The sequence below is a fragment of the Necator americanus genome, chromosome IV, assembly GCF_031761385.1.
Source record: "Necator americanus strain Aroian chromosome IV, whole genome shotgun sequence".
NCBI lineage: Eukaryota > Metazoa > Nematoda > Chromadorea > Rhabditida > Ancylostomatidae > Necator > Necator americanus.
The window spans coordinates 4,436,777-4,573,699 of record NC_087374.1 but is presented as its reverse complement, the minus strand read 5'-3'; the positions used below and the strand labels follow the sequence as shown (position 1 = coordinate 4,573,699).

The following is a 136,923-nucleotide window of genomic DNA, read 5'->3' as shown; positions in this document are numbered from 1 at the left end:
CATAGCATATCTAAAAAAGTTCCATGGTTATTGATGGACATGAGGATATTTTTCAACGCGCCGATGATGCAACATGTGATCGGCGTTAGCCAGGGCATTTTGGTATTAGCGGCGCTCCATAGGATACACTCCATCGCCAATTGCTCAGGCAAGGGATAGTCTTAGCCACGCTGGAAAATCTACGGGCTTATCTTTGCTCACTGCCTAATTTGCCCAGTATTGCGAAAAATTGGAAACTGGACCGAAACCGATGTGATATACATGTTTCAGCTGTATCAAATAATATAGATGTTTCAGCTGTATCGAATGAGTTTCTAATTGTGATGATATCAAAAAAAAGGTTATAGAAAAAATGCAACAGTTACTTTTTCTGTGGTTATTGAATTACTTCTGATACATCTATGAAGAAGATTCCGATCCTATAAACCAAAACTGTGGATGATCAATAATTGCTTTCAGTCATGAATGTTTTGGTTCTGTACTATTGATGATTTGATTCACATCATCTTTAGTTCTCAAGATTTTCACTCATTTAAAGGCTGCGTATCAGGAGAGTAAATATATGTTAAGTTTTGTGAAGCACATATGGTGACATATGAATGGTCTGAAACTAGGTGGTTTTGAAATTGTTTGGTGATGCTTCTACAACCGAAACACAACTGCCTATGTTTGCTTTCCTCAGACACCGTCTAATCGAGTATTGGCTTCATTGAAGAAGTAAGAGAAGCAGAAAATGGCAAGGGTTTTTGTCTATCTGCTATCGTGCTCACAAATCTTGATAGCGTGCTCGTCTAGGCGTTCGGATATCATAACCAATAAGAAATAACAATCTCGCGAGTCAGAGTCATTGATTTCCTTCTCTCTCCGGTCCGCTGCAAACGTCTTTTGCCTTGCGGAACATGTTGTTAATTACACTTTTCTTCATTTGAAATCAAGATGTTCTTATTATTAGGTTTCGCATATCACTTTATGTGTAGTTGTACGTAGCATTGATGCCAAAGTGTACGTTAAAAAAGCCAACTGCTCTTCAATTCGATGAGTTCCAGTGAGTTTTGTGGGTTTGGACAGCCGATTCAATAAATCAAAACATTTCGCCACACCCACCTGGGCGAGGCAAGTGACAAAGCAAAGTATACCGAAAGTAGAACAAAGAACAGAATTCTAGGACATCTCAGTTTTGGCTATAAAGGGAACAAGTAGGGTGGGAGCTACTGTCACTGCCCTAAGATCAAACTTCCTAGTTGTGCAGTTGTTGTTTGTGTACATAGTCGCAGCTCTTCTGATAGCTTACACAGCTGAAAATAGCATTTTGCGAATAACATAAATAAATGTGCCACAAATGTGCACATGAAACGAGCCGGAAGAGTGCACGAGCAGAAACGTCAGAAAAACCATCGCCATTCCTCATCAAGTCATCATTAGAGCAGGGAGTCACTGTGCCCGTCTCTACGTCTCCCTATGCAAACAATGTGAATCAGTACCGAAATACATAGTTATCGGGATTCATTGAATATTTTAATTCTTCCCTGTTCTTCCACAAACCGCTCTATGATGGTCTATCGACTGAAGTTTTACTATTGATCAAAATCGCTTCTTATCTCCTTGTTTTCTCTTTATCAATATTGTTCACGTTTGGGTGCCATGGCTCTCTTCCCCATATTTTGTCTCGCATTTAACAAAGTCAAGTACAGAACTCCTGGAAACAAGATCTCGTACCTTTTGAGAAATCTGACTCTTGGGATTGATTTGCTAACATCCCAGTTTGTTAAGTATATATAATTTGTTACGTTGTGAATATATTTTACCGTCACAATATGTGTGTGCATCGTATTTTGTCGTTTTTTGCTATTTTCGTGGAATTGCTCTTAAAAATGTCCACCCTAGAACCACTTCATTAAGCCTCCCATATCCATTTTCTATGCACGCACATATTCGGAACGATGTTTTTACTTATGCAGAAAAGGCAATCAATGAGTACGAGTGGACATCCCTATAAGATAAGCAGAGCAAATAGCAATTTAGAGCAACCATAGATGCATCAATTAGTCAATATCTTTGATCAATAACCGAGCTTCGTTTTTCAAATACTTGGTTTTTCAAATATAAATAAATGGTTGTAATCAAATGAATGCAGATGATCAGATAAAAGTCCACATCTCAGTAATATCAACCGGTGGGGGGAATGTTTGTTGTTTTTGTCCAGAAATTTTTTATTCCGATTGCACTGTGGATATATATCGCATCCATAATATGTGCATTGCATTTTGTCTTAATTTATTATTTTCATGGAACGCTTATTATGTCGCTTTGTTAAAGGTGTGGGACTGGTCTATTTTACTTCAACGGCTGTCACCTCGCTCCGAAAAACGTCTGAAATATGACCCATCTATTTTCCCACTTTGCGCCACTTCTCGCTTTGCGTGCTCCTTTCTAAACAGCAGGCAGGAGGTTTTTGCCTTCGTTTTCCATGTATTTTTGAGGTGTATTTTCGTTTACTGCTTCATTCTATTATTGTTATTGTTAGCTGGGATTTAAAGGCATCACCCCACGAATCTGTGGTGGTGCAGATTTCAAGTGGAGTATTCGTTTACGAGATGGGAGACTACGGAGAGGGAGGTGATTCCGTCCATTTCTTCCTAATTGCCGTAAAAAAACGACCCGGAAGATGCGGCGCCGCACAAGACTGGCGCGCTCCAATCGAACCTCTTGTACAAAATGGTGCGCCAAAACGAATGAAGCCGTATCTTCCGGGCCGTTTTTTACGGCAATTAGGAAGAAATGGACGGAATCACCCCCCTCTCCGTAGTCTCCCATCCTGTATACGAATACTCCACCTGAAATCTGCAACACCTCAGATTCGTGGGGTGATACCTTTAATCTGAATGAGGGCCTTCCTCCTACCTCGCTAGTAAATCTGAAGTACGTACTTCGCAGTAGAATCCTATAGCCGCGTTTAAACCACATAAAACTTGGAGCAATTGCAGTTGATGGCCGCACATGAAGTGGTGCGATGGAACTAGCGGCTATGCAATCGAATTCAAACCACTTACTTACTTATCTCTTTAGTCAATCCCCTATGCAGCAGAATTCAGCTGGTTTTGACCTGGATTCTATCTTTATGCTATCGGGTTCTTCAATAGATGACTTCCACAGTAGAAAAATCTGTCTCTTGTTAGCTCTCACGTAGTGGAAGTGGAATACATGTTTAAGCTACAAATCACCAACTTCTACGTTCGTTTTTCGTGAGAAAATGATTCTATTGGATAGAGGAATCATAAGATTCAGATTAGTTCTGTTACATAGTTCCACATGTTGGTTCTCTGAACCACACGAGTCCAATGAAAACACTCAGACATGTTCACATTACTATGTAGACAACTGAATGAGGGGGTCTCCACTAGATCCTAACCGCTACCCCCTTCGCCGCATCGCTTCCAGCGCAGCCGCTTACGTAACTGCACGGTGCTTCATGTCTATTGTTAAACGTATCACCCCAAGAATCTGAGGTGGTACGGGTTCAGATGGAGTATCCGTACACGGGATGGGAGACTATGGAGAGGGGGGCGATTCCGTCCATTTCTTCCTAATTGCCGTAAAAAACGGCCCGGAAGTTACAGCTTAAGGCGTTCTGGCGCACTATTTTTTACAAGGAGTTCGACTGGAGCGCGCCAGCCTTGTGCGACGCCGCATCTTCCGGGCCGTTTTTTACGCCAATTAGCAAGAAATGAACGGAATCACCCTCCTTTCCATAATCTACTATCCCTTATAAGAATACTCCACATGAAATCTGCACCACCTCAGATTCGTGGGATGATGTCTTTAACTTGACTATATAGTAAAGTCAAAACGACAAGAAGACGGCGCAGTTTTGTAGGCGGTTCCGTTCGAAGCGATGGAGCATAGCGGTTGGGATCGAGGTGGGACCACTGCTAAATACAGCTACGAATGGTGTCAGCAAAGGTCCCCTCTTGTTTTTAACTGCTGCGCTGCACTGCAGCACTTCGCAAATGCTTGCGCAGCAAACTACAGATGCTTTTGACTTGATTTTAATCAACACTTTTTTTTGTATGTTTATTTCTCTGATTTTTATATCGAAGAAATTCATAAATCACGAAAAAAAATTGCACCTGGAGTTTCTGAGTTCCCAACAAAGAGGATTTTTGGAATGTCCACTATAGGGGGAACTTCTCCAAGTTCAAAGTTATTTTAAAGTCTTTAAAGACTTTATTCTACTGCAATAATTAGTAGTTAGTAGTTTTTTTAGTTAATGATGCAATTATTCTCGATGCATCGTCAAGCTCCACTGCAATAATTAAGCCCCAAAGTAGTGCGCCCTTTTGGACTTCTCTGTGAGCCCAGCTACTGGAGATTTTCATTTCATTCTGCTGCTATTAGGTGAAATACATTTAGTACATGTTGTTATTGGGTGGAACTCAAATTACATCACGAAGAGAAGAAGGAGGAACTAATGTGATTTCTATATTCATGGAATTCACTCGATTGCTTTCGGAACTTCCGTAACCTTTTTTTTTTATGACGATACGATATCAATCACGATGCGTTGTAGGAGGTGATTGTGAGCTGTACTGGAATAAATCATTGTTCGCTGTTTTCTGATTTATTTTCATTTTTATTTTTATTTTTTTGCCACTTGCTTTCTTCTTATTGTTACCATGACACAAATTTTCATTGTACTGTATTCGCCGCCGCAACGCAAGCCAAATGATGAATGATGTTTTTCGAGTTGAACTCGGCTGAACCTCACGTCTGAAGGATCCGTGTTTTTCAGTGACCAGAGGAGGGTGCGAGGCGTTGAGATGGTGCAAGCAGGCGGCCATCGACGTCCGTGGGCAGAGGCAGCCAGCAGTGCTTTTGCTGTTGCGTCAGCGCTTCCCTCCTCGATGAACAGCGAACAGATAGCCGACTTATTCGAGAAGGTAACTAGTTCTATCTCACCGCGAAGAACTGCTTTGTTTATTTGCCCCGAATTGTTTGTTGTCTTCTTTTTGTTTCTGTTTTTTTTTTCTTCTTTTTTCTTAAAGTTTATTTCAGATAGAGAATGGAGTCGTGGTTGAGCCTTTCCCGTCGTTATCACCTGATATCAAACGAAATTCTGTGAGTCTTTCCCTTTTTGTTTTTGTTTCCCTTCCGTTTCGGATCTATTTCTAGCTTTGTTAGCTCTTTTTTTTAAAAAGAAAATTGGTGGAGATCCTGTTTCAAATCGCTTTAGTACTAGGTTATAGCACCTAGATCATATTTCTTAGTATTGTCCAATTATTTATATACCCCAATCACTCTGGTTTTCTGTTGGAGAGTAAGTCTTGTGGAATCTCATTCATACTGGAAACCGCTTAGTCCGTGAAGTCCCCTTCTTCTTCTTTCCCTTTCTCCTTCTCTCTTCATGTAGACGACTACACACTTTATCATTCTTTGCATTTATTCATGTTCGAGTTAAAAAAAGGTGTGTGCGAGGATTATCTCGATTATCCAAACGACGCATGCAGGTGTTTAAATGAAAGGGTGATTTATCTCGGTTCGAACTTCGACTGACTTCCTGCGATGCGATTATTTCAAGCGTATCAGTAAAGCATCGTTTCCACGTCGCATTTCCGAGGAGAACCGTTCTACAAACCTTATTTTACGAGTTTTCCATGTAAAATCCGCATTTCTACCCTTATGCCGTCTACTTGTCTTTTCCGTCGCAATGAATACGACATATTAAAAAGACACCTTTGGTGACGATCTCGTCCAATTCTGAAGTGACTCAAAATTCTTCAGTGCTTCAGCTCTTCTTCTCAAGTGTATTTCATTATACTCAGCTTCCCTCAGAGTTTATTTTTGCGGATAAAAAGAATTAAGAAAGAGACTAGTGTGAGAGTTTGGTATAGTATAGTAGAGCATTTTTGCTTCTTAATTTGAGCTCTAAGTTATTATCCACACTCCATCCTCTCAGTGTTAGATGTAAGCAGATTTCAAGCGTACTTCTTATTGTCTTTATTTCTGCTCAAATGATTTGGAGTGTTTTCGGTCACCACAGCATGTAAATATATTTAAGTCCTGTTTTCACGTCATTCTTCTTACACAAATGTCTATTTTTAGACTGGGGAGACATTTCTGATTGCTGCTGCACGTACCAACAATGTGCATGCCGTCAAAAATCTTGCAGCGGATCCAGACTTGCTGGATGAGACAGACAATGTAATATTGGATTTTAAACCATGTTCTTTGGCATACATACTGATTATCTGAAATTTAGGAAGGGTGGTCCGCTTTACTTAACGCCTCCCACAAAGGCCACGTGGATGTTGTTAGGATTCTTTTGGAAGCTGGAGCTTCGGTAGATCTACCAGATATGGTTTGTGTTTGTTTGAAGGTACAGGACGTAGATATCCTTTCATGTTAACTCAATTTTTAGATGGGATGGAGTCCGTTAATGTGGGCTGTATACAAATGTCATCCAGAAATTGTTGATATGCTTCTCAACTATGGCGTGAGTTACCTTTTTTTTCAAGTACTTCCATTTACTTGATTTACTACTATGTGTTTCTGAATGGCTTAAATTTAGGCCCACGTAAATTTAATAGATGAAGAAGATGGATTGACACCACTCATTGTTGCGTCTGGTCGAGGTTTCACCTCTGTTGTTGAAAAGTTATTAGCAGCAGATGCACAGGTTTCTTCTTTCAGATTCGTTGTTCCGGATTTACATGCAAGGTTCAGATTTAGGTTAATGCATGCGATAAATTTGGTAGCACTGCTTTAATATGGGCGGCTAGGAAAGGTCATCTTCCAATTGTTCAAATGCTCTTAAACGCTGGTGCTGAAGTGGATGCTGTTGGAATGGTAAGTGTTCTTACTTCGAATAGTCAAAATAGAATACTCTCTGTTTATTTTTCTGTTTTTTTTTTTAAATCGGCTAGGTAAAATCTTACAGGGTTCTTCAACGGCTCTTATGTTAGCAACCAAAGGTAATTACCTCACAGTTGTTGATCTGCTGCTAACTCGGGAACCAAATGTGAACGTCGTGGATCAGGTGATATTTCACACCTTGAGATAAATTATTCTTTCAAACTTTCTACTTTTTCGTTAAGAATGGATTGTCAGCATTAGGAATCGCTGCACGAGAAGGCTATGCAGACATTTGTGAATCTCTAATTAATTCTGGTGCTTTCGTGAATCAAAGTGATAAGTTCGTCTTCATTCTCATTTTTTTTCTCGTGACATTGTTTTTTTAAAGAAGTTGTAACATAATGTCCACGGAAGTAATTTCCAGATATGGGAATTGGATCTTAATTAGCGCAGTACGAAGTGGAAACGCTAATATAGTTCGACTGCTTCTAGAAAAATTTGCTGATGTAAACGCAAGAGATTCTGTGAGTCCCTAACCTTTTTTTGAATACATGTGATATATAGCATATTATAACTCAACGATTCAGGAGAACAGAACTGCTCTACATCTGGCCATCGACAAGTCCTTCATGGACATTGTATATATTATCCTGGAGAGGAAACCGAACCTAGAGTTAAAGAACAGGGTATTACTTTCTTCATTCCAGAACTTCCTAGGAATATTATGTTTTGAATGAAATGTTTTTTTCTGGAATGAGATTATGCTAAGACCTCTTCACCAACCAAAATACGCATATATGTGAAAGCTTTTGCACACTTCGTTCTGAATTTGTGTATCATTTCATTATGTCAGAAATTTCTGCTTCAGCATTTTATTATGATAATATCTCGTTTCTCTGTTTACTCTCATACTGACATGGACGAGGTAGTCCTTTTCAGGATGGCGAAACTCCTCTTCTCCGTGCTGTCAAAAGTCGTCATGTGGCGCTTTGTGATCTCCTTGTGAAGTCGGGTGCTAAAATTTCCGCCGCCGATAATAATGGGGACAACGCTCTTCATTTGGCGCTGAGAGCTAGAAGTCGACGACTCACACAAACGTTGTTAGGTATAGTTTTTGACCTTGATACCTTGCAAATCACTAAGGCTATGAAATATTTTTGTTCGACGTTTTTTCACCCGTTCAATTATTATTTTATTTATCTCACTTTGTTCCCTTTTTCACCCGGTAGTGAGTGTCTAAAGTGGTCCTTCTTGCAAACAAACAGTTTTCCAAAGAAATTAGTTAGTTAGCTCGTTGATGTTTATTGCAATTTTCTCCACTACATAGTTTTCAAGAGCCGTTTTTTTTTGGAAGTGTGTCTCTCTTGAATTCTTGTTCTATTCGCTAATTTTCTTCTCAACTTTGCTCAGTACCATGACAAAGTGAGCAACGATATAATCTCCAGCGAACCCCTCCGATTCCCGCCTTCTCTATCGACCTAATCGCTTGGGACAAACTCCGTATTCCATTGACAATGCGAATCCACAACCAATTCTTCCTCTCATATTCGGTCCCATAGATGCCGAACAACATATGGATACTATGTTAGGATATGATGTGTACAGCAATGTACTTGCTGACATAGGTCTGTTTTTTCTTTTATTTTATTAATGATCTCACATATGTGCAATTTTTATAGTGTGTGAACCTTCTCTTTCTTTGCCATTGACCATAGGCCTATATGCTAAATGGGGATCGGGGAAATCGATACTGCTTGGAAAACTCAAGGATTCTATTAACAGTTTTTCTCGTAATTGGCTGGAAGGAGCTCATCTGAGGTGATTTAGCTTGCGAAAATACTGTTTTATGTTAGTTATATTTAAGATGTTGATCTCATACGCTTTTTCAGCATGTCTGGTCTTATTTTTTTCTACCTAACATTATTTTGCGTAATATCCACTACTACACTCTCAACACTCTCTGCGATTACCGCAAGTTTACCTGCATTGATAGCGGTGTGGATTTTTGGAGGATGTCTTCTTATTCTACTTATTTCATCTTACTGTAAGGATTTCGCGCTTGATAATAGACATTTTAAATAATTGTTGCTGATAGAGGATGAGTCGTATCTCACGTCTGAATGTTCTATGAACTCTTTAGGTTTTCTTTACTACGGAAGCGAAATGCGTGGATGGTCAGCCCCAGGTCGAGTTGCAAACTCTCTTTCGCGATTCATCTATCGAATCCGCCTTTTATGGAACGTGGCAACTTTGTATGCACCTATGCATTCAGAAAATGACATTGCGAGCAATCCTGTGAGGTCAGTAATTTTTTCTTAACAGTGAAATTCTACCATTCACTTCTCACCTGTGGATATTTTTAACCTAAATCTAAATTCTTTAAGTTTTTTGTTCGCTGATTATCATCGTCTTTCTTCTATTGGTGGTGAACAAGCGCTGGCAAAAATCGTCGCAACGTTATTCGAGTCTGCTGAAACACACTTTGGAGTGCTGCCCGTTCGACTATTTTGCTCACTGAGAACAGCATATCGTGAGATTTTTTAAACTGTTTTAGATTCATTTACCCTTTTCAGTGTTTTGATACGTTTCAGCAGGACAATACGGTTCTTTGCGGAGACACTGTGGAGTCCCAGTTGTGTTGCTTGTCGGAGTTGCTGTGTGTATGCTGCTCTCTGCTGAAGTGTTCATGATAATTTGGTTGTTCAGCGATAGAGATACGAGTTCTGGAGCGTATGTATTTATATTTTTCTCTTTTGCATCGGTTAGAGAACAACTAAAGAAACAATTACATTTTCAGCCTACTTGTTGCTTCGATTGCGTTCATGGTAGTGTTCCTTATGCTAACTATCTATCCTATTATTATTTTGTTGCGATATGGTTATACTAACGTCCCTCGAAAACATGTTAACGAAGCAGCAAGATCTGTACACAAGTTACGATTTGAAGGATTAATGCAAAAGCTGCAAACTGAGGTTGGTGATCTCCACTTTGGTCTAGAAATCGTTCAAAGTTAGCGTTTTACTTTCTCAACTTATATCGCTCGCTAGGCCTTAACGTTTGCGGTGGATTTGAGGAGTCTCAAAAAATCTGAAAGTAAGATTGTTGGATGTTAATAATGTAAGGCAAGCGTTTTTCGATCATCCTTCACTTTACTGGCTTGGAATTATGACCTCATGGTTGAGTATGCTATCCAAGTTTCCAGACGTTTTATAACATTGCTTTGTGCAGCACTACAGTAGATTTTTGAAATCGACAACACGTCATTCTGTAATGCTACTAACACAGCATTTCTCTTAAAGATCTTGAAGGAGATGAACTTTTTTTTTTTGTTAGAGACTTATATCTTAGTGATTTTCTGTGTTCAACAGCAAGAACGTAGTAATCTCTGCAAAATTGCCAGTAAATGGGTAGCAAATCCTATTTAAAGCTTAAATTACACCTTGTAAATTATAACAAATGTCCTTCATGTTGCATCTTCGCTACCTTGCTGTTTTTTTTTTTTTGGTGAACCATTTGTCTTCTTAGCAGAGAACGCAAATCCAAATGAAACATTGATACGATAAGCAGTTTTGGTTCTTAGGTGGACATACTGGCGGACATGATAAGATCGTTGGATGCATTCACGAGAAGTCAAACGCGGCTTGTAGTTGTTGTGGATGGTCTCGATAACTGTGAACAGGTAAGATATTCTGATTGTAGTTCCCACCACCATCGATATGTGAGTCTCTCTTGAGGAGCGTATGGTTCAAACACTGGACGCGCTGGAGCTTTTGTTTTCTGCACGGAAACATCGCCCGTTCATTACTATTATCGCAGTTGATCCACACATTATTGTATCTGCCATAAATCACAACATGCATTCTGCGCTCACAGGTACAGCTACGTTACAGAACGTACATTGTTCTCTTCTTCATTTCTAATTTTAACAATAATATCTGGTTTTCCGATTGTTGTATCTTTTGAAAGTGAAACTTTACATCTTGTTGGAAGTAGCAGGTTGGATTGTTGGAAATAGATCATCACCTACATTTTCGTTTCATTATAGATTGTTTCACATAAACTAATAAAGTCAAATAGTAGATTACATCCGACACCTTATAGTTGATTTTTTTTTATTCTCTGAACTTTATTTTAATTTCTGCTCTTTTTCGTATATTGGTAACGTTACCTATTCATATTTCTCAGTGCTTTGATTCAAAGAATGATTATGATAATTTGATTTCCTTGCATTCTTTCTATTTTTCTGTATTTTCCTTCCGGAGAAGCTAGAGGGAAAATATAAAACACTTTGCACATTCAGTAGCACAAACGATTTACTGCTGTTTTATCTTTTTCTTCGAAAGTGAGGTTTTCATTTCAGGAACTGAACTTACTGGTCATGACTATCTGAAAAACATTGTTAATATGCCTCTTTATCTTCACAATTCTGCCCTTCGTCAATTGCAGAATAAGTTGAAAGTAAGTCAATAAAACTTTATTTTTCAACGAAGGAAGAACATATTATTTATTTAGGACAAACGAGAATCATTAGCGGACTGGAAAGAGCGCTATCGCCGTCAAGACACATTCCACGGTTCTCATTTATCATTGGCCGATGGACGACAAAGTCGTAAAGTAACTTTAATGCTGTTCCGTTTTCTTTTTACGTTTCGATTTTGTTTTAAGAAAAATGTAACAAAGCATAAAGCAAATCAGCAAGAGTGCATATTCTTCGTTTAGGCAACAATAGTTGTTGGAACTCGCAGCATCGGTGAATCCTTGTTAAGTGATGACTATTTCTCAAACATGAATCCACGAGCTATGAGGAGGATTGTCAATGCGTTGACGCTAACAGGTGTGTTTTGTAAGTCAAACTTCTGATTGACTTTTCCTAACTTAAGATCAGAATATTCACTGCTTGTTTCTTGTGGTTGCAGTTGCTGGTTTGTCATGAAACTCATTCTATTACAGGCAGACTCATGCGAGCATTTGAAATTGATTTTTCATGGCTCTCGCTTGGCCACTGGGTTTCGTTACTGGAACAATGGCCCAGTCGAATGTGTTGGCTTATTGATAGGGCCGTTGACATAAATAATAACGGGTTAACGCTTGCAGAGGTAACTAATTGTGAAGAAATTTGTTTACCTCCTACTTATACAACAGTATTTTTTCTAGGTCTACCACCAACTGAAGGACCACATACCAAAAAAAGATTCATTAATCGAATTAGATAGGAATCCAGACAATTTTGAGGTTGGCTATGTTCGACAATTCTCAAAATTATTGTTTTAAATTGCTTTATAACAATAAATAAAATAAATAATAATTTATAATAGCTACATGATTGCCTAATTATATATTAGTTGTTGCTATTAAGTTTATAATTGTCCTTAATATATTATGTTTATAGTCACTTCTTATAAATTACGGGATTTATAGGCCTGGAATTATAAGTTTGTTCAGTAGCTACGGAAAATTTCTGCTGACTTCCCAGGATAAGCTCAACATCAATTTCATCCTTCTAAGTTGGTGTTTAGGCATTTCTCGATTCACCAACGATTCCAAGCGCTGAGCAGCTAACTGTAGGACATGTTAAAAAGTTCGTGCCATGCACTAGCAACCTTGATCCATACCTAAGGAAATTGATCAGAGGTGGGCCACGTGTATATCTTTTACACTACACTAGAGTGATTTTGCTGTACGTTCAGAGCGTCGACAAGGACTTGAAGATCCCGTGCAAGAACTTGGTTTCGGCAGTGTGGTTATTCCTCCAAATGCGAAATATCTGTTTGGGGTGAAGATTTCTCGATTCTCTTTTATGCAGCAGTGCAAATTTGATACCATTTAATGGGGTTATCTTTGTCCCTAATCCCCATTTGAAAAAGAGTGTGCTAGCGGTAAACGTGTCTCTTCTTGACGAAAGGTTACTTATTCGAAAAATTACCAAGTTCTCTTAGAAAGTGACGATTAAAAAGTGATACAGTCTCACAGCTAAGTTCCTATAGCAATTCACCAGAATAATTTGAATACAATCGACAGAATACATTTGTGTGAAGTGTTTAGCTTGAGTATATTTGAGTCAAATAAGAATTTTTTTTTGGGAGGGGGGCAACTTGCGCTAAAGAAGTCAGGAAGCCCTTCAAGTGATTTGTTAGCATTCACGTGTACAATGTTATCTGCTCCATTATGGCAAGCTAAATATTTCTTTGTTTCTTGGGAATCGCTCAATAGCTTCAAATATACCATTCTAAATTCGGCAAGAGGTCGCTATCCACAGAGTTCGCCTCTGCATGTGTCAGCCTCCTTCATAGTATACATCAAGCGCTACCATTTAGAAAGCAAGTTCTGGTTTTTTGGTGGTTTGTTCAACTTTTCAAACACATTCATGTGGAATTTTTGAATTTTCAATCAGGAACAAACCGTGAAAAGAAAACAACGTGGACATTGTGTTGGATTCATGACTTAAGAATCTTACATTTCAAGAATATCGGCGGATATTTTTTTCATGACACAGTTGTTACGATTTCAACAGTTTCAGTGAAGCGCCCTGTTTTTTTTAACTTTGTCCATTTTTATTCTACAATTTCAATATACAGTGTTCTTTAAAAAAGAAAAGAAATCCATCTTACCTTTAAGCACCTCAGCAGGGAGAATGCTCAAATCTCTGTTATTCTTTGTGGCTATTTATGTTATTTGTGCTTTTAGGATGAAAAAGTGTGGAGTACAGTCTGCACTCCTCTGGTCGAAATGAGGTTAGATGATGTTTGTGCTCTACTGAAGAAACTAGACATTGCTTCGAATCGTTTGGACGCGATTGTGCGGAAATTTGAGCAATTGAATCTCGGAGGCTTAGTTCTGGCCTCTTGCTCGCTTCAGGACTTGAAGGATGCGTTAGGGGTTTGTGATGGCGCTTAACTTTCAAACATCAATGAGATATTATACTCGTGATTAAGATACCGCTTGGTGACTGGACTATGGTGCGTCTTTTAGTGGAGACGTTGAAGGCGTTCGGCTCCAATGTACCGGGAGTGAAGACGGATAAGGTGTGTAAGATACAGCACTGGTTAAAACTATCTCATCATGTATTTCTTGTGAATGTGGGATGTTCATAGTAAGTTCATAGCTTTTGCATTGATGGTTGATATGATCTCATCTATCGTCTATGATTGTGTTTATGTTTATGCTTACATCTGCCATCCAACGAAAGATTCTCTTTCTGATCAGATCGCAGATGATTCTAGCGCTAGCAACGTTTTCCTTATCGCTTTGATTTCCTTTTTGATGCAGTGATGTCGCTCCGTTTTACAACTACACCATTTTAATAACTTTAGAGAAGAGCTTTAACGCTCCCAGAAGAAGATGAAGAAGGATCGGAAGAGAGCGTAGATTTGACGACAAGACGTGGTACAATCGTACAATCGCCGTCTGCAATGATCACAGCTGAGGAGCGTAGGAGGTATTTCATAACCTTAAAAATAAGAGTACAAGAAGAGTCCATGGAGTTTTTTCTGTATGCTTCAGATCTATGGCAATGCCTGAGGAAATAAACACTGATCACAAATGGTTGATGGAAAGCCTGTCTGGAATGGATCTCAGTGAGTGTTGCCTTGATTTTTGCCATATTTTTAGAGAGGTGTTTCTTTTTCTCCTATGGTGACGTCTTTACAATACATTTATGTCTGTTCTTTGTTTTGTGTGAATTGAATGTTTATAGATAGGTGCTTGAAGGAATTAGTTGAAGAAATTGATCTTGTTATATTTATGTCACTTATGGGGTCCAATTACAACTTTACCATAATATAAGGGAGTGTTGGATCAAGAATAGAGTTCTCGATTACACCAGGATGTGAAGGATCCAGTGACCAGCTGCACCTCGTTATTCTGAAGAAATGTTATGTCTTTGTTTATTTATAAATAGAAAGCCGAAAAAACCCAGTCCTGTTGAAATCCAACTTTATCCGCAATTCCGCGTAAAAACATTTGTTAGATAGTAACCACATTTGCTTCCTATGAGCTTCCCTTGGACCTTCCCCGGGCTATTCTTTCCTTAAACGATTAAGTGGGTGTCAGCATCCATATCCGCACTACTTAACTTATGCTTAAATTAACGTGAGAAGTTTGCAAGTGTATTTTTTTTTTTGCCTTTTTTTCAGCGCAACCAGAAGGTGACTTGAACTTGGCACCTTCATCTGCAGCTTCAGTACGATTTGATGATGCTGCTGAAGATGGGCTGGCTTCGGATGCTGACAGTACAGAGTCACGGTTTGGAAGCCGAGAAAACCTTCTTGATCCAGGACCCATCTTGAGTCGTCACTCTAGTAGTACTGGAAGGTGAGTCTGTGCTTGGATAATAGCTCTATCCAAATTTTCGGATTTGACGAATTACTATGAAATAGGCAGATGTTAGAAGCAGTGTGTTAGTTCGTATCGAATTGAATTCGTGATTTCAAATTTTAGCCATAAAAATCGTTCTACGTACATGAGCTTGCCCCAGTATAGAAGAATGAGCCGGTAGGCTGTTGTTGAGTGTGCATGCTTCCTTAAAGCTGACTAGAATAATGCAAGTGTCACTGTTGTTGATTGTTTGTTGTGAGCCAAAGTGTGCAAGCACCAAGAGATGTATCCTCCGAGGATATCATCCCCCCCAGTAATCCGCTAGCTCTAATTAATACATGGCCTTTTTGACTTACACTGTTCCCACCTTATTTATATATGTGGGAGTAGATTTCCCACAGATACAAATCAGATGGGAAGCTCATGCTCTCATCCTTTCGTGTGAGACAAATAAGTATTTCTTCTGCTTGTTTTTAGGGGCGATTTGATGAGACAGATCCACAACGACTCCATTCATAGCACGGTTTGTTTTTATACATTTATGTTTGAAGTGGAGATTTCGCCAAATGAACTTGGCAGGAATTGTTTGTTTTCGTGCTATGAAGTGCTGTATTTGCTTCGTGCTATGCTATTGAAGTAAATATTAGGTGAAGTGAAAAGTTCTGAGCGTTTTCGGTAGATGTCTTTAGTGAGACATCTCTGACGATTTAAACATCGGTTCATACTCTACGGCAATTTCAAGGTGACATTACGATAACAAAAATTGAAAAAAATCGTGGTTCAGTCACGATGAGCCGGTCCAAACGATTGCCAAGACCGGATTAGCAGCCAAGAAAGTTTTGCTGCGTGTTCTGTGGAATTGGAAGTTAATCATTCACTGTGAGCTTCTCCCATCGGCCCAAACACTCAATTAGGACCTCTATTGTCAACAACTGACCAGATTGAAGCAGACCACCGACTGGAAGCAGCCAGAATTGGCCAATAGGAAAGGTGTTGTGTTCCATTCTGGTTAACGCCAGACCACACACTTCTTTAACGAGGCATCAGAAGCTCCCGGAGCTTGGATGGGTGGTTCTACAGCACCAGCCGTATAGTCCAGACCTAGAACCAAGCGACTGTCACCTTTTCAAACATTTGAGAAATTTTCTTAATGGTAGAAATCTGGTCTCAGAAGAGGCTTGTGAAAACGAAGTGATCAAGTTTTTTGCCAATAAGGACGAGGACTCCTTCAATTGCGGAATTATGAAATTGCCACCGGAATGGACAAAAGTTGTTGAATAAAATGGCGAATATTTGATCTGAATTGGTTAGATCTAGTCATGTTAATTTCATCGTCGAAATAAAGCCAAAAAACGCCAAAAAAAACGCAAATGAACTTTTTACTTCACCTAATATCTTCAGTTCTTCTGGCTTCAATCTGTCTTTTCTCGACTAGCACAGCTTTCTTGTTCTGACTCGATTGGGCATTAGTTTGTTAAGATTAAAGAGAAGAAATTATCCATACAATAAGGTCTGTAGTTTAAGCATAAAATTTCAGAAATATTGAACAAAGCCAGTATAATCACACATAGGGGTAGATTTTCCGCAGACACAATTTTTGGAGCGGGTACATTCGAAATAGCATGTACATACTTCGGTAGAAGTATTTGTACGGCTTGTCGAGAGTATCCACTCCAAGTGGACGAGTTTGCTAGTGGCAGTATTAAAGGGAGCGCACCACGAAATTCACGATATTTGGGTCTCATCACGAAAACATAGGTTTATTGGTGCAGAAGAGTATGAGCGCGATAACTCAATCACCCTCCTCTAGGTGTTTTGTAAAACGGCGTGGAAACGGTCTTGTAGATCGAATTTTCAAACGACGCACCTGTCAACGTTTCACATATGCTCGCTCGTAGCAGAGGCAGGGATTCGCACCGCATCTGTCGGGAGCGAGTGGGAGGGACAGCGTTAGCGCTTGTCCGCTCGTTCGCACACGAGGCACGTATTTCTGCACTCGCATTGTTGTTAGGTGCCTCGTAGGAAAATCCGAGCGACTAAGCCGTTTCCCATACCGCGTTGTTCAGGACAGTCAAGGAGAATTGAGCGTCGTTCCGCTCATACTCGTTTTATGCACTCTACCGTATCTTTCCATTTGATCTCCCAACATCATAAGCTTCGTAGTATGCTGTCTTTGAAATAGTGTAGATCTTATTATTTCCCAAGTTTAGGAGGGTGGTATAAGTGCGCGTGCATCAGTAGTGTCCGATGACGACCATCAGGTAACGATAATGCGACGGGACGGAAGTATCGTACCTGGAGAACGACCACAATTGACAAACATTTTTGGACGTGAAAATGGCAATGCGTAAGTGATAGTGAAGTAACGAAGTATTAACGTAAGTTTGTAGAATAATCCTTTCGAAAACTTCTTTTGTTTCTTTTTTCCTACGTTGATGCAGTTCACATATAGTTACTGTATAACGCTGTTTGTAGACGACAAAATCGTCTCTAATGTTGACGCTTTGTTTTTTGTTCTCGAATTGTTATTTTAGAGGTCACCATGATTCAGGAATTTTTCAAATTTTAACGCTAGTTGTTACGTAGGTCATAAATCTCACATTTTTAGTTTTAAATGCACTATGGTTTGTATATGACACCTTGTTTTGTTATTGCAAAAATGCCGAAGAGTGTTTATTCATTTCTATCTTCCATTTTGTATTCTTATTTACTAATTTTTCATCTTGGTATCCGTTCTCTTAAGTTGCTCTCTTTTTTTTAACTTATTCGAAACGCTCAGAATGTCAAAACATCGGCTTTTGATCGAGCTTTGACTCTTCATATGTGAAAGATTTCTAGTCCTGTTGAATGCTCATGATATAAGATGATCCATGACCACAATAAGCTTTATTTACGTGTCTGCTTTTTTTTTTCGTTGCAGGATTTTCTTTGAGGAATGAATTTTCTTGACCTGTTGACTTTCACACCTAGATGTATTCAGGGTCAAAGGTGACGTTTTTTGTACTTCCACACCATTCAAGCATCACTTCGCTGTTGTTAAATAAATCTAAATATCTTACAGTAGACGAATAAAATGTGGGCACTCTGTCATGATGCCCATAAACGCTGTAGCAACACTTTACTGGAGCGTATCGGAGTAACTGAAGGATTTTTCATAGTTTTAATATGTTCGGCGAGACCAGTTACACACAGAAAATCGCTTCGCCCGGCAGACATTCAAAATGGGTTAGGAGATCCAACATTTTCCAACGGGATCTCTTGCTCACATATATGTTCAAATTCGAATTCAAAGTTTTCAAATTTATCTTCAGGGTACAGGATTGACCTTTACATCCTATAACTGAATTGAAGGCAGCGTATGACGAAACTGAGGTAATGTGGAAAGAAGGGTTCGGATTGTAGATTGCGGAAACCAGCGTGGCTTTGCCCCCACGCGGCGCGTCCACGAGCGTGTGGTCGTAGATGAGCATGAGGTCTCCTCTGCAGCTAATTCAAGTAAAACAAGTGAAGTTTCGGCTGCGGAGACCAGAGTGTGTGCAGAGGTGCGCCTTCTAACGTTTTTTGTCGGAACTAAAGCTGGTCTCAAACCATTTTCTTGGATGACTAGGGAGAATTGGGCGAGGGTATGCTCATTTCCGCAATTTACAAACTTAGCTTTACGTTTCTTGGAGATTTCCGGACTATTTCAGTTTCGTCCTTTTAAGTGACACGAAAGACGAAGTTGAAGGTGCAAAATCGGACCTGAAATGTGTTTCTCAGGAGTCTGTATTGAAGACATTCATTCTCCTATTTTTTAGAGAGTTATTCTGAATTTTTAAAATGTACTTTGTATATTGTATTCTAGTAAAAGATGTTTTAAGGGAATAGTTTAGCTATCTCGGAAATAGTAATAATAATAATAATAATAATAATAATAATAATAATAATAATAATAATAATAATAATAATACGAAGAAGAAGAATTGCTACAGTATAGTACAGAAGGTAACTGAAAGAAATGCGCCGTGAGACCGATAGAAATGACATTTTTATTCAAAGACAATAATTACACTGAGATCACCGCGATTTATGACGGTACTCTGGACATTACAAAAAACAAAAAGCAAAATGGTTCTTAATTTTGTGTATGATCAACATGGACGGCAAAGCATGCCCTCCAATGTGCTCCCTTGCTGGCCACAAGGAGTTCCTGTGGAGGGGGAGAGGGAGGGGAGCTATAGTCTATGGTCGCGCTACCATAGGCACGCTGACTTCACGCTATGTGAGGTCCAGGTTTCCCTGCACGACTGAGAGACCTCTGGCGTTAATCAATCCGCTTGGGATGCGCCCCCACATTCACTAGCCAATGTGTCAACTCAGTGTTTTTATCCTCCCACTCAAGTCTGGTACCAATTTATCGAGAGACTTGGTGGCACATCGGTGCTAGACCTCGCAAGTCACTGTATAGACCAGTTACGTGTGTTCGTAAACCTCAAACGATTCTGAATTGAAGTGAAAGCGTTGGCGGATCCCTAGTGGATTGATTAATGCCAGACATTTTATATAAGTTTGACTTCACCAACTCGCTCAGCCTTCGTTTCTATTCATTTGACGCTAGTGCACATTTCAATTCCTGCCTTTTAGCTGTCAAGGTCACAGTGTGGGTAATGACTTTGTTTTTTAGAGGTAGTTCCATTGTATACTTGTCTTCTTTTATTGTCCTCGTTACATCTTAGACGATTCAAATTTACTGATTCATAACCAATCAACAACTTACAACATAGAAACAGCTCCAATTTGCTTCTATCCATAATATATCGTTGAGGAAAAAAGGCCAAAGACTGTGTAGCTCCAGCGTATGCAACGTAGTAGAGGACACACACACACACACACACACACTCAGCTTGCCCTTGGTTTTTTTATGCATGCGCCCGTATGCCCTGACGAGCGATATACTATTTGTTACTATTTGTTGTTATTTTTGTTTTTATTATTTATTATTATTATTGTTATAACATTATTACTGCGTGTTACCGTGTTATTATTTTATTATTATTATTATTATTATTATTATTATTATTATTATTTTGTCACTATTTTATTTTTTTATTATTTTATTATTATTGTAATATTATATTATCAGTCTGAGCGTCCGGCTAAAGCCGGACTTCAGACTTCCTGTGGTGTTTGCTTCGCTCGCCTTCACTGATCAACGAAAATTAAGATTAGTGTTATTAGTTCTATGAAATTGGACTTGTGTATCTCCAACAATCTTTCTTCCTTTTTTATGTTATAGCTAAAAGCGAAAGATTTGATAGTCTTCTTTCTAAACGCGTCAGTTCTACATTTGGAGAACATTTGAGCTTCAGCTTCGAACACTCCTCCGATGCCAGAATAATATAGATACAATTTGAAAGCATTACTCGAAGTAGGGGTATTCCTCCTGATTTCCCCCAGTAGTTATCATAGAATGATGTTTTAACATAAAATGACGTGAAAGACATCATCCTACTGATAAAGATAACGTTCCACGTCAGATCACATAAACATCTTTCTACTATTTAAGCAGCCGTTTGGATGCGTGTTTCCACTTTTTGAGAACGGCATGCTACAAACCTGAGGCGAACGAAGAAGGAAATATGCACACGGAGGAGTCATAAAGGTGAAGAGCAAAGCGCCAGTGGTCACGGCTATGAAACGGCTGCAACCATTTATCTTTTACGTCATGCACCCTGAGTTATTGCGCACCAATGACCGGGACCACCGACGCTGGTGGATCCGTCGCACCCCATATTATGGATATCTGGCGCCGGCGCACCAATCTGACCCAGTTGGACCTGTCGCACCCCCTCCTATAGGTATCTGGCGCCGGTGGACCCGTCACACCCATTTCTATAGGTATCTGGCGCCGGTGGACCCGTCGCACCCCCTTCTATAGGTATCTGGCGCCGGTGGACCCGTCACACCCACTCCTATAGGTATCTGGCACCGGTGGACCCGTCACACCCCTTTCTATAGGTATCTGGCGCCGGTGGACCCGTTCTGGCGCGCTATTTTCTACAAGGAGTTCGATTGGAGCGCGCCAGCCTTCTGCACACGCCGCATCTTCCGGGCCGTGTTTTTAGGGGAATTAGGAAGAAATGGACGGAATCACCCCCTCTCCATAATCTACTATCCCGTATACGAATACTCCACCTGAAATTCGTACCACCTCAGATTCGTGGGGACGATGTCTTTTACTGTGATCGTTCTCCATTCACAGCACTCCCGCCGTCCCGCCGCATTATTCTCTGATGTGAATTTTACACAATTTCCTTTCAGTTCTTTTGAAGGGATGTATTTTGAGATGACAAATGCTAAAGAAATGCAGAAATTTGCTGGTTCCACTTGGAGACTCATGTATTCAAATGAAGAATTTAAAACATCGCTCCTAACTTGTGTCTCAGAACCCGTTCCCCGAGAAATTAATCCCCCGAATACGGACAGAATTCTTCGACTCTGCAAAATTGTATTTGTGTTGAAATGGAAAAGGCAACTTTCCCTGTGTAATTTGTACTTCCATGGTTCCACCCTGGTACATTCCTGTCAGCCCAACTGGAATTCCAATGATATTTTTGTAGAGGATGAGATGTCTGGCGTTAATCAATCCGCTTGGGATCCTCACCACCACGTTCACTTCAACGCGGAATCCGTTGAGGTTTACGAACGTGTAACTGGCCTGTACAGTGACTTGTGGTGGCTAGCCGATGGGTCAAGTCAGTGTTTTTATCCTCTCGGATAAGCCTGGCACCAATTTATCGACCCCGGAGGGATGAAAGGCTTGGTGAGCACTAGGGCGGATTCGAACCTCCGATCGATCGTGCAGTCACAGCCGGGTCACCTACCGACTGCATCCAGTAATATGTGTGGAGGGTATCAATCAATTATTGGAAAGAATTCGGTCCAAATCCAATTCTAAAAAACTAGGTGTGGGAATGTAGAGTTTTTGTGGAGCCCCTTGCGGATTATTTTAAGAGATTCCGGACTTTTTCAGGATACGATGTCCTGTTTCTTTGAAGTTTTTTGCTCAGTAAAAGTGCACTGTGTAACAGTTATTGTGTTATCCACATTCTGCAATGAATTCGATGTTAAACAGTGCGCTCAAGTCAAAGTACAATGTAGTTAGGCGCAATGTCGCAAAAAACGTTCAATGAAATGGAGAATGACTTTTCCATTCTGTTATTTTCTCTTTTTTTTGTGTATGAGCGGAATATTCGAATCGAAACAAATTGCTAGAATGTTCGATTCGAATACGAATAATATGAATGTTCTAGTGACAGTTTCCTCTCTAGTTAGATTAAGAACAGATCCATTTCTCAGGTATTCATTTTTTTCATTTTTTAATTTCGTTTTGGTTACACTGCAAGGATTGTAAAGTAATGCAACGTACATACAACTTTCGAGCATTTCGAGGATTTTGTCCGAGAGCTCAATTTCGCTTTGTCCGATATTCTAAAAAAAATAAGTCACTAAATAAAGACGTTTCTACTGCATTTCTTCACTTTTCCAATTTTTCAAGAACTCAAAAGAACATAATCTGCTAAGAGGATTTGTAAAATGAAACCCTTCACAATATTCTAATCGAAAAATATTTCCTATCCTGCAAAATTTTGAGAAAAGAATTCGTTATGTATTGTGCACTGAGGACGCTGAGAGAGAAATTGACGGTCTGCAAAAATCGAGCTGTCGAAGTCAAAGCGCTTTCTTCTCTGCAAAAAGTACACAGATGTAGAAAAGACATTATGTTGTCAAGTTTATGAGGAATTCTTGTTTCTCGCTGAGGCCACGCAGGACTTTGACTGCTTTTTTGGAATGACCTCAAACCTCTGCAATTCAACTTTTTTATTAAATTACAAAATGTAAAGAGGATTAAACGGACAGAAAAAAAAACAGTACGGCTTCTTTTTACGGCTCTTTTAAGTGCTCTCTTACAGGCAAAGAAAAATATTTCCTGAAAATATTTCTGGAGAACTACGGATCCTGACGAATGTTTTAAGGCTGAAGTATTAGTATTAGAATTAAAGTGAGTCTAAAAAAATAGAGGATCCAAAAAAATAGAGGCTATGGTCTCTAAAAAGTTTCGCTTTCAAGTCTTAGAGTAGGTATTTTCGGAAGGCGTGCTTGTTGGGTCAAGGAATAAGTCCTTAACTTTACTTTTAACCTCAAAATATTCAGATAAGTAAAAGGTTTAGTCAAACTATCACATCTTATTTGAGAATTTCTCGCTCTAGACTTTCTAGATGTGTTCTTGTTCTCAGATTTTCTTGATTCTTGCTTTTTCGGATCGTTGAAATGCAGTGTCCGTTTAACAAGGCAGAACATTTTCGACACCATTTGTTTTTGTGTTCGATCATGACAAAAGTACCGGTGTAAAAGTTATTCTGGAGGATACTGGATGAAGTAAGGAAAATTTCAAAAAAAAGGACTAAAAAATAATGAAAAATAGACTTTAAAATATAAAAGAAAACGCGGAGAAAAACCAGTAACAAGTGTTGGAGAGCCTACACAACAATCGAAAATCGAATGGAACGAACAACAATCGAAATTACTCTGTGGATTAACTGCTCCTGCTATGGATGCTTTGAAAAAAAAAAGAAAAGAAAAAGATTTTTCCTCAACCGATGACAATTGGTGAAGTGATGTACTTCTCGTTTCAAGGTCAAAATTCTCAGCTTTTGAGGAGTGGAGATTAAAAGGGGAGGCAGTACTGCCCCAAGTACTGCTCCTTCTTCATACATAACACCAAATCACAGCCTCTCCAGCTTCTTCATCTCAATTAAATGCAAAAAAAAAAACAAATAAAAAGTAACTAAAATACTGCGTCTCTTCCACATTGTCATGTTTGTTGTTTTTGTTGTTTATTGTCCACATAACAGTCCTTAATAATGATCTGAAGAAAAGAAGGAGAATAGAATTTAAAAATTAAGAAGTTACACCGTATAGACGGTGGAAATCTCGATAACGGCAGGTGAAATGGAATTTTTTTTTGGATGTAAGACGGTTTCGAATCATCAAGCGTGGAACCGCAGTGGAACCTTCTTGCAACTGCGCTACACCCATCCAGGAAAGTTGAGTGGAAATTAATTTTTTTTTGTTTCAGTTTCTTCAAAACGGGAAAAAATCGTGGAAATTCTTCAACAGTATTCTCTCTGTCGTTGTTTCTCCTATCATTCCTCATATCTTCCACTCATCATTCAATTAATTTCATCAGCAGATCCTACTTTTTTTCGTCATGTTTTTTTCATTCTGACTTTCTTTAGAATGTTTTCCGATTTTCTTTGATTTTTTCAAGGTTTTTTTATCCCCTTGGATAAAAAGCAGAAATCTTACGGGAAGGTACTATCGGCTCCAGCATTTTGATCAGACTAGAGAAGCAGAAAATGTTGAAAATGCTTCATTTTCTTCAAGCAGCACACTAGTTTTCAAATAAAAATATGGAAAAATTACAAATTCCTCTTGAAAAATTCGACTTTAAAAATATGAATGAAAAAATAAGGAATTAATAAAGCACTGCTATCTACGGTGAGGATTCCCTATCAAACAGTGTACCCCGTTCTGCCAATAATTTTTATTTCTGCGTCCTGGAAGTATGAAAGGACAACGTACGACTTATTCCTGAATCTAATACATAATACAATTACAAATGCATGCGATATATTTTAAAAATAAATTTATTTATATTTTTATTTTTATATTTATCTTGTCCATTTACTTCTTTTTATTACTTTTAATTATTTTTTGTTACATTTATCTTATCATGTAAATTTCTTTATACATATTTGGACCTTGTGATGTATTTATATAGTATAAAATTACCCATAATTATATAAAAACTTCCTAACCTAACCATCCTAACCACCTATTGTATAATAGCCCTAACCTGTAATTACCTTTTAGCTTCTTTTTAGTATAGGTGAGTATCTTGACGAAACTATTTACACCTGGGAATTTCCCCATGAAACTACTAGCAAAAAAAAAAAACGCGATGCAGCAAAGACTGTTACTTTGTGAGTCTAGTTTAAGCGCCAAAACCTGTCTAGCGATCCTCCAATCCTGGAGTGGAGATATCCTCAGTAGAAGTGTTGCGATAGCTATAAATAGTACGATAGTTCTTTCTAATAAAGTTCTGGAATTTAGTCGGTTACGGCTTCGAGCGTTCCAGCGCGCCACTTTCTACAACGAGTTCGATTGGAGCGCGCCAGCCATGTGCAGGCGCCGCATCTTCCGGACCATTTTTTACGGCAATTAGAAAAAAATGGACGGGATCTTACCCCTCTCCATAGTCTACGATCCCGTATACGAATACTCCACCTGAAATCCGTATCACCTCAGATTCGTTGGGTGATGCCCTTAAGTTCTAGAAATATGCACGGTGTTTTTTCTCGTCCTTTTTTTTCTGCGCTGCACTTTTGCGGTGCACTTTTAGTGCAGCAATTAAATGGATGTATCTAGTAGGAGAAGGAAATCAACTAACTAATTTAATTCATTAAATTATTATTGTAAAAAAAATTACTTGAAAAAGAAATTAAATTGAATTAATTGTCTCCGAAATCACTACAAGTGCCACGAAGATGTTCTAACGCAGAATAAATGTCACAAGGCTAGTTCTTTGCGTGAAAATTATTATTTTTTCTTAGATTTTGTACCGGATTCCTAGAATAGACCCCAATCACAGATTAACTGTTGAACAGGAGTATATTCATACCTATATTTTATTATATTTTAATATTAATGTCTTTTTATTGTCATTTATTTATTTATTTTTATACTATATACTTTTATACTATTTTTATACTATAAGAAACTGTCTATTTTGTTTATTATATATTATGTTTTTTTATTTATTATTATTAATTTATTAATTATTAAGTAAATTATTATTTTATTTGTTATATTATATTTAATTTATTATTTAATTTATTTATAAAAAAATTTCCTTTGTGTTTTTCTTGGTTTTTTAGAAGGAATTTTGAGTGTGTGTGCTTTTGGTGAAATTTACTCAGAGAATAAGAGAAAATTCCAGATTTAATCTTGTGATAGGGAGGGTGTAGCGGAGTCGGTAGTTGTTTCCCCTGAAATTACGCGAACGATGGTTTGAAATTGTGGCCTGTGGCCAAACGAGCCGTTCCAATCTCAAAGCTGTGGATGGTTCCAGATTTTTCTGGAAAGATGAAAAGAATTTACTTGATACATCGGCTGGCCCCGGCAAAGTCATTCATTTTGCAGGGTGCACCAAGAAAAATAAACATAAACCATGAATCTGTGCACATCCTAAGCGATTCCGGGCTCAAACGGTCGCATTCCGAACGGATTGATCCACATCGTGCCCCTTAACCTTCAATATTTCATTTGGTGGCAGATTATCAGCACACTTGGTGGCTCCGTTCAGTTTCTAACGATTGTTCTGTGGTGTAACGTTCCCGCTAAAACACTGTGTGCTTACACTAATCGGACGATTTAAGAAAAAGGGTTTAAAGGGTCGTAGTTTTGGTTTTGAATACTAAAATTTTTGGGTATTTTCATTCTTTTTATTTCTTAGCACATTATTTCAGTGGTGAGTGCACAAACGTTGCTCATACAGTATACTTTTAGTGAATTAGTAATAAACAGTTCGAAAAAAAGAACTTCTATTTGATGGGTTGAAAATTTGAAAGAAAAAGAGAATCTGTTTCTATATTTGATTATCTCAGTGTTACTTTACTGTGGAAACCCCTAACACTAAGGATACGATCTTGAAAAAAAAAAACTATTTATTTATTTGTTTGTTGAGTTGAAAATTTGAAAAAAAAGGAATTTGCTTATATACTTGATTACTTCAGTGTTACTTTACTGTGGAAACCCCCTAACACTAAGGATACGACCTTAAAAAAACTATTTATTTATTTATTATTTGATGAGTTTAAAATTTGAAAAAAAAAGAAATTTGCTTGTTTACTTGATTATTTCAGTATTAGTTTACTGTGGAAACCCCTAACACTAAGGATACAACCTTAAACCGAGTTTTAGGTGCTGTTGCATAGTTCTGCTGACATTTTTCCGCCAGATTTTTTCGAGAGACAACGAGTTGACGAGCGATACTATCTCATACGTTCATCGCCGCGCATACCTTGTCACCTGTTTGTGACTTCGACAGCTCTTCCCACAAATCGCTTCTCGTCTTGCCACTTAAGTATTTACTTTATAATTACTTTACTTTACTTATTTACAGTTAGAAAATCAAAGAGATAGAAACTTGTCCTAAGTAGGAGGGGGGAGATCTTAAGAGTATGGAAATGTTCATGGGTTGTTCTCCATATCAATGTCAAACTATAGTTTTACATATATTTTATATTTTTATATATTTTATTTAAGCTTTACAAAAAAGAAAAATTTATCCTTCATCTACTGTACAACAATGCTTACACACTAAATTTACCCTTAATCAAATTTTTCTTACCAAAAAAAATGTAGCAGCAAAAAAAACTTGTGCCCAGAAATCCACAACCTTTAGGAAATTTTGAGCGTAGAATTAATGTAATTCCTCCCTGAAATACAGAAATTATTTATGACAAAAATTTTGCATTTTGTTTTTTTTACAATGAAAAATCAGTGTGTCATCATTCAGTGAGAGCACTTCCAGTAGTAGTTTTCAGACTCGAGTTACTAAAGAACTTTATAACAGTGGAAATGATCTGGAGTTCTGTTGTTTTCGTATTTTTTATGTTTGTATTTTATTATTTAATAATTAATTTGCACTTCTCGTTTTTTTTTTCGTTTTTTTTTTCTATTTCTTGAGTATTCGATGTAATCATCAGACAGTGGTGGTCACCAAAGTTCCTTGCAGATGAGATGTGGAACGAAAAAAAAACATGCCGTAAATAACACTAATTGTTTTCAAAAAGTCTATGGATATTGCTTTTCGAGAAATCGAAGTATTACACGGTCTGAGGGATGAGTGCCCTTCTTTAGAATTCGAGTTCTTTAATTTTAATTCCCCTTAATACCAATTTTTTACTAATTTTAATTGAAAATTAATGAAAACAAATTAATTGTTAAATTTCTGTAAATTTTTATTAAGTTTGAGGCTTTATATTCTAGTTTTTATTAATTTCTGAAATTTAATTTCTAATTCTTCTTTTTATTTCTAATTTTTAAAAAACGATGTTTTTTCAGATATTAAACTAATGAATGAATTTTTTGAATGTGTGAATTAAAGCGCTGTCAAACTGTCGTAAGGTCATTTTTTAGTTAGTGTTGCACTAAATTCATCACTCCATTATTCTTAAGGTTTGCGCAATCTCCTTTTTCTCTGTTTTTACCTCTTTTCATCCACCGTTTGAAATGATGACTGAGACCACATCACACTAATTCACTTCTTTTTTTTTTGAATGTATTTTTCCTTTAACATATAAAGCCCACCTGGTTCCTCACGTCTTCTCCTTTCTCTTCTCCTCCCTTTACTCCCACCTCCAAAAAAAAACACTCATAGATATCGATTATGATTTCACTATTATGAATATTTTTCCACTATCTTTTCTACTATTTATTATTATTACTATTCCATTATTAATACTTTATCCCATAGTTTTTATTCCGTGTACAAAGCTTTCTTTTTCAGTGGAACAAAAGAAAAAGTATCTGTTTTTCTTCAACTTGTTATTCTGAAAATTAATAAAAATTTAATTAGCACAAAAAAAAACTGAAAATATCATCTTGTAGAGACGGAAGTGCCCATCCAAATAACATGTTACATAAGGACAAAATGTTTTTTTTTCTCTGTACGCGAGTTGAAGTTTATTTATTTATTTTTTGTTTAGCTTAAATGATACTATTTATGCATCAATCCGGTATATTTTTGAATTCTTAGCATATTTTTTCACGGTCCAAGTGCGCCAAGTTTCCACTCACATAAAATTCTTTAGTGAATTTATAATCGAAGAGAATTCGGGGAAAAAAAACCTCAATTTGATTTGTGTTAACGAGAAAATTTTTATGAGTAAAATCGCTTATTTCACTGTTACTTTACAGTAGAAATCCTATCTGGTGCAAAAAAATAGGAACTAGTACTGTAGTGCTGTATTGTATGTACTGTGCTGTACTGTACTGTGCTGTACCGTAGCACGTACCAGTACTGTAGTTCGTAGTGATTGAAGAAGAAACCAAAAAATTCTCATCGTTCTTCCGAGAACAACATTTCGATCCCTACAGCTCTTGAGAAGAGATTCGTAGATTTAAACATTAGAATTTTATTGGACTTATTGGAACATTTTTATTATTTTTTTTTCAAAGTACACTTTCAATGATTGCCTTGAAAGTACGATTCCGTTGCGTACAACGACCCATCTCTTCGTTTTTGTCTGTTTATGAAGCGTTATTAGAGCCGTATGCACCGTGGTAGGAAAGAACGTTTTAAGTGATAATAACTGTTCTTTACTACTTACTATTTAGGAAATTCTTTGTAAAAGAAGTAAAAATCTCACAAAAACATTATATGGCTCATTAAATCGTAAAAGACATTAAGAGAAATGGGAACATCTACAGTTATGAGCATATGAGACTGATTGAAAGTTCTTCTTGTAGAAAGAAAAAAGGATCCCATTCTTCTCGTTGTTCTTCCCGAGAACATCGCTACGATTGCAAAGTTTCTTCCCTTTAGCCTCTTAAGGAACATCTGTAGATCAAACATTTAAACGCTAATGCTTAGCGATGTCTATCCTGGAAAGAAATGGATTTTCTTAGGGAAAAAAGGTTCTTGAGATGTTGCAGCAATCGAACTATTTCCCTTCTCATTAATTGACAAGAGCGCGGCTTGCCGATCAGAGCTGCACACTTTTCATAATTTCATTTCATAACGGTTATTTTTCATAATTTCCTAGTATTTTATTCTTTTAATTTTGTTTTTCATTATCACTTTTTATTTTTTTAATTAGTGAATTTATTACTATTTGTTGTTATTACGTCCGATGTAGTTCGTGAAAGTCGATTGACGACGCTCGTTACGGAAAAAAACTGTGCTGTCGTCCACGGATTAAACTGGTATCCACCGTACCTAACTATTCTATGTGAATTAGGGGGCATGCGAAAGCTTCATGGATCCATCATTTCGCTCAAAAACCGCCTGCAATTATGAGAATAAAGCTGTGCCGTCCTTGGCATCCTTTTAATCGTTTCCGAACTTTGTTGGCAAATTTCCAAAAACATTTTACTTTACATATTTCAGTTCCAATCTGCTTTAAAGGCATCACCCCACGAATCTGAGGTGGTGCAGAATTCAGGTGGAGTATTCGTATACAGGATGGGAGACTACGGAGAGGGAGGTGATTCCGTCCATTTCTTCCTAATTGCCGTAAAAAACGGCCCGGAAGACACAGCTTCATTCGTTTTGGCGCACCATCTTGTACGAGAGGTTCGATTGGAGCGCGCCAGTCTTCTGCGGCGCCGCATCTTCCAGGCCGTTTTTTACGGCAATTAGGAAGAAATGGACGGAATCACCTCCCTCTCCGTAGTCTCCCATCTCGTAAACGAATACTTCACTTGAAATCTGCACCACCTCAGATTCGTGGGGTGATGCCTTTAAGGAGTGAAAGACCGAGGTTTTGGGTGTCACTGACCACTCCTGTGGACAGCAGTGTTAGATAACTCAGACTTGTTTCTAAAATATATTTTTAAAATGTATTAAAAATGCGAAAGTTCAGCTTTCCTTGAATTTTGGCATAGAGATTGCAAGTTCTCGATAGTGGAATCCTTGGACTCGTTGGACTATCGATAAGTTGTACTGAAAATATCCTGCTATATAATAACGGGCTTAGTTTGTCGCGTGTGTATGTCTCTGTGCATGTGTGGAACGAAATTTCAGGAACAAAGGAGAGACGGTTCCCACAGTGATGGATCGGTAAGTCGACGATTTATTATCCTCTATTATTTATTATCCTTTATTATTTTTTTCATTTCCTTAGAAGTTTTTTGAGAATAGACTTTTGTAACGAGCGATCTATTTTCTGCTCGGAAAACTCCAGAAATTTTCAATTCGGGGTTTGAGGACTGGAGCGGCGGAGAGTTGTAGCTTAAATTTCACGACAGAAAGCTTTTCCTTAGTACACTCAAGAACTAGCGTGTTGATTTTGAGTTCATTCAACCGAGGAATAATGAGGAACAGTTCTGGAACTGGTTCTTGGAGTGTCCACCTTTCATTACGTTGGCTACGTATATCTGCCGTGGTTTTTGCGGAATTTTTCCTCTTTTCATCTGGTTGGTTTTTCCCCCTCCGACGTTATCGACTTTTCCTTAGCAGAAAGTATTTGGACTCGATTGGCAGCGATGGAAACCAGGAAGAGTTTTCCGAAACTTGAGAAGTGGTGGAGAAAGATTCCTAACTTCAGCCTCTAAGTTTCTATCGATATTTTCGTGTGAAATTTCATCCTATCCATAAGATCCCTGGGTGTTCGTCGCAGCGTCGATGCGAAACTTCTTGCGAGGCGAGATGAGGAACAGAACAGAACACTGTTAATTATACCTCAATTATTCTCACTCCAGCACTTCCTCTGTCCTTCCTCACATCCGTCTCTCTTGACGTCCAATGATACACAATATTTCCCTGTAGGACCAAAAATTTTCAATTTTCAGATTTTCTCATTGTTATTGAAAATTTATTCATGGGAATTTTTTGAAAACCCCCTGAAAATCTTCACATTACTCTTCTTCAATCTTTATAAGAACTGCGTCACACTTTATTCGTTCACTGGTTCCATAATGGCTACCCATACGTGGGCGGTTCCTCGTATTTTCCCTCAGCTCACCTCAAGTACTAACGAGTTGACGGCAACTGTTCAATAACAGCTTTTCGGAGGAATTTTTTAAATTTTCAAACTATTTTCTTTAATTTACTTTGTTTGGAGTTTTTTAAACTATTTTTTAAAATTTTCCGACTATTTTTAAACTTCGAAATGTATTTTTTTTACTGAGTGAGAGATTTTCAAGTGATCTGCTTACTTCCAGAAGAAAGCAGTTTAATCTACCGTATATCCGTACCTTTCTTTTTTTTCGGAACCTCTTCCATTTAAAGTTTCGCGTTCATTTTATTAATTTCGTGCCACCTGTTTCTATTATAATATTTTTCCAGGACACATTGATGAACAATTTGTTGTGGTATATAATTCAATATTTCACCGTCTCGGTATTCGCTGCAGGACTCTCAAAGGTTTCGCTTTTTTCTTCTCGAAATAATTGAAAATATTTGTCGAGTGATTATCATAAGGTCATATTCATAGACACTCGCACCATTCCCATTTATTACGTTTTCTTTTCTTTTTCTATCTTTCTGTTATCCTTACCATCTTTCTATTTTTTTAGGGTATCGGTGTTAGAGGGGTATTTCTACGGAAAAATTAAATCTCAATTAAAAATTAAATTAAAATCTCAATTAAATTAAATCTTTTTATTTTCATTGTAGAATATACTTTTAAGTGCTATGTTTACTGTAAATCCACGCTTTGCGTCGAAGATCCGATCCTACAGCGCAACGTAACGCGATTTTCGTCGTATGCCCGAATGCGCCGACATCACAAACTTATATTTACGACGTATTAGTGGAAAAAGGCTTCCCTCGAGAAATCCATGACATATTTATTCGGGATCTATATAAAAATTGAGATAAGTTTGCCATAAAATCAAAAAAAGTTTTAGGAAAATATTTAAATTATCGAAGAAATAACGAAGCTTAGGGCGACGTAAGTTCCCGATTCCCTGGATAAGCTTCAAAGGTATACTAGCAATGACCAACCGTTATTTGCTGCATTTGAAGTTGATGATGGACTGGTGCTTGTTTCGAATTCCTACAAATTTTCTTTTTTTTCGGATTTTTTTCCTGAATATTTCCAAATCTGCGTTCAAAAGACCCACACTTTTGTGGAATATGAATATAGTTCGACGCTTTTTCTGACGGAATCAAGTGGTAACGGCTCCATTTTACTGGATAAGTCAAAGATTCTGGCTACTGGCTTCAGCTGAATCACAAAGCTCATCCAAATGAGTTTTTTTCTACTTTTATTTATTATTAGTTTAACTTCTACTTTTATTTATATCAATTTTATTTTTGCTATTATTTACAACTTTTTCTGTTTTTATATGACAAATTTAAGAAGTAGGATTTATTATATTTCAGCAAAAACCTGTATTTGAAAGGCGAGTGTACGATTCTCCTTTACCGGATCCACCGTGCAAAGAACCTCCATTCACTTTACAACTACCACCGGATCTCTCCCGGGAAATCCATGCAATCTGGGAACTTTACGATGGTAGTGGTAATTGCTCCGAAGAAATATCTAAGACGAGGTGAGCAGCAACGGCAAAGTGTACTGTATCTTCTACGATACGATCATAAGTACAAATATGCTGCAGGAACGTCCTCGCACAGTTGAGTCCTGCAAAACGAGCACAAATTAGAAGAAAATGGAAGCAATGTAAGGTACGGTATTTCCATACAGGATATTATATAACCATAAGGAATTAAAGGCGGTAATAATTTGTCTGAAGCTTATAGTTACAGGAAATGCTTTAGCATCGATTATTTATCTGTGTAGTTGTACCTACAACGATCTGCATAGGCAAGAATCCTTTTTTTTAATTAAAAATTTTTTTTAAAAGTTTTTAAAAATTGTGAACCGAGTGCGCAAACATTTTAGCCAGAGTTAACCATCGTTCTATCCCATGATGTAGTTCATAGCTGCATTTTTGCGAGATAGGTATGGTGAATGAATTTATATAACGAAAATCCAGAAAGCAGTTAGACGAGCACTGCATCGTCGGGATGGTGGAAAAATTGGTTAAATTTTGGAGAAATTGGTTAAATTTTTCGTCGGAGGTCCAAAGGCATCGGATTGATGTTCCAGGAATCGGATAAAATAGGATTGCTAAGACCCTGAATTGGAGGGAGCATGTTGCCCCCAGAGGATTAATGGGAAAATAAAGCGGAGTGTTTTTTTTTCAAAGCAATGAGCAAGAAGTCGGAATGGTGGGCCAATGCCAGAAATTGGTAGATTTTTGTGCGTGGGTGTCCAACGGTATCGAATTGATGCTCCAGGAATTGGATAAAATAGGATTGCTAAGATCCTGAATTATAGGGAGCATGTAGGCTCAAAGGGATTAATGAGAAAATAAAACGGTGTTTTTTTCTCATTCAAAAAGAAGGTATTGAGGATGTTTGAGAGTCCATTAACTCTAAACAAACACAGTCATACAGAAGTGACAAAGTTAGGAAGTTTGTGGACTTTTCACACTAGTTCCAATAACAGAGAGACACTTGCAAAAAGCCTCAGTACGCAAAGTACGCAGTAGTAAAGTCTTTATCCTCGGTTAGTGAGTTTCTGAAATAGTGTTGCATTTTAAATTCTAAATGAAAATATTCTAAATATTCTAAAATAATTCTAAATAAAAGGATTGGAGAGGACAGTAAAATCCACTGGGTTCCTCTGTTCTTCCACTGTTTGCCTCAACATTGACCTGCTGACCTGCCTCCTTATCAAGGCGCACAAACTCCAGCTCAACACAATACGATTTGGTCTCCACTGACCCTGCTACATTTCAAGGAGAGATCTATAATCAGTAGTGCAGGAGGCCCTACAGATAATATAGGGTGGTTCCTAAACACAATACTTGCTTAAGTATTTAGCCATGTACCCACTCACGCAACAAAAATCCGTATATTCCTGAACCGCATGAGCGCTTCACCCTCACTCAAAGGCATCACTCCACGAATCTGAGGTGATACGGATTTCAAGTGAAGTATTCATATATTCCTTTCACTTCCTCCTAATTGCCGTAAAAAACGGCTCTGATGATGCGGTTTCGAGCGTTCCGGGGGCGCTATTTTCTACAAGGAGTTTGATTGGAGCGCGCCAGCCTTGTGCACGCGTTACAGTTTCCGGGTCGTTTTTTTTTACGACAGTTAGGAAGAAATGGACGGAATCACTCTGCTCCCCATAATCTACGATCTCATATAGGCATAGCCCACCTGAAACCCACATCACCCCAGACTGCTGTTCTAGGCGTTCGGATTCACAACCATAAGAACCAGGGATACCGCCAGCCAATGTTTGCGCTTCCTCTCAAGTACACTGCAAACGATTTAGCACCTAACATAGTGTTGACAGCACCTTCTTTGTTTGAAATGGAGGATGAGTAAAGAGAAGATGAACTAAGATAACTAAGATGCTCTTGTTACTAAATTGCCATGCCATTTCGTTTGGCACCTATGGTTCGAGATGCCAATCTAGACCTTCCACAAAAGGAGATCAACTGCTCTTTAGTTTCCCTCTAGTGTGTTTTATGTTTTGGACTGCAGTCTAAATAAATAAAAATTGGTTGATGATTCGTGGGGTGATCCCTTTAATTGAGTAGGTACATAGCTCAATAATTGTGATAATCTTGTATCCAAGAACCATCCTATCCAATCGATGGACCCTCCTACACTACTGATTATGTGAAGTTAAATAGAAAGGCTTAACATAAAACTTTGATCATGATCACTTATATGATTGGTAGAACAAAAATGTCTACACAAAAATAATTTCTGGAACACATTAGTCCAACAATTAAGATTTATATAAAAATCAAATTTACCTCTGACTTAGGACATTTGATCAAAAAATAATGTGGTTTGAAAAGCGGAACGGTTTAACATTGAGGGAAAAAATTGACTTGTGGTTGTTAGTTTACAAAATAGTTTGCCCTATAGAATTTTTTTTAATATCCACCAAAAAGTTGACAAAAATGTTCAACTAGACCTCGAAGAGTTAAAGGAACAGTCGTTCCCATCCTTCTTTTAACTTTCCTCTTCAAAAACTTCGCCCAAGGAACAGCCTGCCACAATTCTTGTTCCTTTTTCAGCCTCCGGAAGTGATTAACTCATTTCCCGAAGGTCTTCGTGAGAGAATCATTAAAATCTGGAACGAGCGCGATCCTAACGGGAATTGCTGGGAACAACAAAAGAAAACACGGTAACTATACTTCTATTCAAGTTTATAAATTTTTTTTGTAGAACTTATGATAAAATGCTGAAGCGAAAGAAGTAGTTTCATTCTGCGCTTACTCCGTCTTTTGTGCGGTTGAGAACGCGTGGAGTATTTTTATACGTTATTTTTATACTTATATATTTATATTTATACTTTTTATTTTTATACGTTTTTGTATTTATTTTTATAGTATTTGTATATAACTTATTTGGAAAAATTCTCTCGCTAACTTCATAATTCTCAACGTTTAACGTACCTTAAAAAAAACAGTTGATAAATAATAAGAAAAAATTCTAGATTAATTCTTCTCAATCTACCACCTTCACTACGAAGAGCTCTTCATCCACCCGCTCTTGAATGTTCGCTTCCACATTTTATCGATCGACTCGAATGGGATCTTCAGGTATCAGAGATTCATTTATTTTATTTTTATTTAATCTTTATTTTATCTTCTTCAGGCGCTCATTTATTCACTTTTCTATGAACTCGAAGACTCGAAGTTTTACTTATTTCAACTTACCTTACCATTAACTTTTATTTTTCCTACGTTTCACAGCAACTCGCTTGAAACTTGCCAACAATCAAGTGGTTTGTCGAAATTGACGATCGTTACAAGGTTTTTTTTAGTGAGTCGTTGTAATGTGATAGTTAAATTGATGGGAAAACTCATTTTGCGAGCAATTTGAAATTGTACAATGCGAGGCAATTGGGGTTGGCGAAAAACGGTTCAGCGAAGTTCGTTTCAAATTGTGGAGCACTTCATGAGGCGTTCGTGTTCGTCCAAGGGACGTGCACCTGAATTCTGCAACTTAGCTACGAGGTGCCGGAGCAAGTGGTGCCGTTTTTTTTCGCGAAGAGTTTCAACTCAAAAATTTTTTATTCGTTAATCAGGAGATCAAGCAATATACTCACTAAACGATTCAATAACAATTTTCCATCGATCAATAAGAGATAAAATTCCCCCGCTCATAGAATTCAGGGGTTCTACATAGAGTCAGAGAAGAAGGACAGGTCATCGGCGCGAAACATCGTTTAAGGATCAGTACTTCATGCCTGCTAGATGGTTGGACAAAATAGTGAAAAATAGGAAAACGTGGACAATAAAAAAGTTGATAGTCAGCTGGATTAATCCGGGAACAACATGGCGGATGTGGTAAATTTCCACAGCCTAACTGGACAGTTTTTTCCCCGAGTCTTTTGTGGCGTATCGTATGTGCCTGAGGTTTGGCGTTATCATGAACCAGGATAACACTCATCTACAAGCGAAACATCATAGAATTGGTGAGAAAGATCTCTAAACACTCGTTTTATGTTGCTGAAAATTAACCTCTGTGTATATTTGGGAACTGGGATTTTTACAGTTTTTTATATTGCTATTTATTATGTACTGTATTATATATTATATGATTTATTTTATGTTTTATTACATAGTAGATTTGTTATATATTATATGTAATGTCTTATATTATATTATATATTATATAATATATTATGCTAATATGTATATTATTTTTTGCAGTCCTTTTCTGCCATTTTTTTCCAGCAATTATATAAGAGGTAACCGTTTTGTTGTACATAGCAACCTTCGGAAGAATACGTTTAATCCACTGATCCCGTCAATAATCCATATGCTCGGAAAAGCATTTCTCGTTTTCTTTTCCTATATATTCTTACATTATCTTACATATTCTTACATGTTTCTATCCTTCTTTTTATTCTTAAATGTTCTTTCTTTTATTTTTATTTTTTAACCATTAGGAGGATCAGAATGGCCGAGAGAGCGACTTTCTGATCGTCAAATAAACGTAGCGTAGAAATTTCCCCTACATCATGATTCGCATCCGATTGAGCATCTTTCACGATGAACGAATTGTTCGACTTTCAATGGACCTCGGCAAAGCAAAATGTTGTGTTGATTTTTTCAATTTTCATTGCTATTTGTTTATTTCTCCTGGATAACATCAAAGGCATTAAGAGAGAGATCATTTTGAGAGTTGATTACCTCTAGACAAATAATTTATTTTTTTGTTTCTTAATTTTTTTTTTTTAATTTTCCTCTTACTTTTTTGGAGCGCCTCGTGTAGAGCTAATAAAAAATCGATAACGGCGATGTTTACGATCGCCATACAGCAGTGCTTACGGAAAAAAGGTTACTATGATTTTAGGTGCAGCTACGAAGACTATGGGCTGGATACAAACGTGGAGAACCGTGTTCAAAAGTGAGTTACTGTATCGTGTTTCGCCGATCGATCCCGTTACTGTAGTCTCTTTGCTTACAGTACGTGGCTAAACAACTTCGTCTACTACAACAACACGATATCTCTTTGGAATCGTTCGATATGCCACCGGCGAGGATGTTCCGCCGATACGAATTAATCCAGAAATTAAAGCGATCAAATACAGCGTGATTACCGTTATTTCCATGCCGTAGTGTTCTCGACTTAATCCTCGTTATTTTCTTGTTCCATACGTATACAGAAGTCAGTTGTCATAGTTATGTAATCAAGGAAAATTGTAAATAGTCTGTTTAGTTGAAGTTTTGTGGAAAACCCAAGTTTTCTGCTCGATCGCATTCGTTGTGGGAATTTAGCGACATCGTATTGTTTAAATAGAATCCTGTAATGAAATCTCCTCCCAATAATAAATAAATAGTAAATAATGATGAAAATAAAAAGATATTAAAGATAGAAGTTAGTAGAAGCTAAATAGAATAAAATCCTACATAAATAAATAATGAAAATAATAATATAGTAATAATCCAATAATAAATAAATAAATAAATAATGAAAAGTAATACAATCAAAAGTTAATAGAAGGCAAAATAGAATCCCGTAAGAAAATTCTGTCTCGTGGTATAAAAATGTAAAAAAAATGAATGAAAAATGAAAATGTAAAAAAAGATATGAAAAAATTTAGTAAAGTGATGCGGTGAGTGATACTACAATCAGGACCTTCCATCCAGTAAGTGTCCGAACGTGTTCGTAATAGAATTCTGTAGTCTAAACGGATTGAAGCGTATGTTGCGGCAAAGGAGAAATATTATAAAATTCATAGGAATAGTAACAAATAGGTTCAGTTGCATGAATTTTTTTCTTGATTTGAAATGATAAGGTTGTGAGGAAAAATATGAAAACTTTTAAAATAATTTATATTTGGAAAAACAGAAATCCAGAACAGGTTTTAGTGATAGCGTTAGTTTGTTGGTGATAGTATAATGTTTGTATTATTTGAAAGCGCTCTTTCTGCTCTGCAAAGCTGTGATGACTCTTCTTTAAATAATATAATGGATAAAGGATAAAGTATCCGGCGTCAATCAATCCGCTTGGGACCCGCGCCGCCACGTTCACTTCAATTCGGAATCGTTTGAGGTTTGCGAACGTGTAACTGGCCTCTACAATGACCTGCGGTGGCTAGTCGATGTGTCAAGTCAGTGTTTCTATATCCTCGCAGACAAGTCTGGTACCAATTTATCGACCCCGGAGGGATGATAGGCTTGGTGAGCACTGGGGTGGAATCGAACCATCGATCGTGCAGTCCTAACGAAACCTCTAACCGCTACACTACGTCCGCCCCTAAATAATATAATTTTTCATTATTTTCAGGTTTACAAATAGAATACTCAGGAGGCAAAAGTCTGCAGTATTGAAAACGATGTTTTTCCCGTGATTTCCTGCGAGACGGCATCAACAAATTAGTTGAAAGATACGAACAGGTTGTGAACAAAAATCGAGAATACATTATTGACTAATTTGTTGTCAGAATTATCGTTTTCCTTCGATGAAATAGAGGAGCTCTCATCGAATTTAGGAGGTCTTCTGATGCGAGGCGTGTCGTCGAAGTCAAACTCACCATTTTTGAATTTCGTAAACCATTTCTAGTGCAGCGGACACGCCTACGGCACCTTTTCTGTACGTGTCGCAAATGCCTTGAGCGGCCGCGGCAGCTTTTTGACATCGCCAGAAACGTTGAAGAAAAGTAGGGGTCGAACGAGCTGATTTTCTCTCTCTGGATATTTCATTTCCGAGGCTGAAAAATAATTTTCAAAATATTTATTCAAAAAGACTCATTCAAAAAAAAAACAATTGCTATAGTTTTATACAGCAGAGAGAGTTCTTTCAAATAATATAAACATTTTACCGAGAAGAAAACAAATTCGGAGCACAGCGTAGAATATGTCATTAAAACCTCGAAATCCGAAGATAGAAGACACTATTCATCGAATCCGTGAAGTCATAGCGCGCAGAACACTGGACAGATTTTGGATAGCCGTTTAAAAGTGCAAAAATGAACGGAAATGATGAATTTCCTTATCAATCTCTGTGCGGGGTCGGATCTACGGGAGCAGGTCGCTAGGTCCCATATAGAAACCCTTGCGACTCATTGTTGTGGTGCGGTGATGGTCTGTTACGATACCAAATTTCAGCAAATGAGGTAACCGGTGGTAGAAGTGTCGTTCTTTGAGTTCGGTCATCGTTCGAATGCTTTCTGTAGGGCGATGAGGCGCTTGAGAGAATAAGTCACTTTTTTTTCTTCTTCTTCGTAGCGCTTTCCCGCGTTGTTGCAGGGTCCGCCTTTCTGCTCGTTGTCTTCCATTTGGTTCGATCCATAGACAGTAGACACAGTAGACATTAGCAGTATGACGCGACGGGGATGTTGTCCTCTGTCGGCTTATCGCACTAGCAAGCTAGCAGCCTGGCACCGGAATCGTCGCACCACCACTCCTCACTTAAAGGCATCACCCCACGAATCTGGAGTGGTACGAATTTCCGGTGGAGTATTCGTATACGGGGTCGTAGATTAGTATTAGTAGACGTTCATTTCTTCTTAATTGCCGTAAAAAAATGGCCCGGACGATACGGCTTCGGGCGATAGGGCGCACTATTTCCTACAACGATTTCAATTGGAGCGCGCCAGCCTCGTGTAGCGCCGCATCTTTCGGGCAGTTTTTTTTTACTACAATTAGGAAGAAATGGACGAAATCACCCTCCTCTTCATAATCTACTATCCTTTATAAGAATACTCTACCTGAAATCTGCCCCACCTCAGGATCGTGGGGTGATGCTTTTACCCAGTCTATAGCCTCTTCCCCAGGACCGGGCTACCAGCCGGACAGCTTTGCGACATGGTTGAACAACCGAGACGAGGTCTCGCCACCATAGCTGCCCGACGACCAGGGCCACCGCTGCGCCGCTCCGGGGTAGGATTTGCAATGAGGATAAGTCACTTAGGGCTTTGATTTTTCCAGGCTCTGAGGAAGGCCAAAAAGGCCGAAACGTTAACTGTTAGTTGATAAAGAAGATAAATACCAATCTTGGCTACAGCTCAAGCAAATCAATCAAAACTACATATGAAATTATGGCATGTTTCAGGGAGAATCGAACATGGGCAGTACTAAGAAAACAAATTAATTCAAAATAAAATATAATACAAAAGTCTACGAACTTTTTCGCCAAGCTAATAGTTCTCTTCCCGATTTTTAGGGATTCATCGCCGATTCGTGATTCTACGTTCGCCGCGGTATTCGCGACGCGGCTAATTGTTAGCTACAAATTGTTTGCGCACCACACCACGGTTCTAATCTAAATAGTGCTTGCTGCAATTTCGCCTTATCAGCAGCCGTAGAGCAGGCAGGTGTGCGGGACGGGTGGACGGGGGGACCGTCGTCGTCCGCCGATCGGCACATGGCATGATGGAAGCACTCTCAACCCGTGTTCGCTCCTCTCCCTCTTCTCTCTCACACGGTCTTCCATTTGTGTGCTACGACGCGTTCCCCTTGGTAACCGCCGCCGCGACCCCCACCACCACAAGCTGTCCGTTGTCGTCAGAATATACCCCGTCAGAATACCGACCACTACGTTCTGTTATTTCTTAAAATCACTCCCCCGGAATCTCTGAGGTGGGTTCTGAGTTTTAAAGCTTATATTTGTCACGCTACGGATATTTATTTATTTATTTATTTATTAGGCTCAATGGCAAGTTTAATGACGAGTAAGCAGTAAAAAATGAACTGTATCCAGGTGCACAGATTTCGAGATGCCTATTCAGGAGCAGTTAAGCTCAATATAGTATTTATTTATTTATTTATTACGCTCAATGACGTGGACGAATGCAAGCAAATACAGAAAATACGCAATAAAAAGCAGGAAAAAGAATAGAATGAACAGATGGATTAGTCCTGCGTACGATTTCCGAACAAAAATGAGCTGGTACTCATCCAAAACTCAAGAAGTTAGGTATTAAGACCTACAGGAGTTATCAACGACGTAAGCAGGCTCTAGATCCTTTAGTGGCATCCGTTCATATCAGCCTACAGGATGTCCTCTTCCTAGAACTTATAGGTCATAGTCATAGGATAGCACAACGTTTCATGAGACTAATTTTACTGAAAATTTTCCTAGGGTTTTTTTTCGTTAAATTTTGTTTACGACGAGAATAAGTGATTTTACTGTTAATTTCAATTTTATTACCATTATTATTTTATTTTTATTTTCAATTGCTATTTCAAAAATACTCGATTCACGGCTGTAGCCTCTGCACTAGATGTAAGTCTAATAATTGCATAAGTCTGTGCCCTAACAGCAATCTTATCGCCGCTCACCTGCTTTTATTGATTCGCTGAGAACAATATAAAGTAATGTATGATTTTTTTCAAGTTTTAAATCCAAAAAAATAGGATTTTGGAAGAGGACAACAAGAGAGGAATCAAAGCATCTAATTGCTGGAAAAAAAACGAGTCGCGTTTCCCTAGAAATTTCTTTTTCCTTGCCGGTTTTTCCACGTGTTCATGAGGGAGGAGTGATAACGACGCCTCTTCGATAGTGGTTCAGCTACGAATGCGTTTTACATTGATTCCATCCACTCTTTGGTCTATTCCAAGATCATATTTTCTCGGATTTAAAATTTTAAAAATCTTAAAAATCATGTTCTGCTGTTAATAAATTTGTTTTAAGTAGATTTCAAAAGCACCACTACCTACACTATATTACAGAAATATGGTAGTATAATACATCTCTGGAAAAACAATCAAAAATACTGTAGAGTCGTAGTTCGTCGTGTTGTGAGTCTGAGAAATATAGAATAGAATATACGAATTCAGACGCCAAATAATAAAAGTATAGTAGTGTAAATAAATATACAAATACATAATATATAAAGTATAGATGCTCAAAAATAATAAGAACAATAAAAATCAATAATAATAAATAACAATAATAAAATTAAATAATAAAAATAATAAAAATAAATAGTAATAATAGTAAATAATAATAATAAAACCAAATAATAAAATATAGTAGTATAACTAAATATATAAATACATAACATATAAAATATAGACGCTCAAAAAATACTGGGAGATATACTTTTTAATTTTCTTTCCTCTTTTTTTCAATAATTTTTAGAAGACAATGTATTAAGTTGGAAAATAAGTTCACCTGTTTACATTATATTTTATTTTATAAAATTTTCCCCCCTCTTCGGCAAATGTTTGTATTATTTGAAAGAGTTCTTTTTTTTCTCGAGAATTGTTGCCACCACTTTTCAACTGTCATTTAGATGCACCGTTAGATCAGTAGAACAAGTTAGGACCACGATTTTCCGTTACAAATCCTTGTAGCAATTAATCGATGCTAAGTAATAGTTGCTAAGCTGCTAAATCAACCTTTAAATCCGAAATTAGCTAAAAATTCATATTTTGTCCAATGCACTTACATGGACGGCTGGAAATCGTCGGCGTTACAGCCATTTTTTTCAAAACATTTCCAAATGATTGAAATATTTCGCGAGGGAAAAAAGGTGCTGGGCTGGGAGAGCAGCGTAGTGCTGGGACGTGGCTTCGGTCGCCCGGTGACAGCACGCTCGATGGTTAAAATCGCTCTCGGTCAGCCAGAAAATCCCCTAATCCTTTCGAAATCGATAAAATTTGTAATAAAATTTAAAAAATTCCGAGAATTGTTATCGAGGATAGCAACACCCACAATTCATGGTCAGAGGCGCATAACGCTTTCTTAAAATGACTACAATATAGAATTGAAGTCGAACACGCTATCCTTGAAGGGGTTAGCCGTGCCAAACACTTCACTTTCACACTTAATTTAAAATAAAATATGTGAGCTGACGACTGAAAACTTAATCCAGGATGAAAACCTGGAAAAAAAAACTTGTAGATGTCGCTTTCGATGAAAAAACACCTTTGCAAAGGCGTCTATTTGACTTTCGAGATGGTAAAGCTAGAAATTTTTGCGAACGAACAGGTTCATCCACAACTTCGGAAAGGTTTCATCGGGACCTCAAAGCTTCTAACTGCCAATGTTTCCAGGGCAGCATTTCGGGGAAATTTCCATGTTGTGCTCGTTCAGGTAGATTGAGATGTAGTTTACAGGTAGTAAAATGACAAATAAACAAGTTTTAAAAAAAAATCAGGAGAACTCCTATGGATCCATTCAGCCGTAGAAAAAACTTTTGACGAGTGATCAGATTCGCTTCACCATCTCTTTCAGTTTTTCACTCGTTCGAGTGTAAAAAGTTGTTTTATTGTGAAATTATTGATCTGCCTGCTCTTGATCCATGTGATTTATGGAATAGCGGAGCGTAGTTCGCTTTTATGCTGTGAAATTTGTAAACTACGTTCTGAACCCCTATTTACTACTTAAGGAACCAAATGCCAAAATTTTCTTCCACCTTGTTTCCAAATTTTGGAATCTGTAAAATAGTGTTATGGTACTATCAGGAAGAGAACATTCTCGAATTCACGGTTACATTTGTAGAAAAAAAAAAGAATCGGTTGAACCAACTATTCGTTACATATTAACAAAGTAGCAAACATAAGTTCACATAATGTCTTGATCCACGTTTGATTCCTGGCAATAAATTTTAAACTTATTGCGGTTTTTTTTCTCCTGAAAACCCTATAAAACTACTTAAGGCAGCGTATCGCGAAATCGTAACGATGTTCGGAACTCTGGGCGAATAAATAGGAATATGTGAGCAGTTCAGGAGTGTGAGTGCGATCACGCCCACTTTCCTTTAGTAATCCATAAAAAGCGCGTGTGAAACTGTTTTGGTTGTACCCGTGTCCCTAACGACACTACTTATTACGAGCAGTATAACTATGGCAATCGTCATTCTAATGCATCGGTGATTGTGCAGATTATAGAGCTTCTGCTACCTATTCGAGCTATACTTGTTGGATGGCGGACATTGGACGACGACAGAATCGTCTTCGTTCTCGCGCGTAGCAAGTTGCATCGAGGCGAGTGTAGCGCAGTCGGCAAGAGGATCCGTCGTCTGCAGTCGATCGATCGGAGGTTCGATTCTGCCCTAGTGCCTACCAAGCCTTTCAAGCCCCTCTGGAGTCGATAAATTCTTACCAGACTTGTCTGTGAGGATGAAAACACTGACTTAGTAGTACTAATACATCAGCTATCCTCTCAGGTCATTGTAAGGCTGTACGAACGCTCATAAACCTCAAACGATTCTGAATTGAAGTGAACGTGGGGGCGCATCCGAAGCGGATTGATTAGCGCCAGACAGTTTGCAGTTTATCCTCTAGCTAAGTCATTTTCTGAAGCGAAAAAAAAAGTATGAAAAGTGATTTGAATGAGATTACTGCCATCCGGAAGCTATAACCGAGGATAAGCTGATCTAAAGCAGCTGGAGCAGCCTATAATTGCAAAAGGGCATGATTTTCGTTGAGTAGTTGACCTTTTGGCTGCGTGTTGCCGCGATAAGGATGGCATCAACGGGAAAATGTGTACAGGCCGAGGAGGAACTAGGCAGGGCACCGACTAGGAATTCTCCTACTTTCTCAAGACAAGTTTCAGGGATTACGCGAAGATTCGAGGATTTGTCGAACCATTGGGACGGAACGAGCAAGGATTTCCTTTGGAAAACATAATACTGATCATGCACAATTATACTTATAGAGGGAATCATTACTATTACTATTATTAATTACACATAGGCAAAATTGCTACTATTAATTACTATTATTAATTACTCATAGACGAAAGGTAGAGGCAAAAACGAATCCATTTTTTAACAGTAGCCTCTATTTTGTTTTTATAACATTTAAAAAAAAGAACGAAACATTTTTAAAAACAACGAAAAAGATTATTTATTGTTAAAGAGATTATATTTGAGCGAAAATTCATCTTCATCTGTGAGTTTCTTCAATAGTTCACAATTTCTGCTGATTAAATAAATTACTTAACGATACATTTTTATTCATTTTTCATTTCAGCAGTGAATTTTTTTTTCTCGAGCGCTAGAATGAGGATTTGAGAAAAGTCGGCGGGTAGGAATGTTTAGGATGTCAGGATGCATCCGACCGATGTTCGGTGTGGACCACCTACACAATTCAAAGTATGTCAAATGATCGTTCCTTGTTGAGAATCGGGAAAGAAAAAGACAATTACTTTTTTTTTATAATCTAAATTTGAATCTAAAGGAATCTTTTGAAAAAATAAAATAAAAATCCAAAAATCTGAAATCTAAATTTTTTTTTGCAATCTAAAAATTGTAATTTTAAAACAAATAAGTGTTTTTTTTTCGTAGTAGTGACTTTATGTGATTTCTTTCTAATCACAAAATAGTAATATTTCATGGTGATTTTTTAGAGTCGCATGGACTGAAAGCTGGAGAAGGAAATCTATTTTCATTTTTTTATTGACTCATTCTATTTTTGTACATTCATTCTAAATAATGTAAATGTAATAGTATAACACTTACAAATCATAAAAAAATAAAATAAAAATCTAAAAATCTAAAATCTTAATTTTTTTGTGACCTAAAAATTTTAATTTTGAAAACAAGCCATTTTTTTCGTAGTATTTTCAAAACTATACTTTTAAAATTACTTCAAAACTTTTTTTCTAAGCGAAGAGGAGGACATTTTTCTTCCCGCTGTTCTTTGCTTCCTTGTTTGTCGAATGGGAAATCACTGAATTTAAGTTTGAAATTACTGTAAATGAGGAATTTCATGTAGATAGTTGAAACATCGACGATAAACCCAACCTCTATCCGCTCATCATTTCATTCGATCACAAAAATCCATCGTCGACTAATTCTCCACACTTTCACTTCAGCACCACCAGCGCCAGTTACCATCCAACACCACAAAGCTGTGGCGGCGGCGATTTTCACAGGCGAACACACGTTGCTGGGCCCATGTTTTAATTGTGATCATCTGTAGTGAATCATGCAATGAATGTGCTGCATGGCGGTCTATGGCAACAGAATTTTATCGGTGAATTGATCGATTCGATAGCAATTATTCCAGTGTGCATGCACCCCCCGTTTTGTAGTTTGGTGGTGAAGCGCGTTTGTGGTCGGTGGCGAGGCTTCGTAAGGGAACTCGACCAACTCGAGCTGCCTTGAGCTCGAGCTCAAGCTCAAGCTCAAGCTCAACTTCCTTCTTCTTCTTCCTCCTTCTTCCTCCTCCTCCTCCTCCTCCTACGATGACGAGTGATAATTCTGAATTTATTTGCGAGCTGGACGATATGGAGATCTAGCACCATGTAAATTCAGCATTTGAGCTCGTCTATTTTCTTTTTCTTTTTCTTCTCCCTTCTTTCTTTCTCTCTTTTTTTCCTCTTCTTTTTCTCCCGTTGTGATTTTAAGAATTTCACTGCTTTTCACCTTTCTCAGAAGATTTTTAATAATCAATAATATTTCTTTTTAGATACGAAATACTACAGAAATAAATAATAATACTATAGAAATATGTTAATTTAATACCTGTATGGCAAGATAAAATAAATAAAATAAAATAAATACTTTAGTAAAGTTCTTTACGAGTATCCGTCGAAGTCATTGTGTGGGTGAGAAATATAGAATAATATATACGAATATAGAAGTTAAATAATATAAATAAAATAGTATAAGTAAATATAAAAGTACATAATATACAGAATATAGACGCTCAAGAAGTACTGGTAAATATAATTTTCTTAGGAGACGAAGAGAGAGATTTTCTCAAGAGAGAAGATAAGAAATTTCTGGATAAATTGGATTCTGAATAACTATCATATATTGTGTTATGTCTCTTCCCGTTTTTCTTTTTTTTTTCAATTACTGTGCCGTAGCTGAATTTTAATTTGTTTTTTTTAGGGAATTTGTAATTTTCAACCGCTTTATCCAGTACCTCGGTAAATTTTCCTGAGACTTCATGGAGACCAAAATGAAACCAACCCATTTTCAAAAAAAAATCTGGTCTTCTGTAGTACAGTTTCTGTAATTATCATTTTAATTTTTTTTAGTACAGAATACATGCTTTAAAACTGTACCATGTGATAAAACGTTCGACGACAACAATGTTTGTTAAATGACTAATGAATCTGTAAACAAATTTTGTTCAGACGCCATTATTGAAAATTATTCTTTGTGGTTTTCTTTTTTTCAGGAAACACGGCGGTCGATTTTCATCGTACATTCCACCTTTTGACACCGCCACGAGCAACGTAATTTGCGCTTAAATACACTTGCACCGTCGTATCCTTGGCATTTAATTTTTCATTGTTGCCAGATCCCATACCCACGTATTACCTGAGAACTACGATTTGAGAATGTCGGAGTGTGCGAAAAACGGAAAATTTGTGGAATTGTCGTTTTATGTCGCATGAGAAAGTTCATTATATGCTATTCGTATTCGTCTTTATTCAAAGTATGTCATAAAAACAGGATAGAGGCTAAACTTTGAAAAAAGGTGGATCGTTTTGCCTCTTCCTAGAAAATCCACTTCTAGATTAGCCTCCTTTAAGGATCCTCAGCAGGAGAAAGACGCTAATCCAAAAGTAAAATAAGTGGTGATATTTAATAGTGAGGAAAAAAGGAATCCATGAAACTATGAATACAAGAAAAAAAATCGAAGTCGAACAATTTGAAAGCTAGCACGGCTGATTGATTCTTATGTCAATATTTGACCTGTATGTATCGTTTAAAATGAACAACCAATGTCAGGATTGTAGATTTTCAGTACGTGCTTCCGCTGTTGCCTGCTTTTAATCATCAACTAAAAATCAGAAATATGATTGAAAGAAGAATTTTTATGTAGTATTAAGTGTTTGTTGGTTCTCAACTAAAAAAAAACACAACGGTAAAACGTAACTGTAATATAGTAGGGTCAAAACGACATGAAGCCGCGGACGCAATTGCGTACGCGAGTTCTCTCGAGGCGTTTGGGTGGAACGTAGCGGCTAGGAGCGTGATGAAACCCTCGCTGACACAACCACCCATCGCTGCAGTTTGCGACGGTCCCAACTCGGTCCCAACTGCTGCCTCCACCGCGCCGTTTCAAGCGTGTACGCAAATTCACCGCAACTACACTCGTGATTCATGTCGTTTTGACTCGACTATAAACACCGTAAGTTATGCGGTGGTTCAGCCGCTCCGCGAATCGGTGACACTGGTCAGTTTGTTTTTTTTTTCTTGTACGTTTTTTTTTTCTTCTGGAGTTTCAGTGGTGTTTACTTAGAACGATATCGATGCTTGGCAAGGAGAGAAGAGGAATTTGATGGGATGTTCATAGTATAGAAGACCTTGAACCATTTTCACACCTCTGATAAAGACGAGGTCGTCTCGAAACGTCAGGTCACAAATGAAATTCCACCAAAATTTCGTTGATAAAACAAGAAAACACGAATCCAATTTGCAACTGTAACATTATTGAAAATATCATTCCTGAACATATTATTCCTACGCTGCTGACGCCAAAAGTCACCAACCGGGTAACGTACCTTCCGAAACCTATCCTCTTCTGCTTAACAGTAACTCCATTTCCGCTTCCCTCGCCCAACCGAGGTCCCATCGCATTCACCCGTTTGAACCCATTCACCACTGAAGGTATAGTTGTGTCAAAACGACATGATGTTCGGTGTACTTGCGTAAGCGGCTGCGCTCGAACCGCCGCAATGGAGCTAACGATTACGATACACCCTTGTTAGCACCTCTCATTTTTGTAGTGTGCAGTGGTCCCACCTCGATTTCAACCGCTAGTTCAATTGCACCGAGATTCATGTCATTCTAACTTGAATATACCTCCGGAATTAAATCCGAAAAACACGATTTTCTTGAAAACCGAATGAGAGTTTGATGCTCCATCGACTAAGGGACCCAACCTGAACAAATTATTGCACAGCTCAGCAAAATGAAATGAACGGATTGGAGAGCATATTAAAGTAGAGGTGTGATATAGAGAAGAAGACCAAGAAGATCCGGCTCACCTTCTTCCCAGCTTTCTTCCCAGCTACGATTCAGAAACCTAGAGGATTTCTGACTAGGATGAAAATGTTGCCGTCAGCATCATTGAGCGCACAATATCTGCAAGGAGCATCCCATTAATGTACTAGCAAAAAGGGCGATTCAGAGATCTACCCTACCCCTGTGAATCCTCGAATTTCAAAGGAACAACCATTTCTGTATGAATAAATCATGGATTAGACGCCGTTTAACGGTAACAGTTGGAATCCACAAGATGTAGGAGAGTAAGATGAAATTTTTGACCTCACAAGGAAAATCTGAAGATCAAAACTTTTTCCCGTGAACTTGCCTTATTTCTCTTCAAAATTTCTGCAGGCTTGTTTTTCCAGCTTATTCCAACCTATGTTATTCACACAACCAAGGCTGCCTTTTCATGTATCATTGGAATATTCTAGAATAGTGTCAACACCTTAAAGGAACCGCTCTAGTTTCTTTTGTTTTTTTTTTTCACTTGTCTGCATTGCGCAATAAAGCAATGGAAATAATCACGAAATAAAAATAATTATAGAACGATCCATGTGAATCAAATTTAAATAAATTAAATAAGACGAAGAAACGCAGTGATGTTATGGAATCAAACACCTTCAAAACAAGTACAACAATCAAATCTTATACAAAATGAATATAAACCATCCATTTTCAACATCATTTTCTTTTTTTCTTTTTTTCTTGCAGAACTACATTGAAATTGCACCCGTGTAGCCCAATCGGTAAAAGGTTCGGCTTTGACTGCACACTGATCGGTGGTTTGAAACCGACGGACGGCCAACCAAGCACTTTATCCCTCCCTAGTTGATAAACTGGTACCAGACTTGTCTGGGAGGATTAAAATACATCGGCTAGCCCCGCAGGTTGTTTCATTGTTGCTGTCATAAACCTCAAGCGTTTAATGTTAAATTGACTCAAGAACGTTGGTCCTAACAAGTACAATAGTACTGCTGCAAAAGCAATACCGATTGCTTTGAATTTTTAACTGAAATCCTCATGTTTGTCTCTTTTCCGTCAACTTTATTACGGCGGCGCCTATTGTTCGAATTCGGTGGAGCGTGTTGAGTGCGTTGATAAATAATTCGAAAAGATAATAAGTAGAAAAATGGAAATAGCTCAGCAGCAATTTATACAGACAGAACATCCCTGATTTTAACAAAGTAACTCGTTAATCGACCTTATTAAGTCAGATTTCCCGATAGCATTGTTCGGTACACAAAAAGAAAAGATCCAATCGTTTTTTTTAAACTTGTGGAGTCATCATGAATGGAGGTTTGTTGACTTAAAGGCATCACTCCACGAATCTTAGGTGGCACGGATTTCAGGTGGAGTATTCGTAAACGGGATAGTAGATTATGGAGAGGGGTGATTCCGTTCATTTCTTCCTAATTTCCGTAAAAACGGAACGGGAGACACGGCTTCGAGCGTTCCGGCGCGCTACTTTCTACGACAGGTTCGATTGGAGAGCGCCAGCCTTGTGCACGTCTTCGGTTCCGTTTTTACGGCAATTAGGAAGAAATGGACGAAATCACCCCCCTCTCATTAATCTACAAGTACTCCACTTGAAATCCGTACCACTTCAGATTCTTGAGGTGATGCCTTTAACGTTAGACCTCGACAAACCGTTAACTTAACTATTTGACGCGTTAGGAAGGTCTAACGAGCAAGCTCCTCACCAGGCCTCGTCTACTCCTGACATTGCCACCAAAATCAAGAAGACAAGTGAATCTAAAGGAGGATTCTTTACGACTTTTCAACCTCTCTAGATCCTGAGGATCTAAGTTCAAAACCAAACAAGAAAGAGTTAAAAATACTCGCTTATCCTGATCGTGTCTGAATCCGCACTATGAGTAGTAAGTGAACTGAATAAGGAAATTTTCGAAGCCTTTCTCTTTTTGAAGCATTGAGGCCGAAGCCGAAGAAAGAGCGGAAGAAGATCTTCGACTCTGGTTTAGGTTTGGTATGGGAATTATTTAACTAATACTTCCCATAATAAAATGAACTGAAACTGATGAAAGATCCACATTCCGTGGAAATCCTTCAGATCTGATTTCTGAAAAATAGGATTTCCTCTTCACTTTAAGTTTTACTAACGGTTGAAAACCGCAAAAACTGACAACTCCCAGAGAAGATCAGGAAGAATTCCTGGAGTATGTACTTATAAATGGGCTGAAACAATTGTTCGTCGTCAAAATGAGCAAAAAGCTTCGCAGATTTCCGCATGGATGATCACGAGGTTCTGTTCCTTACTGAATAAAAAATCAACTGCATTTACATATTAGATGATAGGAGTCACACTTTATTGAAACATGCTTTTAAACTGTTCGACAATGCTTACTGATATCAACGGTTTCGTCCTCTATTGCACCTACTAGAGTATTCTAATGGGTTGAGGAGAAGGTCCTGAATGGAATTCCTTCCTATTTGAACTTCAACAAGCTCCTCTAACCAGACCTGTGGATCTGCATGGACCGTTTCCTGAACTGTATAAGCACGCATCTGAGACTTCTGGATTATCACTATCGAAAACTACGCCATCTAGTGCGGTGATGTCGACGAGAAGAAAGTAGGGGCTGCGCAATAGCTGTGAGGAATGACTAAAAACTGGTGGGGGAGTTTGGATCGACGTCGATAGGTGCACCTGTATACGGTTGCGAGATCGTCGAGGACTAAAACTCTGGGTCGTAAGTGCTCGTGCAACTCAGAAACCGCTGAGGACAAACAACAAGGACGCCTTTTATGATGACCTCAATACGTTGGTACCCAAGATATCAAGCCAGCAGGCAGTAATTGTCAGATCTAATGCGAATGCAAAGAAGGTCTCGAACAACAATCCGATGTGCTCGGGAAGTGGCATCACCCCCCGAGACAAACATCGTTTAACGGGAACAGTCTGGTAGACTTTCCCAAGCAGACGAACTTGCTTCCACGCTTAAGATGAATCATTGACTGAATCAACTCACGTGGCAAGGGACAACAACTTTAACGCCAAAAGAGCAGCGCAAGCAGAGGATCCCAACTCTCAAACTTTAGCTCAGCTACGTTCTGATAACGAACATCTCTCCTTCGGATATCCGATAATTCAATGTCGCGCTGCACGTCGCATTCGATCCTGACCACTGCCCATCTCTAACCAGCTTAACGGTACGGTTTCAGAAAAGGAGGCGTGGAGTTTCATATCAACCGAAGCTCAGGTCGGGAGGTCTAAAAGTTAAATGTAGGAAGAAGTTCTGACAACGGCTGTCGAATAATAGTCAGTTACGGACCAACTAGGGAATGCATGACGACAAGTTTTTCAGTAGCTGGATTCAGGACGCTGCTAAGAAAACGCTCCTGGTTTTGACGCCCAAGAAGAAGTTGACCTTTGCATGTGCGGAAACTAGACTCACATACAGTTAGTTCTGTATGCGTCCCCGCACTATTTATGACTTCAGGAAAAAGAACCGTCTGAAAAAGAAGTTGCGTTGTCAGCTGGCTGTGAGAACGAATGATGGACGCCAAGAGCGATGAAGTTTGAAAATGCATGCGAAGACAAGGAAAGCTTATAAGATCTCAACTGAATCCTCAACGCTGACAATGCAGTCGCTGTGAGGCAACCGTGCTAATCTGAAGAAGACATTTCAAAATTCGGGGTCAACTCAGAGCGCCTTCTTCGGTGCTTCTGAAAACAAAGGACGAGACGAAATTCCTCCTTATCAGTATGAAGGTGCTAGAAAGTGCTGCAAGCCCTGGTATCAGTTTCCAGAACTTTACGGATGAAAGGTATGGTTCACTTTGAACAGTGTCGAACCGTCGACCGTGCAGATGATGTAGGAACCTCTAGCTACATTCATAATAAGAAAAGGTCACAATTCGTCACCATTCGTCCGTGCTGTCGATGCTTCGAAGACGTCGAAATGGAACAGCACGTGAGAATCACAACAATCTATATTGAATATTTTCTACCTTGGGATTGATGCTAGAGCAAATTATCGACATGACGATTTCGAAACACAGGAAATTTCCAATGCAGTAAATTGGTTGTAAAAAGGAACTGTCGCAGCAACGTTGGAGCTGTGAAGGAGATGGAACTAGGCAATTATGGTCTGCTGGTGTTAAGTACCACATCTCACCCGATCGGAGTCAACTTTTCTCTTTTTTTTTGAAATTTACTTTTTTCATACACAATGTGTAGAAGTTATAGGAGAAGCTTATTTACGAAGCGTATTCTCGTTCCTTCAGAGCAACGATGAACTTATTGGTTAACAGAACTGGTACTTTAGGAAGACAAGGAAGGCGGATTTTTTTACTCCTATTCCCTTTAAGCTCTAATAGTCGAAGCTAGCCAGAAAACCAATCAATTCTCAGCATTTCTTGTGATCAGAAGTCAAAAAAATAGCTAAACATCAGTTCTACTTACACTCATATCTTTAGTGTTGTCCTACGTAATGGTCCAAAGGTGTTGGCTGTCAAACCGAAGCAACTAGGTAACGAATTCGTTCATCCTCTGCTGGGATTAATACTGGATCCTAAACTTTCATAAAGGGTGATGAACTGACGGAAATGAGAGTTTAAAGGAATCACCCCACGAATCTGAGGTGGTGCAGATTTCAGGGGTAGTATTCTTATAAAGGATAGTAGATTACGGAGAGGGGGGTGATTCTGTCCATTTCTTCCTAATTGCTGTAAAAAACGGTCCGGACGATGCGGCGTGTGCACACGGCTGGATCGTTCCAATCGAACTCGTTATAGAAAATAGCGCGCCGAAACGCTCGAAGCCGTATCTTCTGAGCCATTTCTTACGGCAATTAGGAAGAAATGGACGGAATCACCCCACTCCCCTTAATCTACGATCCCGATATACGAATATGATATATGAATACTCCACCTGAAATCCGTACCACCTCAGATTCGTGGGGTGATGCCTAGACCAGGACTAGTCAGGTTACTAGTGCATTTCGGTCAAGTCTTCCTGCTCTCCTTACCATAAGTGTCTTTTCTGTGCGAGTGATGTGGACTCTTTGGCTGCTTCACACCACAACATATGATTATGAATGGGGTGAGCCATCGACACAACACCGACTACATCAAATGCCGCTCAGGGGAACAAAAATTTGCAAAAATGTCCATTTTGGGATGGGCACGCATGGTGCAATAAATCATTTTTAACATATTATCTCCTCACCGCCGTATTCTCAACTACTGTAGGGGTCACAACACGAAAGCAACGTTTTTCACAATGCCTTATACAAAAATTCTGTCGTTCATTCCTAAGACGTGCAATTAACTTAAATTTTCTTATTATTCATCCATCTTCCAACAAATCCTGAACTTTTTCAGCAATGCTGACATTTGAAAGTAGAAACTTTGGAAAGCTTTGTTCTAATTTTCTAAAGTCCTAAAATAACTTAGATTTACTCTATATTTAATCTTCAATCAGCAGCACCGTCTGAAATACGTCCAATCCTTAACTCAATCAAATCCTAAACTGCCATACCACCATTCTGCACCTAGAATTCGTTTCATTTTATCCTGATCATCGTGCCTTGCTCTATCCGCACTCTCCACCTCTCCACCCACTTACGATCCCCCTTCCCACTCCCTCCTCCTATCCCCTAGCCTCTATCCTTGTATTCCTACAATACAATCCTCATGTCCTTGAGCCGCGGTTCATGAATTGGTATCATATTTGACCGTTAGGGTAAGAACACTGACTTGAAACAACGATTAACCTCCGCTAAAAAATGTAAAAATGTTAAATGTTAAGCGTTAAATGTTAAAAAAAAACACTATGTAGGGTGCATATGCGTTCATAAACTTCTGCGGTTACAAACTGAAGTCGAACACGTTGTACATCCTAAAGGGATTCGTTAATGCTGAGCACTTTATTCTTTGTCCTTATCCCTCAATGTGAAGTAAAAGGCAAGGATAAAGTCACTGGCGTATCAATCCATTTGGGACGCACCAACGGGTTTTACTACAATTCGTAATAGTTGAGGTGTTGGAACGCGTGTTGGCCTATACAATGACTTGCGGAGGCCAGCCGATGATCAAGTCAGTGTTTTTATTCTCCCAGACAGGTCTGGTACCAATTTCTCGCCACTGGAGGGATGAAGGGTTTGGTCTACACTAGGGCGTTTTCGAACCGTCGACCTTGTGACTACAACGGACCTTTAACCGACTGCGCCACACCCACCCCTTTAATATGAAATAAACCCAAGAAAAGTTGTGGAGAAACGCTCTATTGTAGAAATTGTCATCACCAATCAATAATGTGAACAATTTGTTCTTAGCTTAAATGCATCACACCACAAATCTGAGGTGGTACGGAGAGGGGGATGATTCCGTCCATTTCTTCCTAATTGCCGTAAAAACGGCCTGGAAGATGCGGCGCGCGCGCAAGGCTGGCGTGTCCCAATCCAACTCGTTGTAGAAAGTGCCGCGCCGGAACGCTCGAAGCCGTATCTTCCGGGCCGTTTTTTACGGCAATTAGGAAGAAATGGACGGAATCACTCCCTCTCTCTAATCTACGATCCCGCATAAGAATACTCCACCTGAAATCCGTACCACTCCAGATTCGTGGGGTGATGCCTTTAATGGCCCCTATATCTCACATCTTCTATTGCACGATTTATTTTCTTAAATATTTTCTACGTTTTCATACCTTTAGATTGTTAAACCGACAAAATCCACCTTGGTTCATAAGTAGTAAACAATTCGCACATACTATATCTTGCTACGTCTTATTCTATTCGCTCCCTTATCGGCAGCAAATTTTTGCTAAGCAAATGTCGTAGGATGGCCTAGAGTCTATCGATAAAACAACAGTTCAATAGAAGTAAAAAGAAGCTTTAACACTCTCACTAGGGATCTTATCAATGTTCCGGGTTTAAAGCACTTAATTTCCAGACAAATTACATCTGTCGACAAAAGTTCTCGTGAGGAATTGGCAGTTGTCGTCGAGTTTTCCATGGTTTCACTGAACTTTGTGAATATTGATGAGCACGTTTGAGCTCTTCAAGGAAAATACGCCGATTGGAGCCGATTTAATGTGACCACAGTCCATTCTCCACAAATACCGTTCCATCTCCTGGAACTGGTAGACTGTCGAGGGTCGACTACACTCCGACTACGATGGTTCTGTGGTAGAGTTCACGCATCACCAACGCAGAATTGTTGATCGCCGATAGCGCGCCGCGATGGACGGGGGTCGAGGAGCGGGGGACGGGGGTTGAGGGCGTAATCCTAGCGATGGGGGCGGAGCAATGCCCGACGACGACACCTTCGCCTCAACGTCAGCGCATGCCGTCAGCGCCACTCCCAGTGGGCGTGGCGTCCGAAAGAAGGTGGAGCCGGCCGGGGGCCACGTCCCCACATCGATCGATGTCCACTTTGTTCCCGTGAATCGCTTGTTGTGAGTTCATTTTTGTGCATTTTCCTTGTTTTTCGTAGCATCCATAACATTTTCAGCGGAAAATATTCTGACAGTGAAAGTGCGATGTGTTGCAAAGTGCGTGTTTACAGGTCGTGAGTCCCACACATTGCCGCTTATAGTAGCGTGCTATGTCTCGCCGTAAATCGGAGGCCACAAAGGCACTGAGTGTAGAAGAAGCATCCCTACGGGTTTGTTTGTAATTATTTACTTAATATTAAGTGCCGATCCCTCTTTTCTCAGTGATCTTACTTGGGTAAGGATTCATTGTGTTCTTTCCCAAAAATCTCCTCGTTCAGAGGGAATTAAAAGGAATTCGATTGGAAGGATTAGCATTTACATCATGTTAAATTAGTGGAGCTTAGATCTTCGTCTCTTTGTTTTTTTCCCTTAAGACCCTTCTTCTAAGTGTCATAAGTTTCACTATATATCACCGAGGCGATGTCAGCATGATCTTTGTTACGCTATACTTTTGTACACGAGTAGAAGAAAAAACAGTTGCTTGCATAGGCACGAGCTTCCAGTTAGTACCGTTGCAGATTTACTGTAAGCGATGTGTGCATCTTTTCGACTAAGGGTTTTTTTTTCGACATTCATAACGGAGGATTTCCAAGTCATTCTCTAAACACGTGTTATTGCTTCTTTATTGTTGAGTTTCGCGCACAATTTTTGTGAGTTCATTCATTTAGGTTCATCAGTTTAACTTAATGGTAACAAATATTTGCTACTTCTTTTGAATAAAAGAAGTTGAACCTGCACTACGGCATCCAATAAGGCGATTGTGTTCATTTGTACTCTTTCTGCAAAACCAAAAATCAAAGTTTGGAAGATAAATTTGAGTTACAAATTGTAATGTCTGGTGGAAAAATTATTGGATGAGTGATGCTTGAGCTGCTTTCGTTTTCAATCGATATTGGGGCATTTTAACATCAGCACCACACGTTCCTCGATTCTTCAAACATATCACACAAATTTGTTGCTCGACTGCAGTATTAAGGATAGGAAGTCTTTTAGGTAGCATGACGATTCTGTTGTTTGTTATGATTTAGAGATCTGAATAAAAGAATTTGCTACATAACGATGATTCCTATTGCGAATTTTAGCCATTAGTTTTCGAGGGTTTTTTTTCCGTTCGATTTCATGGCGGACTCACAGTAGATTCCAAGGACAGCGATTCTGATTGTGTAAAGGGCCTTCTTCATAGAATGCTCAGCTTGTTTGCATATCCGCTTACGAGATGAATACTCCATATTAATCTCTTGGTGAAGCAAATAAAAGTGTAAAAAAGTCTTAGTCTTGGTCGTATTTAATCGAGCTGAACTATGTGCAGTGCATACAGGCATAAATGTATTTCATCCACTGGATTACTGTGAATATTGTACAGAAAGAAATTGGAATTTTATGTTCCTTTAGGAACGTCCTGTATGGAATGACACACTGCGGGGAATCCTGGTAGCTCTTGTCAAGGATAGACGTGCTCTATGGGATGCACGCTTTCGAACCAGCAAAGAGAGAACCATGTACTATTTTCGCGAAATTGCCGATATTCTTTCGAACCAGGATATACGCATGAATGGTGTGTGTTTTTTTTTTCTCTGAAATACTTCGTCAATTCTAGAAATCTTGCATGCATAGTGAACGTTAACAAGTGAACATTTGTGAAATACTCTTTATTAAAGCGGCAATAAGCCAACTTCGCCTACGTAGGACAGCTTCTATATGTTTGTTGTGCAGGATTCTCTGCATTGACAGTTTTTCTTATCCTAGTAAGAGTAAAATAGAACGTGGTAGTTTCTTCTCTGTTGCATGCTAAATCTTTCGTTTCTTTTTGGCGCATTTGGTCTTTTATTCTGTTTAACATTTTAACTCGTCACCTCAGATCTGCTCGACTAATAGACGTTTTAGAATGGTCTGTTCTCGAAAAGTGGTGTTGGATGGTGGAGATGTACATGCGAGCTGTAGAAAGACCATCTTTTGAATGGCGCTTCAAAGGAGTCATGGGATTCCATAACGAATTTGGAGCAAATGGTGTGCAGTACTTAGGGTGGGTTTTTTTTTATATCTGATAGTCGTTTACGCCAGGTTTGAGTTCGGATGACCGTCACATGTTTTCCACCCTGAACATCCAACCACTCTTTGGTTGTATGTTGCGTTTGGCTAGCCTTTTCTAACAAGTCTTCCGGGCCCATGCCAATTGAAGAACTGTAAGTGCGTTGATTTTCGTCCAAAGTGTAATTTTAGCAGCCTTACACCAGAAGTTCTGATAGAACTGACAACCCTTTACGCGGAAACTGAAGCAGAGTTGCAGGAGATAAAGGTGGTCGTTTTTATGATTTTGGAAACATTCCTATAAGAGATTTGTAAAAAAAATTAGATGTGATGGGACGCTGAATCACTTGTTTGTAGCTTCAATTTTTAAATATGGGATCTGTACACGTTATTTTAGTAATTGTAATCTGATCATTCCTTGTTTGATAGTTGACACTCATTAAAAGATAACGAGCCGTGCTCTTCTACTGAACTGCATTACATTCAGTCTAGCTGTAGTTCGTGCAAATGATAAGGCATAGTGCTAGTTACGGGCCATAGTTCGATAAATTCAAAGACAGCCACCAGGAAAATTTTTACTTCATTCGATGGCGTTTTTTTCGTCACTCATACCCATAGGTGTAATGGGTTCCTTTGTAATTATCTATTGATTAACACCTGAAAACCCAGAAATCGAGATCAGTGTGAGCGCTCCTGATCGTCTTTTTCAGAGTTGTAGAGGAAGTTTTTACATTTTTGCTTGCATGCTACGTCCCAAATCTTATTTAACACAGAAAAGAACCGAATGCCTCAAATTTCCCGAATGATGCTTTCAGGTAAAGCTATATTCTTGTTTTCAACGCGAAGCAGAGTCCCTACTGTATACAGTAGGATCAAATCGTCGTAAAGCACGGTGCAGTTGCGCAAGCGGCTGCGCTCGAAGCGGCGCGGTTGAGCTAGCTTTGGAATCGAGGTGGGACCATCGCAAACTGCAAGAAAGAATGGTGTTAACAAGAGTGCTCCTTCGATCATAACCGCTACGCTTCGCCGCACAGCTTCAACCGCAACCGCTTACGCAACTGCACTGTGCTTCATGTCGTTTTGACCCTATTATACATCTTACACTCTCATTTCCTGAAAAGGCAATGAATGGAAAGCCAGTATTAGTTGTTGCAACTAGCGGTGAGAACGCTTCAGCGGAAAGAAATGTGTAAACATTAAGAAACACTAGTTTGGCGACTAGGCGCTTCCTCGATCAGCGTTGCCACTTTCTTTCATCATTATACCACAAAATTGTTAGGCGCCAACCTTCTTATCATTCATATTATTTATTCTTTGTACCATTCATTCTTTATACCATATTATATTATAATACCTATATACATGCATTATTTGTGGCGTCCATACATCTTTTGGAAAGAAACACTTTTAGACTGAGCTGAACAAAAATTCCAGAAAAGGATGTGGAACGTATCGAGCGGATATGATGATTTACCACAAATCAAAAACCAGTTCCGTCGATTCTGGTTAGACATTTTGCCTGGACGGATTAGCGTCCCAATTAATGGAAGAGCCTTACCTTATATTAACATATCTTTTCAGAAGCAGTTCGGCCAAAAGCAACTGCCAAAAGAGGTCGTCCTCGAAGAGTCCCAACGGTGGTGCCAGAACGTGCTCTTTCAGATATAGTGAATGCAAAAAACAGCAAAGGATTAGAGGAAGAACAAGGTATACTAACATGCTCTTTTCTTGAATTTCCTTTCGTACTATTTGTAATTCTAGTTGTTCGCCCCAAACTAACGAATGGAAAATCTGTAACTATCAAACAAGAAAATCCTGATCGCCAAAGTTTACCAGACAAAAGCCAAAGTGGTGTTTCTGGAGGTATATTATTCGATTTTTATCATTGTTGCTTGTTTAGTCCTTTCGTTTTTTCACTATTTCTTTTACCTTCATAACAGTGACTTCGGTGACACCTAATGGCTGTAGGAATAGACCTGGAGAGTGGGGAGTTTTTAAAAAGGTATAAAAAAAACTATGGGTGACTCGACATACGTGGAAATAAAGCTTAACTTATCTTCACTCAAGAGCAACCACACGAATATATCTCAAGTGCTTTAAATCTAGATGATATACATGTAAGCTATTTGGAGAGTTACTGAAAATATCGCTGGTTGAAAGAGGATAAATGTTGTTACTTTGACGCGGACAACTCAGAGATGCCTGAGCATTGAGCTTTTTATGATATCTGTTATTGAAGAGTGCTTAAGATTTAAGTTTTATGGATTATTAGCTCTTTGGATGACTTCAAACTAGTGTCTGAGTTTCTTTCTCAATGCCAAAGGTTTCGCATAAGATTACCACCCGGATCTATCCAGTATATTTGAAGGGTATCGAGGGGTACATCGGTTAAATTTTTCCCGTAGCAAAATTTTCTTCCTCTCTTGCCCTTTGACAGATCTACGAACTTTTGCGTAGGATGCCGAAAGTCTATTTTCCTTGCTGTTCGCGTTTGGAACAGCACCTGTGTAAACTTCCACTATGCAGTTGACGAACTGAACTAATTTTTCTTTTTTGTGAGTAGAAAGTAGTGAAGCGAATTCATCTGGAACCATGTTTGAAGTGTACAAGAAAATCTAGCGCTGCCTAACGCCTTACTTCGAGGACAATTTTATGGTTTCACGTCTTGGGGAGGGGTTAGATTTTGTGCTGTTAAACTGCCTATTTATTTATCCTAACCACTCTTAATTGAATGGCTTAGATGGACTCGCTGGTGAGTAGTGGATAGAGTGGTGCACATCTAACGGACCTATATTCATTATAGGGCAAAATTGTAAAAAGTGTTTAATGGTAACTATTAGCACCAACATCGTTTAATGGTAACTATTAGTCATTCAATAAGAAACCCTTCCTTCCTCTGAATGAGACAGCTGAAGAGCGAAAATTCGCACTGGGAATGTGGCAAATGGAAAACAAAACTTTTCACTTTGAGACTATCTCCGCCATGTATCGGCATTGTTCCAAACATCAAAGCATTGAACTTTCTTGTGTGGGGATTGTGATAAAGGATGCTGTGATGTTGCTCATGATGATGTTTCCCTATTATTCTATTATTTCATTTCTACAGACCCCGATGTTGCTTCGGTGGTCGAAAAAAATATGAAGACGACTATGGATGAAAATGCAGACGTACCTCGTTCTGCAACCTCTGGTCCGTTCCTTATCAGTTGCTGTCGTGTTTTTGTTTCGTTAATAGTAGTCTTCCATGTATTTCAGCTTTGATTTGGTCAACAGACATGGTGGATCAGCTCATTCGATGCGTGAAAGAGATCCCAGCATTGTGGCACTATGGTCATCCTCATTACCTGAATTCCAGTTTGAGGAAAATTTACTTTTCAAAAATTGCAGAAAGAATGCACAGCTTGCCCGGAGCAGCTGCTATAAATGGCTAGTTCTTTTGAATTTAAAACAACTTAGGTTACTCTGTGAAAATCCTGTATTCCTGTAGTGACTTCTCATAGTGGATGGTTATTGAAGTCTTCTCTTTTTCTCGGAGAAATCCTGACTGCTACTTCTCCTACGTTGTCATTCATTTTTATAGAGTTAATTTGTTCTTGGGGGAGGAGGGCGTAGCTTGGTAGGAGTTTTTGCTACTGGTAGCTGCATCTACTCGGTCGACGGTTCAACATCGCAATGTCCAGATTTTTCATCACACGTGTGGGAAATATTGGAAATTGGAGTTCTTAGTTTGTACTTCAAATCGAGCATATTGACATCATTCTCTTTTGCGTTCTGAATATATTTTGGGAATCATCAAGGTGATGGATACATCCTTGCTGACTCATGTGTTTGCAAAGTACCTTCCTTTAATAGAGAGCCGAACTGGTATACAAATAGATTTTTTCTGCTTTAGAGGACCACGTGTCAGAGAAATGGAAACAACTTTGCGATAGTTTCAACCAAGAACTAAAGAAAATGAAACAAGAAGGGAACAACAGCGCGGAGCACCACCACCGTTTGCATTTTCTTACGCCAGAAGTTATGTCTACATCTAAATTTGAGGACTTAGCCAATGGTAGCAAGCGTTTCTTTTTCTTTACTCCTGTTTGGTTTATCCTATCTTGCTTGAGGTCACGAAGCATTAGCAACGAGTTCAGCTGATCTCTCTATAGATGTACAGTCCCAAATAAATAAGATCCTAGGATGCATGTAAGAAATCTTTCTATTATGATTTTTACTCTTTCTTTTATACTGTTTTAATACTGTTCAGCCCTGAGCTTGCCAAACGCAAGGAAATAGGAGGCGTGGCAAACAAAAAACCGAAGCTCGATTGTAACTCTCAGAACTCTGTAAAAACTCATATTGAGTTGGATACTATCCCTCATGTTCAACAGGTGTTAACTATTTGTTCACTTTCTTTCTTTTTCTCTTTTTTCAAAATCTACTTACAGTCGCAGCGCAAAGAGCTGCAAGAATATGCACAAAAATGTGGTTGTAATGAAGTGACCTATGAGTTTATTGTGTTCCCGAAATTCTAAGATTCAGAATATTATCACAATAGATTAATAAGTAGTTATGAATGAATACAAGCAATAGATAATGTTGATGAGATTGAGTAACAGTTGCCAATCACTAATTGTAGGTAATGAAATTGCTTTTTTTTTTTTGCTTTTTCTTCTAATTCTTTTTATTCCTTTTGATTTTTTGTTACAATTTTACTATTTATTTGACTTTATATGTGAAATATTTGCACGTGAAATCGGTAGAGTGACTATAAAAGTACATCATAACGCTCTAATAAGCCTGGTGCTCCAAAATGGGAGATTAACCCATTATAATTAGAAGACATAAGCCCTCCATCCCGTATTCAATCTCTGTCTTTCTGAGGCAAAAATCTGCTGAATGGGAAAAAGGATCAGATTTTTTCGTGTATCTTAAGAAAGAATATTCCAAATTAGTTCGAAGTTCTTTTTTTTTAGGAATCCAAAAAAATTTGCGCATCATAATTTTAGAGGTGGTTGTAATTAGATGAAATGCGATCTTATCCTTGCTCTTTTTAGAAGGCAATTCATTTGAACTCTCGTGTGGTTCAATCACCGCGCGACAGTTTTAATGAATTACCACACTTTCTTTTTTATTTGTTTTTTGTATTATTCTTATTATACTCACCACTATTCTATTTTATTTTTCTTTAATGAATCAATCAAGCATATAAATATATCACTCTCCTTCTTAGGTGGTATCTACTTGGGTTCCACCTCGAGAAGATTCCTTGGATACTGTTTTGCAGTCATTTTCGTCCACTCCTCCAACTGCTACAGCTCAAGTTACGGTGTGTATTTGGTTTTCTATTATGAACCAATTGCTACTATTTAGTGAGTTCAAAAATCAACTCAACAGTGAGTATTGAGCTTGAGAATTGCCTCTTATCATGACAATCCGAGACGAAAACATCAATGAGTAACAGGACCTTTTTTTCATGTTGGCAGTCTTTTGGTTTTTGTCAAGATACTGCCGAAAAACCAAAAGACACGACACGTGTATTCTGTAATAATGCAGAGATCCTCGCCTGGTTTCGGGATTACAATAAGCACGACATATTAGTTTTGTAGGTGAAGAACGACATTGCACACATTCTACAAAATCCTTCACCTCGTATAAGCATGAACGGCTCTAAAATTGGTTACGGAGAATTTGTGGAAGAACACTCTGTGCGACCATACGAAGACAAATGGACACTAATGGGTGCGGCTTTTTTGCTTCCGATAGAAGAAAGCTTATTTGTTTGTGTATTTATTATTTGTCATGTTCAAAGTCGGTGTGAAAGTCGTGTTGTAACATGACGACGTGGCGCCTTCTCAGCGATTGCGCTTTACAGTATGCCGCACCACCTCCCCTGATCTGTTTTCTTTTTGCTTTTAATGTGTTTTTTTCATTGATCATCAGAACTTCAATGGCCGCTTCCGATGGAAGCGTACGGGCGTTATGGTCAAAGATCGTCATCCGTTTCGGTAGCCTAGATGCCTCCTACAACTCCGTCCTCCATGGCGCTACCGTCCCAAGCTTCCCTTTGGAATGAGGAGACTCTTTCTTGTACCGGTGTCTTGCACATGATTTTAAAACCCATGGACAGGTTGCACGCCTCTAGTCCCATGACTTTTGGGGGAACGTTTTGTCCTCCCGGAATGAACAAGTGGAGGTTATTTTTTGGATGGCCTCCCTTGTACCTCCCAGTCACTTGATTGCAGGCTTTTGGCCGGACCGACATGTAGGATACAATGTCATTGTGAGTCATCCTGGCTCTGCAGAAACAGGGAGCCTATTCCCCTGAATCCATATGCGTTTCAGGGCAAGCACAAGGTCGCTTTTGGTCCGCGATTAGCTCCCTATCCGCTACCTGGGGATGCTCCATGTGGCCTCGCGACTAACCGGCTGTTATCACTCTAATGGGGGAGATCTATGTTTAGGACTGTATAATCTTAGCAAAGTCGCTTTCCATTAGTTTTATCGTTCGTTTCGCTCCTATGGGACCTCTAAGATCTTAGTTTGTAGGGATTTGATTTCTGTCCTATTTTTGCCTAATTCTGCATTTTTCATCCTTCGTCAGAAATATTTCTTAAATCCGGAATCTTTCTAAGACTGTAAATGCAGAAATTGAAGCTCTGCCCCATTTTTGGGTATTTATGCTCAGTTAGCCTCCTTCTATGATTGATTTTGGAATTTCACAATGGTTTTGATTACAACAAGTGCTAGTCATGTAAAATTACACAAAAGATCTGACAGAAGTTGAATCTCTGAAAAGTAGGTTCACAGGCGTTCTAGAAGCAAAACAAAGAATAAAAACAATAAAACTGATAGAACTGTTCAAGCAATCCTAAACAGTGGACACTACAGGGATGGCTAAAGATACTTTCACAATCGTAGTTAATAAATCGGTCAGCAGAAGAAAAACTGCAAATGATTTAAACCTAACCGTGGAAATCTTCATATCAGTCGATGAAGAAGAGTAATACTTTGAACTTATGAAGAACCAAGAGGAAGGAGCGAAAAGAATGGAAGCTATAGAATATAACATATCGAGTGCACCAAGACATCATTCTAAGATATTTTGTAGTGAACAGCAATCTCTGGAGAAGCTGTCAAATTTTCCCGAAACATCTTGGGCGGCACTAAATCTTTTCGCACTTATGTCAAGTCAAAAAGAAAAACTATAATATTTTGTACGATTTGAGACATAATCTCTATTCACATTTTGGATTAGATACTCATTTATGATATAGACCCGGTTCGATTTTCTATGGTAGAAATGTATTCTATCTGACAATTCTTGGTACTAAAGGGTCCTGGTGCTGTTGTCCATTGAAGGTATGATGTACAGGAATAACTGATGCGTAGACCTCTTTAACCCTCACTGGAAAATTTCGTAAATTAGAAACGTGTTCTACTCGATTGTTCATCCAAGCATTTTATACATCTTTCGCTTTTGTTGACTAATTGGAGTTATTTTTAGGTCGCATGATAGAAGAAACAGCGCGTGAACTGGAAGCAAAACATTCTGAGTTGGCATACCGTCTTCAGAAAGACATTAACGATGTCATCTTCAAATATCAGCTTGAGAGTCTGAGACACAAGTAGTTTTATATAGATGTACTTTCTTCTCATTCTACGGGTACTTTCTATCGTTCTCCTCTAACTGATCTCAGGTACTTGTTGTTGTTTATGATTTGCCAGGTTAACCAGATTGACTAAATCTAAACATGAAGAATCAAATCAGTCTGACACTTATTTTTCTCTAACGCCAAACTGTATCGCAATGCTTGAGTTTCGGTGTGATGTTCTGTTAGAATGCTTATGGCTGTTGTCATTTAAATGGCAGAATTAAAGAACGAGTGATATTTTTCAAATTTAGTTATAACTGTCTTGAAGCGGTCTGGTATGAAGCGAAAATCAAAGAATAAACCAAGACATGTGAAGGTCCATAATACATAGTTGAAACAGAAGAAAAACGTCCGGAGGCGTGCGAATAAACTTTTAACTACTCACCTTGCTGTACTAATGAAGCTTTAACGAGATACTCTTGATATCATCGATGGACCGCTCTATGCTAACAGTATTTTCATCCTATACGCTGACCGTGAAGCGAATATCGAAGCAGAAAGAAGGGTAATGTCAAGAAGGTCAGTGCATAGCCGGGTGTTTTTCTCATTCCTTGGCACATCCTTTTATATACTTATATTTGTCTAGCTTCTAGTTTCGTTCAACTTAACAACAAATATACCAACTTTTTAAAATCATATTAATTTCCCAATTTAGCATTAGGTACGTGGAACTGGAGCATTCGGCTACATCCGTCGCGTTATGCGTGAGTACGACCCTGTCTATCTATCTATTTCTCGTAGACATAGTTTCCTTCCAGTACAGTTGCAGATCGTAACGTCACGTCGAAATCGAAACATTTCCTCATGTCAAGACGAAATTCATTCGGTTCAGCATCTTAAATAGGTGACTGTAGGGATGGTGTCAACAACGAAATGAAGATGATGTAACCATCTATCAATTTCCACTTCAACTTTGTTCCATTTCAATTTTAGGATTGCGTTTTTGAACGTAGTGCTAAATATTTGGAGTGTTTAGAGGGTGTCTTCCTCGTCTTTCTGGTCGTATAGGTTCCTTTGTCTAATGTTCTTCCGATTCTATTTAGGACGACTTGTAAGAAGGGGTTGGCAGTGACAGACATTGAATTTGGTGATATTAACCAGTGTTAACAGTGTCCCACTTCTTATACAACAACGTGGTGTCGTTATTCTTCCACTGATTAGGAGCCATGCAGGCAAGGGATAAACAGTCTAACAAAAATGCTTACAAAGACTTCCATTTGTTGTATATCCATCATGTTGGGACCTTCCTAATCACACCGACACCGGATGTTGGACTTAGGAAACATGGACCTCTATTGTGGCACCTTTTTCTCAAATGGTGAGGAGGCTAGTGAACAAGGTTGTCGAAGTGATCAAAGTAGATATTGATAGATTTTGACCTCTCCATCTGCTTTCTCTGTGGATTGGTTGTTCCATTTTGAGGTCCAAAGCACTGTAGTTTTCGTTCTTGCTTCTTTTTCTTGTTCTTTGTTGTAATTCTTTAATTCTTGTGACTTAATTTTCTTTAATTCTTGTAATTCTGGATATCTCAGTGATGCATAGAATGGTATTGCAGACTTCAGAAAATATTGCTGCTTTTCTCTTTTTGATGTCGTACTTCATTGTTGTTCCGCAAAAATACAGCTCGCGGATGTGAGTTCTTAGTGGCCTGTAGCTTGTGTATCCCGGCGGCGTGTCTGTCACCGTGAAAGATCTCTTCGCTTCCAGATTGTCCTTGTTTTGAAACGATCATATTCTTCGTTGACATTTCCACTCCAGTGTTAAAACTCGTCTAAAAATGGTCAGGTGATGGATGTTCTAGGAATTCGTCCAGTGAATGTCGCAACTTGCCTCTCCTAACAAAAAAAAAGGATCTGCGAAGGAGGCGATGATACCATCCGGTGTAGAAATTCTGTACAAGAACTACATCCGTCAGGCAGAATCTTGGTTGATGTGTGTTGATGCGGGAAGCTTCGGAATTGTCACCTTTAATTGCTGATTTTTGTTGTCAAGATAAACTCAGGAAGTTTCCCGCTTCATTTCAACGTACAGGTAAGTTTCGAACTTTGTTAGTGTTAGTAATCATGTAGAAGGTATGATCTCCCTTGTAGAATTCCATGTACATTAGAATGTTTCGTTTTTCTCTTTGTCATAGCTTGATTTTCGAGAGTTTTCGATGAAGACTGTCAAAGCCGACGTTTATTTTACGAAAGACTGCGTTTCCATCTATCGAAAGTGCTTTGAACGAATCGATGTTAATGCCGCAGTCGTGTTAACGTTTGTGTGGCCATAGTCATGGTGTTTCCCGAATGGAACATCCCCTGTTTGTTTGATTTAATAATTAATTAGTGTTTAATAATTCCTGTAACTTATTATTATTTTCAACCTTCCCATGAATTATGAAATGATATTTGTTTATAAGACGATGACCAAGGCGCACTTTTTGATTTTTACTTGATTTCAGTATTTTAGAGCCTGTTCTTATGCTACTGATTGTACCCAGTTGTTATAACACATTTGAAAGATTCCTTTCCATGATTGTTTTTCCTGTTCTGGTTGCTTCAACTGGAGCAATTTGTGTGAGTGAATAAATAATAAATAGAAATAGAACTCGCATTTTCTGCCGGAGCCCCTTTCGACTATGTGCATCGACCTAGCTATCCTCTTCTAATATGGAATATGGAATAACCACATTGTTTATGGGCATCCTTTTTTATTCAATGTCCGAAAGACTGCAAGAAGGTTGACTTCGATGCAGGAATTAAAGCGATACTACTTCCCAACAGCATCAACTGCGCCAGTATCCATTGTTCGGTACTCACTAACTTAAGTGAGTTTGCTGGAAGGCAGGTAGAATTGATGGACGAATAAATAAGGATAGGGATGTAGTTCACGACTGTGCGCGTCATCACGCTCAATTCTGTTTTGTAGTTCAGAAAAGACAGCGTGAGAAGCAGCTGGACCTGTGGGGGTAAATTGTAGTTGGAAGGGGGACACTCAACCGCGGTCTCATTTCTGGGAATTAATAACTAAGTTAATCGGCTTCCCTAAACTTAAGCATTAGTCTTAGAGGATCTACCAAGTGCAAGCTAAAGCTACGTAGAGAAAAAGGGAAGACAGAACCCTCTAGAAATAAAAGCGCGGTTGAGCGCCTTACCCCCACCCCAATTACATTTACACCCGCTTGCATCCGTATATTTCAACTTGTTATGCGACGGAAGGCGTGAAAAGAAGATGTCCTACTTTCCCCTGCACTGAAGGCTCCATCCAAGAAAACCCTCGGGGAGTGAGGTTTGAGTCCTCAACCCGTACATGGTTTTTTTTATGACGCATAATACGTAGCTTGACCGGCCCATTTTATGTCACGTCTTAAGCTGGGTTACTGTAGGATTCGTCTTGTTGACTTTGCCAGTTCCGGTTGACGATTCCTAGCTTCATACAATGTTTCGCAACACATGTGTCATTCTGGAAAGAGTTATTCTCGAATTTGTTTTATTCTGATTGATGTCACATGGCGTTCGTCATTATTTTCTGTTTTGAGTGGCTGGTATCAACATCTATTTTGCGGAACTTCTGGTGCTTTTCCAAATTAGGTGTTTTTACTTCGCTCGCTGAAATTTATGGTTCTAATGCATCGACGACCAATAATAAATTGTTGCATGTCAATGCAACGTTGTTTCCGTCTTCTTGTGCGCAGGCAGAGGTGTACGTTTTCGCACAATTTTCCACTTAAAGGTGAATGTTTCAGTGTACTACTAACAAATCCAATCAGCTAAGTTCTCTAAGAGTTCTTCGCTGTTTGCGAATGAATATATTGAGATGTTTGTTTGAGGTAACAAAAACGGCTATTCATTGATAATATTTAAAGGCATCACTCCACGAACCTGAGGTGATACGGATTTCAGGTGGAGTATTCGTATACGAGATCGTAGATTATTGAGAGCAGGGCGATTCCGTCCATTTCTTCCTAATTGCCGTTAAAAAAACGGCCTGGAAGATACGGCTCGAGCGTTCCAGCGCGCTATTTTCTATAACGAGTTCGATTGGAGCGCGTCAGCCTTGTTCACGCGCCACATCTTCGTTTTTTACGGCAATTAGCAAGAAATGGACGGAATCACCTCCCTCTCCATAATCTACTATGCCGTTTACGAATACTTCATCTGAAATCCGTACCACCTCAGATTCATTTACAGTTACAATTACAACAGACGAAAAATTCTGGTAGATATAAGGGATTTTTCTCAAGCACTCTTTGACTCTGTCTTTGAGGGTTGTGATTCGCATTGTTTCACGTGTATATATGTGATTCAAGCTTTGCCAGTTGATCCAAAGCGCGATTACAACAGTTACAGCAGTTTTACCTTCCGATTTCCCAGGCTCAAGTGATTTTCTAAGATATGTGTTATGTTTATTTTGAAAACTAGTGTCGCATTCAACCATATTGCTAATTATTTTAAAGTTAAGATTTTTTTATTTGGCTTCAGAAAGAAAAGTGAATTCATGAAAGAAGACTAGGAAGATACGTGAAACAACAAAATCAATTATAAAACAGTTCCGTTGCTTAGTCATCTATTGCAATAAAACCGTGCGTCATAAGCTCTTTTCGTGAAACGAGAACTGTGTGAAAACGAGGCGAGGCAGTCAACATATTAATGCATTATTTAGGGTACCTGGTGAACCATCGACAATTAGGGCATGGGAGAGGGAGGTGGCGGTCGTCGCCACCATATGACTCTCGAGTCTGGAGAGCAATTACTCCATTTATATGCATACAAGTCATGTTCGCTTAGAACGGTATGGATATTCATTCGTTTACTTCTACTCCCTGATTTACTCGTACCACTTTCTTTTATTTGAAGGGTTTGATGTACATTCTTTCAATTGCAACATTAGGACTATTTCGTTTAATTCTTCACTGGAAACAAAAATGGCACATTCAATTTCGTGCTACACGTTCAACTTTCGCATTTGCTGATTTCGTATACATTATGTGAGTTGTGTTCTCTGCATTTGTCCCCATCACATCTTGATGTTATTTATTTATTTATTTATTTTACAGAGATGACCATGATGTGGAAGAGTTTCATCCTATTAATACTACCAGGAGAAGTTCTAGAGCGTCTCCTCTGGTGTGTCTTTTTTCCCTGCATTCGGATTCAAAGTTTTACTTTTTTTTTTCGTTTTTGCCTTATTTCCTGAAGTTATTAGGTAGTGCCTCGTGAAGACGGGTCTATGAGGGAGGTCGATGAGATCAGATGGTTTGTATATCGTAAACTGAATTACATTTGGATAGAAAAGGAATACAAGCTTCTTGACAATGATGATGAGAGAGACGGTCAATGGGTTGCACCTGGTGACATTTTGAGTCAGGTAAGCTGTTACTTATCTTTTTCAGCTCAATCGTTTCTACTCATATTACCATTCGAAAATGGGCTTTGAGAAAATTACTTTGTGGAGAAACTACATCTTTACCCGCAAAAATAAGAAAATTATGTTCTCAAAGTGCTCCTTATGCTGAATAACACAGCTCATTTTGGAATAGAAACGCTACTATTTCGCACGGTTCCATAGGTGAATTTTCTCTTTCTGTGGAATTTGACATTTTCAATTCATTGTAGATCTTTAAGATTTGGATGTGAGTTCTCGGAAATTTTACTGTTTTCTGGATTTCATTATCTAGATTTAGATCTAGAGAATCAAATTACCCACAGATATGGTATATCTAAGGATTCCTTTAGACGCTGTATTTTTAAAAGTTCCACGTGAATTTGGTAACCTAATATTCGCGTCGTGTTCGATTTGCATTCGTAACATTCTCACGCATACATTTTCTACATTGCTTCACGCTACATTTGAGGCAGTACCACCAAAAATCTCTTCCATATTCGTCTAGATTTACATTTGTAATATGTTGCTTATATTTGTAATTTTTTGTGAATGTTTTTTTTACCCTTTAGAAAAATTCTTCTTCAAATGTTTTTTAAATCAACCAATTTTTTAGTCACCTCCTCATGTCTTCCATGATGCCATTTCAAAGGGAACCGGTTTTAATCAGCATCAGGTAAGTAGTGTTTGTACTTGATGAGATTGATTTTATCGTTCTTTTTATGAGAAGGTGTGGGGTTGAAGAATGAGTCGTGAACCTTTTACTTTTTCGAATTTTACTACTCGTTTAGAAATGGAAATAATTGTCAATGTGTTTTATATTAAGCAATAAAGTTTATTTCCTCGACGAACTAATTGTTTGACTCTTTAATTTTGTGATTTTGTTATTTGTTTTTCGAATGGAATGTCAGTTAGACAAAACAAAATATTTCGTCACTTTTGCTTTTTGATATATTTGTTTAAATTAAATGGTTCATTCGAGGGGGCAAGACAGTAGAAGCTGAGATCTGTGCTATGTATGGAGAAGCGGTGTCTGAAAGTATATCTAGTTTATCATTACGCTTCGAAAATGCGGAATTTTGTAACCTAAATGATTTAGAGTTGAGGTGAAATAAAATGAAAAGAAAGGACATAGTGGTCGACCAATTCTTGTAGATTGAAAAATATTACTTCCATACTTTTTTTGTGAAGCAGACACCCTACAACAGGCTAACCAATGGTGCACTTTCTGTTGTTGTTCCTCCTATAGCTTCAATAAGTCTGTGGATGCCTCTTTCCATTCCAAAACAGGAATAAAATTTACGGTTCAGAATGGACTATACTCTAGAACAAAAAAATTCTTCAAATTACACTCAACATTTTTCAACGTATTTGTTTTTCAATTGTAGTTTTATATTCGAAAAAGAGACCCTCATGACTCATTCCTCGAGGCAATATGATGCCCGTTTAATTTCCAGGTTTCGCAACGCCTCGCTACATACGGGTTGAATTCCATTGAAATAAATCTTAGACCTCTTCCCGTACTGCTGTTCATGGAGGCTATCTCACCGTTTTATATCTTTCAAATTTTCAGGTGCATCTTTCATTTCATTCCTGTTTTTTGGAATGGTGTTTTTTCTGTTTTAGTTCTTTTTCCATTGTTTTTTTTATGTGGATTGTTTTTCAGTGTTACCGTTTGGTATAATGATGAATATTGCTATTATGCATCTGTTATTGTTATCATGTCTGTTTGTTCTATTATTATGGACGTACTGCAAACTAGAGGACAGGAGAAAAGGTATTAATTTCACTTTGAGAATCCTATAATAGCAGGAAATATGGATTGAATTATGTTTAACTTCCTTAATTATTCTATCTTGAGTTTTCTACTTTTGAGGTGCGTTACTTGATATTTTTGCTGTACTTTTTTGTCCTTTTATCCATTGACATCGGAAGCTTTTCTCGGTTTTTGATCGAATCTTTGTTTTTTTTTCCCTGTTGGGTACTGTTTTGCACTATTTTCTTCAAATATGAGCTTTGAAAATTGTTCTAGGCTTCGAGCGATGGTGCACTCGAGCAATGAAGTGGAAGTGATTAGGAATGGTGGATCGGTAGTGCGCGTGAGCAGCGAGCAGGTTATTTTTCAGTTACCGTGACCCCATCTTTATAATTTTGTTGGTATTCAGCTTGTTCCTGGTGATATACTTCTGATTCCACCCCATGGCTGTGTTCTTCACTGTGATGCCGTACTTATGAACGGAACTGTTATTGTAAACGAAAGTATGTTGACGGGGGAGTCGGTCCCTGTTACTAAGGTATCCTAACAATGATTCTCCCACCCTAATAATTCTTAGTATTCCGAGTTTTTCTTTTTTTTTTACTGACTATCTCATGACTCTGCTGATCTCGAAGTTTTGCATGTAGGTTGCACTTGTGGAAGACGCACATGAAACCCACTTTTCCATCGAGAAACATTCGAAACATGTGTTGTTTTGTGGAACACAAGTGCTTCAAACTAGGTACTATCGAGGCCAAAAAGTGAAGGTAAGAATTTGCGGAATATTACAGAAAGCGTGACTTTGTTTCTAATCATCTTCAGAAATCAAGTTGGTCATATTTATTACGCCTTTGAAAGCAATAAATAAGTAATTAATAAAATAAATAAGAAACCAGCGGAGAAGCGTAAATATCATGTAAATTTTTTTTTTCAGGCAGTAGTGCTTAGAACGGGATTTTCCACAATGAAGGGACAGCTAGTGAGGTCAATAATGTATCCTAAACCTGTCGACTTTCGTTTCACTAAAGATCTCTTTAAGGTAATTTGATTCTTCTTTGTTTCGTACGGGAGAACAAGATAGTAGTCCAACAACGATCCTTCTGAGTCGTTCTTTTCTTTTCGGTGTGTCGTGACTAAACTCTCCAACGAGTACTTACTTCAACTGTGAGCAAGTTTTGCGTGTGAATTACAGCTTCATAAATGCGAAGTTTTTCATTTTGATTGTGTGTTATTTATCGTATTGTAAAGTTCGTAACCAAGCTTTCCAAACTTTATTTCTGCTTGTTTTAGTTCGTTGGATTCCTTGGTTGTATTTCTGGATGTGGATTTGTCTACACGATTATTATCATGGTTCTACGAGGAAATAGTCTGCGACGTGTGATTGTTCGAGCGCTCGACATTATCACTATTACTGTACCTCCTGCACTCCCTGGTGTGTTTTCTTGACAGTTGTGAATTGTAATTTGTGAAGTCCATTGAAATGTAATTTGAAATAAGTATCTTATTTTCGAAATTTCGTAGGCTCAAAAACCTGGTTCTTTTCTGTAACAATGCCCCTCTCCACTGATTATCTCAAAAGCGATTGTGTTTTTTTTTTTTACTTTTGCCCTATGAAATGGTCTCTTGATAAGTGCTGTAGTGATATTTTAAGTTTTGTTTGGAGACTTTTAGGAAAGTTGAGGTCTTTGCAGTAATAGATAGGAGCATTTTTAAAGTTTTTCTGCAGCAACCTATACATTTCTAAGCATTTTTTAAACATTAATTGAGGTAACTAAAAATGACTTTACAGCTGCTATGTCGGTAGGAATTATCAACGCGCAACTGAGGCTGAAGAAAAAGGAAATCTACTGTATTTCTCCATCCACAATCAATACCTGTGGGGCCATCAACGTCGTAAGTGATACTACTCACTTATAAGTTCGCTTAGATTACTTACGCTTAATCCTTACGCGTACTTAGGTTCCGATATTTAATTTAGAATATTGTCGTTTACTTCAGGCTACTGTTCCTTCCATTAACTCCTTCTCAGGTGCTTATTTATTACGAAGCAAGGTTCCACCTTAGTTCCGTGTTTTAAAGCTCCTTTAGGAAATGGAGTCTTTAAAAGATGATAATTGATCCTACTAAAAAAAAGACTTTCATACAGTTCTCCAAAGGCTATCCGTTTTTGTTTTTTGTTACAACAAAGTTATAGTCTTTGATTTGGCAGTACTCCAATTTTTGTGCTGAATTTGCGCTCGAAATTTCCAGTGGAAACGAAGATTTGTGGAATCCTCCTTACATTTGTTAATTATACGCATCCTGGTAGATTCATCATCATTCAGTCATCATTCCTAGATACCTTTCTTTGTTTGGTGATTTTCCCTTTGAACGAAGTTATTCACTAATTATTTCACGGACACTTACAAGCAGCAAACACAGTTAAATGAGCAGTTACGCCATTCATAAATCGTTAATTTAAAAAAAGGAGAAAAAGGGGAAAAAAAAGCCATCGGACCCTGCTTCTATTACTTTATCATATTATTTAATTATTCATCTTCTCTACGAGACATCTAGACGCGCTCCGGTTTTTTGGAGTGCTAATTTAATCTACTTCCATAATGCTGGTGTTTAGTGTGCGGCTTACCGTAGTATTGCTCTACTCCACTGATCTTTCATCTTTGTTTATCAATTTGTAGTGTTAGAGGCGAAACAAATAAACGTCACTATTTTTTTGATTTTTTCAAATTTTTAATCCCCTTCTTAGGAGTAAAATGCTCCTCTCTGAGAATTCTGTGAGCAGCTGATCTTATCATAGGTTTGCTTCGACAAAACCGGCACTCTAACTGAAGACGGGTTGGATTTCCATGTTCTCAGAGGAATCATAGAACCAAGTATTTCTGGCCAAGCCACCTTCACCACAGAATGCACTCGTATGGTCCGTGATGAACTACCTCAAAAAGGAGAGCTCGTCACTGCCATTGCAACATGCCACTCACTCACAAGGTTCTTTTTTTCGGAAATCTTACACCAACACTTCCCGAACAGAAAATATTGGCTGATGAACCTGAGTTTTTCCTTGTTTCAGAATCAACGGAGTATTACATGGAGACCCACTGGATCTTATACTTTTTCAACAGACCGGTTGGATCATTGAGGAAGCTGGTGCAGGCGAGTCCGATCACGACGAGACGGAAATGTTTGATATGATTCAGGTTACTAAATATTTTGCGCTATCAACCAGTGCAGTTATCGCGTTATCGTATAGTTATCGTGAATGTAATAAGGTTTTCCGGATTTTCAATTTTTATGCATTGTATCTGGGTTCCGAAGAAGAGTGGAAAAGTTTGTTAGAAAACCATCTTAAATCTGGATTTTTTACTTCATTGCTGGGTTAAATTTACGCCAGCAGTAAGTCTACTGTTTACTATTTCAGCCAACCATCATCAAACCACCACATACTGGTGGCAGAGCAACAGATGAGGAGTACTCTATCATTCGGCAGTTTACGTTTAGGTGAATTTGTTGTATTATATAATAATTTAGGTTGAAATGTTGATCTTGTATAAAATTGGCGAACTTTCGACTTTGCTGCTGTGTCTGCGTTTTTATTATGTATTCTATTCATTTTTCAGTTCTTCACTGCAACGGATGTCAGTGATTGTGTTCAACCCATCCAAAGATAATCACACCATGAGTCTTTACTGTAAGGGATCTCCCGAAATAGTGCATTCACTCTGTGATCCCAGCAGTGTTCCAAAAAACTACTTTGTGAGTAGTATTTGGGATTTGCTGTAAAATAGTGCCGAATTTTTATTTTTAGCCTGTTGTCAACGAATACGCACAGCACGGATTTCGACTCATAGCAGTTGCTCGTCGTACTCTTAACCTCAATTTCAACAAGGCTGCTAAGGTGCCGAGAGCTGCGGTAAGTTTACATCTACGATAACGATAACATGTCATGTGCTAATAATTCACACTTTTTATTTTAGTAAATCCATTGATGTCACTGATTTCGTTGTAAAATACAAACCTTTTGTTTGAAAAAACTCTTTGTTTTCTGCTCAGAAGTCATTTTCTTCCTAGGTAGCCAACTTCTTCTCGTTTAGGTTGAATGCGATCTGGAGCTGCTTGGCTTGGTAGCAATGGAGAATCGCATCAAACCTGTAACGCTTGGAGTTATCAATCAGCTAAACAAGTACACTGTTTTACTTTTACTCTTTCATGCATCCTCAGGACTCTCTGATCTCAAATAATCTTATGTGTCATCTCTAGGGCCCATATTAGAACCGTTATGGTGACTGGCGATAACCTGTTAACAGCTATGAGTGTTGCTCGAGAATGTGGAATCATACGACCCAATAAACGAGCTTTCATTGTGGAACACTGCCCAGGAGAAGTCGATTCGCGCGGAAGAACCAAGATTATCGTCAAACAGGTTCTACGTTCTTTCTTAAATAATTTACACTTCATGCATTTCGAATTTGATTATCTTTAAGTCCCATATATCCTATTCATCCTACTTTTTTGGCTGTACCGGTACGAAAGCCATCATTTTCTCTTTATAATTCATTCAACTGTTTCAGTCAGTTTCTTCGTCGGACGACATTCTCGACAACGATCCAGTTCTTCAAAAGTTAGATGTGAATGCGGAATTAGGAGAACTTATTCAAAGTAGCTATCATCTTGCTATATCAGGTTAGTGTTTATAGTTGGACCATTTGATTTATGGGAACTTTCTCTCTTGTATATACTCACCAAAAAATCTCTGCTCTCGTTCACTGAACAGCTGGATAATTGTTGCGGTGTGAAAGGATGTGAAGGAGTCGTCAAAGGTTTAGTTAAAGACCGCACTCTCGCTGTACGCTGTAAGTCGTCTGTTTTCAAAAAAAAAAAAAATAAATAAATAAAGTAAACCTCCCTTATTGTCTACTAGTACCGATCATGGAAAAGAAACATCAAAAAGCTCAAATTGATCAAATAAACCTTGTTTCCCTTTTCTCTCATAAGGCTCTCCGTCCGAAATATAGACGGCGAAAATAAACAAGACTTTGGCATCACATTACTCGTAAGTCAGCGAGTAATTCGACGTTTGGTTTGGGGGAATATGGATCTCTTAGTACTACAAAAGAGTAAGTAAAAAATGAAAAAAGTGAGTGGTACTGAGTACAAGGGAATAATGTTGCGATATGAGTATATACAGCATATGTATATACTTATGTACTTATATATGTACATACTTCTAAATTATCAAGTAAGGAGAAAGATCAAATAGCTATAGTACGGAAGGTCAGTGCAGATTGCTGGAAAATTTGTGAAAAGAACTCAAAAAGATAGTTCAAACAGCCTCTTCGTTTTTAGGTTCTACATTTGCAATTATTTCTCATGAATACCCTGAAGTGTTGGATTCATTAGTGTGTGTATGTGATGTTTTCGCTCGTATGGCTCCTGATCAAAAACGGTTACTTGTTAATTCACTTCAAGAAGTAGGCTACACAGTTGCAATGTGTGGAGATGGAGCAAATGACTGTGCAGCTTTAAAGGTAACATCTTCTGATTGCTTCTAAATCTCTTCAACACAAAATATAGTCGATTTTAGGCGGCCCATGCTGGTATTTCGCTCTCCGATGCTGAGGCTTCGATTGCAGCACCGTTCACATCGAAAGTATGTTTCCTTTAACACAAACACTAAATTAAATCTTTCTAATTTCAGTTCTTCTACACCGTTGCAGGACCCTTCTACATTATAATAGTTCACGCGTGCAATTAATCTCATTACTTGACTTTTTAGTTACTGTTTAGCGATTAGAATTTGTATGGCCGCTGGGGTGGTTTTCAATTCCCACGCCCTGTACCGTAACTCGACTGGGTGCCCGGTGCGCGCAACCAACTGACCTGAGGAATTGCTAAGTACTAAACTCCAAAAATTTTCTTAGGAACTCTTCTTTGGGGTACATTGGGGCTTGTGGTCACGTGTCACTTCCATTGCAAAATCCTGAAAACTTGTTAAGTACTGAAGGCTGCTTCTCTTCCTCATTTCCTTGGAAAGAAAGTATAAGTAAAAACATCTAGGTCTGGTTTTTTTAAGGTGCGTTCAAAAAAGACAACACTGCACAACACTCAACATTTGACAGTAGAAAGTTTAATATAACCAAATATGACCCATAGAATAAATGGTCTCGAATGCTGGTGCTACATCTGCACCCCAGTGAATTGATAATAATCCTGTTGCCTTGTTATTCTTTGAATTTACCTTATATTTCCATTATTCCATGAAACGGTTCCAAAATATATGCGGAGTAATTCTAAGCACCCGTATTTCTAGAGATATTGTCCTAGAGGAACGTATGATTATTTGTCAGTGTGCAGATAGGACCTGAAAAAGTAGGACATTTTTTCTCCGCACAATACTCGTTTAGGTGGCGGATATTCGTTGTGTGCCTACGATCATCAGCGAAGGAAGAGCAGCTTTAGTAACCTCTTTCGGAATTTTCAAGTACATGGCTGGTTATTCGCTGACACAGTTCGTCACCGTCATGCTCCTGTATTACATTTCTAACATACTGACGGATGGTCAGGTAAGCTTTTCTTCCCTTAATCCATCCCTGATATTTTCTGATGCTGTTTTTTTTTTTCAGTTCATGTACATTGATATGTTCCTGATAACTCTTCTGGCTGTTCTTTTCGGTAACACGTCGGCATATGAAAAACTTTGTTCACATCCCCCACCTACACGACTGCTCTCCGTTGCCAACATTTGTAGCGTGATTGGACAACTTGCTATTATGGGAGGCACTCAGGTGATCACAGAAAAGAATTATAATGAAACCTTCTTTCATAGTTTTAAACATTAATCTTCTGTGTCCAACCTTCCAGTAACAGACATTCATTTTCTATCCAACGTAACAGTAATTTGACTATATCGACATTGTCAAATCCCCAAATCAATGTCAAATTCGCTTTTTGAAAGCGACTTCCATTTTGAGATTTATGGAGCATCCATAAGTACTCCAGCAGTGTGTTTATCGTGCTTAGTTCCAGCGTGCTGCAATCTAAAGATGGAAAAAAATTATCCGACTTCACATACGCTCATTCCAGCTCCTTGTTTTTCTGATGACCACTTCTCAACCATGGTTTGTCCCTTACAATGCTCCTAGAGGATCCGATACTGAGGACAAAAGGAGTATGCAAGTGAGTGCCCCTTTTTACTATTCGCTAATGCAGTAATAGAGCTTCTCAAACTTTTCGAATCGCTAGAGCTTTACAAGAAAAAATCACAAACACGAGTACGATGCAGATCGATGCATATACTCGATCAATAATACAATCCAAACAACATAATTACAGTAGAAATGGTCTTTAAGGAACAATCTATAAGGAAGGGGTGAAGTTCCCGAGAAAATAGTGGTAAAATTAACGGTGAGGGGGAGGATTAGAAGTCCCCTTTTATGCAATTTTATCGCGAACTACCTCCCGTTCCTTATAGATTGTTGCTGCTTAGAGGCAGCATATCACGAAACTGACGATGTAGGGTATCTGTGGGGAAATATAGAGTTCTAGGTGTAGATTACGAGTAAGAGAGTGGTCCCACTCAATTCTTTCTAATCGTCCTGAAAAACACCGTGGGGAACTGCGTCTTTTCCTACGAGGTACGTGGAAATCCGCATCCGCGCAGGCGCCGCGTCCATAAGCGAGCGGTCGAAGATCAATGAGTTCTCTTTAACAGGCTATTTAAGTAAAACCAATGAATAGTAAAAAAAAAATAGTAAAACTAATACTGAGGCAACCGGAGTGTGTTGAAGGATGGGGCGTTCTAACGTGTCTCATGGAGCAAAGCGCCGTTTTTTGGAACGGAAAGGGACTTGAGCGGATCCACGCTAAACTACACCTCTAACCCTATTATTCCAACAAATTTCCTAACTACGTCATTTTCGTGATACGCTGCCTCTAACAGAGTTACCAAGGCGTTGCGATCCCTGTTCATGTAGATCTCAGAGTGAAGCTGCCCGCAGAGTTCACAGCCGCGCAGGCGGCGCCGCCCGCTCAGGTGTGTGCTTGATGCTTATTGGGCGTGCAGAACAGTGCGGTCAATAACCATCAAGCGCAGACACGTGCGGACGGCCCTTCCCGCGCGGCTGTGAACACTCCGGGCAGCCTAAGATCTGAAGAGGCGATAGGAGCATAAAAGTGGGACACCCTCTAGAAGCTAGACAGATGAAACTAAGAACAGTTTAAATGATTAAAAGTAGGTTTTAAAAGCATTACTCGATTGATTCAATGAGAGCATCAGAAACGCGTAAATTTCACATTTCTAATCTGTCTCAGTTCGCTAAATTTTTTGCCACCTCTCTACTCTCTGTTGGTGATGTTACTGGTTGTGTTAAAGGTGTAGAAAGCCGTGCAGCTTTAGCCGCGTTAGTTTGCTAAACTACTTTATAGAGTAGTTAACTCATCGCCCGTGATTTTCTTTTGAAGGAATGAAGGCTTTGATATTAAGCAAGTAGTAAATGTTTGACCTTGAATATTAAGCAAGTAGTAAATGTTTGACCTTGAAGCATGGCTTCGTAAAAATTGCTTAAGTCAGAATCTTGCATCGAGAAATTCAGTTTGGTTGGGAAATTCAGCTCATTGCTTGACAATTTATCAGTGATATGTGTCGTTGACCAAGCCTGTCATTAGTTTTACCATAGCTACGATCATTTCCGTTTCGTTTGCCGCGCATATTTCGTTGCTAAGATGTGAAAGAGGTGTTTGAGTGCCTCATTTTCTTTTTTCAGGGAACGGCTGTCTTCTACGTTTCTATATTCCAGTACATTACCCTGGTTGTCGTCTATTCGAAAGGGCCACCGTATCGTAATACGCTTTACAGCAATAGGCCGTTCTGTGCCTCGATTGCTTTCGTAACTTTGGTATGTGTTGCTGTATTATTCAAAGGAATCTTACGAAAAAAAAAATACTTTGTGCTATTGTAGAAAGAGAGCGATTACAGTTTTCATTAGTTTGTCATTCCACATCAGAAGTTCCACGAATCTTGCCAGTTTCTCATAGTCGTAAAGTAGTAAATGCAACATTCTCCTTTTTGGGTTGTGGGACTTTATTTTCTTGGTTTTTTCATTGTTGTCATAGACACCTTCTAAACATGAAGGGGTTTGGGACGTTACGGCGATTTTTGAAGGTTTTATCTTGCTTCGTAAGTGTTACATAACCGTTAAATTAGTAAAACGTTAGCGATGAGAAAGTTTAGTCGTTAAAGGCATCACCCCACGAATCTGAAGTGGTACGGATTTCAGGTGGAGTGTTCGTATACGGGATCGTAGATTATGGAGAGGGGATGATTCCGTCCATTTCTTCCTAATTGCCGTTAAAAAAATGGCCTGGAAGATGCGGTGCGTGCACAAGGCTGGCGCGCTCCAGTCGAACTCCTGGTAGAAAATAGTGCGCTAGAACGCCGGAAGCCGTATCTTCCGGACCGTTTTTTTTACGGCAATTAGGAAGAAATGGACGGAATCACCCTCCTCTCCATAATCTACGACCCCGTATACGAATACTCCACCTGAAATCCGTACCACCTCAGATTCGTGGAGTGATGCCTTTAAGTGCCTAGTGTGAGCGCTGAATCTATGAGGCGGGTTGTATTTTTGTATCATTAACCTCTTGATCGTCATATTTTCCTCTTTTTTCAGATGTCGCTCTTCATTCTCATGTGGGCACCACCATGGTTGCGTGATTTCATGGGTAACATGGACCTTCCATCGGTTGAATATCGAAGTCTACTAGTGCTTATCGCATGCATCAACGCAATTGTCTCGTTTTTATATGAGAAAATTTTCATCGAACATTTCCTTCTAGGCTATATGGAAAGGTACGTTCGGATAAACTGAACTGGCCATGGTGATATATGTACATTTGTTTCTTACTAAGACATGATTTTACACTTTTTGCAAAACACTTATATAATGAAGTGAACTTTCTTTTAAAAATCTCCTTAGTTTTTTTTTTTAATGGGAATTCTGGATGACTTTAACAATTGATATTTGGGGTTTAAAGGCAGCATGTCACAAATCTGGCGTGGTACGGATTTCAGATGGATAGCTCTTTTACGGGGTCGTAGATTGTGGAGAAGAGGGTCCCGTTTATTTGTTCCCAATCGCCGTAAAAAACGGGCCGGAAGGTGAGGCTTCGAGCGTTCCGGGGCGCTATTGTCTACGAAGAGTTGTGTTGGAGCGCGCCAGCCTCGTGCACACGCCGCATCTTCCGGGCTGTTTTTTTTTTGCGGCGGTTAGGAAGAAATGAACGGAATCATCCTCTTCTGCACAATCTACGACCTTGTATAGGAAGTGTCCATCTGAAATCCGTATCACCCTGAATCCATGGTGGTATGCTGTCTTTAAATCTAGTGTATGGAGGTTGAAGTAGGAAAATGAAAAGAAAAAAAAAACGGCAGAAGACCAGTATGTCTTGTTTTCAGACAGACAAAGAGGCGTCGAGTCAAGGCGGAGTATTCAGACGAGCTGTACGCGAAAAACGGCGGTGCGCTGTATGAGCGCATATTATCGCGAATTGGCGGTGAGCCTTCGTGGTTCCTCCCTCGACTCAGCTGTTCGTCGTAAACGGCGCTAATCGCATACGCTATGCTTCTACACGACTAAAATTCACACAAAGCTCAGAGATTTTTTTTCTTAAATTAAAGGGAAGAGTGGTTAAACCTAGAGAGCATTATTTGATATCTCCTTTTGATGTTTGCAGTTTTGTTGGGATTCCATTCCGTTTTATTCTCCTCCTCCTCCTCTTTCTTCTACTGTCACATTGTTTTCTTTTACTAATTCTCGAAATTTGCATGTTTCAAATCTTCATTTCTTCTTTTGTTATTGTTGAATCTTCTATCTGTTGAAGTGCTGCTGCTGCTGCTGTTGCTCCCCTTTTTTTTCGACATTCTATAGCTTTAATGATAGCACTTTTCATGACTCTTAGTGCCTTGTAGGACTCTAATGGCATCTAAACGCCACGTTTTTATCTGCTTGTTATTTCTCCGCTGAGGATAATATAGGAGTTGATCGATTGTTATTGTTCAACACTATCCTTACTGTTTTTGCTTAATATTCTATCATCTCATAATTTTCTACATCATATTCGATATCATGACACACAGCTAATAATACAGTACTATTTAAAACTGTATGTCTATTGTTTTTCATAGATACGAACTGGAAAATGATGTTTAGGGCGGCCTAATGTGAACGAGTTGATCATTGTGGGAATCGGAAATTGACGGGATGTGGTGATTCAATTTTTGCTTCCATTCCCATTGATTTGAATTTACGCTTTATTTTCTCTATCTGAGGATCATCAGTTTCGAAGGAGGTCACTTTCCAGAGGGGCTTGATTCTGTTTGTTGAGGGTAACGTGGCATAAGTTTATGTTAAGCACTTTCAAGGATTTATTAGATTGAAAAGTACCTTATTCACCATTCCGTTAACGATTTGTTGCACTAAATAATCGCAGATAGACCAAAATCACTGCTTTAGATATTTTCAATTAATGTTCCTAAAAAAAATAAGTTCTGGATGATGCGCTCAGCAATGTGCACTTTCCCTAAATTTTCTGGCACAAGCGAAAGAGCGTCGATGGATTGACTGTAAAGGATGCGTGTTTTATTGCATTACATTTTAATATCTGACTTCTTACTCTCCCATTTCCTACGATTCGTAAATAACTGAACTGTCGGAGAACGGGTAGAGAATTTCTCGCACGTTTTTCTTGCCATTTTCACAGTACTATCACTATGAAAATTCAATTTTTAACTAATTTCAAGGCGATTGATGTGTGTGATTTCGCGTTCGTCTTCGTCGTCGTCGGCCGGCTGTGCCTGTGTAGAATTTTCGACAAAGTGTCTCGGCGACGGGTGCAGAAAATGATTTACGCGTTATGCAGCGAAAACGTTCGGCCTCGTCCGTTCAATATGTCAAAATTTTGCCATGAGAATGGAGATAGATTGGCTAGTTTTGTATGTACATGGCCACAACCGAACTATGATTCCCCCACCATCCTCAAAATGTCCTCAAAATGCATCGTCCATGATGGATAACTCAGCTATAAAACCAATTTTCTTACCTAAAAAGGCAAATAAGTAGACGTCGTGCTGAAGAAGGGAATGTTCGAGACGTTGGTTTTCGGAAGTCGTCAGCCTGCTAAACACCAAAAACAGTAAAAAATTTAAATAAGTATTAAATAAAAAAATTTAACTTAGTAATGTAATTTAATTTAATTTGTAATTAATGTAATTGGATGTAATTTAAAAGTTGCTCTTCAAAATAGTAAGTAATATTCTAAAAATTATTTTATATTAATATAAGCAATAAGCAACATCGCAAATATTATTATTAATTAAGCAATATAGCAAATATTATCACATATACTTATATTATATATACTTACATGAGCAATTTTATAAACATGGATCAAAATAGTTTATTTTTTAGGAAAGCCCCACATTTTCCTTCAAATAAGAGGTTGGAGGTTTTTTTTCGCTCCAGAGTCAGCTAAAAGTAAAAATTTAGAAATTAGAAGTTACACATAGCGTTCTTGACGTTCCCGGATATCAGTCGAGTCGGAACAATAAAATTTGGGAAAAATAAATTAGGAGAACTAAGGAATCGAAAGAAAAAAAACCATGGTAAAGATCGACGCGTGCTTTTAGCGATCATCGTGTTTTAACGAGAACCATCTGTTGTTTTATGGTCAGATTTGCTTCAACACAGATGTAGTGGTGTTGAATAGAAAATTTTCCACATATTTTCGGATTAGTTGTTGACTTCAGCTCAGGAATATTCCGGGTATTCTCTCGAGGTCCTGCGAAGAAATTCCAATTTTTTTTTTCTTGAATATTCTCCAGCTTTGGTGTGGTTAGCGCGACTTGTAGCCGTATGGGCCTTATTTATCGCCATCGTTTGATCGTCAGGAACGAAAAAAAAGGAAACTTCAGATAGTTTTCACTAGAGTTCCAGTAAGCTTGACACACAATTTCCTATTATTTTTTCTGTTGATATTTTTGAATTTTGATCCTGAATCTTCTCGCTCGCAGCACCTGAGGACTGCTCGGCTTGGACTTAACCTCTCCGGACGACGATCACAGTTGAATCTCTGTAGTTGTGGCGATGTATGTCTGTGTATGTGTGTGTTTCTCTGTCCGTTCTCTCTCTCTGAGGGGCGCACCTTGAGAGCGAGTGGTTGAAGGGCGAGCTTGATGGCCCATAAATGTAAATGCGAGGCATTGTCGATGTGTCCCCAACCAATCGATCTCCATCTGATTTCATACAATCTCCATTCTGTTTTTCGTCCCGCTTTCCTAAACCCCCCCTCTCCACCCCACCCGCACCTCCTCACCCCGCTCCTCCACACTCCAACTCTACCTCTTCCCAGCATGATTTTATCTCAAATTCTCCTCTACCACAGAATATTGTAAAGCAGTTAAATTTTCTCTCACTACCTACCTCCCTACCTACCTTTTCAATTATCATCACATTAACAGATTAATGACGTTACGGTAAAATGACACTTCTTCCCAGGTACTCAAGATATGAAGTTACTACTTCTTCTACTGTTTTCTGCCCTATTACATTACCATTTCGCAACTATTGTCCCATACAATTGGCTGTAAGTTGTTTTTCGTAAACATTGCAATACTTTTTCCGAATAAGAGACAGCTAAGCACACATCCACACCTCTTCCAGATCACTAGCTCTACTCAGTTCGACTGAATACAATCCACGTCCTTTAAGTCACGGGGATCGTGCTCATTATGAAGTTCTATGCAGTAGACTTCTTGGGCTGAATCCGGTCCAGAAAGCTGTTTGTATACAGGTAATCCTGAACAGTGGATTCATGTGCGTTATGAGAGTTTTTCCATTAAATTATCCATCAATGATGAGCAACTGTCAAGCATTTCTTATAGAATTCAAATAGCTGCAATAAGGAATGAATTTTCGGTAACAGCTGAACATAATTTCCTCACTGGAAACTGTGAGAGGAACTACAATTTCTGGATGTTAGATACATTTTGTCCAGAAAAATATAATCATCCTATATAATAACGGGTTTTGTCCATCACTTGTATGTGAAACGAAATTTCACACAGCAGGGAGATGGGTCCCGTAACATCTAATTGGTGCACAGGGTGTGTCCCGTACCTTCGAATGGGGTGCACGGGATAGGTCCCATTGCGTCGTGTTGGTAAGCAGGCGTCCAAAAGCGATAAAATTGACTGGAACTGGCCCCACGGCCCTGGTTTGGTGCTCCGGCATCAGAGAGTGATAGAACGGATGTGAGACGAATTCCAAAGCGTTGAATTGATGCTCTAGCGCCAAAAAGCGATAGTAAGGGGTGGGAATAGGTCCCACGATGTTTGATTGTTGCCCCAAGGTCACATGACTATAAAATTGGGTCACACTGATTTGAATTGGTGCGACGACGCAAGAAAGTGGAATCAGCAGAGTTATCACTACGCTAGCACCGTACAGTAATTCAAAGCGAGCAAAGTAATTCGAAACGATTTATCGGGAAAAAAATGAGACGTTATAAATCGTTTTATGACCGTAACAACTGCGTATGCGCTGCGTTTCGACCCAAGGTACGTCTCCGTATATCCACTCCGCTGTGCTCCTTCAGAAATTGCATGCACGGATCCGGAGAGCTCCTTTAATAGTAGCTAACAGTTCTCGTGATCTGATATGGGACCCTTATCTTTGTCTGTATGATGATGACGTACATGATGATCATCGATCGATTATCGATCCATCGTTGTGATGATGACCATTTCATGTTAGCACGTCATTCCACATTAACTATTGAAATTAAATTTATTAATTTAAATCAATAGTTTTAATTTATTATTTATTATTTTTATTTATTTTATTTAATTAATAATTTTAACTAATTGGCAATTATTGAGGACGAAAGTGAGAAAAACTATTTTGAATAATTCCCTCAATTTGTTGCTATATCGGCGGAATATACCTGATCATTGCATGAATTCGGTCCTGTCCAAGGGTAAATTTTAAGAAGTGGAATTTCAAAAAAAATATGCATAAATATTAAAATAAATATGTTTATATAACCTATATTCAATGACTCGCAATATCGTCATCAATGTCAGAAAGCCGTTCAGAGCGCGATTGATCTTCCAAAGTAAAATTTCCATTTCGAAATCTGCCAATGCACTTTTTAACTGTTCGGAGAGCAGGAGCACGATCCATGTAAACGTCCGAATTTTTTTTTCTTTTCGTGCAGTCCCAACGCTGACGCCTTGCGGAAATTTGTACAGCAATATATACCGCAAACGCAGTTTTTCTTTCTTCATTTGGAAAAAATCCCCGAACACAAATTGTATAAATCGACTTATTTCAACGATAGATGGCAACACAGTGACACAAGATACTGTAACCTTTTCAGTGTTCGCAAAAAAGTAAAAAAAAATAGCGCTTTTGCAGTACTTTTTAATGCCATCTATGAAAGTCGGACACGAAATAAACATCCAATAGATGTAAAATCAAGGTTGAATTTCTATTCTACAGACACTTACTGACATTTCTAGCAATAAGAATACGAGAATTTCCATCAATGTCTACATTTGTGGTAAAAATAGCGATAAATTGGCTGTTTAAAAAGGACGATTTTAGAATTTTTGAGAAAAGTACCTTTTTTTTAATTTTTATTGATCATTAAAGATGAGCGAAGTGAGAACAACGAGAAGTATCTCAGATTCGAAGGCTTTACCCATACGTTCAGAATCCTAATATTAAAGTCACATATTTCTGTGACCTTCGAAATCCGAAGAATATTAATAGCAGCTTTCAGATACCAAAGTCAGCATGTGTACATTCATTTTACTTCTCTCCAATTCTTCTTATCGTAATTATTCCCAATAGAATATTATTTGACCTACTTCGCACGCTAAATGGTAACATAGTCAAGAAATTCTGCCATAAGCACTTTTTTCCTCAAATAATCTTCAAATGAATGAAATATCTAAATAATATAAATATGTGCAATATATAGGATATAGAACTATGTATGTGTGAATGGTTGTTGTTCTTTGGTGGGCAGAATCCACCGTCTTCATTCACTCTCTTTTCTTTTTTTCTTCTTTTTTTCTTACCAAGCAGTGGTGTCCGTTTTCTTCCTTAATGGACTCAGTTGCCCATAAAAGACACCATAAAACATAAATTTGTTGCAATAGTTAACGTGAAGAAGAGAAATGCCTACAATATTTGGAATAAATGCTCAGTAAATAATCCAATTTCCTTTAGAACTTTTAAATATAAAAGTATCTGAGTAGAAAAACGAAAAAAGGTGCTTACGGCAGAATTTACTCATTATTTATTACTTATTCTTACTTACTATTATTATTATTATTATTATCATTACTATTATTATTATTAATTCACTCTAATAAATACACTATAGCCTGCATTTACCACTTCTATCATATTTTGGATCACGAAACTTTTACGTGAATGCATTGCTCCATTCCTCTCGAACCTGATCTTCTTTTCTTTATGGAAAAAATAGCGGGGACTGGAAATTTAAGTTAACGGGAAAATCACAAATTTGACGTCGGTTATTTCAAACTTTGGAGCGCGTGTGGCTGAGCCCGTGAGATCCGGCTGCAACGTCATCAGTGGTTCAAATCCACCCCGGTGTCAAGCAATCCCTTCATCTCTTCGGGGTCGATAAATTGGTAGCAGATCTGTCTGGGAGGATAAAAAACTAACTTGATCATCTGTTGTCCCTCGCAAGTCATTGCATAGGCCAGTTCCACATTCGTAAACCTCAAACGATTCTGAATTGAGGTGAACGTGGGGGCGCATCCCAAGCGGAATAGTACGGCTGTCACTTTTTCTTTTATCCCTTTTATTTAAATTTATTTTTTCAAATTTAAACTTTTCACCATAATAGCCATTATTCATCTCGTATTACTATTTTTTGTTGAAGCTTCGACTTGCACTATAATTCCATTATTTTTGCAAAAACAGGAGTATCTAGCTGTCAAAACTGGTAGATTTTTCGCCTAATACTTAGGTGTTTGATGTTATTAATTTTATTATTATTTATTTCATTAATTTCATTTTTTTATTAATTTTATTTAAACACTGTGGTTCTTTGATTTAAAATTTAAGTTTCTAATTTTTTTAAGTTTTGAAATCCAATTTTTTCATTTAGTATGATTACCGGGCTCATTTCCACAACCTTCTTCCAGAATCCGTTCTCCATACCATTTGTTGCGCGTGGTATTCGTGAGGCGATCTACGAATGTCAAACGCAATTCAAATTTGAGAGGTTGGAGCATGTCACCGTAGTAGAGCGGGTGATTTACGACGACTATAAACTGCGTTGTTCAGGTGGAACTGTTCCGATCGTCATGAAATTACTCCTACACCGCACGGGAAATTTCAGGATATTTTTGGTAAAACGTTACGATCAAGTAAGTATGCTCCATTTTTTCTTGAATAGGAAGGAACTTAAACTTGAATAATACATCTTGAACTTGATATAATATTGAAATAATTATTTCTATCTATCTATCTATCTATCTAGACATCTTATTTTTTCAGCAACAAAGGAAACAGCGTTCTTGGTGGCGATTGCTAGTGCGGGGATCGTTCACGCCATAACTAAAGGCTGCAACACAGGAAATCTCACCGATTGTGGTTGTGACAGTAAGCCGGCACTGCAGAAATACGTAGAAGGGGTATTGTCTGTTTCTTTTTTTCAACATTTTCCTAGTGTTTATGACACTGTTTCAGATTTTAATACAGTCCTAATCATAAAAGAAACAATAAAATAGCCTACAAACGCTTTAAATTTTTCTTTCAAAGCGATTACAGTAGATTTTTGCAAGGGAAACACCTGTTACTCTTCGAAAAACAAAAATTCAAATCATTCCAGCTTCCACATTGACTTCGGGGGATTACTTTAGCTTCCTATTTTTTTTTTTGAAATTCGTTTCCCTCTCCAGTACTTCTGAGCCTATGAAAAAATTAAGTTCAGCTTATCACACAGCGATAAATCTTGGAAATCAGCTGATACCTTTGATATTGACTGATAATATTTGAGTAATGTCCAGTAATGGCCGGATAGTCGTATCCTGGATCAAAAAATCAATGATTGGTCATCAAAAGTAGTTTTTTTCTTCCGTTTCTCGTTTCTTCTGCTTATTCTAACTTTTGCTCGGATCCCGAAAATAAGTAATAAGTCAAGTAGGACAGGTGTCTTCAAGTAGCTTGGAATTCCGAACCTGTATAACTTGTGATTTGGTTCAGGATCAGCCGAGCGCGTTGGGACGGCACGAGCAATTTTCCTGGGGAGGTTGTTCGGATAACGTTCCGTACGGGCAAAAATATGCAAGACAGTGAGTGTTATTCGTATCCGTTGTGAGTGCATCTGATTTTTCTATGAACAAGAGTCACTACTACTCTCAGATTCTTAGACGAGTATGAAAAACAGCAATTCGAGAAAGATCGTAACGTAAGCCATCTGGTGATGAAACACAATTTTCTTGTTGGAAGAGAGATGAGTGATATTTTCTTTTTGAAACAAATTCTCTAATATTTCTCTAATTAACTCCAATTCCAATCTGATTCCAATCCAAAATTCTTTAATTCTCTAATTTTCTAAAAAAAAACTTATATTTTCTCATCACAGCGATCCTTTATTTCCTTGTAAACATCATAATTTTGGACTTCTTTCTTTTTCGGCTCCACAACATCAACTTCAAGATGCTGGATTTTTTATTTAGCATTTTTCTAAAAATTTTTTCTTTATTAAGTTTAAATTAATTAGGTTTAGTTGTTTAGTTATTTATTTATTTATTTTAGATTTATTAAGAATAGCGCTATAAATCGATATTTCAGGCGATATCTCAGAATGTTCGAAGGCAATGCCGATGTCATGGTGTGTCCGGATCGTGTGAGTTCAAAACGTGTTGGCTGCAGATGCCAAAATTCAGTGAAGTAGCGGAGATGCTCAAGAAAAGATACGATCACTTCGCCGTTCAGGTTGAAATGGATGTAATCACGCACCTTTTCACATTCCCGTTCACTTTTCGCACCTTTACCGTTTTACGCTTCGCAATCGAAAAAGTAAAGTACCCTCGCGGTTTTTACGCGGTAAGTGAAAAGTGGTGAAATGAATGTGAACGGATGATGAGATGAGCGCAGATGAGTGTGCAGGTGATCGAGGGGGAGATAACAAGATACACGATCCTGAAATACAGGGAAGAAAAAGAAGCCGCGAAACTGTTCACGAGGGACTTTCTTCTGGCTCTTATTACTGCACTTCCTGGATAGAGATGTTAGTCGTACTTTTGACTATGCTCAGGTGACGAAACGAGCTAGAAAGAGGCTACGAAGAAAGGAAAGAAGCGAACGTCAAAATCCGATCAGAGGAAACGAAATGGTTTACGTGATGCGATCGCCGAGTTATTGCGAACGAAATGATTCAGCAGGTTTGTAAAAATTTATCTGATAAAGGTTAATTCCTTTCTCTTACGTTCTCTTGACGTAAATTACGGTAGAATGGCTACGGTGATTACTGTAGGGTATCTAAGGAGGCTTTCATTTCGCTTACGAACTCTGCTGATGAACCTAATTGTTCCCAAGTACTGTGAATTGTGAAGTCTACCTTGTATCTTTACTTTCCTGCAGTACTTTCTGGATTTGTCTCTTTCTTTGTGTTTTTCTCTCTTCCATTTTTTTCTCTCCCATTCTCTTCCTATGTTCTACATGTGCAGTCTTTACGTTTTCGCAAAGAGCGTATCTCTGGCAACTAAGTTCGTTTAGCGTTCGTTCGTAAACTTCAAACGATCCTGATTTGAAGTGGTACGTGATGGCGAATCTCAGGCGGACTGATTAACGCTAGACTCTTATCCTTATCCTTTAACTTAGTTTTATTTGTTTCTTCTTACGTATACGATCTTGTTTACTTTCAGGGATTTTGGGAACAAGCGGACGGGAATGCAAGCACTCATCCTACAATTCAGATAGCTGTGATTTGTTGTGTTGTGGTCGAGGATATAACACAAGGCTGGAGCGTAGAATGACACAATGTCATTGCAAATTCGTATGGTGCTGTCAAGTGAATTGCAAAGAATGTATAGAAGATGTACAAGTGCACACGTGCAAATAAGACTACGACCTTACCTTTATCCCTTTCTATATATATAAATAGTTCCAAAGTAGGGTGCTCCTTCGACGATTCTCGGTGAAAAGCGTTTTGATGCCCAAATGTATGAAAGAAAACCATAACGCAGCACGCAACACAGACGAATATAGGCGTAACTTCCCGTAATTTCCGTGATAGACGAGCTATATTGATGCTTTAATAATCCTGAACCGAACCAGGTGGTCGAATACACACAGTCTGACCCGAAAGAAAAAAGCTTATAACAGGTCAGCTAGTCCCTCATTCACCCAATTTTAAACGGTGTATTGTGCAGAATTCTACTAGAACTTATAAATTACGTGCACATTGTCCTCTAAAAATTAGTGATCCACTGCTTTATTTTTAATGATAAACCATGTGGATATATTATTCGAACTATTTGCCTGAGCTATATTCCTGTTTGTTGTTCCAATAAATAATTTTCGAACTCTACATCTCTTTAGTGCCGAATAGAAAATTACAGTATGTGATGATTCAGTGGAGATTTCCGAAAAATAAACGAAAAAAAAAATGGACAAGTTGGAATGGATGGTTCCATCTGTGCCGATCAAGGATTGTCCCAAGGCTTCACCTCTATTAAAGGATACCAAGATTTTTCTTTGAAGGGCTTCATAAAAAAAAAAAACCCTGACCATCGAGTTGATCGTTATCCCGTTCTGCTTCTCTATTTTATGGAACATATCCGACATCGAGAAATCTTTCGACGCCTCTAAACTGCTTTTCCGATTTTTTCATAGCTCCGATTACAAATAGCGATGTTCGAGGCTTCTGACCACAAAAATCTGACGCCGCTGAATGCCACACTTAGTACAAAAATGTGTGTGTCTCAATGTCACAAAAATATTTCGCGTTGGGAGAAAGGTTGAACTCCAACTTGAGATCTAGATTACTATTATATGCATGAGCCTGCTGAATTTCCCCTAATCGTCATGAAAAATGGCGTGGGAAACAGCGTTTGTCCCTGCGAGGTACCTTAGAACGCGCCACCCTTGCGCACGCTTCGATTCCCTCAGCAGTCCATTCATTGGCCCTACTGGAGTACTCTGCTAAGGCGAACTCATTGATTTTCGACCGCTCGCTTGTGGATGCGGAGCGTGCACAAGGGTGCGCTGCGTTCTACCGTAGGGGTAGGAACAAATATCATTTCCCACGTCGCTTTTCATAACGGTTAGGGGGAATTGAACAGAGTAATGATTTCACTCATAATCTACACCACGAACTCTACATTTGCCCAGAGAGACCCGTACCCTGTTAGTATTGTGATACGCTGTCGTTGAGGCGAGTAAAAAGAAGCAGTCTGAAGTCTCGGACTTTCTGACTTCTCCTTAGTGAGAGATAAGCCATAGCAAAATAATCACTTTTTCATAATCTCTGAAATAACGATTTTGCTGTGGCTGGATTAGAGTTTGGGAAAAATAGGAGGAACCACGCTGGAGGGTTCACCAACTAATCTATCAATCAGCAGTAATCTTTTTTTTTTCAAGAAGAACTTCAAAAAAAAGAGCTTCTCAACCCGACTCGAAAATTGCTCGACCAGTGTGTGATTAATGTTTAAAGTCAAAATTACTATTTTTGAAAAGCGAAAAGAAATGGCGAGTGGTGTTCTCAAGCTTTCAAGCGTTGGTCCTTCTCCATATACTATATATACTGGACCAATCTCATCTTTAGCAGGATTATCGTCTCGACTGAATCCAAGAAAATAAAGGATGTCGAAAACATTCCGATCTGTACAGTTTACAGTATTTTAATGGTTTCAAAAAAAAAAGAATCAAGAAAATTTAACCATCATAACTTTCAGCTCATGTGGAGCGCAAAAAAAGTTAGGCTTGAGGCAAAGCATGACTTTTTCATACCGATACAGATTTCCACCAATACAAACAGAAATAAATAATAAAAGTAAAGGGAAGCACATCTCAAATAAGATTTTACTTTGTATGATAAGATGAAATCTTTACTTTCAGTTACGCTAAACTAGCAAGTCATGATCCGATTAAAATTCACAAGCAAGTGTTTTGATCGAGTGTCCTGCGCTGTCAGTGAGTGACAAGACGGCATTCTCCTTAGTTTTTTCCAGAAATACTTTGCGACCATCAGGGCAGCTCAGTGCATAGGCGACGTCCTAGAATATGGTTTATGTGATTGTTTCTTCAGAAAAATATAAAATGAACCGTGGCATTCCTTAATTCTCGGATTTTAGAAAATTAGAATTACTCAGCACATCAAGAAAGGATGGAATTGATACAATGTTAGAAATTTCTTCCCTTTTCTCGTTTTCTTTTTTCTGACCAAATTTTCAACTCCCACATCCATCATCCAGGCTCCTGTGTGGAACCACCATGATATCAGCAAACGGGCTTACATGCATATGCGAGTGTGCTGGGGTTTTTTTTTTCATTTGTTCTTAGCGGCACCATATTTCGAAACTAACGTTCTGGAGTGTGTACAGCGCGTTCTAACGTACCTCGTAGGAAAAAACGCACACCTACTTGTACTTCTCACGTCGTTTTTTTTTTGGGATGATTAGGAGAAATTGACCGGGGCCATGCTCATACTTGTAATCTACATCTCAAACTTTAATTTTTTCCACATTACGTCAATTTCGTGATACGCTGCCCCTCCAAGCCAACCGCCCCTTTCAATGTAGTTATAGGCTCTTTTAGGGATTTGCAGCCTTTAACAAATTTGTGGGAGCCGCTCCGTCAGCAAAAAAAGCCAGTGGTAATGATGTTTCTTCTTCAGTAGAGTGTGAAGGAAGGGAACATCGCTTGCTTGCACAGGTTAGTGTTGGCGAGCCACTGTCCTTTGACGCCAAGTAGCCTCTGTGCCCTTTTTTACCTCTCCTCCTCTCCTTTCTATGTTAATTCGATCATAGTTGTACCCGCACCTATACATTTCCTTCATATTTTTTAAAATGCGAGCCAAAATGATAGTATTCAACTAATGAACATTAAACAACAGCCTATTCAATTAATAATAACTAGTTTTAATAAATAATAATAATGACTAATTAATATTGCCTCTTGGGAAAAAAATTTGTGCCAATAGTCGAAGTACTTCATGTTTTTAATAGTAAAAATAACCACAGATATATTTTTTATGCAAGTACTGCCTTTTCGTCATCATTTAGACCGTTTCTACGCCTACCAGTCTACGAATCCCCGTTTCCCAAAAAGCTTACACCATTTTTCTTCCTTTGCACGACGAGTTTACCACCACTACGTAGATGATGAATCATTTTGACATCTCCTGGATTCAGAGTGAAGCTTGGGCTCACTTTTGGTGGATATCTGCAATCTTTATTCAGCTATATATACATATACTTATTTATTTATTTATTTATTAGCATGTGTACGATGAATAAATGAATGAATGAATATTTATTTATTTATTAGCATGTGTACAATGAACTCACCCGGATGAGACGCTTCTACTTGGATTAGAATTAGTGACAGTCATGCCACTAGAGCTCTAAAAAAATAACATTTTCACTCTAAGATCTATAAGAGAAACTTGCAACCTTAAATAAACCTTGTTCGCCAAACCTTCCTTATCTACGCTCGTAACTCATCGACGACTCATGATCAGACATATAAAAGCCCCCGGATCTAACAGTGAAAGGAGGGAAATCTCCTAAATACCACTCGAGAAATTCATCCAGAGGGGAGCGGCCGCTCCAGAAAAATAATTCCACTTTCTCCGTTAGAAGGGGTGGGTGTGGCGCAGTCGGTAAGAGTTCCGCTGTGGCCACAAAGTCGTTGGTTCGAAACCGCCCTAGAGCCAAGCAGGCCTTTAAACTATTCGAGTCGATAAAATGGTACCAGACTTGCTCTGGGAGAATAAAACCCTGACTTGGCACATCGCTGGCCCCCGCAAGTTAATCAGTAGTCCACAGTAGTCGTACTGGCAAGACACGCATTTGTTCGTAGACCTCAAACGATTTTGAATTCAAGTGAACGTGTTGGCGCATCCCAAGCGGATTGATTAACGCCGAGCATTCACTTTATCCACAGACACGCCAGGATGGGAAATGGTTAGCAGTGGGGAGTCAACATGTGATGGATGGAGCTGGAAGCGAATAGATGCCCCGATTAATCCATAGAGCAGGGTATTTGTTTCTGTTCACGACTGATTCACTAGTGCTATCCTTACGGGGATAGGCATGCTCAGATTATTTTAACCGCAGCCGCTTACGCAACTGCACTGCGCTTCGTGTCGTTTTGATCCAACTATGTGTAAAAGAAAAAAAATTTACGGGTTTTGAAAACCATTGCTTTTCCGCGTATGATGGAAAAAGGAATCTCTTAAGAAAATTAATGTTCCACTAACTAAAAGCAAAATTGAAAAATCGCTTACCGCTTCCTGTTTACCTTGTTGACCTTCTTTTTGCGGATTCTAGAACACCGTAAAAGAGCAAATTACTATTTTATACAACGGAAATCATTCTCATTCTTCAAAGGCGTACCTTTTCCAGAAGACTGTTAACAATGTTTTTGTATGAGTAGTTCTTAGGATATTGGGCTGGTGTGCTGTCGTTGTTACAGCACGAATGGTACATTCGGCCTGAAATAGACGTGTACAAAGAAACAGATCCAGTGAAGCAGGGAAACCTCCAGAATGAATCCCTACAAACGCTTTCAAGTAGCTCTACCAGTGCTCCTAGCGAGCTCGCCTCTTACCTGCCATGAGCAGTGAGTGGGTGGTGTGGACCTAACCGACCTAATGATAGGTCTATTTATGCTACTTTCAAATCGAACACGAAGATATGGTTAGATATGGATAGATATAGTTTAACCATAATATCTACAGTCATTTATGGAAAATCCTCTTACCAATGCATTTTTGAGTTTCTTGTTTGGGGTGGGTGTAGCGCAGTCGGTAAGAGGTTCGCTGTGCCCACATCAGTCGATGGTTAGATTCCGCCCTCGTACCAACCAAGCCCTTCATCTCTCCGTGGTCGTTGAATCCATAAATTGGTACTAGACTTCTCTGCGAGAATAAAAACACTGACCTGATCATCGGCTGGTCCCCACAAGTCATTGTATAAGGCAGACACCCGTTCTTAAACCCCATACGATTCTGAATCGAAGTGAATGCGTTGGCAACAGAAACGAAAAAAAGAGGTTATTTGAGAAAAAAATCCAACTGTCCTTTCTTTTTTTTCTTTTTTTTTTTTTGTTCAGAAGTGGATGTTAGGTGAATGTTAGATTGTTAGGTGTTAGGTAATTGTAAATTCTTCCCAGTAAGTGAATTTAACCTCGACGAACCCATAAATTTTTATTGTCTCTAAAGTTCCCATTAGAATGGTACTACCTTTATATCTTAAACGGATTGTTACGCCAGAGATCTCATCCTTTCTTATAGTTTTTAACGCATTTTTGTGTGGTACTAGAAATCATAACAACTTCATTAATTATCAATTTTATTCGTAAAAAAATTATTTTGTATAAAACAAGTGATAATCAAAACATATCCTGGTTTAGTGCATCAAATTATACAGGAAAAGTAGAAAATAGTTGTTATTCTTTAAACTGCAACTTTTAAACCAATCTTGATACATTGATTTTGATTCTCATTACCAAGGGTGACCGCTGGATGTTTTTGTTTGAGCAGAAATGAATGGTTCATTTTTTTTTAAAAAAAAGAAGAAAAACATCAACAACTGCCAGCGAAAGATCGCTTAAGAATGGTTTTTCAGTCGTTTCGTCTGATAAAGAAAAATTCACCTACTGTGAAAAATAAGTCGTCCGAAATTCCTAAAAAAAATTGGAACGAAAAAAAAGAAAGATTCAAAATTTGAACTATGATAAAAATGTGACGTCTATAGTATAGTCGGGCGAAAACCACATGATGTTCGGTGCAGTTGCGTAAGCGGCTGCGCCCGATGCGGTGCGGTAAAGCGTAGCGGCTACGATCGAAGGGAGTTCTCGCTAATAGTACTCGTAGCTGCAGTACGCGATGGTCCTATCTCGATTCCAGCAGCGAGCTTCATGTTGTTTTGATCTAACTATGGCTCAATAGAGAAATGATTTTGCAGCAAATGTCGTAAGAAAATTTTCGATAGGATGTTTGCTGAGTTTTTAAAGAAATTAGTGCCTAGCGAGACTTTTTCAATTTCACTAAGTTTCCTTCAGTGACCGTACTGTGACTTGCTAGGATCGAGGAGGGAATTTGGAGCGAAACAGAGTATCGACCTGAGCGGAAAACATTTCCTCTGCAAATTTTCACTTTTACCATTTTCGAGAGATTCTACAATCTATTCCCATTGAATGGAGAAAAAGACGACTGAAAGGAGGTAATGAATGAAGTAGAAGTTTGAATTGTACGGTTGAATTTGTACATATTAGGGGCCCATACGTTTTTGAAAAAAAAAAATCGACGTGAAAAATGAAAAAGGCGCGTTGTGACACTGCACTGCTGGCAATCCATAATTGCCAGCAGATTTGCTAACCCCTACGGTAATTCTATATGTTTAGAGATTCTAAAAAGTGCACCAGCTGCAGATCCTCTCATCACCACTTCATTTGCTAAAAATGAAATTTAACATGCACTTAAATTTTGTTTCAAAAACATAGTCAACACCTTCACACCTTGTCAACGAAATTCTGTGTAAGGTGGAGCAAACCGGTGTGAAAAACTGAGAAATCCTGAATTTTCATAGTGTTCTTTTTTTTCTACTTGTTAGAATTCCATCTCTAACCACTATTCGCAATGAGAGGAAAATGTCGCACCAATAGAAAACAGGATAGAGTAGTCTTAGCAGAAATCCATGTGAAATTCAGAAGCTGAACATGGGAAATTTAGTTTCCAACTCCAACGTCAAGCTTCTTCCTTGTTGTTGGATTGTCCCGAAAGGACCTCTCGAGATTTCAGGAGGCTGTCATCTCGAACTAATTTCCTGGTGAAGTAAAAAAGTGTCCGAGCCTTCGACAGAGAACAACACCATATAAAATGTGAAGAAATATTCACAAAGATAACACACAACAGATATTCGAGAAAAAAAATGAAGTTGAAGTTTTGGTGTCGTAAGTATCTCTGGAAATTTAGGTATTTCGCCGGAAAGGTGTCTTAATGATTAACATAACTAATAATGCGACAAAGCAGCACAAATAGTCGCGTAATACACGGATTTCAGAACAGATCCACTTTTTTTCACCAAGACGCGATTCTCCTACCTACTTTTTACTCAGAAGCGACTAAGAATCCCGGAAGATTTTGACTTGAGAGCTAGAGAGGTGAATCTAAATGATTAAAAAGAGAATCATTCTTAACACACACACACACACACACACACACACACACACCCCCCCCACACACACAACACACACAAACACCAACACCAACAACCCAAAAAAACCAAACAAAAAAAAAAAAAAAAAAAAAAAAAAAACACACACACTATTGACGGTATTTATCTCCTTAAAGCTTTAGTACAATACGGACCAAATACAAATGCACTACGATCATGTTAATCCTCGAAAGCAAAGGATACGGCACCCCAAATGCGCATCGGCATCGCCAGCTGCCTTGAACCGGTTCGCGTTATACCTTCAACTCGAGACCAATTCGACGCGGGAACGTGGAAAGAAGCTCTAGGAAATACAAACGAATTTCGTCACGGGACCACACGAACTCACGAGCATGGGTCTACGAGAGGTTCTTGAGCATAAGTGTGTTTCGCGAACGGGATTTCTGCCGCCGGTACCGGATAGAACCGCTGTGAGTCCTGAACAGCGGGTGCCTCTTTTCCGTTCACTGTTTGACGCGAGAAAGGTGAAGAAAAACGTTCGTGAGTAGCGAAACTCTCCGTTATCTGTCTGAGTCTGGATTTCTGGATCGAAGTGGTGAGCTGAAGCGCAGCACCCAGTGTTGTTTTAAACTTCAAATAAGTTGATAATAAATCAATGCTTCAGCACCAGCGTCTGAAACTACTAAAAACTCTGAAACTGTGACCTGATCACATCTAATAGATAACTACATCGTGAAACCCCGAGACCTTGGCTGCAAGATCATCCACTCCGGAAGGATGAAAGGGTTGGTTTGCACTATAATTTAATTTAGGTTTCGAATAATCGACCATGTGGCTACAACGGACCTCTAACCGACTGCACCATCGATGATATTGTCGGATCAAAATGACAAATGAGGCTCGGTGCAATTGCCTAGTCGGCTGCGCTCGGACCGACGTTGTGCAGCTAACGGGTGGTATCGAGGTGGTCCTATCGAAAACTGTAGCGATGAGGGGTGCTAGAAAGGGTCCCACGTCGACCGCTTCGAACGCAGACGGTTGCGAAACTGCGCCGAGCTTCAGGTCGTTTTGACCTGACTATAGTCGAAGTAAAACAAACACAAATTACAACTCAGGTGTAATCAATATCAATACTCGCCACTCTCCATGCGTGATTCAAGGAAAGGTGTATATGCAGTGTACAGAGGGATATCCAACCATTTAGGAATATAACCTTCTAAAATCCACCAAAAAAGTTTGCTACGGAGCTAACCGTTTCAGCTCTGAGCTAAAAAGGTAAGTGGTTTCCCTGTTGCTGTGTAAGTCTCCAGAGTCAACGTTTTGTTCTTCAGCTTTTGAAACCCAAAGATTTTATCCAGAACTGTTTGTCATTTCCCTTAGTTGACTAAGTAGAAGTCTGACTTGAATTGACATTACAATAGACTTTAAAAGTAAATGATTAAAGAAGACACGAGATTGGCCTAACGAAGAGTTGTAGCAATCGATTCACTTCTCTGTGCTGAACGCAAGAAAATGAACAAACAACAACACAAACATAAATTTAAAGCTCTTTCAGTGAAAAAAAATTAAAAAGCTATAAAAACTTTAACAATCAAAAATGGAAAAAATAAAAAACAAGAGTATTTTCGGATAATAACGGTGCTTAGTAATAACAGCCTGGAAGCGTATGAAGGTGGTGGTCCGAGTAATCCATCGAAGAATCGCGAGTGCAATGTGTTGGGTGATGAAATACGACGAGCACGGACAGCGTATTCCTCAATCGAGACAGACCTCTGCTAAAATTGAAGAATTGCCGCTAGGAATAAATACAGTAATAAAAACTCGAAAAATACAAGAAAAAAGACAAATGACAAATCTAAAATCTACTTGTTCTTCAGAAATATTAGCTGTGGAGCGGACATAGATACAAATCTGGAGTTACTTCGACGAGTGGCCAGATCCCAGATTTATGTTCTTTGCACCCGGCACGCAAAAAAAAACTGTCGATTCAAAACTTCTGATTGATTTGCTTGAGCTGCAGCCAAGATTCGTATTGATTTTCTTCAAAATCAATCAAAAGCTACAAATTCAACGCGCCAAGTCCGAAGATTCTAGAATAATCGAACATTGCCACAGTCTACTCATGCTTCTGGTGGATTCTAGGCAAATCCTGGGTTAAGCAATTCACTCTGTTGATGTTACAGCCAGTGGTAACACATTTCTAAGGGAATTTTGCACAAAAGCAACCAGGAAAAGAATACAGCAACAATTCACGAACTCGAACACCTGGAAGACCTAGAGATACTATAGGGAGAACTCAGCGGAATCACGTAATCTTACAAAAATACGGGAATCCCATACTTCTTCAGGATTACCATCGCCTAGGTAACGACTTCTAATGGAAGACGTCTCCTGCCGTCCACAGGTCCTACCCATCCAGGAGAAGGACCAGTCCAGGAAGACCAGCACGATGGTCATGTTCATCGATCGATATCGCTCCGCCCCTTCGCCTTGTCTCTATTGGTCGGATGGCGTCGATGAACGGCGTCAACCGACATCTCGGCACTATTCTTGTGCCCCTGCCATGCTCCTTGTCCATTTCGAATGACCTCAGGTGTTCTTCGTGGATCTCCGTGCATCAGGCTGGGTTAATTACGGGTTAACTAACTCTCTCTGCGTGTGTTTTAGGGCCAGAGGCCGGGCATTCATTCCAGTGGCCAGCAGTTGACGCACTCGTCTATGTCCTGTCTGTAAATTGTCGAAATGAGCATGACAAGTCATCTTCCCGTTGGTTTTTGTGTGACCGAAGAACGTGGTCTTGGCGCACGATCCACTTTTACTAGTCCTCTGTACTGTCCAGAAGCTGCTCATCTATCCGATTCGGGGATTTCTGTCTCCAACTCTAAGATTGATGTGCCAACAGGTGAGCTTCACAGATTTCTTCTTTATTCTTCGTTCACTGCATGGAGAAGCACAATTTTTTTGGGTCCCCGACCACCTTTTTGCGTAAAGATAGCAAACCATAGTAAATAATAATCAGAAGTAATCATAATCATAGTCAGATAATAGAGACCTTTCCATGGGAGGAGCATGCTCTTGTACAGTAGCAATGGACACTATCAACACTAAGAGATTGTAGATCTAAGAAGAAAAATATCAAGGCAAAATACACCTAGACTATCTCGTTAGAGTTCAGGGGTAAAATGTAGTTGGAGGGATGCGGGGAGGGGGCGCTCAGTTGCATCCTTATTTCTGGAAGTAAATAACTAAATCGATCGGGGTTCTAAGACGTAGGGACTAGTCTTAGAGGATCTATAACATCTAAGCTAAAGTTATTAAAGGGAAAAAGTAAGGTAGAGCGTCGGGAGGTCACTGAGCGTCCTTCCCAACTACATTTTCCCCAAGTTTTTTTCGTTCGTTCAGTGGAGAATCACTTTTTGTGGGTCCCCCAGCTCCGTTTTCCCCCTTTTTTTCAAAATGATTTTTAATTTCACTGTGAAGAGTGAGAAATCCGTATCTTCCCACCAGCTAATTACATGTTCTTCTCTTCATCGGCTGCAGAAGATAACTGAATGCCCGTCTAGGTTCTTCCAACTCTTGTGGTAATATGAACAGTTTTCTCTTCTCCAGCTACTGAAGAGTAGAGGAGAACTTTGAGGGGCAATGAGAAACGGTAACTTGAGGGCTAGACTGTGGAGTATTTTCTATTTACTATCTATCTGGCTCGACAAGCACGAAGTGTCAGGTCTTTATACTTCAACATGAGGTCAAGCACAATTTAGGGGCCCTAACTAGTAAAGGTGCTAACTTATCTGAGCTATGATTTTTCTTCAAAATAAGGGATGTTCTAGTCTTCCTTCTACAACTTGCAACGTGCAGGAAAATAAGGAAAACTAGAAGGGGCGTAACGTATTATGTTCAGGAATGGTAAATTCGATAGCAATAGTTTCTTTCAAAGAAAGTCCAAAGGCTTGGTATAATTTGCACACATGCTACCTGTTTCTGGTGTAGATGTTTGTCTTCTCTCATCATTATACAATGCGCCAGCCTCTTTTTACGATTTATGAGATCAGGATCTCGGAGATTTCCTCCATTGTAGACTTTACTAGTTCATGTTTGACGCACAAACTAGGTGCGTGTAATTGGAAATTGGAGTAAGAGGGACGAACAATTAATTGCTTAATGTTAGAGCATGATATTAAAGGGTGAGTACGAAGCAGTGGATCGTTCGATGCCGCCCAATAAGCCAGTCTTCTAAATGTTCACTAATTTCTAGATTTCTGAATTGAAGCAGATTACTTTGCTGTATCCCAGAAAGAGTGGTCGTGGTTTCCGACTGCTTTTCGGGATAGTACTGTGTTAGCATTAGTCAACTTTTTATTTTCTTAGACATAAATAGTCGCTTCCGAGTGTGTACAGTGATTACTTGACATTGCCGCACCAAAGCCCGCTCTTCTTTTCTTTGACACATACACTCCTCTTTGACTCAGTCGAAAGCGCACCGCGTCTATCCTACTAAACGCATTCTACGCAGGCGATATTTGCGAGCTCTTAGCTCTGATTGTGTGATCTATTGTTGTTACGAAAAAAAAAAACAGTATTAAGCGTCGAAAAATATAGTGAATGATGGGCGCAAGGAATGAGGAAGGTAGAGTAGCGGAGACTATACTGTTAGTTTGGTTTTTGTAATTTGCTATACGACTGCCAACGTTTCAAAGTGCAAGATTCGTAGGCGAGGCGTTTTTTTGGGTGTTGCCTCTAAACCTATTTTTGAAAGCAGCTTTGTGGAGGAAAGCATGTGAAATGTTAATCTGAGCGCTCAAAGTAATTCTAATGGCTTCCGTTGAGCTGTTATACCTCTTCATTAAGTGATAGAAGAGACTACCTTCACAGTTTGTTCTTTTCCGTCTCCAGTGGTTTGTAGTTTGTAAAAATTTTTCTGTTCAGAAAGTATTTCCTGCTCACCACCAGGGTTCACACCTACTCTCTGTAAATCTGACGCTGCCACCGATCTGCGAAAGCCTCTGAGTTGTCTTAATGGTAATGTACCACACTTCACGCCATATTTTCAGCATCAGTTTTCCGGGCAGGTGATTTCATTCATGAACGGTATAGTTTGTGTTCGTGGATACGTAATTTAACTACATCTTCCAGTCTTCAACGCCATCATATTTGGTGTCACCGTTGTCGAAGCTGCGATTAGATGACTGCGCTGAAGTGGAAAGTTCATTCGTGGAAACTCGTAGCCGTGCGCTTCTGCCGAGTTGGGTTATGGATGGACAAGGCCGCATAATTGCTCCACTAAGTAGAATTCTAGAAGACGACCTACTGCCAGTTTTTGCCAGGGACAAGTCGGGGTGTACGTGAGTATAAGCATGCTGATAGTTATTCTTCACTCTGCTTCTCTAGAGGGATCGATATTTGAGTTTTTTTTTTCGGGAATTTCCTGAATAGTTAAACTGAAGTAGGTTACGCCTCTGAGATTGTTCTCTAATAGGAGGGTACAGCTAGGTGGTAGCGCTTTTAGAAGAAATACTCGTTTCCAACGAGATTTTTTTCTTCTATCTATAATATTTGTTCAAAGAATTGCATGGAGTGCAACCCTTTAGAGTGCGAAAGTTCGACTTTCCTTGAATCTTGGCATAGATATTCAAGGAAAGTCGAACTTTGTAGTTGAATTCTCTAGCCGACACTATTCTCACACTCTTACAGGTGACCGGAAGCCTATCATTCCAGCACCGCTAAAAATTGGTTTCACCTGACCCAGAGTTAGGCTAGAGTCCTCTAGCTGAAACTTTTTTTTCATATACCTGGAAGAGCGGAAAACACAGCACGGTGATAGCGCATTTTTGTCGTATAGTTGTTATCAGCATACCACAGTAAAAGTATATGATGTTCCGGTAGTGCTCGCACATATTGCTTAGATCTCTCATACCTCTCACATTAACTTTTTACAAGTGCATAGTAATGTACCGCTGTTGCTGCGTATTTAAGAAATGGCTGAAGTTCCATACTTGCACAATTTAAATTCCACCCTCATTTTTTGAAATTTTGTCTATTATTTATTGTTTTATATTATAAAATGTGATTCCCAAAAAAAAAAACGCGAATCCAGTTTTTGATATTAATAAATAAATAGTAATTTAGTTCCTCCCTTTCAGTTTCCTACAAGCAAACTACCCTGCTGAGGGGACACCAGAAAGAGAGACACTTGGGAAGCAGCTGCTTGAGAATGGCGAATTGTTTGAGGTTTGAACAATCCACTGATATTCCACTATTCAAGCAGAAGACATGAAAATAGGCAGGCTAAACAAAATGGGTGAAGTCTAATATTGGTTTTCTGAGCAGGAGCAAGATATTTGTTGATTAGAAAACTGTGAAGTACCGCTCATAGAGTTCTGCATTGCGGTAAAAGAAAACGGTCGGTTAAACACAAAAGGAGGACGATTTTCAACCGTACATTGGAGATGCAATAGCAAAACCTTCATGTTTTATTGTAATTTATTCTTAAAGCATTCTAATCACGTACAGTTAACTAACCCTACAATCAAAAGGGAAAACCGCAAATAGCAAAAATAAGAAAAAAGTTTCTTAATGGGATGCATGAAAAATATAACGAAAGCATGCATATGTAATGTTTTTGAAGTTTCTTAGGATGCCTGTGTGAAGTGATATTGATTCAGATATGTGAAAATTTTCGTGTCACATTCTCGAAACTCTAGTTCCCTAGTTTTTACTCGGTTCACTATTAGTTTTACCAAAATGCTATACGAGTAGGACAACCTTGATTGGCAAACGAACTTGCAGGCGGATGTTTGCTGACAGATACATAAAGATGTGTGGTGTTAATCATCCCCCTTGGTATGTGCTAACGCGTTCACTTCAACTCAGAATCGGTTGTGGTTTACAAACTCCTGTATAGGCTATACAATTACTTGCAGCAGCTAACCGATGTATAAGTCAATGTTTTTACCCTTCCGGAGAAGTTTGTTAGCAATTTATCGACGCCGAAGTGATGAAGGGCTTGGTTGGCTCCAATTCGGTTCCGAACCCTTGATTGACTCAGCAGTCGCAGCAGAACCTGTTACCAACTGCGCTTAACAGTTTTGTTTTCCTCAGGATGTAAATGAAAATTGTTCTACTGCTGGTGCGGTTTTCCACAAGTTGCATGTTAAATTCTATTCTATTTTGTTTGCCACTATTTAAGAGTCGATGATTTATGGTGTCTAAGGTCTGCATAAATGTGCGCACGCTTATTGTTGCTAGGAAAGGAAAATATTTTTGATCAGATTTTCCGGTTGGCGGAATCACCAAACACAAACATACAGTCTTTAATTTTTGTCCCATTGCAAAGCAACGTAGTATTTAGGCCCTCTGCTCGGATGTGTTTGGAAACTTCTTTATTCAATGTGCGGTCCAACATTCGACTCAATTAGAGCAGAGATGGATTATAAGTCACATGCTTGGTCACAAGCTTTATCCAATGTGTTTGAACCGTTATTCATGTCGTGTTGTCCAGAAAGTGATAGAGGTCAGTCATACTCAATTGTGAGAGTTTCTGAAAAGAACCGTTCCGTATTCTATAGTCTCAAACTCATATATTTTTCCATGTTGTGATGAGTAAGAGTTATTGGTAAATCTAACTGTTGTGATTTGACTGCGGAAGCAACAGTTTTTCCTCACTGCGTTTTTTGTTACTGAATTAAACTCATGGCAAAAAAAGATTCGCGCTGAACTGTCACTTGCTTATTGAGAAACGTCGATGTATGTGCTTCCTTGTGGCACCTTTGAAACTGAAAATTGTATTTCTCATTATCCAAAATTAAAGATTGAGCAACTGTAGCAGTAACCAAAATAATGAACAGTAACCATTCGATCCGGCAGTAGTTTATATCCCTAGGCACACCTAGGGATATAAACTACTGCCGGATCGAATGGTTACTGTTCATTATTTTTCGGATACTCTGCTATACTAATTTGCTTGTTTTGATGTAAGAAAGAATCTTGTTTTGTACATGAATGACCGCAGAAGTTGTGAAGTTGCTCCTGTTAAGATTAGCAGGCATATGATTGTAAATTGTGTTTGATATGAGTGACCGGCAATTAACATTCCTATAAAGCATGGCGGAACGCTAACATATAACTTTTCAGTGTTTGCCTGAAGAACTAAAGAGCTTGCTCATGCTGGAACTCCATAGCTGCAATCTTGTTAACTTGTGCACTGATCAGAACGCGAATCATGTTATTCAAAAAGTGAGTTTTTACTTTTTCAAACTTGATATTAGGTGAGGTAGTGTAGTTATTCAAACACCTTTTTATAACGGGAATCAAAATCTTTTAAGGAAGTTCTTAAGTATCTGAGCTCGTTTCAGCACCGAGTCATTAGTTTGTGCCACAGATTTAGATGCAATATACCTCTAGGGTCTGCCTTTTGCTTATTTTGGTACCAATCTGTGTTATTTGAGTCCAGCATTCTAATTTCGATTTTCGCCCGATTACAGATCAATTTCCAAGCCTTTTTAGGTGGTATTAGTGGAAAGGACTATTTAAAATGTTTTGATGTTCTTTTTAATCCTTCTTTTTAATAACAAGCTATTTGCCGTTCTGCTAGCGCTTGTTTTCATCGGAGCTTCAGCGTAATTTTGAGAAACGACGACCTTTTCCAGCAGTCCAAACCTAATGGTACAGTGACGGCTGCCTTAATTTTCATTTTTGACATCGCATCTATAAATTACTGCACTGAGAACCGCCTTCTCCACATTTGAATTCGGAGATAAATGTTAACGAATGATTTTGGAAACATGTTTAGTTTAGTTCATTGGCGCGAAAAATAAATTCTGTTCATAAGGCACACGTTATTCTATGCACTGTTCTTGCGATTCATAAAATGGATATTGTTTCCTTGAATTTAGGCATACATCTCAGGCAATTTGTTGATACTTTATGTTTATATAATTTCACTTTAAGATTATGACAACTTTCCCGCTCTCCCAATGGCAGTTCATAGTGGAACATTTCATTCGTAATCGTGAGGAACTCTTCAGTGTAGCGGAGAACAAGTACGGTTGTCGTGTTGTGCAACTTGCCATTGAGGTACTTTCTGACAGTACTAAGGTGAGCTGAGTAGCTACCTGTCTTTCCCGTTATTTCTCTCCTCACATTTTGCTGTTTTCATCCACTTTTTTTGTTGAGATTTTAGAAAACAAATAAACGCAGACCGCAGATGCTTGAAGAAATAATGAGCCATTTGGTTTCTAATTGCGAACGTTTGGCTTCCAACGAGTTTGCAAATTACGTCATTCAACACGTTATAAAGGCAGGGCCTCTGTCGGATTACCGAGATAGACTCATCGAGATGTGTTTGTTGTAAGTGTTCAGAGTGACGAGACACTTTCCTAATCAACTTAAACGTTGATCATTTGAAGGAGGAATCTGTTGTCTCTATCCCAAGAGAAGTATGCATCTCATGTAGTTGAAAAAGCTCTGGAATATGCTCCTCCTGCTCTACTGGCTGAAATGATGGACGAGATATTCGATGGATATGTGCCTCATCCGTATGCATACTTTTTCGGCGCCTTGTTACGTGGTTCAGATCTCTTTTCTTTGAGTGAGACAAAGAAGGACGCTCTGGACATCATGTTATTCCACCAGTATGGCAATTATGTCGTGCAGCGCATGCTTGACATTTGTTGCGAAGCGGCTCGCGCTAAAAGGTAATTGATGATGGAATAATGACTTCTATATGTTGATAGTTTAATACAATTTGTTTCAGAAATGGAATCAACCTACCTGACATGGAACAGCGCATGGAGTGGCTGGATCGGCTCCAAACTCGAATAGCTCAAAACCGTCATCGTTTGGCAAGGTATTATCTTCAATACGTAAAAACTGATTAGAAGCTAAAAGCTTGTTAAAGTTTTATCGCAATTATTTCTTTTTACTGCTCAACGTAAGCGTCAAACGAATACTGTCTATGGAAGGTTAGGATTTTTTTTTATTTTCAAGGTATTCTTCTGGAAAGAAGATTCTGACTACTCTCCAACAACTGAATGAGTGTACACCGCAGACCACTCCAATCCGTGGGCGCCGGCCATGTCTTCCGGTTGTCCCTCCCAAGTACCGATAAATGCACCACAGTTAATTCACTGGCTGTGCTATCTTCTCTTATCTTGTAAATTGTCATATTTGCATGCACCACTCGCGTGGTCGACGTCTCTTTCACACGCACTTCCATCTTTCTTAATCCTCTTCTTGTTTCATAATTTATTTTCTTCATTCTTTCTTCATGATTTATATCATCACTGTACATCTCGTATTGACCAGCTGTGAATGGTATTAACATATGTTTCTGTCATCTACATGTTCAATACGAAACTATGAGTATGAGCTTGAGATTTTACTTGAGCTTCTTGAGTTTTTGATGTGCCCTGTGAATTGTATTTCGGCATCTTTCTTCGATTCTAGAACGCATCTATTTGAGATTTTTATATCTGTATAAGCTGTATGTGATTTTAAAAAAGTAAAGTTGTTAAATGAAATCGGAGTTTCCCAAGGACCGGGAGTGGGTCGGCGCACTGCTGTTCGGCTCTCTTACATCACACCCCTGTTTATTGATTACTACAGCATTGATCCTTCTCGGTATTGACAGCTCACACTTATCAATTAAGCTTCGGTATCCATCCGTTATTTTCGCTTACTACTTACATCAATACTTCTTTCGTGTCCATCTGTTGCTGTTTTGGACTGTGTTTCAAAGTCTTGGATTTTGGTATGTCAAGGATGTAAAAGTTGCCAATTTCTGCAGAATTGATGGCGCCTCAATGACCCAAGAATCCCACAGATAAATTTGTAGCGCCAGCTACCTGGCGGTGCAAATTTCGCTGCTAGATCCTGAATTGTTTCTCGATATATTCTCTAGAGTTTTCTTTTTTAAGCTCTTGAGGGTCTTCAACCCAGTATTAGTTTTAAATCGGCTGCGACTACTTGGCTTTAGTTCTAATGGCAACATACTAGAAAAATCCCGTGGATCACTAGTCTTCTTACAGCTTTCATCATATAAATTGTGAGCTAATAATGAGAAGAAATTTCGAAGGATTTTGTTCAGAGATGCTGTCGTATGCATGGGGATTTTCGTTCTACTCTCTTTAGAGGTCCACTTATATGTTTCGATGGTTTAGATGTGTTTCTAAATCGCAATGAAAGTGATTCTTGGATTTTCTGGATGTGGTTTTGTTCAGCCGAAGGTTCCAAGATAAACACCAACATACGATAGTGTTATTCATTGTCATTTGTTAGACTAGTTCAGGACTCAGCAACAATATTACATGGATTTAGCAATGTTCTTTAACTAATATTGGAAAATCTCTTTGTGGATTATGGTGCTTTGTCTTTTGTTGAAGTGAAGAACGCTTTTCCTCACCCGGCATTCCATATAATTATGTGCTGAAGAGGTGCGTGGACTTATATTTCTGGAAGAAAACTTGGACGTTGAACACCCTTCTTTACTGACAGTAATTATCTTTCTTTTATTTTTCTTTCTAAAACTGACCAGTGGGCAGGAAGTTATTCGTTATGCGGAAATTAGACGACACCGCTCGCGTTGTGCAATCACGATACGTCCGTCCGCCGCTGCATTTGGAAGGCTCTCGATAGCTGCAGGAACAATGCGGCGATCCTGAGAGTTTCTCCATTAACACCGCCGCTTTTCAGCAATCCTTCAGCTCCTCATCCCCTATTGATGTTCCTCGCATTAATATAGTGCACTTTCTTCAGTTTTTCCCTCATTTTCCGGAAGTACTCCATATGCGTGGTGCAGTTCTTTACATGTCTTCATTTTTCGTTCTTCAACAGCTTAGTGCACATTACAATGCAAATGACAGGAGTGTGTAATGGATAGCTTTCGGAGAAAACTATATGTATTAACGTTTTCTGGAGCTCATGAGCATCCAGTGCATCAGTCGGTGCTTAGGAGCACACTTTTCTTGTTTGTCTCGTGAAGTTAAAGTTTTTTTTTTGGCCGAACAAACAAATGAATGGATGAGAGAAATGAATTGAATGTGATTCCATTCATTTGCAGTTGTTGCGTTGTATATTTCTAATAGATACGAAGACTTTTGTTTTTCTGTCATGATTTCCGAAATAAAGGTTAGTTTTCTTCTATTTTATGCTTACAATTTATATAAAATATGTTTTCACAAACATCAAAATGTCCGAACAACTTATTGTCCCGCGTAAACTTCCCATATTTTGCAATTCACCTCAGTGTTTGGAGGAGGAGGCAAATACTACCCAAGTGGGCCCTTATTTCTGGAAGTGAATAACTGAGTCTGTTGGTTCCCTAGAACCTAAACATTAGTATTGGAAGATATATGATATGTAGGCTAAAGCTAATACGTGAAAAAAAGAACATGGAGCTTCCAGAAAAAAAGGCGCGGTTGAGTGGTCCCTCCCCAACCTTGGCACCTTTCATTTTTTTTTCTAAAGTATGTAAATTAAGACTGAATGACTTCACAATTATTTCTATTCTTGTTCTACTGTTTCGGAACAACCATTGGTACTTCTTGGTGGTTTTTTGTTGCCTGTTTGTGAATTATTAGACTGGTAACGGGTCCAATGCTAATTTAAATCCTATATTTTCTGGAATAGAACCCTACTGGAGAATAAGAGCTCACTCATTTCCCATCACGGCTTCCCAACAGCAAACAGATAACCCTTAATTGTCTTCGTTCCAGAATTCAAGCGAATAGATGGAAAGAACTGAGTTACTTCCATTTCGTCACTGAATTTGATAATCAAATTCCTCCTCCTACTGGAGAATGAGGTGGTCGTTGAGAATCTTCCCAGCTCACTCTCAGATTTGCTAGATTTTTTCCTCCGTGTAAATTGTCGAGGGATTGTGTGCAAATGAATTAAGGGGCTACGCTGAAAGTGGTAGCTGTCAATATCTACAGCTTCGAATTTGTCAGAAATAACCTTTAATCAGCCCATTTTTTATTTTGGCACAAAGCAAAAACATAGAATGTACGATTTTTCTTCAGCAAAATTGTTCAAAATATGAGTATACGTATTAGGCTTTTAAAAAAGTCATGACATACTTCTCTGTCTTTCAATTTTTTGACAAAGAAAGATTGTTTTCCTTTTGAAGAAGTCTGATATTCATTTAAAATCATGTTTCAAGCACGTGGAACATTTTCTTTGCGTTGAACTGTTCCTAACTTAAAGGCAGCATACTATGAAATTGTAAAAAGGTAGGATCTATCCATGAATAAGTAGAGTAATAATAATAGGGTGTAGTTTACGAGTTTCCCCTAATCACTTAGAAAAACAGCGTGGAAAACGGCTTTGTTGCATCGAGTCCTACTACAAATCCGTTCGCTCGCGTACGCGGCGCGTGCGCAAGAGTGGTGCGTTTTCACGTATCTCTTAGGAACAAACGCCATTCTCAAAGCCGTTTGTCAGGACGATTAGTGGAGTTAGGATCGTACTCGTATGCTACAGGCAGGGGCTACGTTCATACTCGCAATCTACACCCTGAACTCTATACTAGCTGATAGCGACCCCTATAGAATCGTCACAGAGCACAAGGGGAGGTGTTTAGAATAGGATGGAACAAATTAAAGTCTGAAAATGCAAGAAGCGAGCACGCCATTCAAGCGACAATAATTTTTGGAGGTGAAGTGAAACGTGAAATGAAAAAAAAGGAAATGAAATACAGCTCTTGCACGGTTAGTGACTTACTTATTTGATTTAGTTGTCGGACTGGTGCTATTCCCGGACGTGATTGCTCGCATGTTCATCGTAGCGTCCTTTAATAGATTTTCGTGGAACCTTTTCGATCTACAGTAAGAGCTCGTACAGAATCAATCTATTCGTCAGTGTTCTTTAGCCTAAGAGGCTTGGCGCTTCTCTTCGCTTTGCCTATCGACACCGATTGACCCGAGTGCCTCAGGTCAGCACTGTGCAGCAGTTCAGAAACGGAGCGTTTTTGCCAGAGATTCCACGCTCCCTCTAAGTATTTGACCTATTTGAGTAGGGCTTGGGTAGCGTACTGGACAGCAGCATCTTGCAATATCTGGATAACTTCCGGCATATAACTGTGGAAGTCATAAAGCTCATACGTGCCCGGGCAAAGCCGCATGCGATATAAAAGGATAAGGCTAAAGTTTCTGGCGTTGATCAATCCGCTTGGGATGCGCCTTAACGTTCACTTCAATTTAGGATCGTTTGAGGTTTACGAACGTGTAACTGGCCAATACAATGACTTGTGGTGGTTAGCCGATGAGTCAGGTCAGTGTTTTTATCCTCCCAGACAAGTCTGGTACCAATTTATCGACCACGGAGGGATGAAAGGCTTGGAGAGCACCGGGGCGGATTCGAACCTCCGATTAATCGTGCAGGAAACGGGACCTCTAACCGCCACACCACACCCGCCCCTATTCATAAATTAGAATAATATATACATTCATACATTGTTACAGAATTATACTTGTATAGAATAAAGAGTCCGTCCGTAGTATAAATATTGATTTACACAAATTTGTCGATTTTTTTAGAGAAGTTATCACTGCTTTGTTAGTTGATCTCAGGATCTACATTTCCTAAAAGTCACTGCAATGATTTTCTAATGGGTCCAATCTGCCATTTATTTCCTTTTCCTTCTGCAAAGCAATGCACTTGTGTATGTGACGCTTTTCACTCTAATGAGATTATCAATGCCGTCCGGAGCTTGCCACTGACGCCACAAAATTTATTATACATTCTTCTTTTCCCGTCTGTGTTGTGGTAAAGAAGTCCTGGAAAATGCTAAGGAATTTCTTGGGAAGAGAGAAATGTAAAAATTATATGAAGTTATCAGTATACTCAGCTGAATTTCAGCATTAAAAACTCGGTCCGCCTTAGGTGGTAATGGTTTTTATATGGTAGTATCAAATTTAGGGCAGATCCAGAAGGTGTAGCGTAGTCGGTAAGAGGTTCGGATGTGACTGCACGATCGATCGATGGTTCGAGACTTCCCCACGGCCGACCAATCTTGCCATCCTTTCTGGATCGATAAATTTGTACCAGACTTGTCTGGCAGGATAAAAACACTGACGTGACTGGCGTTGGGCAGCCCCCACAAGTCATTGTATAGGCTAGATAGGTGCTCGTAAACCTCAAACGATTCTGAATTGAAGTCACGAACGCGTTGGCGCGTCCCAAGCGGATTGATTAAAGCGCTTGACACTTTATCTTCTACACATTTTTCCTTGCTGGGAGTTTCTTTCTTTGTGAAAATGTCTGTCTAGTGGTTTCGTCTCGACTAAGATCCAAGTCTAAGTCCATTCGGTGCCTTCAAACTCCTAGCACTAGAGGGACGTCCGAGCCACTATTGGCGAAAAAGTGTGGTGGATTTGGATGCGATTTCCCCACTTTGGTCACTCCTATACAAGATGTTATTTGTATTTGGTTCCACATTGGCCGAACATCTATTTAATCCATAATGGGTGCCTGCTCCGTGTCCACCAGATGGTAGCATTTATTATTTTATTATTGAGACCTTTAAAACTCTGAACAAATCCCTTAAAATCTCCCTTAAATCTCTTCCAAACTCTGCAAGCGCGAAGGAAATTTGCAATAAATAAAAATGGAATCAAATAAAAATAAGAAAACATGTTTTGTGAAACTCCAACCAACACATTATACATATGTCTGTTAAACTGTGTCTTACGTCCTTTTCGAGATATAAACAATTTGTGGTCTGTTTTGTGTAATAAAATATTATAGCAGCTAAAAGGGGTAGTTCAACGATGCGTATTAGACTACCTATCTGTAGATCTTGTTGAGAGTTAGGTTTAATCGTCCGGAAGAAATATTCCATGCCAAAAAAAAGAAATTTCCTCTACAATTAAAGAATAATATATAAAATTGTCTCAGAAAATAGCTTTAAAAAACAAAAAAAAATGGAGTGAAAATGAGCAAGAATGAGTAAAATGAGTAAGTAAACAAAATCGAAAAAATAACACCAGAAATTTAAAAAAATAGAAAAAAATAGTGAGTAAAAAATAATCACTGAAAAATAATGACAAGAATAATGATAAAGACGGGAGATTTGTAAAGTTAAGCAAAAATGTACAACAAAACTAGCCAGAGAAATTTAAAAGATTTAGGAAGGATTTATTTTCTAGGATTTCAAAACTGGATTTTCTGAAGGGGTTTCCGTCAGGTACGTACGCTAAAAAATTGGAAAAATATCGATTATTTTTCTAACTTATTTCTTTGCCGCTGAAAATAGTGTTTGAGGTTCGTTGCCCTCCAAAAAAATGTGGCCATCGAAAATGAAGTAGGATGGAAGAAAACAGAAGAAATTTTTATGTTTTCTAGATAGATTATATATTTTCAGTTTCGTGGGAGAGTAATCAGAATTTGGAGCCATTAACTTCAAGTCCAAAACCGAAAGTCAATAACAAATTGGTTTATTTAAAGTATTACAAAAATAATCCGCATTTATTCACTGTTCTGTAAAACTGCAACTATAAACTATAAACTCTGCGGTGACTATGTACAGCGGTATCATAAATCTCCCATAATGCATGAAAATATCCGGGCACATCTTAGGCTAATAGATGGGATTCGTGGAATAATTATGTTTTCATTAATGCTTCCATGTGACTGACATGTTCCGACGGATATGTAAGGAGCGCTGGTTTTCGCCTTTGACTACGTGTTGACCAGAATATTCCAGAATATTCGCTCTGTTTACTTCTACTTCTAAACAAAGTTAGTTACGAAGAATAATGAGTGAGCTTAATATTTCCTGGATGTAAACGTTCGTTATTGGTAAGCTTTGACGAGTGCGACGAGGGCTTAAAGAGCTCCCGTTGAGAGGGATGGAAGGCTTAGGCCGTGCAGCCGAAATTCGCGTCCGATGTAAATTTTCTCTTTACTTTCAAGAACCCTCTTCAGTTGTTCTTTTCTTTCATTCTCATTCATGGAACATTCTGGAAAACATCATTTTTCCTCTTCTTCTGACCCCTCTTCTTAACATTTCTTCTTTTGTCTGCATCTTTTTTTCATCTTATACAATCAAGTATTCCCTGAAAAAACCAAGGAAATTTCCCTCTTTTGTGTTCGTTTCATATCCATTTTCTTTCTTTGCGTCTTCTTCTTTATTTTATACAATCCTCCAGAAAAAAAAACCCATAGAAATTTTCTACTTTTGAATTGTTGATGTGAAACGTTTCCAACTTTTGGAAACAAGAACATAGAAATAAATTCCAATTATTCTTGTATGGCGATTCCCGGAAAATATATGGAATGGGTCAGGATCTATTCCATTTTATGAGCAGTTTTTTTTTCACTTTGCCTCAAATTACCTCACAAATTGAGATAGAGAATGGAACTGTTTAACTACTCCACATATGTTTTATGGTATTGGTGTACGGATGAAACCAAGCGAATTTTAAGCGAGTAGTATGCCCAAAGTTGTGTGAAAATCTTAATAAAGCGGGTAAAAGTTTAGGAAATTAAGGTTAGCTGAGAATTCGAAATGGATTTAGTCCTATTGGTTGTGTAGAAAATTGTAAAAATTCCACACGTACCCTAATTTTTCAATGAATAGATTTATTCGTGTGACATAAACTGCATGATGTACAGGAAACTTTATTTATTTTTCTATTTTATTATTTATTTTTCTATTCTTCAGGTACTATTTTAACTCATCTACTCACCACCAACTTGGTTCAATTCACATCCAGCCATCCCCACAGCGTTTTTCCAAATCGTTTTCCTAAATAGGACTCTCTATCCTTAATCACATCTCAAACTCTTTAATTTATTACCTTTATGACTTTTTGCTCAAAAATTTGTCTATGGTTGACTTTGGTAGTTGAGGATCTAAAGAAACGAAACAGATTTTTTTGGATTTTTTTTGTGGATTTCTTAGAATGTTTTCCTTCACTACCCACAAAGCCTGTTGCCTTCCAGCAGATCTTCCGCTTTTCGGCTAATCAATGATGCTACTCGTGTCCTCTGGAGGTTCTCCACCTCTTAATGCTGTCTGGAAGACTCTTTTTGAACTCCTTTTGAAATTTACGAGGCATGAATGTGCATCTAAGCAGAACACATATGCACTCTGCTGGATAGATACCATCCATTTTCCTTTTCGTCGTCAGTTGATTATTGTGAGCACGTGAGTGCAAAGCTTTGCAGCATTCCCGAAAAGAAAAAAACCAGACTTTTTCTGTACTTCACTTTTTATTTTTCCTTTTTCCGTTATGCTGATAATTCCGTGCAAATATATTCGATCGTTAAAAAATTACGAATTCAAACTCCCAAATAACACAATATCCTTATAGATCTGTAGGTATTAGAAACTCTGAGGACCAAATCGATCGGAAGAAGATATCTTACGAGAAAAAGAAAAAAAAAACCAGAATTTATGCTGATAATTTTGTATGAATTGTGCGTTGGGAGGTTATAAATATTATAAAATTTATGGAGGAATAATATTTTTATATATATTTATATATAATAGAACAATATGAAGTCTTGTTTATTTCAAAAATTTCAAAAAAAAAAAACTCTTAGTTACAGTTAAAGCTACTATGCAACATTTCTCCTGTTAGAGTTCTCTTCAAATAAGGAGCAGAAGTGGCAAAGAAAAAGAAAAAAATTAGAGCGAAAAAAAAGAGAAAAAAGAAGTGGAGAAAGGCTAACGAGATCCTTAGTAGAAAATTCAGGCGAAATCCTAGTGAGCTCTGTCCTTTTTTTTGTTTTATGACACACCTATGGGTGTTTTTAAATAAAAGAAAACAAATAAACTCAGGAACTTTTTGGACATTTTTTGGAACATTTTAGAAATAAATAAATGAGTTAATAATTAAACAAATGTAAGTTCTGGAACTTTTTGATCCTATAAGTGTGGAGTATCAAAATACTCTTCTTGTTTCCCACTTTCGACGTACGGTAGACGGTATAGTGAGAATCTCGGTATGTATTGTATTACGGTCGCCATTTCAGAGCTGTATAGTCTGCAGTCGTTCGGTGCACCTGATACCCCTTAGGGTACAATTAAGAGAGAAGGTCGCTGGTAAGGTCAGTGCAACTATCAACAATACTCCAGATTTGACAAGGGAGATATGATTTTACAATGAAAACCAGTTCACCGGGCAGATAATAAATAGTTCATAGATTCCGGATATCTACATTTTCTAAATCTTTTCACGGTTCTCCTGATTTGAGGATCCTAACAATGCAAGCAATATGTTAGAAATTATTCATATTTTTTTCCTCATGAAAAACCCAACTGAAAACAACTCAACAAAGTCGAGACTAAACCAAGCATCATCAAGTGGTCTTCCAGAAATACTTGGATAAATGTTGAAATACTCTGAAAATGTCGGTTTTTTCGCTCTACTATTCCAAATCAGCACGAGAAGAGATCGACAAAACCGGACAAAGTGTTGTAGATAGAAAAGTATTTTTTTAAAAAAGTTAAAAAAAGGTTGCAACATTCCGCTTGAATTTTCCCATACAACCAATATGTGTCAACGTACTGTTTTGCACAAATTAGGGTTGGGAAATACGTAAATGTGAAGGAAAAGCAGGGAAGATTTGAAATCGCATTATTTATGTCCTCTTCCGGCTCCTTTTGGTCTCAGAGGAGCGCAGATTTTTAGTGCTGTTCTGCCCCACGAAGGTGGCATATATGAGTGGATACAAAAATTGAACGATTCAGTGTATTCCAATTTTGACGCGGTGCGGAAACCATAGAGAAAGCCTGGAGTTCGGGTTGTAGATTTCCTATTTTTCCCTAATGGTCGTAAAAAAGTCTTTTTTTTACGACCATTAGGGGAAAATTAGAAGACGTCGTTTTTCCAGTCGGTAACATGTTCTACTGTGACTATACTGGGGTCAAAAGGACATGAAGCACGGTGCAGTTACGTAAGCTGCTGCGCTTGAAGCGACGAAGTGGAGCGTAACGGTTAGGATCGCGACAGGACCTCCACTAGTGCCATCTACATCGCTGCAGCTCGCGATGGTCCCACGTCGATTCCAGTCGCCGTCTCCACCACGCCGCGTCAACAGCAACCGCTGACGTAACTGCATCGTGTTTCATGTCGTTTTGAGCCGAATATATATAATCGATCGATAGTTCGGAACTGTCCCAGTGCCAACCAAACTTTTCATCCTTGCTAGGTCGATTAGTTGGTGCCAGATCTTTATGGGAGGATAAAAGCATTGACTTGACACATCGGCTATCACCGCAAGTTGTATATTCTCTACATTCAATTCTGAATACTAGTAGACGCGTTGGCGGGTCCTAAACGGATTGATTAACGTCGGACACTTTATCCTTTATTCTACATCTTCGAATAGGTCTATCATTTCTTTGATTTTTTCTTTGTTTTCGTTTCCATTCCAGCTCCATCCTTCATTTCTCTCGTTTTGTGCAGAATTTTATTATATCCGGGCGTTATCCTTGACACGATGCGGCTGAAATTCGTTAAAACAACGCCAAGCAATGCACAGACAGCGCCATCGAATATCGACAACACGCGATGAAGCCAGGCTGACATTTTTGCGAATTCTCCACCTCGATACTTTTCAGAGGAGAGATGGGCTCGATGATGACCGACGCCGAGGATCGATTAATGGTGGATCTTTTTCGTGGATATAATTCTCTAGTTCAGCCTGTACGAAATAAATCTGAACTGCCGATGATCATAAAAATTGCCATGCAACTGGTCCTACTCATCAACGTGGTAAATCAATCGATATTCCTGGATTTTTATCTCCACGCTTCCCTTGTAATTCGTGAATAATTTATTAATTTAGGATGAAAAGGAGCAAGTGATGCACACGAACGTATGGCTCACACTGGTGAGTTTTCTTTTTCAATGGTTTTTCCGGGAATTGTACTCTGCGTCTCTACTGCCAAGCTCATATGCAAGGATATTTCCGGTTTCCTGAGCTCAGAACTTTTCTTCTCGATCTTTCTTGGTTAACGTGATTGCTTTAAAAGCCAAAGACATTACGAATGTTCAGGATTTTTTTCTTCTTGTTCCAGAAATGGCATGATTTTCAAATGCGATGGGAGCCGAACGATTACGATGGGATAACGCAGATTCGTGTAGCACCCGACAAAATTTGGCTTCCGGATATTGTCCTTTTTAATAAGTAAGTTCAACCGCATTTTTTTTTTACTAGATCACAATCATTTTTTGTTTTCTTATGATCAGTTTTAAGACAGTTTGGTAAGCATAGATTTTATTTTTATGGATTGCATTCCAATTCCTCTACATTTTATCATTGCTTTGTTTTGAAAAATCCGTCGTCTAACATCGTGGAGGGTCCTTGATCTGCTTATCTTCTCTGATTCTCGAAAAAAAAGGACTCTAGATGAAAGCGGTGGATCAATATTACACCAATATCAATATTGGGTCTGGAAGGTTTATTACGGGATCAGATTATCCCCAAATGACTGATTTTTCTGCTCCCTACAGAACCGATCGTAGATTATGGAGAGGGGGATGATTTCGTCCATTTCTTCCTAATTGCTGTAAAAAAACGACCATGGAAGATACGGCACAAGGTTGGCGCGGTCCAATCGTACTCCTTGCGGAAAATTGCGCGCCGTTACGCCCGAAACCGCATCTTCCGGGCCGTTTTTCGCGGCAATTAGGAAGAAATGAACGGAATCATCCCCCTCTCCATAGTCTACGATCCCGTATACGAATACTCCACCTGAAATCCGTACCACTCCAGATTCGTGGGGTGGTGCCTTTAAGCATGTATGAACTTTTGAGGTTTATGGCAGTTCCTCAAGGACTTGTAGAGTGGAACCGATTGGATTGCTGGTGGTTAATACTTAGAGTAGGTGTAGGAGGTTCCACAGCGATTGTACGATCGAACGATGGTTCAAAAACGCCCCAGTGCCAACCAAGCCTTTCATCCCTCCGGGTTCGGTGGAATGGTACCAGATCTGTCTGGGAGAATAAAATTACTGACTTGATACGGAGGCTACCCCTCGCAAGTCATTGTATAGGCTACACAGGCTTCCATAAGCCTGCACCGATTCTGAGTGAGTTGTAGTTGGACGCGTAGATGCATCCAGAGTGGATTGATCTATGCCAGACCTAATTTATCCTTCTGAACATGTACTCACATTGATGGTGAATGAATCTCATGTTGGACAGCGTTCAGAATCTCAATATTTCAGCGCTGATGGGAATTATGAAGTGTCGTTCATGTGCAACGTGCTCATCCATCATTCTGGAGAGGTCCTCTGGGTCCCACCAGCTATCTACAAAAGCAGTTGCATTATAGGTCTGTTTTGTGTTTTTTTTTTCCAAAGGATATTCTGAGGATGTTTTAATCGATAGATAGTTCAGATGTCGAATTCTTCCCGTTCGACGATCAGCGGTGTAGTTTGACATTTGGAAGTTGGACGGTAGGTTATCTTTTGTTTTTGGGTAAAACTTCCCTACTAGCCATCCATTGGGAATCACTTGAAGGCAAATTCCGGAAAATGGTTTTTTAAGGCATCCGGATCACTTCATAGTACTTCGAAATGTATTTTAAGTGTATTAGATTAGGTTAAACTTAGTTACGATTTAGTTTGTGATTGGGTTTACGACTCGGAGCAATCAATAACTGATTTCTGCTCATCATTCATTTTGGAAAACGTTCGTTAGCAAAGGATATCCAATATTTTGGAGATACTTTTTATTTTTGTGTATATTTTTTTTTACGTCGAAAAAAACCTCACTTTCCTCAACACAATATTCTGAAGAATAAAATGATTTTTTGCGTGTTTTCCCAGAGCTTTGTACTTTTTTTTTAAATAAAAAATCGATTAGGCTTGGTACTAACACAATCTCCCTTCAGTACAATCGTGATGAAGTCAAATTAGACTTTCTGCATGCGGATCGAGTTGACTTTTCGGAATATGCGACCTCATCGATTTGGGATATGATGGACGCTCCAGCGGTACTCACTGAGGATAGAAGTCGGATTGAATTTCAAGTTAGAATCAGGTCCCGTCAACTGTTTCTCATTCAATTTAAGCTGTAGCTTCGAATTCTCGGGATTTATTTAATTTGGTCAATTTTTTTTTCCAGACGAAAAACCTTGTTCTACACCGTTGTTCTTATTTTACCAACGGTATTAATGGCTTTTCTGAATGTGACCGTTTTCTATCTACCTACTGCGTCAGGTGACTTTTTGACTCGATGAAACTTTTAATGTAAAAAATGCTTGAAGGTCAAAATAGTTTTTTATTGCAAATAATTAAATAATTGATGAAAATAATAATTAATAAAGATAATTAATAAAAAATAGTTTTTTTCCTGATAATAAATGATTGACTAATAAATAAAAACAATTGAGTATGAATAAAGTTTTTATTACAAATAATTGAATAGTAGATAAAGATAACATTTGGTAATAATAATTAATAATAATAATTTTCCGGTAATAAATTATTGAATAATAAATAATAATAATTGAATATGAATAAAATTTTTTATTACAAATAATTAAATAGTAGATAAAAATGATAATAGATAACAATAACTTTTTTGATTATAAACGATTCAATGATAAATAATAATTGAATATGGATAAAATTTTTTATTACAAATAATTAAATAATAGATAAAAGTGATAACTAATAATAATAATGATAACTTTTTTCTGATTATAAATGATTGAGTAATAAATAATAATGGACAATAAATAACAATAAGTAATAGACAATAATAATAATAAATAATAATTTGGTTTTCTAGGTGAAAAGATGGGTCTGACCATGAACGTCTTGCTGTCTATCGTTGTGTTTCTGCTGCTGGTGTCAAAAATTCTTCCGCCAACGTCGTCGTCGATTCCGCTCGTGGCTAAGTACCTCCTGCTCACTTTTGTGCTCAACATCATCACAATTCTTATCACTGTGGTGATTTGTAATATTTATTTTCGTTCCCCAATAACGCATCGATTACCACCATGGGTCCGACTCGTGTTTTTAGACGTGAGTTAGACAATTTTAAATTAAAATAAATAAGTGTTATAATTATTAGTTTTGTTATTATTTATTATTTTTTTCGAAGTAAACAATCATCATTACAGTGGTTGCCTTTATTAATGTGTATGCAACGACCGAGAAGAAAAAATATTCTACATCAAAGAAAGAAGAGGCTCGCGGAGGCAACATCCAGTCATCAGCTGACCACCCAAAATCATCATCCACACTGTAGAGCGGCTGATAACGTTCGGTAATTTTTTTTTCTTTTAAAGATTTTTTAAACTTCGTTCTTGATTCACAAAGGTGTTCCAGAAGTGATGAAGAATTTTTAATGATAGGAATATTTTTGAGAAAAAAAAAACACGGAAAAAATCAGTTTGTTTATTTTAGATATTGTTTTGAGGAAAGCGAGCGGTTTTCTCAATGCGAAAAATGCCCGTAGAAGTAAAAAGCGCTTCAAAAATGTTGGATATCGCTCGTTTTAGGGAATTCTTTACTCTACACTTTAGTGGTATTCTGATCTTTTAATTTTTAATTTGATTCCTTCTTTGAAAGTTTTTTCCTCAAAAAAAAAAAAAAACTAAGAAGGAGTGTCAAATGGAGCATTTTCGGGACCTGTTTTTTTCATTTTCGCTTCAGCTTCTGAAATCTGGTCTATCGTCTGGTCTGTGTCTATCGATCACAGGTTGGTTTTGCGTGGGAGGATTCATTTTTCATTTCACCTAGGTTCATTTTCCACCATTGGAAAGTACTTTTTGCGTGAAATACTTGCAATGGGCAAGTTGCTTGTAATTTTGTAATCGTCCATACATATACAGTATGCTCACAAGCTCACGATCTCCTCGTTCATTCTGTAGCGCGTGTTTGAATTAGTCGAATCTACCGTAAGGACATGGACACCTTACCTCCCATTGAAAACCAACTTTGATCGGATACAGACCAGATTTCAGAAACTATAGTGAAAAAAACGGGTCCTGGACCTATCAGTCACAATACGGTAACTCGACTTGGAGCACAATACGTGCAACGAAATCACGGCGGAATAATTTTCTGCGGGCGCTGTGCCCATTTCTGATATTTACTTACTATTTTATTATTACTACTATTTATTTACTTTATTTATTTTCTATACTCTTTTATTTGTTAAGTGTTCTAGAAGCCTTACCGTATCGTGCGTAGATTCACGAACCATCTTCACAGTAGTAACGAAGATTTTCTGGTCGAATATAGAAGTGTACTGTATTCACAGAGATGGAGCACCACTAATTCGAATAAGTCAACCGTCTTCTGAAGATCTAGCTCCAGATGCTCAACGAGCTGTTGATGCTATTGAATTTATCACCGAGAACATGAAAGACGATGAGATCACAAAGCAGGTGCGTGAGCGAACCCCTGTTTACAGTAAATATAGTACAGTATACACGCTAGCTATCATTCTGCAACATAAAAAATCATAGTGTATTTATAGAATAGTAAATTATGTAATTGTCGCTAAAAAAAAGCTCGAGGAATTAAATTTTGCAGTACCGAGACGATTGGAAGTTTGTGGCGATGGTTGTGGATCGCGTTTTACTGTACGGATTCTTTGGAATCACACTTGGAGGAACGATAGGTACTAAAATTAAAAAAGCATACCACGAATCCGTGGTGGTGAGGGAATCCACGGAATAAGCTAGGGATGGGGTTCTAGATTGCGGGATCCGGTATGATTCCGCTTATCTTTCCCTGATCGTCGTAAAAAAACCGCATAGGAAACGCTTCTTTTTACTACGATTTCATTTGCAACACGTGTGAACGCGCCGCATCCTCGTGCGAGCGGTCGAAGATCAATGAGGTCTCCTCACCAGCCTATCCGCGTCCGTTAGAACGCTGTTCTTTTGTACCCGCCGCTCAAGTGAAAACAATGTATAGGCTACTGAGGGGACCGGAACGTGTATATAAAGGACCGTTCTAAGGTACCTCGTAGGAACTAAAGCGATTCCCACGCCGTTTTTCACAACGATTAGGGAGAGATGAGCGGAACCACGCCGGATACCGCAATCTGCTACCTTATCCCTAGTTTTTCCCGCAGATTCCCACACCACGTCAGATTCGTGGTATGGTGCTTTTAAGGATTTTTTTTTGATTCATTACTTCCCGAATCACATCAAATTAATACCAGTATTGTCACATTTTCTCTCTCCTACTCTTTAGCTTTATTTCTCAAATTTTAATGAATGAATTATTATATTCCTTACAGGTATTCTTTTTTCTGCTCCAACGGTTTTCGAACGGGTTGACGAACAGAAGCACTTACAAAAACTGATACAACTCTACAAGTATGGACTTCCTGTCAATGATAGTCTCAGTATACCTCTGTAATGAGGGGGAACCTTCATCAGAATTTATTATTGCCTTTAGAATTGTCCATATACGAATTTTTTTTTTGTCTTCTCAGCCTTTGTACATTTCTTCTTCGATCGGTAGTTCTAGTTCTATATGTAAGCGATTTCATAAATTTATTAATTAATGCTCAAGATGTTAGCTATCTGATCTGTTATGAACCTATCTGTTTGAGGTCACCGAAAAATCTACCGTAACCTCAAAATCTTTAAGTTTTCGCTTTCAGCTTTTATAAATAAGGTGCTCTTCTAATAAACGGAATAAGAACATTGTTATGGAAACTCGCAAAGCTCCTGACGGAGCTCATCCGTTCTGGGTTAAAGGCATCACCCCACGAATCTGAGGTGGTAAGGATTTCAGGCGGACTATTCGTATACGGGATGGGAGACTATAGAGAGGGGGGGGGGGGGTGATTCCGTCCATTTCTTCCTAATTGCCGTAAAAAACGGCCCGGAAGATACGGCTTCGGACGTTTTGGCGCACTATTTTCTACAGAGAGTTCGACTGGAGCGCGCCAGCCCTGTGCGGCGCGCGCCGCATCTTCCTGGCCGTTTTTTTTTACGGCAATTAGGGAGAAATGGACGAAATCACTCCCCTCCCCATAGTCTCCCATCCCGTATACGAATACTCCACCTGAAATCTGCACCACCTCAGATTCGTGGGATGATGCCTTTAAGTTTATCACACAAATACACCCAACGGTTGTTTTACTGTAACGTTCTGAGCGTGGGAAAAGTAGCTCGCGTGAGAATTTCTCACCCTCTGTAGCAGGAGAATGACCTGTGGACCCAGAATTACAGAATGTGCTACAAAGGGCCAACCTCCTTTCTGTATAAAAAACTTGGACGAAATTCTAATGAGCCACTTTTTTTTTTTTTTTTTATGACATGATTTAATAATAAATAAAAAATAACTGGCAAGTAAGATCACCTTACGAAATTCCGCTCAGAAATCGAAGACAAACCATTACCCTCCTCCTTTAATAATAAGTTTAAAATTGGTTATTCTTAAAATTGATAAAAATAAGCATACTAAAACAATTAAGATGGACAATAAATAATTTAAAAAAAATCAAAAATATTATAAAATTTAATTGAAATTAAATTAGAAATTGAAAAAAAATTTAAAAAAAAGAAAAATTAAAGGCATTTTTATAGTTTTGTCGCGTACTCGTATATGATAAAAGAGACTTCGACTACCGGGAGTTCCGCAAGAATCGTACTGTATTCTCAACGTATTTGTGATCTCCATTATCGATTACTATAACAAATCGCAAGGGGAATCCCGTATGGCGAAAATCTTTCTTCATACAACTACACAAATATTACTCTTCATTTCAAATAATTATACAACTAATTTGTGCTGCTGTTGAATAGGTGGTTTTGGTCGCGAAGAGGTGTGGTAGGAGGCGCTCTCAGAGTAGCGCAGTCGGCAAGAAGAAGGAAGTTGTGGCCGCATAGACGATGCTTTGAAACCGTCCTTCGAGGCCTTTCTTCGAGGCCTCCCGGTCCATAAATTAGTACTAGACTTGTCTCGGAGGATTAAAGGCATCACCTCACGAATCTGGGGTAGTGCAATTTTCAGGTGGGTAATGCCTATACGGGGTCGTTTACTATGGAGAGAAAGGTGATTCTGTCTATTTCTTCCTAACTGCCGTAAAAAACAGCCCGGGAGATACGACTTCGAGCGTTCCGGCGCGCTATTTTCTACAACGAGTTCGATCGGAGCGCGCCAGCCTTGTGCACGCGCCGCATCTTGCGGAGCGTTTTTACGGCAATTAGGAAGAGATGAACGGAATCACCCCCTTTCCATAATCTACTATCCCGTAATCCTCCCAGACAAGTCTGGTACCATCTTTTATTCACACGAACCCCATTTAGTTTGAGTGAGTTCGTGGTTAAAGGTATCACCCCACGAATCTGAGGTGGTACGGACTTGCGGTGGAGTATTCGTATATCGGATAGTAGATTATGGTAAGGGGGTGATTCCGCTCATACCTTCCTGATCGCCGTAAAAACGGTCCGGAAAATGCGGCGCGTGCACAAGACTGGTGCGCTCCAATCGACCTCGTTGTAAAAAATAGCGCGCCGGAACGCTCGAAGTTTTTACGGCAGTTAGGAAGAAATGGACGGAATCACCCCGCTCTCCATAATCTACGACCCCGTATAGGCATAACCCAGCTGAAATCCATACTACCCCACCCCAGATTCGTAAGATGATCCCTTTAAGAATTTTTATTAGGGTCCTCTACTATTATTGGCTCGAACATCGGCCGCGGCCCCGCAAGTCATTGTATACGCTACAGAATCGTTCCAAACCTCAACGATGACGAATTCCAGTAAAACGCGATGACGTATCCCAAGTGGGTTGATACGCCCCGGTGACTTTATCCCTTTTTTAAGCGTATCTATTAGTTTGATGTATATATAATCCGTTTTTTTTTTACTTCAATTTAGTGCCGTGGTAACAGCAAGACGTCCCACCTTCTGCGCTACACTCGTGCCTCTACCCTTACAAATCTCAGCTGAATTTAGCGTTCGAAGCATTTGAACGGTTCAAAGACTGGATAATTAGGTGAAAGGAAGTCTATGGACATATCTAGTCCATCGTTAGGTGATGATTACATCACTCTCTATTTCACTGCCAATTCAAAGCGATTCATTTGCGTTTGTACTTTGTTGTGGATAATATTCCTTGTGAACGTTTCACTAATTGCCAACAAGCCCTATTCAATCCGTTTTCCGAGAAGAAAAATTCAACGGTAGCTTTTTTTTTAAATCAACGAGGTGGAGACGTATTAGGAGCGACTCTACGTTCAATCAAACCTCTCCATTTACTCTGATTGATTTACTTCACTCATTCACTGTACTGTACTCCTGTAATATTATTGTGAATGATTTATAAGGTCATAAATAACTACAAATACTAGTATTATGTGATTAATCCAGAAATTTCTTTTTTTTTTTTTGAAGCAAAGGCGATTTAGCTCAATATTTGCTACAGCCATAACTGTACTCCTAAAGAGTCAGCATATCATTTCGTTCAGTAAGCTACGCCCACGCCAAAACTGTTCTAGAATTGATAGAAACTTTCTAAAGCCTTGTTTCTTTCACTGTCCTTACCTCCTTAAGTTAATATAAATTATTATTTATTATTATATTACGTTTTTATATTATTTACACTACAAGATATTATTATTATTATAAGTTAATTACAGTTTTTTTCTCTCTATTGTTGGTGCAGGTATCGTCCTGGACGAAGGCAGGCAACAAAAAAAATGGCCCAAAAATAAAAATCGATCAATGGTTCGAAATCTACCCGCTGCCAACCAATCCTTTCATCCCACTGGTGGTCGATAAATTGGTACCAGACTTGTCCGGGAAGGATGAAAACACTGACTTAGACTTGATACGTCAGCTCGTCCCCGTAAGTGGCTGTATACGCGTTCGTAAACCTCAAACGATTCTGAAAATGAAACGAGCGCGTGGGTGTATCCCCACAGGGATTCGCCAGACACTTTATTCTTTGATTGTTATGATAGATAAGAGAGCTTTCGCATTAATTCCTTACTTACATTCCCTTAAAAAGATCCTTAAGCTATGTCTCGGCTTGGTCCCTGATCCCCAGCTGATGTAAAACTATGCCTCATGCTGGAATCGAACCAGCGACCTTCTGTTTACAAGACAGACGCTCTGCCCCTGAGCCAATGAGGCTGCTGGGACAATTCAACATATGCGCCCTAGAATTTTTGTACCAGGAAAATTGATCTCTTTTTATTCAATAAGTTCAACAAATTCAGGAAAACTTTATTTTTCTCTCGGTCGCAGGTAGGATCTCCAAAGACGGGAACCAGTCCTTGTTTATCTCCAGTTGCTTCACGTTTACTTCCTGGCTCAAGTATTTTCGAAGTTTTTGATTAGGAAACCCTAATTTGCTTTGGATTTGTGAGCAAAAACAAGATGAGGTGACCTTTGCAGTTTTTATTATTGTTTTTTTTTCCTCTCTACTGTTGGTGCTATCGCCCTGGACTAGGGGAGGCAACAAAAAATGTGGCAACAAAAACAAAACTAAAAATAAAAATCGCTCGATGGTTCAAAACCTCCCCGCTACCAACCAAGCATTTCGCTTCAACGGTGTCGATAATTTGGCACTAGATTTGTTCGGGAGGATATCTTTATTTCTCCGGAACTTCCTGAGGATGCTCTTTTGCACAGTCACGTCACACGCCTCCGGTTACTCACATAACTACTTCCCTCGACGAGGTCCCTACAGTTCTAGATGACCCATATTAAGCTTCAGAGCTGAACTGAAGCGTTTTCGTTTTTTTTCTCCGCTCCTTCAAATAGGTACGAATATCGCCGTAAGAGAACGATTGCTAACGGGAGACGGAAGATGTCAGCGGATGGCCGCTAATTAACCGAATTTCAAACTTCTACGCACTAGCACTCGTCACACCCATATAAGCGGCTATCCAGCAATTTCGTCGCCTTGACAGATAGATCAATTTGTTGTTCGTTTCTAACTTCACCGGTTGCAACTTTTTTGATTATCATAGCGTGAAAAAAGAAGTCTAAGTGGTCCCTAACGCACTATCAGGACCATATTATCATTTCATTAACCTAATTTTTACATTTTCTTGCAATTTTTCCTTACTTAATATGTCAGCCACCTTCAAATCTATACAAATAGCGGTCTCAGATCTTCTCCGTTAATTTTTCAAAAATTCCACTGAATATCTTCAGAGAGGATTTGATTTCAGATTTACTGTCATTTTCTGGTATAAAATTTAGTCGACACTCTAGAGAGCTCTGTTCTTTCTTGTTTCTGTTTCATGGCACACTTATGGGTGTTTTTAAATAAACAAATGAACAAATAGTTCAAATAAACAAATAAACAAATAGACTTTCAAACTGTCTTTTCTTATCCTTCCTTTCTTTTGTTGAATCGGGGCGAGTGTGGCGCAGTCGGTTAGGGGTCCGTTGTAGCCACACCGTCGAGAGTTCTAAACCGCGGGCACAGGCTGGCGCGCTCCAATCGAACTCGTCGTAGAAAATAGCGCGCCGGAACGCTCGAAGTCGTATCTTCCAGGCCGTTTTTTACGGCAGTTAGGAAGAAATGGACGGAATCACCCTCCTCTCCATAATCTATGACCCCTTGCAGGCATAACCCACCTGAAACCCGCACTACCCCACCCAAAATTCGTGAGATGATGCCCTTAAGAATTTTTGTCAGGGTCCTCTATTATTACTAGCTCGATCATCGGCCGGCCCCCGCAAGTCATTGTATAGGCGTTGCAAAAAACCTCAACGATTACGAATTCCAATAAAACGCGTTGGCGCATCCCGAGTGGATTGATACGCCAGTGACTTTATCCTTTTATTCTTTTTTTGTTGCATCATAGTGTTAGGACATCGCTGAAGAAAAAATGAACTCCCAGCACAATTACGCCAATCACTTCTATCAATCTTAACCGTTGATTTGAAAGAAAAAATATTCTGTGATATAAAAAAGAGGACCAGAACATATCAGGGTGACTGAGTAAGAAAAAAATCCAAAATAAAAGTTAATAGAACAAAAAAAGTTAACAGTTGTGGTCTCGATGCATGACATCAGTGCGGTGCACTGAAAAACCGCCTACTGTTGTCGTAAATGATAGGTCGTCGACATCAAAAGTTTGATGAGACATGAATCTAATCGGAGACCACTTTGCAAATGCAAGAGTGCAGCGGAAGACCAGTATCCTAAACCTTTTTTTTTTAAATCATAATCCGTGTAAAGGTTGCAGCGTAACTGTATCACCACACAAGAAAAAAAAAACGAAAAGAAAAAAATTAAAAATGCAAATTGTTTGCATTCTCATTATGATAATTTCACATAGATTCGTATTATTAAAATGAGTTGTCTAGTATCGATCCTGTATTATTTTCCTATCCCACTCTTCGTTGTTGTTTTTTCTTTAAATTTCTCTCTTAGTTCTTTTGGCTTAAATATCAGAATAATAGAATATTTTAAATTAGAGGTTAGAAAATTTGTAATAGAACATTATTACTGTAGTTATTACTGTCATTATTATTATTATTATTATTATTATTAGAACGTCAGATTAGAAAATATTAAGAAATATATAATTGATTAAGGAATTATAAATAGATTAATAAATGTACTGCGGATCCGAGCTATGTATCAAGTCATTGTTTTTATCCTAACACACAGGTCTAGAACCATTTTATCCGATTCCGGAAGGATAAGATGCTTGGTTGGCGCTAGGGCGGTTTCGAAATATCGATCTATCGTGCAGACACGGCGGAACTTCTTACCGTCTGCGCTACATTCGTCCTTAATTGAAAATTTTGGGAGGTGTAAAATATAGCAGATCAAGATTCGAGACAATAATGTAAATTTACTAAGCTTACCCAAAAACCAAATGAAAAGGAATCGAAATTGAAATGAATTAGTGCTGATGAAAACAAAGTGAATTGTGTTTTTCTACAACAGAAGCCTCTCTTAGATTTTTTTTTTGTAAGGGTTTCATCTTATTAAATTGGTCTGAAAATTTGGAAAAATTAAATCAGTATAAAAAACTAAATAACACTATTTTGTAGAGAATGAAATGATCTTTTAAATAACCTCTTACATAACGCTAAACTCTTCTTTTCTGTACGCGAGCTTAAATTCTTAAGAAAAAAAAACCTATTACTTACGCATCAACTTAGAAGGTAGTCGATACGTAGCGATTGAACAACACTTTTTCCTAAAGGCACCACTCCACAAATCTGAGGTGGTACGGATTTCAGGTGGAGTATTCGTATGCGGGGTAGTAGATTGGGGAGAGGGGGTTGATTCCGTTCATTTCTTCCTAATTGTCGTAAAAAAAACGGCCCGGAAGATACGGCTTCGGGCATTCTGGCGCACCTTTTTCTACAAGAAGTTCGACTGGAGCGCCCCAACCCTGTGCGGCGCCGCATCTTCCGGGCCGTTTTTTACGGCAATAAAGAAGAAATGGACGGAATCATCCCCCTCTCCATAGTCTCCCATCTCGTATACGAATACTTCACCTGAAATCTGCACCACCTCAGTTTCGTGGATTGATGCCTTTAAGTAACTTTCTTTCTTTTCTGGCGGCTCCGGCGGCAGAAATTCCACTATTCCCATCGCTAGAATAGAAAGTATGGCCCTAACACAACCGAGAATCCAATTATTTCCGGCATTTTTCAACACAGATTCAAACTCAGCGATTGGAAACGAATTAATAGGCTTGTGCGAATTTCATGCGCACACACGCCTGAGCCACAACTGCTCATTTCATTCGCACTTCACATCACTAACGATGCGATGTGGGCTAGATGTACCAGTTTTACAGTAACCTTTTCGCGAACGTAGAACGATTCAACGATTTTTTTCTGAGAAAAATTTTAGCCCATTTCTTTGTCTTTATTATATACTTCTATTCATCTAAAATACTTTTCACAATGTAGCTACTAGCTGTAGATGTATTAGTTTTACAGTAACCTTCCAACCATCGTAAAACGATCCACATTTTTTTTACCTTTAGCCTATATTTTTGTTCTTATGACGTTCTACTAGTTTACTTTATCCAAATTACGTTTCGAAACACTGTAGGAGTTCCTCGAAATCCTAGAAATCACTATTTTTCCTGTATTCAACTACACCTAACCACTTATCCTGGAATTGCTGGAGGGAACAAACTTCGCTACCGTATCTCTAGCATCAAAATCATTGATAAATTTCCGTCGAGGCACTTATATAAATCATCGCATTAGTGTGCCGTAAAAAAAAGTCGACTTTAATTTATTCCTGTTTTTATTCTCATTTTCTTCCGTAGCGGTATAGTTCGACTCCGTCCGGAATCCATTTCTTTACAGAAACATGGAAAAACGATTGTAAATGATTATGTTCTACAATACTGCTTAAAAAAATTCAATAATAAATCAAGAAAGTCGGAATTTTTCGTTAAGTGACCCAGAAAAAAATTCATCGATTCGTCTAGCACGGATTCATTAACGTACATTGAACCGTGAACATTCTCTACAGCGACTTTTTCTCTTGAAAGAATGTCTTCGAATATTCTAGAAGACTCGTGACGTGGACTCTTCGGCATGGCGAATCTCTTCAGATTCGAACACAGATTGTGAAAAAAAAAACAAGACGTTCATTAGCATGATGTTTCTAGGGACAATCCAAGTAACTTTCTGCTGTTCTCACTTCTCAAAAGGTTGTAATTAACTCACTTTTAGACGAGAGTTTACGTATAGACAGAAAAAAAAACGTCTCCAGATTCAAAAACGATGTGAATTTCTGTAATTTTTTTTCTACTAAATGAGGCTAGGGAGTCTTTAGTTGAAGGAAATTACAGGGGCTTTTGATATAAACCAACAAAAAACCGAATAAACAAGTAAATAAAATAAAATTCTACAGAAAGTTTAATAATATAAGTTTAATAATTTATTTAATATGAAAAGTGATTTTCCTCTGG

General features: G+C 38.7%; 8 protein-coding genes across 21 annotated transcripts; 5 read left to right on the top strand and 3 right to left on the bottom strand.

Annotated features, from left to right (window-relative positions):
- Positions 1–4,817: 4,817 nt before the first annotated feature.
- RB195_000379 (uncharacterized protein) lies at positions 4,818–17,513 on the top strand (the record flags this gene model as incomplete). Of its 2 annotated transcripts, XM_064196684.1 has the most annotated exons (36): positions 4,818–4,937; positions 5,053–5,115; positions 6,100–6,198; positions 6,257–6,355; positions 6,416–6,490; positions 6,566–6,673; positions 6,727–6,843; positions 6,935–7,033; positions 7,092–7,189; positions 7,274–7,373; positions 7,437–7,535; positions 7,789–7,954; positions 8,295–8,474; positions 8,529–8,667; positions 8,739–8,893; positions 8,990–9,149; positions 9,234–9,379; positions 9,441–9,579; positions 9,647–9,821; positions 10,430–10,528; positions 10,584–10,722; positions 11,210–11,307; positions 11,362–11,463; positions 11,569–11,683; positions 11,800–11,945; positions 12,004–12,081; positions 12,366–12,480; positions 12,537–12,622; positions 13,534–13,725; positions 13,782–13,871; positions 14,160–14,284; positions 14,350–14,423; positions 14,982–15,159; positions 15,286–15,339; positions 15,640–15,685; positions 17,373–17,513. In XM_064196684.1, 36 exons carry the CDS (start codon positions 4,818–4,820, stop codon positions 17,511–17,513), a joined length of 4,215 nt encoding a protein of 1,404 aa, XP_064052566.1. The 2 variants fall into 2 exon arrangements, with proteins under 2 accessions (XP_064052566.1, XP_064052565.1); XM_064196685.1 differs by lacking the exon at positions 15,286–15,339.
- Positions 17,514–32,287: 14,774 nt separating this feature from the next.
- On the top strand, positions 32,288–41,457 carry RB195_000378 (uncharacterized protein; the record flags this gene model as incomplete). 2 transcript variants are annotated; one of them, XM_064196683.1, is made up of 9 exons in its annotated part: positions 32,288–32,356; positions 33,320–33,489; positions 33,556–33,622; positions 36,043–36,152; positions 36,465–36,570; positions 38,333–38,386; positions 38,447–38,571; positions 41,259–41,364; positions 41,413–41,457. In XM_064196683.1, the coding sequence occupies 9 exons, from the start codon at positions 32,288–32,290 to the stop codon at positions 41,455–41,457; spliced, it is 852 nt and encodes a 283-aa protein (XP_064052563.1). The 2 variants fall into 2 exon arrangements, with proteins under 2 accessions (XP_064052563.1, XP_064052564.1); XM_064196682.1 differs by lacking the exons at positions 41,259–41,364; positions 41,413–41,457 and having other exon boundaries at positions 38,447–38,575.
- Positions 41,458–47,436: 5,979 nt separating this feature from the next.
- On the bottom strand, positions 47,437–50,577 carry RB195_000377 (uncharacterized protein; the record flags this gene model as incomplete). Of its 2 annotated transcripts, XM_064196680.1 has the most annotated exons (4): positions 47,437–47,656; positions 49,901–50,000; positions 50,425–50,483; positions 50,543–50,577. In XM_064196680.1, 4 exons carry the CDS (start codon positions 50,575–50,577, stop codon positions 47,437–47,439), a joined length of 414 nt encoding a protein of 137 aa, XP_064052561.1. The 2 variants fall into 2 exon arrangements, with proteins under 2 accessions (XP_064052561.1, XP_064052562.1); XM_064196681.1 differs by lacking the exons at positions 50,425–50,483; positions 50,543–50,577 and having other exon boundaries at positions 49,901–49,971.
- Positions 50,578–57,953: 7,376 nt separating this feature from the next.
- RB195_000376 (uncharacterized protein) lies at positions 57,954–68,352 on the top strand (the record flags this gene model as incomplete). 2 transcript variants are annotated; one of them, XM_064196679.1, is made up of 19 exons in its annotated part: positions 57,954–58,013; positions 59,236–59,398; positions 59,728–59,866; positions 60,064–60,139; positions 61,283–61,376; positions 61,453–61,578; positions 61,633–61,734; positions 62,978–63,061; positions 63,127–63,201; positions 63,259–63,297; positions 63,764–63,925; positions 63,981–64,059; positions 64,121–64,244; positions 65,087–65,182; positions 65,463–65,595; positions 67,361–67,468; positions 67,922–68,027; positions 68,164–68,212; positions 68,272–68,352. In XM_064196679.1, 19 exons carry the CDS (start codon positions 57,954–57,956, stop codon positions 68,350–68,352), a joined length of 1,896 nt encoding a protein of 631 aa, XP_064052559.1. The 2 variants fall into 2 exon arrangements, with proteins under 2 accessions (XP_064052559.1, XP_064052560.1); XM_064196678.1 differs by lacking the exons at positions 67,922–68,027; positions 68,164–68,212; positions 68,272–68,352 and having other exon boundaries at positions 63,127–63,297; positions 67,361–67,485.
- A 3,830-nt stretch (positions 68,353–72,182) lies between these two features.
- RB195_000375 (uncharacterized protein) lies at positions 72,183–94,788 on the top strand (the record flags this gene model as incomplete). Of its 4 annotated transcripts, none has more annotated exons than XM_064196676.1 (39): positions 72,183–72,281; positions 72,347–72,477; positions 72,547–72,616; positions 72,696–72,857; positions 73,489–73,548; positions 74,330–74,445; positions 74,539–74,649; positions 74,905–74,986; positions 75,038–75,166; positions 75,276–75,395; positions 75,563–75,667; positions 75,919–76,060; positions 76,418–76,521; positions 77,426–77,613; positions 77,696–77,822; positions 78,044–78,123; positions 78,243–78,378; positions 78,431–78,535; positions 78,717–78,805; positions 78,883–79,045; positions 79,194–79,305; positions 79,969–80,150; positions 80,207–80,272; positions 81,027–81,185; positions 81,246–81,407; positions 81,706–81,798; positions 83,385–83,516; positions 84,291–84,469; positions 85,076–85,173; positions 88,173–88,260; positions 88,338–88,467; positions 91,862–91,941; positions 92,004–92,086; positions 92,217–92,353; positions 92,925–93,013; positions 93,084–93,141; positions 93,516–93,659; positions 93,982–94,108; positions 94,592–94,788. In XM_064196676.1, the coding sequence occupies 39 exons, from the start codon at positions 72,183–72,185 to the stop codon at positions 94,786–94,788; spliced, it is 4,635 nt and encodes a 1,544-aa protein (XP_064052555.1). The 4 variants fall into 4 exon arrangements, with proteins under 4 accessions (XP_064052555.1, XP_064052556.1, XP_064052558.1 ...); XM_064196677.1 differs by having other exon boundaries at positions 93,516–93,671; XM_064196675.1 differs by lacking the exons at positions 88,173–88,260; positions 88,338–88,467; positions 91,862–91,941; ... (5 more) ...; positions 93,982–94,108; positions 94,592–94,788 and having other exon boundaries at positions 85,076–85,217.
- A 2,026-nt stretch (positions 94,789–96,814) lies between these two features.
- On the bottom strand, positions 96,815–99,768 carry RB195_000374 (uncharacterized protein; the record flags this gene model as incomplete). Of its 3 annotated transcripts, none has more annotated exons than XM_064196672.1 (6): positions 96,815–96,943; positions 98,003–98,111; positions 98,237–98,292; positions 99,178–99,216; positions 99,287–99,384; positions 99,654–99,768. In XM_064196672.1, the coding sequence occupies 6 exons, from the start codon at positions 99,766–99,768 to the stop codon at positions 96,815–96,817; spliced, it is 546 nt and encodes a 181-aa protein (XP_064052552.1). The 3 variants fall into 3 exon arrangements, with proteins under 3 accessions (XP_064052552.1, XP_064052553.1, XP_064052554.1); XM_064196673.1 differs by lacking the exon at positions 99,654–99,768 and adding an exon at positions 99,501–99,507; XM_064196671.1 differs by lacking the exon at positions 99,654–99,768 and having other exon boundaries at positions 99,287–99,379.
- Positions 99,769–102,289: 2,521 nt separating this feature from the next.
- RB195_000373 (uncharacterized protein) lies at positions 102,290–104,648 on the bottom strand (the record flags this gene model as incomplete). 3 transcript variants are annotated; one of them, XM_064196669.1, is made up of 3 exons in its annotated part: positions 102,290–102,413; positions 103,724–103,845; positions 104,411–104,485. In XM_064196669.1, the coding sequence occupies 3 exons, from the start codon at positions 104,483–104,485 to the stop codon at positions 102,290–102,292; spliced, it is 321 nt and encodes a 106-aa protein (XP_064052551.1). The 3 variants fall into 3 exon arrangements, with proteins under 3 accessions (XP_064052551.1, XP_064052549.1, XP_064052550.1); XM_064196670.1 differs by lacking the exon at positions 102,290–102,413 and adding an exon at positions 103,937–103,981 and having other exon boundaries at positions 103,713–103,845; positions 104,482–104,648; XM_064196668.1 differs by lacking the exons at positions 102,290–102,413; positions 103,724–103,845 and adding an exon at positions 104,234–104,344 and having other exon boundaries at positions 104,411–104,527.
- Positions 104,649–104,812: 164 nt separating this feature from the next.
- Positions 104,813–128,408, top strand: RB195_000372 (uncharacterized protein; the record flags this gene model as incomplete). 3 transcript variants are annotated; one of them, XM_064196667.1, is made up of 25 exons in its annotated part: positions 104,819–104,972; positions 106,997–107,139; positions 107,204–107,412; positions 108,211–108,298; positions 109,419–109,580; positions 110,201–110,302; positions 111,017–111,163; positions 111,249–111,415; positions 111,475–111,603; positions 111,658–111,762; positions 111,822–111,914; positions 112,055–112,165; positions 113,449–113,499; positions 122,637–122,790; positions 122,864–122,908; positions 123,096–123,205; positions 124,248–124,354; positions 124,420–124,478; positions 124,916–125,064; positions 125,149–125,243; positions 125,818–126,053; positions 126,152–126,297; positions 127,297–127,423; positions 127,572–127,659; positions 128,287–128,408. In XM_064196667.1, the coding sequence occupies 25 exons, from the start codon at positions 104,819–104,821 to the stop codon at positions 128,406–128,408; spliced, it is 3,099 nt and encodes a 1,032-aa protein (XP_064052546.1). The 3 variants fall into 3 exon arrangements, with proteins under 3 accessions (XP_064052548.1, XP_064052546.1, XP_064052547.1); XM_064196666.1 differs by lacking the exons at positions 113,449–113,499; positions 122,637–122,790; positions 122,864–122,908; ... (8 more) ...; positions 127,572–127,659; positions 128,287–128,408 and having other exon boundaries at positions 104,813–104,972; positions 112,055–112,175; XM_064196665.1 differs by lacking the exons at positions 104,819–104,972; positions 106,997–107,139; positions 107,204–107,412; ... (8 more) ...; positions 112,055–112,165; positions 113,449–113,499 and having other exon boundaries at positions 122,644–122,790.
- Between the last annotated feature and the right edge of the window lie 8,515 nt (positions 128,409–136,923).